The 142,269-nt window shown below is 36.6% G+C and overlaps 13 protein-coding genes, 2 non-coding genes and 1 pseudogene across 20 annotated transcripts; 7 read left to right on the top strand and 9 right to left on the bottom strand.

Annotated features, from left to right (window-relative positions):
* Positions 1-338: 338 nt before the first annotated feature.
* LOC147567430 (Zn-dependent exopeptidases superfamily protein) lies at positions 339-11,865 on the bottom strand. The gene is made up of 22 exons (XM_086654087.1): positions 11,661-11,865; positions 11,241-11,464; positions 11,048-11,133; positions 10,836-10,937; positions 10,396-10,502; positions 10,209-10,309; positions 9,849-9,936; positions 9,583-9,671; positions 9,213-9,352; positions 8,931-9,102; positions 8,646-8,781; positions 8,447-8,543; positions 7,107-7,236; positions 6,342-6,401; positions 5,536-5,654; positions 4,384-4,508; positions 3,615-3,839; positions 2,499-2,659; positions 1,828-1,991; positions 1,158-1,240; positions 978-1,063; positions 339-559 (listed from the first exon to the last, which is right to left on the bottom strand). Exons 1-22 carry the CDS (start codon positions 11,710-11,712, stop codon positions 416-418), a joined length of 2,691 nt encoding a protein of 896 aa, XP_086510213.1. The 5' UTR covers positions 11,713-11,865; the 3' UTR covers positions 339-415.
* Positions 11,866-33,277: 21,412 nt separating this feature from the next.
* On the bottom strand, positions 33,278-33,790 carry LOC147567429 (uncharacterized). The gene has a single exon (XM_086657420.1). The coding sequence runs from the start codon at positions 33,788-33,790 to the stop codon at positions 33,278-33,280; it is 513 nt and encodes a 170-aa protein (XP_086513546.1).
* Positions 33,791-47,669: 13,879 nt separating this feature from the next.
* Positions 47,670-49,359, top strand: LOC147567428 (zinc finger CCCH domain-containing protein 18-like). Its single transcript, XM_086669490.1, has 6 exons — positions 47,670-47,741; positions 48,081-48,162; positions 48,327-48,601; positions 48,718-48,876; positions 48,955-49,134; positions 49,295-49,359. The coding sequence occupies exons 3-6, from the start codon at positions 48,465-48,467 to the stop codon at positions 49,350-49,352; spliced, it is 534 nt and encodes a 177-aa protein (XP_086525616.1). The 5' UTR covers positions 47,670-47,741; positions 48,081-48,162; positions 48,327-48,464; the 3' UTR covers positions 49,353-49,359.
* A 2,132-nt stretch (positions 49,360-51,491) lies between these two features.
* LOC147567427 (uncharacterized) lies at positions 51,492-53,759 on the top strand. The gene is made up of 6 exons (XM_086657419.1): positions 51,492-51,591; positions 51,678-51,785; positions 51,875-51,969; positions 52,034-53,400; positions 53,521-53,577; positions 53,675-53,759. Exons 1-6 carry the CDS (start codon positions 51,492-51,494, stop codon positions 53,757-53,759), a joined length of 1,812 nt encoding a protein of 603 aa, XP_086513545.1.
* Positions 53,760-58,664: 4,905 nt separating this feature from the next.
* On the bottom strand, positions 58,665-59,709 carry LOC147567426 (protein FAR1-RELATED SEQUENCE 5-like). The gene is made up of 2 exons (XM_086657418.1): positions 59,289-59,709; positions 58,665-59,191 (listed from the first exon to the last, which is right to left on the bottom strand). Exons 1-2 carry the CDS (start codon positions 59,707-59,709, stop codon positions 58,665-58,667), a joined length of 948 nt encoding a protein of 315 aa, XP_086513544.1.
* A 5,019-nt stretch (positions 59,710-64,728) lies between these two features.
* On the top strand, positions 64,729-70,175 carry LOC147567425 (SNF1-related protein kinase regulatory subunit gamma-1-like). Its single transcript, XM_086654083.1, has 6 exons — positions 64,729-65,096; positions 66,477-66,649; positions 67,223-67,387; positions 67,512-67,787; positions 68,856-69,019; positions 69,561-70,175. Exons 1-6 carry the CDS (start codon positions 64,928-64,930, stop codon positions 69,856-69,858), a joined length of 1,245 nt encoding a protein of 414 aa, XP_086510209.1. The 5' UTR covers positions 64,729-64,927; the 3' UTR covers positions 69,859-70,175.
* Positions 70,176-72,446: 2,271 nt separating this feature from the next.
* LOC147567424 (SNF1-related protein kinase regulatory subunit gamma-1-like) lies at positions 72,447-75,448 on the top strand. Its single transcript, XM_086654081.1, has 4 exons — positions 72,447-72,631; positions 72,756-73,031; positions 74,100-74,263; positions 74,805-75,448. Exons 1-4 carry the CDS (start codon positions 72,575-72,577, stop codon positions 75,100-75,102), a joined length of 795 nt encoding a protein of 264 aa, XP_086510207.1. The 5' UTR covers positions 72,447-72,574; the 3' UTR covers positions 75,103-75,448.
* A 1,138-nt stretch (positions 75,449-76,586) lies between these two features.
* LOC147567423 (uncharacterized) lies at positions 76,587-79,640 on the bottom strand. Its single transcript, XM_086654082.1, has 5 exons — positions 79,204-79,640; positions 78,308-78,478; positions 77,817-77,906; positions 76,916-77,035; positions 76,587-76,818 (listed from the first exon to the last, which is right to left on the bottom strand). Exons 1-5 carry the CDS (start codon positions 79,375-79,377, stop codon positions 76,768-76,770), a joined length of 606 nt encoding a protein of 201 aa, XP_086510208.1. The 5' UTR covers positions 79,378-79,640; the 3' UTR covers positions 76,587-76,767.
* Positions 79,641-90,113: 10,473 nt separating this feature from the next.
* LOC147567422 (meiosis-specific protein ASY1-like) lies at positions 90,114-95,195 on the top strand. 2 transcript variants are annotated; one of them, XM_086654080.1, is made up of 22 exons: positions 90,114-90,267; positions 90,353-90,409; positions 90,985-91,081; positions 91,167-91,235; positions 91,349-91,441; positions 91,632-91,758; positions 91,859-91,928; positions 92,024-92,065; positions 92,202-92,330; positions 92,439-92,555; positions 92,700-92,745; positions 92,839-92,883; positions 93,009-93,133; positions 93,264-93,276; positions 93,400-93,476; positions 93,574-93,681; positions 93,959-94,109; positions 94,199-94,275; positions 94,346-94,403; positions 94,478-94,638; positions 94,735-94,863; positions 94,951-95,195. In XM_086654080.1, exons 1-22 carry the CDS (start codon positions 90,265-90,267, stop codon positions 95,008-95,010), a joined length of 1,854 nt encoding a protein of 617 aa, XP_086510206.1. In that variant the 5' UTR covers positions 90,114-90,264; the 3' UTR covers positions 95,011-95,195. The 2 variants fall into 2 exon arrangements, with proteins under 2 accessions (XP_086510206.1, XP_086510205.1); XM_086654079.1 differs by having other exon boundaries at positions 94,732-94,863.
* Positions 95,196-96,761: 1,566 nt separating this feature from the next.
* Positions 96,762-98,555, top strand: LOC147567421 (REF/SRPP-like protein At1g67360). The gene is made up of 3 exons (XM_086654078.1): positions 96,762-96,860; positions 96,949-97,167; positions 97,970-98,555. The coding sequence occupies exons 1-3, from the start codon at positions 96,858-96,860 to the stop codon at positions 98,381-98,383; spliced, it is 636 nt and encodes a 211-aa protein (XP_086510204.1). The 5' UTR covers positions 96,762-96,857; the 3' UTR covers positions 98,384-98,555.
* A 1,270-nt stretch (positions 98,556-99,825) lies between these two features.
* Positions 99,826-99,897, bottom strand: TRNAG-UCC (transfer RNA glycine (anticodon UCC)). The gene has a single exon. It is a non-coding gene; the product is annotated as a tRNA-Gly (tRNA).
* Positions 99,898-103,981: 4,084 nt separating this feature from the next.
* Positions 103,982-104,053, bottom strand: TRNAG-UCC (transfer RNA glycine (anticodon UCC)). The gene has a single exon. It is a non-coding gene; the product is annotated as a tRNA-Gly (tRNA).
* Positions 104,054-104,236: 183 nt separating this feature from the next.
* Positions 104,237-106,503, top strand: LOC147567418 (uncharacterized; annotated as a pseudogene).
* Positions 106,504-107,026: 523 nt separating this feature from the next.
* LOC147567417 (chaperone protein dnaJ-like protein) lies at positions 107,027-107,565 on the bottom strand. Its single transcript, XM_086654077.1, has one exon. It carries the CDS (start codon positions 107,443-107,445, stop codon positions 107,149-107,151), a length of 297 nt encoding a protein of 98 aa, XP_086510203.1. The 5' UTR covers positions 107,446-107,565; the 3' UTR covers positions 107,027-107,148.
* Positions 107,566-113,749: 6,184 nt separating this feature from the next.
* LOC147567416 (oxidoreductase, 2OG-Fe(II) oxygenase family protein) lies at positions 113,750-117,934 on the bottom strand. The gene is made up of 7 exons (XM_086654076.1): positions 117,703-117,934; positions 117,453-117,604; positions 116,576-116,928; positions 116,225-116,363; positions 115,662-115,728; positions 115,457-115,578; positions 113,750-114,183 (listed from the first exon to the last, which is right to left on the bottom strand). Exons 1-7 carry the CDS (start codon positions 117,810-117,812, stop codon positions 114,044-114,046), a joined length of 1,083 nt encoding a protein of 360 aa, XP_086510202.1. The 5' UTR covers positions 117,813-117,934; the 3' UTR covers positions 113,750-114,043.
* A 19,330-nt stretch (positions 117,935-137,264) lies between these two features.
* LOC147567415 (uncharacterized) lies at positions 137,265-139,730 on the bottom strand. 5 transcript variants are annotated; one of them, XR_015237704.1, is made up of 5 exons: positions 139,159-139,672; positions 138,692-138,770; positions 138,229-138,407; positions 137,607-137,787; positions 137,265-137,505 (listed from the first exon to the last, which is right to left on the bottom strand). XR_015237704.1 is itself a non-coding variant. In XM_086669476.1 (5 exons), the coding sequence occupies exons 2-4, from the start codon at positions 138,593-138,595 to the stop codon at positions 137,709-137,711; spliced, it is 285 nt and encodes a 94-aa protein (XP_086525602.1). In that variant the 5' UTR covers positions 138,596-138,770; positions 139,159-139,672; the 3' UTR covers positions 137,265-137,505; positions 137,607-137,708. The 5 variants fall into 5 exon arrangements, 3 of the variants coding, with proteins under 3 accessions (XP_086525602.1, XP_086525595.1, XP_086525587.1); XM_086669476.1 differs by having other exon boundaries at positions 138,206-138,407; positions 138,592-138,770; XR_015237703.1 differs by lacking the exon at positions 138,692-138,770 and having other exon boundaries at positions 139,159-139,730.
* Between the last annotated feature and the right edge of the window lie 2,539 nt (positions 139,731-142,269).

The following is a 142,269-nucleotide window of genomic DNA, read 5'->3' as shown; positions in this document are numbered from 1 at the left end:
CTCCTCTTTCCTAAATGAGAAAATAGAGACAATTCAAAAGTTATTATCTCCAAAGAGATCTCTTAGCTAACTCTGTTTGATACTCGTGATACTCAAATTTAAGAGGAAAAAAATAGTTAAAAAGAAAGACTTTCTACTGGTTTTAATTTTAAAGTTTGACGAGGTGTCATACTCTAATTTTAGAGTCTCCACAATAAATGTCTGCACATCTTCATGGAGTGTCTAATATAGTATCCCATTGAAAAAGATGTTTTAACAAAAACTCTAAAAATCTTAAATGATACTAAGTTTTAGAGTTTGAATGTTATATGCCATGCGATTCTATCACGATGAGCGAGGAGAGAAAATGATCAGCCATCTGTTTAAACCCCCAGAATTTATATACCTTGAGTAATAATTAGTACATATTTTTTAATCAAGTGATATAACTTGACAAGAAGCTTGAATAAGCAGTAACATCAACCCAATCTGGGAAAAGTCCTTTCAATTTCTTGGAGGAGTCCACCAAATGCTGCTCTAATACAGCTACATCCACCCTTAGAGGCTCAGAACAGTTCGCCTGTCAATTTGAATTTTAAGACAGAAACTTTACATACGTACATACTTGTATACGAATACTATATGAGTAACGACGGGCTGGTAGTACGTTCGGACGGCCAGGTAGTACGTTCGGACGGCCAGGTAGTACATCCGGACGGGCCTCAACGGTTAGGTTGTTGGGCTAACAAGGTGGCCTAGGTACCATCGGGTGGTCATAACTCATAAGCGAGCTGGGCTCGGGTAACATGTCAAAACAAACATTTCAACCGAGCCCAGCCTGCTTATTTCAATGGGCCTGACAGGCCTGCCCGTTACCAGTCCTCGGGCTTCTATGGTCTATTTTGGACTTGGACGCCCATGGGAAGTATCGGGCCTCCGCGCTTTTTCTTAGGCATAAGATAGAGAGAGATGATAGAAGGATGGAACTCAAAATTTACCTCTAACCAGAAATTCCAGTTCTCTTTGCTATTTCCACTAAGTCTAACAATATATGATGGAGGACCACCATCAACCGTTTCAGGAGCTGTATATTATTCCATCACTTCGACTAATTATGAACAACCAAAAAGGCAAAAGCAACAATCAAATTGTATGATCATGTTTAGAATTTAAATTACCTGAAAGCTGGTTGTCAGCAAAAGACCATCCAGATAAAGGACCCGTAATGTTGAGGACTGAAACCCAAACCTCCTTTATCGATCTGAAGTGGAACATGGAAACAATTGCAACCGGTGTTAAATCGAAGTCTGATTTCCTAGATTCTCCAGTACAGGGGCATTATTCAAAACATTACAGGAACGGGCCACTTAGTAGGCTAGCCCGTGCTCAACTTATGGTTCCCGTAATATGTTTGTATTTCTTCATGCTTATACTAATTAGTAATTACCCCATATAAATCAATCCGTAAGAGTAGCCTCTGTAAACCAACTCCCTCTATAGAAACTCTTTATTCTGCCCTGGAACAGACCAGTCCCTGTCTCGCTTAACGGGACAAACTAACAATCTAAGTCCCCTTGATGTGCTTTTCAATAAATTATACGACATATCGACCAATCATGGTTTAGATGTGAATGTAATATGTAGGTGTTGTTTCCATGTGATTTGGCATCTAGATGCTCGAAGATTAACAAGTAGAGGAGGTGATTTGGTAAACGTAGTCTTGACAGAATAATTTAGACAAGATCCTTGTAGTTGGTCTTAATAGTTACAAATAGGCTACCATAACTACAAATAGTTGGCCTCAAATAGTTACACGTATATTGCACTATTGCAGAGTAGCAGTCTTACCCTAAGGAGAATTGCAAGAACACTTTTCGAGATCCTGTGGTAGAAACTGTAGCTTCCCTATAAGAAGATAAGTGAGGGAACTGTGAATATTGCTTCAATATATCATCACCTCTATCAGGGAATTTCAAGCTTCCAGAAAACATTAGAGATACTGGAAACAACACCTGCACGAGAAAATAACAGTCATTTCATTACCTCCGATTCGAGAGTAATTGTTCTTTTCCGAAGTCAGTTCTGAAATCTAACTAGAGTTCAGAGTTCACTACAATCAGATTTTAGGATGTTTCTAATTGTTGACTCCTGATGTCTGATTCGTCTTAATGGCTGATTTGCACTGTCTATTTGGGTCAGAAGAGTTAAGAGTGTGACAACAAGAAAAAAGAAACACAACCTAGTATCACCATTACTTGAAGCCACAAAGATCACAAAATCTGGCCGAACCTTATAGAGCAAATCTTAAGTAAATAAACCTAGACTCTATGTTATTTTTTATCTTGAAAAAGTTTAAGTTCAGAAGAGCAATCTCAAAATGAATTACGTGTCGTTTGATTTTAAGAAGTGTGACGAATTCTACTAGATACTGTTTAAGAATCCAATTGAAGAGAAGCAACTATAATGTGTTTCAAGTTAATGAGTTCTACAGATTATAGGTATGGTGTTTCAGTACGTACCAACCAAGAGCCTCGATCAGACTGGTGAAAGTGTTCAAGAGATGACTTTGAACTGATCTGTAATTCTTTTGTTGCTTCAGGAGAGTGCTTGAAAACAAACTGTAAGGAATTGGAATCCACCACGGAAAATTCGTAACTGGACTCCGCAATTGAGTTTGCATCTGCCATTCTCATCAGAGAACATTCCCGGGGGATGTGAATCAAAGATAATTAAGGAAATATAATAAACCTACACTTATTTAAAAAGGTGAATTACAGTAACGAAAATAAATATTAAAATGCCCGTGATCTCACAACTAATAAGCATATAAGTGAGGTCTATATCTAACAACATATATGGGCATATATTTCTTAATGATATTGATACCTTAAGTGCACAGAACAAAGGGATATGTGCCTAAAAGGAAAAGGTTATGGGGTTTAGGGCTTTTTCTCCCCTTTTTTTATTTATTATTTTAGTCTTTCACTGTCTTCATTCTTCGCGACATTCTTAATACAATTTCCACAAAAAAGGTTATTCCCGTACTATTAGTATTTGGTAGTGAAAATGGAACCGACGGGTATTAGCATCCAACACTGGTACAAAGTGCGGTATATGTACGATAAGTGGAGACGGAAATATGGGATGCATATACATGAATACACATGTCTTTTATACCGACATCTTGGGTACCAATCGTTGTTACATAAAACACAAAAGGTATAAACCTAGGGTGGTATTTCATGGTCCTAACACCGATTAAATGCAAGTTCGCTGAAGATGTAGGTATAAAACTCACATTATACTTACTGAAGTGACGGGAGTATCTGAGAAGTGTATCCTAGTATTACATAGGTAATTCGCTTATTTTCTTATATTGACCGTCGGCACATTATGGGATCTCTTAATAACTTAATGGAACACCTTCCTACTATTCCACTCCCCATTCTAAATGAAGTCCTCAAGTTATGACTTCATTCATTCCAAACAAATGTTTATATTTTGGAGGCAAAAAGGAAAACAAACATAACTAAAACAACATTTTGGTAATCTGACTTTCTGAGTAGATCTGCTGTAGACTTGTATTATGAAGATTACGCATCACTAACAAATCAGATTTATTGTTTTCAAATTACCTGATGTCACAATTGTATGCTGAAATATAAGCCTTTTTGGTGCAGATGAGCTGTACGGGAAAAATTGGGAAGACAGGGCCAAGGCAAGCACGCTTATATGTAGCAAGAATTGCACAATGGATGATCTCGCTAACCAGTAGCCTATAACAGGGATTAATGGCCCAACACACCATCCTGTCACAAACCCAACTACTCCTGCCACAATAATATCAGGAACAAAATATCCTGCAAACAGAAATTCCTGAATCACGAAATACCCTTTGAGTGGACGCGAGAATATAAGCAAATGTACAACTAGCTACTCATAGCTCTGCTGTATAATTTAGAACCACATGTACACATGCCGTCTGGCACACTTTAGAGGAACTTCAGAAAATAAGACGGAATTATGTGAAGCTACTAAATGGATACTTTTCGAGACAGAAAATTCAATGACAAATCTAAACTTGGAAATAGAATGAAATATACCAATTTGAGAAAATACATCTCTCAAAAAGTCAAAATGACAGCAGCCTGAGGAAGCTAAATAACCAGACCGATGGTCAAAAAAGCTCAAGCAAGTAATATATTATACAAGTTTTCTGCCACTTTGGGTTCAGTTTTTAAATCAATCTGCTTTTAGATAGTGACCTAAGTACTGACCATCCAGCAGTAAGTCCAGCGTCCTTTCTACCCTGCACATATTATAGTGCACTGCACCCCTACAGATAATATAACTACTTACAAAATATAATTATCATCTACAAAAATGGGAGTTGGCAAAAGTTACCATAAGGAAACGGAAGAGAACCCATCATACCCATCTTCTCGATCAAGAATTGTATAAGAAACCCACCAAAGTAGACAGAGTATATAAGACATGGAATTAAAGGGATGACGTAACTTATAGTTGACCTGCATGATATATCACTCAGTAGTTAATACCTATTACTTAATAATTAATACTTCAACTGAACAAAGAATTGTACACATTCAAATATGTAATGATTTCCAAGACACAAAATTAAAATATATGAAGTATACGATGGACAGTACAAACATGTTTTGTTTGATTAAAATTTACGTAATCAATTATGAAGTTACAAACCAACTAATACACATTCATTATATAGTTTTCTGTAGACCTCCGCATGGAGATAATTTGGGGTTGCCTCCAGAAACGAAATCTCCTATTCTGTGGCAATGATTCACACATAAACAAGCCTCTCTGGAGCATCTAACCATATCCAACTTGAAATACAAGTAAACAAATGCAGATGGTTTAGAATGATTGAACTTTTTTATACTGAGGAAGTGACGATGAAGTCATTACCAAAAACTGATCCGATGGCTTATCCTAAACAAGCATTTTATGCACAAACAGGTGTATAGTGTATACACTAACAGCTAAATGTGTATGAATATTTATCCAAGATATATAGTTATGCATGTAGACTATTTACTAAACAAAATTTGCCAATTATGAAGTCATCGCGTTATGTGGGATCATAAGTACAGAGTAGCCAGGATGCAACTAAGTTAACAGAGTCGAAGCATCTAGATGTTTTTCTTTTCAATTAAAAAGAATAAGTAAGACTGCAAGTAAAAAAAGAACAATCGGGGCCAAATCAATAGTTTATATTTGAACTAAGCAGCAATTTCACGCCAAAACTAAGAATCATAACCCTCCGCTAATAACACAGGTCTTTAGCTTCCGGACTTAAATTTTAGTAGGTCATCAAAGTAGACCAATACAGTAATACTACCCTACATGATAAAGTGCCTATTCTCCATATCAAAAAGAAAAAATAAATCTGAGTTATTCTATGGAATATTATCCAGCGATGTAAAATATTGATTTTGATTTGGCAAAAAGATGTCTAATCTATCCACACATATCAGAAAGTAGAAACTAAAAATAAGTAACTGTTTTAGACAATACTTGAGTGATTGATGACCAGACAACTTGTTCGATAGACAGAAGAGGATCCATGCAGGAAGCATAAAACATGTTTGGGAAAAAGTCAAGAACCCTCCACCCATGCCAGCTACTAGGTAAACCTGTACATAAAGAATTCAATAACTTAACTCCAGGTATTTTTATTCACTCCAACCATACATTATATGGACAAACAAACTATATTATGTATTTTTTTCCAAAAAGTAGATGCAAATTAATGTGTTTCTAAAACGATAAAAAGATGAAGATAGCAAATAGTGCATGAATTGGTCTCGGGCAACAAAATCCAACGTAGAACTTGCAGCGGTCTTCGGCAAGCAATATAAAATTTCTGATTCTTCTTATATCTAGGTCGTCTAGTACAACTTAAAGAGGCAATTAGTTCTAAGTCATTAGGTTAGAAGTGTTATAGCCCTAGGAAGTTGAAGTACAGTAGTTGGTCTAAACCAATAGTTTTCGTCTAAAAAAAGATATACGCAACCACATTTGGATTGGGATCCATAGGAAGCAAGCATATAAACCACATACAAATGATTCATGAGTAGTCTTTCGTGAGAATGATAACTATAGAACATTTTCACAGGTGTTTCCTTTGACTTCTTTTATATATGTTCATTCCATGTTTCAAAAGAACGAAGTAAACATTCCTTGATGGGAAAAATTAGAAAATGAATAAACTGATCTATGCCCATAAATTTACAGGCAGGCTTCTTTAATATTAATTAACAACCTTACAACTGGTAAGCTGTGACAAGATTGTGAATACATATATAGAGTGTTTAACCTACCAAAGTTATGAATGCATACAATCCAAAAGCCCCCCAGAACCTTGCTTCATCACCCAGTACCTGCAAGATTCATCCAACAGAAACAAGATTCATTGTTTCCGAACAATTGAAAAGTAAATATTAATCAAGTTTGACCGGCAAACAATAGAAATTATCCACGCAAGACTACAACTTCTACGTCAATTTATCTGATCGTTTAAGATTTCTGAGATCAGTTGTGACGTTATTATGAAGTTACAGTTTCAGTCATAGAAGTAGTTAAGGAAGTACCCCCTTGCAATAATAATGTACTTAAACATGTATTTTAGAGTAGGATGTCCTTCAAATTTATCAGTCATTAAATCATATGCACTTACTTTTGTTTATATACTAAGTATTAGTGTATGAAGTCATCTATTTTTGTGCAAAATATGGTGCATGTTTTGTTGCCCTCTAATCACAAGAGGAAAGCATCTAGAGGCATAGCTCCAAGGGAGTCTGAAAAGCGGTTAAAGCTCCAACCAGGAATGGAAGTTTAGACTTTATTGTTCAAATCCCTTGTGGCATCTTAGAGGTACATGTGGTCTAATAGTATGAGGTGGTCCAGACCAACTTCATAAACTTCTGAGTATCACAAGATAGACGATTCAATCCTCACCCAAATATACTTCTCCAAAAGGGGGAAAAATACAAAATTACAAATCATTGTATAACTATTTGGTGATGATTAGAACGCTAACATACTATAGACTTATTTGATGACTAAGGTCTTACTAAGATATCTACCTCTTCTGATATTCTGAGAGCTGAAACATCTTGAGAGAGCGGAAAGCATCTCCAGACGATTCTTGGGATCAGCAAGCCAACAAGTGAGCAAGGAACGAACATCAAGAAAGCCAAATACGGGTTAGAAAACCTGCATTAGTGAGTTTTTGGATCAAGAATCAGTACCTATTGCTCCACTTACAAAATCTACTAGCACAGACCATTTACAGATTACCCTCATCCGTACAGGCTCTTAGAGAACCTCAGTAATCTTGGTTCAGTGCTCGCAGAAAATCAAAGTGAATTTTCAATTATTACTAACCACCACACCCACGAGATGGGGTCAAACAACATGTTTATCACTGCACGACCCAAACCTTGAGCAGTTTCTCCTTCAGGCAGCTACATATGGGATATCATAGAACATCGACTAAGAGCATCAATATCTTATCATAGATATGATTGGACCTTGTATTGTTACTTATCTTTAGAAGGTAAGCATTATTTTTTGTACTTCAAGTTTCTCAAAGAACTTCTATATGTTGCTTTGAACTGATATACTGCTTTAGGAGAGAATTTTAGGATTCTATGTGTGTGTTTTTTTGTCTACTGTTGATGTCATGTACTTTCAGACTTAGCAAGGACCCGACTTTAGTCGCAATTTACTACGCATCGACTGGGTAAGATACTATTTACACCATATCTGCAGCAATATAAACAGATGCCCAGCTTCAACAAATGACCAAAAGTACTGATCAGGATACCGGGATGGTACTTCCCCAGATTGTGAATTGTTTCAACTGAGAACAAATTCCCTGACAATTATTTTTAATCTGCTAGAGTAACCATGAAGACCACCATAGAGACCCAAAAGTTCTACAACAACTAAGGGGGAACTCCAGGTACAACATGAAACAACAGAACCAATAAATAAGGGTTTTTTTACCTTACCCCTCAACATTAACTATAAATTGAGTTTACCCCCCTCAATTATCGGTAATTGAGTTTACCCCCTTGAACTTATTATTTTTGGGAAAACACTAGAGTCCTGTTTGGCATAAGGGAATTGGAATCATAACTTAAATAATCTACGACAAAAAAAAGTCTCTAGAAAATATATCCTTGATAAAACAAACACTAAAGTACGATACTACAATTGCTGAAATCACATTCATAGATAGTTATTCTTGGTAGTCATATTCTTTTTCCGCACATCTAACATTCTTCAAGTGTTTTTAACAAAAATAGTAAGTCCAAGGGGGTAAACTCAATTATCAATTATTGAGGGGGTAAACTCGATTACAAATTAGTATTGAGGGGGTACAGTCAAAAAAACCCAGTAAATAATGAAAATACTTTACCAGCTCATTGCATAGCCAGAGAAAAGCAATCTCAAAATGGCAAAGATAATAGGAAAAATGACTGCTAGAATAACTCCACTTAAATGGTAAAGCATTCCTGAAACATAAAAATTTAAAAGTCCTTGTTAAGCTCCCGATTCGAGTGGCATGCTTGAAGCATTATGTAGGTAAAACAGCAAGTGAATAACAACCATCATACCCTTCATGAAGTCACATAAAATTCTGAAACAAGAAAGAACACCAGCATCACGGAATTGCAAAATGAAAGGCATGAGAAGAAAGATGACAGTGGGAAGACTGTGGAGTACCAGAGCTGTTTTTCTAGAATAATACACCTGAAAATGAGAAAATAAGCTATTTATCTGTCGAGGATCTCTCAAAAGCATCCATATACTGTAGCTGTAATGACCATAAAGAGAGGGCACGATTATATATCCAATTTAACCAATGGGGATAACATGAATCACGAAGCACTACGGCATACCGTAAACCATGATAAATAGTCAAAGAAAACAGCACGCTCCTCATCATCCTCTGTTTGATTCCTTAGAGCTGAAACAGACTTTCTTTCATAGGCGTTTAGCAGTTTGGGGGAGCTTGTGAAACCCTTAATCAAACTGAACAAATTCTCTCCTCTCGCTTGCATACTTCCAGGTCTAATCGATGGAATTTCTCACGTATAAGAGAAAATTTGGGATCAGGTATATATATGTTAAACTCCAAGAAATTGTAAAAAATGTACCAAAGTAGCACTTGAAATGCATACAATAATCTGTCTACAGTATCGGAGGATGTATGATAGAAATATCCACCAAAAAGAAAGATAATATCCAGCCCTGGAATGTCGGCATGATCTTGAGAGAATATTCTATAGTCAGTATCTCCAGGAATAACAGGGAAAACATCCTGCATTTATAGATTAAATCAATGCAATCATCAATAACTCGAAAGCAAAACGCCAATCAAAAATTGAGGAAGATTAAGTAGTCCCAAGCTTATGCAACTACCAAGAAACTGTTGACTAACAAATAAAAAACTCAAAACTGGGAACTCAATGTACGAGGCCATCGTAATTGTCATTTTAGCGTGCTAGATGTTAAAATCGACAACATTTATAAAAGGATATGAAGTGAAACCTGTGCTGCACTGTGTGCCATGGGATGCACAGCAGACTGAGAATAAACATGAGAAGGCCAAGACCCAGGTCCAGATTGGCAAACTAAATCTGTCAATTTTAAACAAAATAAACCAGGAGTTAGGTATCTATGTAATTCATCAAAATCTTATACCAAGGCATTTCACTATATTATATTGTTAGCTTAAATTCAGGTTCAACAAGTAATTGAAGTTGTTTCAGATTCTAAATGAAATATGGAGAAGTTGAGAAAGATTCTTAAATTACCAGGGCCACCAGTCCCAGATGCTTCAACATTAATAACAGCTCCAATCGTGTTTTGCCATTTATGTGTCTTCACAAAGCCATGTGCACCCTGGTTTATTGCACAGAAATTAGCTCAAGAAATAACTATGAGTTGAGAACAAACAAGTTCACAATAAATATAAGGAACAAGCCATAAACAGCATCAAATGGTCCCAGGAACTCAGAATTTTGAGGGGACAAAAGGTAGTGCCAGAGAAATAAAACTATGCATCTATATACATTTGTGAAGATGTAAGGAGCGTTGAGAGGAGAAAAAGTCACACTGTAAGAGAAAAATTTAAGTAGTCATTTGCTAATGTTAAATGATAAACCATCCCGTACCAGGAGAAACAATTCTTCTGCTCCATTGAAAAGAAATATAACAGGTCGAGGGGGAATCCAGTTAGAATCAACTGCAAGTCTTGCAATTTCAAGCATTGAGGCTACAAAAGAGGAAACAAACTCGCTGTTAACAAGAAAAAGTATCAGCCATCTCACTAAAACTAGAAACTGATAATATCAAACTCACCTACACATGAACCACAGTCACTAGCACCAGGGGACCCAAGTGGACTATCAAAATGACCATTTATTAAGAGAGCTGGATCTGTGTCTTTTGACTCTGCTGATGAAATCCTGCAATTCAATTGGGATTAAAACAAGGAAATTCCTGCAAGTTAACCAATATGATAATCGCGTACAACAATCGGCAGCTTTGTATTGTTCATTACTCTATAATGGACTCAAACAAAGTCATTTTGAAACAATCAAACTTTTTTGGTTTGGACTTACTACTAAGGATATATAAGAAGATCTGAAGTACCCATCAGTCTATCCTTCTAAAGAATCTAAATTAGCCATTAACTTAAAAGGAATTTGCAGAACCTTTTAGTAAATTCTTTTTAAATGCCTAGTAACAGATCACCTTACCTTCAAGGAAAATACACAAAATGAACAATTTAAAAGTACCTCATAATGATATTAGTATGGTTTCTATACTCAAATGCTAAGCCATGACCCAAAAACATCATCCAGAAAGAACCAGCAACAACAGTTTCGTCGATCTCAATTCTGCAAAACCACATAGATTCTAGCACATGAACAGTGATAAATAAACCGAAAAATCAAATTCATATATCAAGTATTTCCATTAAACTTAGCTAATAGAACCAAGTAATGACCTAATATTTGGTCCAGCTCTTTCAGATAGCATCTCTAACTGCAACTTTATGTATTGAGCTGCTTCTTTTAAACCTGGACGTCCTTCCTGATAATTTCTCACCGAAATTCTCAACATGAACAATGAATTAATCAAACGATCAAAACTAAACTTTCAAAAAACACACAAAAAAAAAAGTTTGAAATGAAACTTACTTGACGACCGTCAATTTCTTCAGACAAAACTCGAACATGTTCAATCGCTCTTGCTTCTGAGAATCGATCAAGAGGTGCGTTCATATCAAGAGGTTTAATGTGTTTGTTGTTAAGAATTGTATACACTATAAACGACATGATTCCATACATAAACCCTAAAGAAATCAAGCATTTGAAGGCAGAAATATCTCCAGAACTAAGTTTAAGCTTCATTTTTTTTCGTTCTGCAAATCTCAATCAAGTGTTTGTCAGTAGTATAATATTGATGTATCAAAGATTCAAACACTAGAATTTGAAAGAAAAGAAGAATCGATTACAGAAATAAGAAGAATAAGTTGATTCAGAGAAGAATTTGGAGTGTTTAATATGATGAAAGGAATTCTCTTTCTTAATAGCGTTAAGAAGAAGAGAGACGGTAACCTGGAGGTGATCGCTTCAGATTCCAAGTTCGAGAATTAAATAATGGATTCATAAGCTGCTCCTTTCCCCCTAATTTGACAAATAAGAAAAATAAAATTAAAAAAAAAAGGAAGAGTTTGACACCGACCCCACTTTTATATGGATATCAGGACTGCACCCCGTTTATTTTTTACTTTTGATTTACACACCTACGTGGACGGAAAACGCTAACTTCTAGTTAAATTTTAGTTGTGAGAATCACACATGTGAATCAAGACAAAAATACCCTTATGAATGATTTTGACATTGACCCCCACTTTTATATCGATATTAGGATTACACTCCCGTTTTTTAAAACTTTTCATTTATACACCCACGTTAGCAAAGAACGTTTGTTTCTAGTTTAATTTCAGTTGTGCAAATCACGCATGTGAATCAGAACAAAAATACCCTTATTTACATTTAAATTTTCTTCTATTCTATTAATCAACTTCATCAACCACAGTCAACCATACACTTTCATTGACCCCCACCACCCTTACACATCCACCAACACAATATTTATCTTCACAAGCTACCATCACAACCATCATCAACCTTAGGACTTTTAGTCAGTGTTCAAAGTTGTATGTCTTCTTTTGTTGATTAGAGTTAACTGAGTTAAAGGTCAGCTCATAGAAGAAATCAAATTTGAGAATTGATTAAGTAGATGATGATATGATGGTAGTGATGGTGGCAATAGCCGAAGATCGCCATGATTTCAAGACAAGCTCATTCTGGTCCATGAGTTTTGAAAATAGATGACTTCATTTTGGGATGTATAAGTTGTTAATACTTCGATATGTGTTTTTGAAATGAGATGACTCCATTTTAGGATGTATAAATTGTTGATACCTCTTTTCACAAAATCATTGTCTGGGTAGTGTTGATAATGATGGACTTAGAGATGATGAAGATTATAAGTTCATTATCAAAAAAATTAGTTCAAGCAGTTTGTGAAGATTAAGATTGTGGCGATGGTTGCGTAGGCTGGAGAAGATGATGATGATGATGATGATGATGATGATGATGATGATGATGATGATGATGATGATGATGATGATGATGATGATGATGATGATGATGATGGTAGTGGCAGTCAATGAAGGGAATAGTTGTATATGGTTGACGAAGTTGATTAATGGAAGAAAAAATAAGAAGGTATTGAGATGAACATTAAAATGTAAATAAGGGCATTTTTGTCTTGATTCACATGTGTGATTCCCACGGTTGATATTTACCTAGAAGTTAACATTTTCCATCTACATGAGGGTATAAATCAAAAGTTCTAAAAAAATGGGGGTGCAGTCCTAATATTGATATAAAAGTGGGGGTGAATGTCAAAATCATACATAAGGGCATTTTGGTCTTAATTCACATATGCGATTCGCACAACTGACATTTAACTAAAAGTTAACGTTTTTCGTCCACGTGATGATGTAAATCATAAGTAAAAAAAAACAGAGGTGTAATCTTAATATCGATATAAAAGTGGGGGGTCATAAAGTCATTAGTGACATTCTAAAGTGTGATTAATCTACTAAGGGTGCCTTTATAAGCTCGCCCAAAATTGCTCTTGGGGCTTCCTTTGAGGGATTGACCATGGTCTGACTCACGACACCTATAAGCGCCCTTCTCAGACTGACCTGTCCAAGGCCCAAAATATTATTTCAGACTGGGCCACTTTGAGGGCCTCGAACCCTAAAGTTCTCTCTTTAAGTTCAACTATGTCTCAGATCCGTCTAGGTTGATCATAGAAGTTCTCTTTTCAAACTCATCTAGGTCTCAGATCCTTTCTTAAGGTCTTCAATTTCTCTATTCAACCTCTGCACGAAACGAAGAAGAAACGAAACAAGGGCAGCATTTTAGGTCTCAAATTCATAACCAAGCTCGAATCTTCAAGCTCCAAAAGTCTTAGGTTTTTCTTGCAAGATCATTGAAATGAAAGAAAAACGAAGAAAAGAAAAAGAGTCAAAGGGGCGCGTTCGTGGTGCCATGAGAAATTTTAGGTTCGTGCGAGGGCGCCTACAAACGAAGGACCTTTAGTTTAATGTTGTTTGATAAGTCTAAAGTTCATTTTAAAGAGGACTTACGTTAGTTTATGAGTAAATGATTTCAAATAGTAATTTATTGTAACTGAGAATATGTTCAATTTAAAGACCCAAATTTTGTTTAGTACTCAAAATTTTACCATACAAAGTTATATAGAAAGCGCTCGTAATGTCTACAGAATTTTGTGTCTAAATTTTGAAGGAAATAGTCCTTCGGTCTGAAGGAGATGTCCTTCGGAAGGAGTGTCCTTCCGAAGGAGTGTCCTTCCGAAGGAGTGTCCTTCCGAAGGAGTGTCCTTCGACCAAGATGGCAATGCGTACAATTTGTCAGTTAGGATAACGATGACTTTATCCGGAATATCATCTAGTCCGGTCCAATTAGGGGTCGTAATACTTAGCTGGAAGCCGCTTACTGTAACACCCCAAATCCAGATTTCCACGTCGGCCGCCATGAAAACCTAAACTTAAAGCATTTCTCCGCAGAACAGTAAACATATACGATATACTCATCAAGGAGACAAATAGTATCGAACATGAAGCTCAAAAAGTAACAATAAATCATCTAATAAAATTTTACCAAGTTTCTCAAAACTCACAGGATGTCTAAATCATCGACACAAATGTCGGACAAGATAAAACATAAATAACACTAAGTGTTTAGGAGATACAACTCCAAATAACTACCTAAAGAAAGACAGAAAACCACTAAAGAAACTCCTCCAAGGCTAACTATGACTCAAGCAGGTGGCACTTCCCGATTTCCTTGTCCTGAAAAATAAAAGGTTGGGTCAGACCCCAACAAGTAGATTTCGAAACCTCTAAAGCCTCAATAGACAGTTTCAAGAGCAACCAAAACAAATAGACAACCACATATCATGTAAAGATGTCCAAGTATAGTATCCGAGTTGTGACCATTCGAAATAAAGTGTACCACATATGTAACAAACAATAAAAAGCGACATGACGAGTTGGTGTCCATCTTATGCAAGAGGGTGGTCCACAAGGTCATCCATTGTGTTAGCGCCGACCCCATACGCTCCATACCTATATCACATCCGGTAGAGAGGGTCGAACCAACCACAAAACTCTTACAATTCTCCACCAACTTCATCACATCACACACATATAATAGCATCACACCACAACATACATAATCAAAATCATATTCGTTAGCATATTACGACATACGAGTTTCATATTTATAATGTTTGCAAGTAATGAATCAATGATGATAATAGCCTAAAATTCGCATATCATGTTGACTTCTAGCACATGTTCATGTATCTATATAAAGAGTATTGTCCAATAGTGAGAGGCATCTAATGATAAGAGTTATATACTAAAAATCATGGCAAATAAAGAGGTTTAGCCCTAAATATCATTGTAATACATGAATCTAGCATGAAAATATAAATGAAGATTGTGTGGTTCATCAAGTAGGTCATTATAGCAAATATCCTCAAAATCTAACACATAGATGAGATTCAAAGTGACCTAGAAATAAGTTTGTAGGAATATAAATCTACTACTTATAGTGTATATATATTTGTGTCAAGAGCCCTAATCTATGTTCAAGTAATACTAAAATCTAGGGTTAATAGTGTTATCTAATTTGTCTAGGTTTTTATAAAAATGGATATTCAAGCCCTAGAGAGATAGAAATCTACCTTAGATCCAAAGCAAACCAAACTCCACACCAAGAACAACAAAGAAGAATCACCAAGCTTGATCCCTTCTTCTTCTCCTTCCTTTGCCCTAACTCTCTCTCTAGAACCAAAATCCTCTCTCTCTAGCACTATTTGGCTCCTACACTCAAGAAGAACAAGGAGAAAATAAAGAAACCAAAAGAAGGGAGTAGGGTTTAGGGATTTAAGAGTTTAAGTGGTTTGGGGGATGGGAAGGGAATAAATCCCACTTTCTCACTCTAGAACCCACGGGTAGAGAAGAAACAAAATGGGGATAAGGTTTTAGTAAATGGGTTATATGCCTATTGCTATTTACACCTAATTTTTTTTTTCTTCTAGGGGCACTACACTTACGACCGTCGGATCACTTCGGTAATCCGCGACTAACATTGATCGGATCCTACAACGGGTTACACCAAAGAGTGGGAGTTTGATCGGAGAGAGTTGACTCATGGGAGCTTGCGTATAGATGGATATGATCTAGTCTGATAGTGCCAACAAGATAGAAAGAATGGGGCTCGAAAGAGGAACCCAAAAAGGTGGAAAAAACCACTTATGGGGTGTCCTGATCAAGCCCATTAGGGAGTTGATCAGGACCGGCCATAAGAGTAGGGTGGGTCGGCCAGGCCGAACCCATTAGTGGGCTTAAGTGGTCGGCCAGGCCGAGCCCATTAGTGGGCTTAAGTGGTCGGCCACACACTAATTGGGGAAAACCCTAATTTTAGTTAGAAAGAGTTCTGACGTGTTTATCTTTTCTGGGACTCTTATGGAAACCTAATTGGAACCAAATTCTAATTAGGATTTTTCTATATAAGGGTCATTGGAGAACAGAAAAAGGGTTGGATTTTTCTCAGGAGAAAACTGAAGGAGTTGAAGGAGATGTCCTTCGACCAAGGTGACAATGCGAACGATTTGTCGGATAGGACAATTGATGTGGAAGATCATCAAGTCCGATTGATTTAGGGATCGTAGAGTTGTAGCTAGAGACCAACTACGATCGTCGAATTACGGAGTAATTCGCGGCTAACTTCGATCGGATCCTACAACGGGTTACACATAAGAGTGACAAATTGATCTAGGATATGACTAGTGGGAGTGAGATATAATCATGGGAGTGTCCCATAAACATATCTCATAGGCCTAAAAGGAATTAGGCAAAGATAGTACAAAAAGGCCAAAAATAGGGTTTTTGGGCCTAGACCGGTTCGGGTACTTCTAGGACTCGGATTGGGCTGAATTTTGGAGGGTTAGTTTCTGATATAATAAACATTATATCTGACAATTTTCGTGGTGTTTGGACACCTCCTCCTTGGGGAATTGAGAAAATACCAATAGTTGCTATTTTCGACTATTTCCCTAAATCTTATTCTAAAGGGTGTTTTAGGAAACCTAAAAGGAGGTGGATTCTTATTAGGGTTCTATATAAACACTCTTAGGGCAGAGAATAAGGTGTGGAATTTCTCTCTAAGCTTTCTTACTCTACCACATCAAGTAGATAGGAGAAAGTGAGCTAATTCCCATTACTATCAATCTAGTCAAAGAAGAAGGTGTTCTTCTTTTCCAACCACCATTGGTGTGCTAGCTATACAACAAGGTGGGAGATCAAATTGTTTGCTCGTGTCCCAAGTAGAGGAGCTACACTTGAAGCTCTTGATCTTCTCATAAGCAATTCAACTAGTTCGAGGGAAAAGCGATTAAGGTAATCTACTATCTCCATTAGATTAATTACTAGTTTTGCATGTGATCCTGGGAATACTAGTGTAGACATTAGATGTCATATTTCCGCTATAAACACTAGTAGAAGGGTGTAAAACCCTACAAAAACTTCATCCCTCTCACAATATACAAGTAAGTGGAGACAGAGGGTTTTCGAGAAAAAGCTCTGAATCTACCTATGGAGTCAAAAGAAGAATGGTTCTTCTTCTCAACCTTCAATGGAGTTCTAGCGGACAACAAAGAAGGGAGATCAAGTTATTCACTCGGGTGTTTCAAGTAGAGGAACGACAACTGAAGCTCTCATCTTCTTCGGGATAAAGTCATTGGAATCTAATTCGTGAGAAAGCGAATCCAGGTATTCTTCTTTCAGTTTCTAGTTCATTTTTAGTTCATGCATATGATCCTGGTAAACTAGTATTAATCATATGATGATTGAGATTTCGCTTACAACATTAGTGAGATGATTAGAGTATTAGATACATACAAAACCCTAAAAATTTAACATCTTTGAATTCAATTAGGATAAAATTTCATCTAAAAGCACCATAAAATAATATACTTAAGAAAAATATATTAATAGATTTTATAATCGAACGGAATGAAACATAATAAAACATATTCAAGTCTAATAGATTTATAATTTTTATAGCGAGAAACTAGGTGTTACAAAAGACAACACTCTCCCATGAACCCACCTAAAATAAATCAAAAATCCCATGAACCTCTTGCGCAAAATGACAAGCTTGTATGTCTCTCCCATGACTCTCCCATTCAACTTTTTTAGTTTTCACAAGTACTTCTATTTGATTTCTTTTCTTGTGTTTCCCAAATGTTTTTCTATCCATATTTTTCATCATCATCTTAAACAACTTTATTACTCTTTTACTATATTTTTACTCCAGTTCCTTCCACCTTCATCATCATAAAAAGAGACTGTAATTTTTTTTCTCCCTTGAAGTATGATTCTCCCTCCCATATTTCCAACTGATCTTCTATCATTTATTTTCTTTGTGGACCTCTTATAACACATGTCATAATAATATATAGTCTTTTTCGATGCATTTTGCTTCATAAGTGAAGAAGGAGAGGATTGGTCTTTTTCTTGTGGAAGACCAAAGTACTAGCCTTATTTTTAATAGGGAAGGGTAATTGTTCTTATGAAAAGAGAAAAATCCTCACAAAAAGAAAGAGGACAAGAGAAGAGTTGAAGTAGACCAACTATCTTCTTCTCACTCGTGAAGAAGACCTGTCGTCTTTCTGTTCATTTGTAAAGAAGACAATATCTAATTCTTTAAGAAATAGGTAAAAGAAAGAGAAGAAGAGTTGCAGAACATGAGAAAGAGAAAATCATATCAAGATAGAGAGAAATTCTTATTTCTTATTGGCCCCCAATTTGTGATCAATTGGCTATTTTTAACTCAATTGTGTTCGACATTTTGTTTTGGCCTCTAATTGTGCGTGGCAATTCATTTTGGCCTCTATTTTTGCCAACTCACCGATTTTGTCCTTATGACACATTTGTTCTTTTTTTTTTTTCTTATTTATCTCTTTTGCTTTTTTTTCTTTTCTCTTATAATCGTGTCTCTTTCTTCTTCATCTCCAAAAATTAGTCGTCAGTTGAGGGTGTCAGTCAGTTGGGCACCTTCGGCTGACGACCTTTTCTTTTGAACTTTTTCCTCTTTTTCCATCATCTTCTTATTCATTTCTTCTCTTTCTTCACCTTATTCCTCTATTACTCTCTCTATGTTCCGCCAAAGTGGAGGGGTCCCCTCTTCGTCGAAACCCTTTGTCTGAATCTGGAATTTCCGGATCCAGATAAAGTGACCTCCTCTAGATCTAGAATAGAAATGAATAAAGAAATTAACGCTTTTTCTGACGATGAAGATGAAAGTGTGAAAGAGTAAAATTTTAAAAAAGAAAAGAAAGTTAAACTAGAAGATGTGATGGTAAAGGTGATGAAGGTGGTGAAGATGATGAAAAATAAGGAAGGAGAATTAGCTGCGAGAAAATAAATAACTAAATAAGAACATCTCCAATGCAACACTCAAACTCTAAATCTTAGAGTGCCACATAAGATTTTTAGAGTTTTTCTTTAAAATCCATCTCCAATGCAAAACTCAACATGAATCTCTAAAGTGATGTGTCAAGATTTACTTTAGAGATCCTTAAGAGAGCACTCTAAATTTAGAGTGTCCTCTTGAGGATCTCTAAGTGCCACATAGGCAAATCAATTAGTTTTAACCTAAGATATAGGTTTTTAGAGTTTCTCTTGAGTGTTGCATTGGAGAAGGTTTTGCAATAGAGTGTCTCTAAATGGCCAAATAAGAAAGAGACCACTTAGAAATCCATTTTTTACCCTTGACACATAGGATTTTTAAAGTTTTTCTTGAGTCTTGCATTGGAGATGCTCTAAAGGGACTTTTGGAAAGTCAAAATCTAACCTAACAAATTTTTAACGAAGAAAATATAAAAGGTCAATGATCTTGACATGCGATGAGAACTACGCATTCTCATGGATAGTCATGAATTAGGAGCCATACGAAAAATAACTGATAAGAAAACATTTGAATAACTCTTGGGAAAGTTTTAAAGGGCACCCCTAATAGTGTTAGAGGCGCCTCCTTCATTAACAAATTTTTCTTCAAAATTACCTTGAGGGGATGTCTTTAACCCTTAGGGAACAACCTTTAAAACTCCCCTAACTTTTTTAAAGGTCGCGGCTTTGGGGAATAAAAAAAATCTCAGGGGATAAAGACTTTGGTCAACAATATCTAACTCCCCCAATAATGTACAAAAAAACATGGATTCCCTATAAAACTTATTCACCGGAAGTTATTCTTTATGCCCCAAAACCGCGGCCTTTTTTAAATACTCAAAATCCGAATACGTAGAATGACAATTCTGCTGTGGTCGAATTTCCAAAAAGGAAAATTCTAATGTGGTCGTTATAACCATATTGTCTTACCTATTCTTTAGGGAGAAACCTCTTCCTCGAAAAGAAAGTTGTTATGAGTGGAATCCTTTTAACCATACTTCTATTACAGGATCATTTCCTGAGTTACTCTGTTGATGTATTTTCTATTAAAATTTGTAGATTGTGTTAAAAGGTCTTTACTCACCCATAAATCAGGGTCAACCCAAGTATATCGGAGGCCCCAAACGAAATTAAAAATTGGACCCCATACAATGGATATTAGACAGAAATTAAATAAAATTTAACAATGCAAAGGGTAGGAATCGAACCCTTGGCCTTTTATCCAAGATCTAAACTCTTTACCACTAAGATACGCCTTAAATTATGTTTGAAATTGGTTTAAAGTATCATTAGTTTTTCGAAAGTTACATACGAAATAGGAAACATGAGGCCCTTGATTATTTGGGGGCCAAAACGACCGCTTTGATGACTTTGATCACGGGCCACCCTGCCATAAATTAGTATCTTTTACCATTGAATTTGTACATATTGTTTGATTCCAGTTTTATTTATGGAAGTGGCCATTAGTGTGTAGGTTACAAATATCTCTGTTGCACACTATTTTGTTGTTTATGGGAAACTATATTTGTTATGTAACTGATGAAATAAAGGTGAGTTTGTATAACAAATGTTCTTTATATGAAACATAGTTTTTTGTTGTTGAAAGTATATGAAACATAGTTAGATGTGATTGTCACCTAATCAATAATGGGGGGTTGGGCCATTGGTCCAAAAAGGGGGCTAAAATGAAAATTTCACCCAAAGTTGCCTAAAAATGAAAGGGAGGTCCAATGTGTCAGTTTGGGGGTCAAAATTACGTAAAGGGCCCTTAGAAAATAAAGTATTTACCGTTCATGCCATCGAAAATTACAAAATTGTCATCGAAAATTCTCGGGAAACGAATTTTTTTCTGAAAAATAATCTGACAACCCGTCCATCAGAATGTGTACTGTTCAGAAAATTACGGAACAGCCACCGAAAAATTCCCGGGAAACGCAATTTTTTTCGGGAAATTATTTTATTTACTGGAAAGTTTTTTCTGTACTAGACATTTTTGCTGGGCGGGAATTTGAAATTTCGTAAAAAAATTTGAAAATTTGGGCGGGAATTTGAAATTTCGTTTGAAAATTTCAAAACTTCGAAAAAAAAAATTTGTGACCGGGAAATTATTTTATTTACTGGAAATTTTTTTCTGTACTAGACACTTTTGCTAGGCGGGAATTTAAAATTTTCAAAAAAATTTCAAAATTTGCCCGGTAATTTAAAATTTTCAAAAAAATTTGAAAATTTGGCCGGGAATTTGAAATTTCGTTTGAAAATTTCGAAAAAAATATTTCGTTTGAAAATTTCAAAAAAATTTGAAAATTAGAATTTTTTGTGTACGGGAAATTATTTTATTTACCGGGAAGAGATGGTTTGCTGGGCGGGAATTTGAAATTTCGTTTGAAAATTTCAAATTTTCAAAAAATTTTGAAACTTTGAATTTTTCGTGTACTGGTAAATTATTTTATTTACCAGACATTTTTTTTTTCAGGAAAACGTCAGCATGTCCCGTCCAAGGGCAAGAGGGGAATAAAGAAAAAAACTGACATTTGGACCTGCAACTAATTTTTAGGCAAGAGTGGATTTTTTTTGGGTTTACCCCCCAGATTTTGGACTGTTGACTCAAAAATCCATCAATAATTCCTTTTAGCCTAAGCGGATGTCCCTATCCATTTCCATTAACATGTTATTCATGATGGAATTCTTAAAAGAAAATGTAATAAGACTAGTGGCCCTACCCTAATTTATATAATAATATAGGACTGGATGACTAAAATTATAAATTTTTTAGAATAAGTTGGACAAATGGAAGTTTATAATGTTGGACAGGTTTGTGTGTTCTAAAATCGTCGACTTCACTCCTACATCTACTTTTTATTCATATTTCATGTATTTTATAAAAATTTGCTTTTCTCACCCTTGTTGTTTAGAGAAAACCTCGTATATATCGTCCTATTTTGAACCACTTCCACGATTCTATCAGTTTTCATATTACTACTTTTGATCTTCAGAACAATTATTACAAAAAATAAAGGCACTACTCAAGTGGCAATGCATTGTATCTATGATTAAGTATAAATTGTTATTAAGTATAATAACACAGTTCTAAGAACATCTACTCCGAGTAGTATGCCATAAGCCATAAAAAGAAAAAACAACATTGTGAAATCAACTCAAAGTGCACAACCTTCAACAAAAAAAAAAAAAAAAAAAAAAAAAAAAAAACTCAAAGTGCACATATCAAATGTGAATGTTATGAAAACAATAACCACCATGGACCCCCAAACAACATGAAATCAACCAACCAAATTTGGATCAGTCAACATCAGATTGGACTTTGGAGGCCATCTTGTTTCCATCTATGCCTTGCCTTTTAGTTTGAATGGTAGCTTCTTCATTTAGTCAATGGCTAGGTTCTAGAGTTTCTATTATTACTAGGGTTTTCATTTTTGAAGTCTTTGACAAGTTGAGTTGTTTAGTAGGTATGTATTGCTACCAGATGGGGCAAGCAAGACGGCAAGAGACATCCCCTCTCCTATTTGAGCTTTTTTTGTGATGTCAAATCTTATTTCCTTTTATGATGGGAAAGTTTAAAATTCTACGAATCAAAACTTCATTTGGTCTGCGGTATAGGAAGAGCAATATCTAGTATAGCCAGTGCGTTAGAAAGGTTAAATTTATGTATTTGCTCTTCCTTTACCAAATTAGTTTAAGGAGAGCGTTATAAGGATCATTTAATAAATAATGCTAAAATATAAGGACTTGAATAAAACTTTAACAATAAATCTAATATTCTATTCATTTCTAATTTTGTCTCACATAAACAACCTAACCCTAATACCGATCACTAACATCAACATCACCAGTAGCATTAAAAAGCTCGCAAAATACATAAGTTTATTGTCTTCCGTTTACGAGCATTTAATGATGCTTCAAGATCTCACGGATGAGGAACCGCCATTAATGAAGAAGGAGGCAACCTACATCAAGAAAGAAGAGTCATTTGACTTAAACGAAGATATCGACTTAAACGAGGACAATGACTTAAACGAGGACATAGACTTAAACGAGGACATATATAATAAAGATAATATGTTTCAGGTAAAGAAAAATCTTTTTCTTGTCTTCTTCTATGGTTGAACACACATTTCTAGGGTTTTAGGTCTTTTTTGTTCCAGTAAAGGATTTCCGGTTGGGTCGAATGAAAAAGACAACAAATTTCGACCGACTCGGTTGAAATTTGTCTGTTTTTTCATCTGCTTTGGTTGAAATTTGTCTCTTTTATTATCTGCTCTGGACGAAATTTGTTGAACTTTTCAGTGATTCTGGATGAAAATTTTCACTATTTCCTTGTTTGTATTCTTCATTGCAATATTGATACTTGAAATCTTCCAAAGTTACTGTAATCAATGTTAAAACCCTGAAAATCTATGGAGAAATCAAGCAATAACAAGAGGTACGAACCCTTCTATGGAGATGAGTGTTGTGTTAGTCCTCTAGGGTTAGGGTTTCCATCTCTATCTTTCTCTCTTTGATCCAATTGAACAGATTCAGGGGTTTCTATCACTTTTGGTCGAACAGATTTTAAGGGTTTTTCTTCTGAGTTTTGATCAAGCATAGTTTTAGGGAGGGACGAATGTTCAAATTTGAAATGCTTTGAAAAATAGTGTTTATTTCTCCATAACCTAAAAGGCTTGCTCTCCCTATCTAATGCACTGTCTTTACTAAACATTGTTCTTCTTATACCAAATGAATCACAACTCCATCATGGGTGTGTGGTATTAATATAGATATATTTCTATCAGATTTATACTAAGTTCCCACCTCTCTCTCCGGGCGAGATAGATTTTGGCTAGTGTCATACGATCACAAAAATCATATCTACATAGAATGATAGAATTAGTTTCTTTTACTCGGTTGTTTTCTTGAATTATGTGGTTTTGGATCGTTGTTTTTTTCTTGGATCTATGAAGAGAGACGGTTTAGTAAAATATGAAGAGAAGAAAATATACGGGAAGAAATATATGGCAGTTAGTAGTTTAAATCTGATTTGTATTTAAGGGATTAGTCTCGGTGGCGGAGTCATAAATTACTTGCAGGGTAGGCTAAAATTAAAAATATTTTTTCAGACGAGATTTAGTCATATGTAAATCAAAGTTCTACAAAAATAATTGAAACTAAAATAAATTTGATGTGTATATAAAGGATCGACCACAATGACGAATTCAGAAACTACTTGCAGGAGAGGCTACAAAAATCCGTTTGGTAATTGTATTTTTCTAATTTGTTTAAATTCGAACTAGATAAATTACTTTAGATTGTATGTACATTACAACTCACACTTTCCCCTAAATAAGAAGGGGTGCTACTAAAGGCACCGCGCCAAAAGGCTGGTAGCATCCAGAAATTTTGTTGACTCGGGTCAATGGCCTTTGACCCGAGTTCTCTATAAGCACCAGTTTTTAATGTGGGTGACGTTCGCCTTCATTTGCTTCTTCCAAAACAAAAGTAATCCCCGTTCATCTTCTTGTTAAACTAGAGGAATTAATTATTCGTGTAGTTCATAATCGATGAAAGCCCTAATTTTAATTCTAACACTAACACGATCAAATTAAGATATGGATTCATTTCACAATCAGATCAAACATAACAATCAGATAAAATGACGATTTCCAATTCCCTCTTGAATCGCCGCCAGATGAATTTTGTTATCATGATAATTCCATTCTCTGAAGAGTCAAATTCTCAGCAGCTAAATGTTGAGTACCAATAAAACAAAACATCATCTTACTATATAGATCTCCCTCTGTAACAGATGTTTCCAATTTCTATAACTGTATAACCCTAGAACATCAAAGCACTAAATCAAGCTTCATGAATTCAAAATCCAAAACCAGAAAAATGAAAACCCAAACTTCTCCCAGAATTTGGGCTATAATGATTACTGCTCATTAATTGGTTTATTTGAGACCAACCCAGATTTCATACTCAAACTATTTGAATAATCGAATCAATAGAGAGAAAGAGGAACTTACAGATTGGTACAATTGAGAGATAGATGGAGGGGTTAGGGTTAACTCCACTTGACCGGTGCCTACATAGTTGGACGGTGCTAATAGAGAAAGGAGTGGTTGGGCCTAGTGCTAACAAAGATGGATGCTAACAGCCTTTTGGCCCGCTGCTTTTAGAAGCACCCAATAAGAAGAGGTCTGAAATATGACAACAATTACGACAATAAGATTTTATTTAGAAAAAAAGAGAATTTATATTATTACAGACAAACTTATTTTCGTTAATTAACCCTAATTTTAAGTAATAAAATAAAAAGAAGTTCAAAAAAACAATCTAATAAACAGTTTCATATTTATATTATCATAAATTTAAGTTCAGACGGTTGGTTTTCTTTTGTTGAAAAAAATTGATTTAATAAAGGCTGCGGCTTTGGGGAATAAAGAAAAATCTCCTGGGAATAAAGACTTAAGGAACATATTCATTTTCAGTCAAAAAATTAGTTCTTTTGATTTCTGCCCCTAAATCTTCATCTCCTTCTATCATCCTCTCTCTTCTGCTCGTCCTCTCTGTCTTTTTTTTTTTTTTTTTATTCTTTCCCTCTCTCACTTTTTCTCTCTCATTGTTCCTATCTCAATGAAACAATGAAAAAAGATTACATTCAAATTCCTCCTCCATATCAGAGATGCCATAAGAAACAATGAATAACTCAAATCTAGGGTTTCACCTAAAAGATTCATGCTCTCTTCGTAACTCTGATTAAGAGACCATAATTGTTCCCTCAAGATCAAAATATACATTAACATCAGAAATTAGTTTCTAGAGAGAGAGAGAGGGAGACCTTGGTTGCTTGTCGACCTAAAGATGTACTGTTGGACAATATTTGGTTAATCGTCCTTCTCGAATACACAATTCGATTATGATTCCGTTCGACAAATTATATAAGCAAATAAGTAGAATAATAAGAAATAGTTTTATGACTGAGTCGAGTATTGAATACTCTCTCCTTAAGACGTTATTCGTCCCACAATGGTGCTAAACCGGGTTGTATCTACGAATCGTCTCCCAGGATAAAACAGTCTTACCTTCTTGAAGCGCAACACTTCTATCTTCAAGAAACTTCGAATAAAATATGCAGAGAACTCTCTTGATCACTTGGACTTCCAATGCAAACTGATGGGCCTTGAAAGGTTACCCTAAAAGGTCTATACCGCAAGTATACGGGCGTCAAGTAGTAAAACCCGGTAAGACCGGGGTCGATCCGCAGGAACTAGTCAAACCTATTCCAAAACTTAGAAGTAAACGGTTTTCTTTTCGAAATTGATTTGGTTTTGAAACGAAACAATAATAAAATACTAAAACAAATAAAATAAACAAATCAATGGGGAGAAGGTCTAGGATTTTAGAATCCGTCTTAACACGTATTATTGACGACCTAAACATGCATATCCTTTTATCACTCAAGTTTTGGTAAGCTATCATACTAAACCCCGGAAAATAGTCGAATTATAGCTGAATATTCCTAAAGTCAAAATCTAAAGCATCGATTTATCGAAATCACATAATATGTTTGTCGGCATATATGTCAAGTTTGGTGCTATAAAGGTTTACCTTAGTTAAAGGCATGATATTCTATATCTGCTGGAAAAAGGAGGAAAGATTGTTGCATTATCAAGGTTAGTATTAGATTAAAATACGAGAACCTGAAAACCTAATAATTAATCAAAGGACATAAATTATTAGTTTCGAGAGGGATTGGATAAATCAGATATATTATGTTAATATTCACCGTTAAATTTCAGATAATGCCGATAATGAATATGAATGCAATGCTTCCTTGATTGGGGATTGTGCTTGCCTACCCGAGACTTAGGTTTGAGGAAATCTACTGCAGTTGGGTTTTAACCCAGCTATTTTGTTTTTCAGGTATTGATTGTGCACTCATGGTAGGTGTTGCTCGTGGATCCAGTTTGAAGGTCTCAAATCTTCGATTTCAAGGCGGTTAGCTTGAGATTTGGGATTTGGGGCGCTACAAAGTGGTATCAGAGCCAGGTTTAGTGGTCATAGGGTTGTATTGTGGGTTTGATTGTCGACGTTAGACACATCATTGTTAGGAACACTTTGATTAGTGTATTGTACAACTTGTTGAATCTAGAATGTGTCTTAGAATTGTTTTCTTGTGAAAACCTCAAAGAAATTTGTCTTTGTATTTTCTGAATCTAAATGGGGAATGCAAATTTTCCCTATGAAGGTTAACGCTGAGATGTACTTTTGTTTATGATGCGGGTGAGCAAATGTCTTGTTTGACCACGATGTCAAACCTAAGGTATGCGATTGTGAATATAGCAATCCATATATGTATGATGTCCATGAGGGTATTGAAGCTCCCTACTTTTATAGGACTTTGAGTTGTTTGAACGTATGTTGTGTGCTAGTGTATCAATTGGTTATGAATCAGCTTAAAAATTTGAATAGGTGAGAAAATGTTAACCCAAATAGAGGTAGACTCGAGGTAAGGGTCGATACAAACACAGGTTTGCCTATAAAGTGGGTTGCCTAGTGGACCATAGAGTTAAGTCCTAATGAGGTATCTGATTTATTAATCATCAACAATTAGTGGTTGGTTCGACGTGAAAGTCAATGCAAACACAGGTATGTCAACATGAAATTAGACTACCTGGTGAACCACAATGATTAACAACTAGTGGTTGGCTCGACGAAAAATTTGATGCAAACACGGGTTAACTAATACACAGTTAGGCAACCTAGTGGACTACAAAATTGGTTGTTATGAAATGATGATAAATCAGAACTTAGAATGGTTGGCTCGACATGTGGATCGATGCAAACACAGGTTTGTTGATGTGATATCAGACAACCTAGTGGACCGTGATTCTGAGTTTTGACAATGGATTAAACTGAGGATGGTTGGCTCGACATGTGGGTCAATGCAAACACGAGTTTGTTGTCGTGATAGTGGACACCCTCGTGGACCATGATCTCTAATTCTACTAATGGATTGAACCAAGACTGGTTGTCTCGACACGTGGATTGATGCAAACACAGGTATGTTGATGTGATATTAGACAACCTAGTGGACCATGATCTTGAGTTCTACTAATGAATTGAACTAAGACAGGTTGGCTCGACACGTGGATCGATGCAAACACAGGTGTGTCGATGTGATATTAGACAACCTAGTGGACCATGATCTAAAATATTATCTTGAATGCTCAGAGAAGAAGAAATAGAGCTCTCTTCAGTGGAGCTTTGTCTCCTATTTTTGGCTCAAGGGAAGATATCCACCTCTCTGGTCGTCCTCTGTTTATAGAAGAGCAAGAAAAACAAAGTAGTTGCCTCTGTCTAAAGATATTGTCTTCAAATCTCTTTCTCTCTCTCTAGATTCTTCTTTCTGTTCTGACAAAATCTCCTTCAGCATTTCTAAGAGAAATCTCTATCTCCAGCTATCAATCGAATTTCTTTCAATCTCTACTGTTTCTATATCAAGAACAGAAGAATTTTCTTTAATATCTCTGAATCTCTAGCTCTCTGTTCACCCTGTCTCTCTATATATATTCACTGTTTAAATTGCTAGAGAGAAGAATATCCTCTCTCTACCACTTTCAATCTCTTTCCTTTCTATCAAACTGCTCATCTCTTTCTATTTCAATCTCTTCTCTATTATATTCTTCAATCTTCACATTTATATAATCAATCTCTGACTTCAAATCATCTCTTTGAAACTTTCTTCTTCCGGCCATTCTCTCGTTCAATCTCCATCAAATCTTCAATCTCACGCCTCTTTCAATCTTTCTATATCTTCTCTACAGAAAACTTCAGTTATCTCTTTATTCGAATCACTCTCTCCCTCTCTGTTTTAAGAAAAATAAATCTCTCTCACTACTGTTGAAATATAAGAGGAAGGAAAGATTTTGTTTTTAAACAGAAAATAGAGAAAAGGAAGGAAATTAATATCGCCCAATCAACGTGAATCTTGCTGGCAAGATGGATGCTACGGTGCATCGCAGAACAATGAAGTTAAGGCGCCTTGCATGTGAGGAAGGCAGATCCCGCTTTCAAAGCTTCCAAGCTGTCAGATGGCGCAGGACTACACTAATACCATGTCTCGCGTTACGCGGAATCAAGGCTTAGAGTGGACCCGGTTATTACCCATTGTGCCCACTAGTGTACCGAGATTTATCCTTCAGATTTGCGCCACGTGTTGTTGGAACACTTGTGTTGGCCTTTGGTCAACAGATTTTTGACTCAGACTTTGACCCCCTCCATCTTTCTCGTCAGGACTCCGATTTAACTTCTGCTTTCGCCGGTGGGTTCGTCTTGGAACCTACATTTCATTCAAACACCAAAGTTGACCAAATAGCGAGACTACCATAACCTCCATATAAACAAAATGCCCTCAAGTGTTTCTTTCTCTTGATTTTATCCGTTTTTGCGCTCAACTTCTTAGAAAACATCTGAGTAAGAGAAACAAGCAAATCATCAGAGTAACTGCTCGAAATTGACTAACTAACCCGAGTTAAGAGATTCAAATGGGGCATTTTCATGTCTCATCACAAACTCTTAATGAAAATTAATTGATTTTTTTATATCTAAAATGAAATCTGAATCATGTATATATAGAGATGATGGTGACTATATGGAGAGACATAATCCTAGAGATGTGTCTCTTCTAATATTAATTCAACCAAGGCAATGGTTCATCATTATTGCCAACAATCCCCCACATGAATTAATATGTATTCTATATGAAGACTATGCAAACTGACAATGCATACAAACTAAGAGAGTACATATGGAAGTTGTTGCATCAGGAGAGGTGGCTTTTGGCTTTGAACCTTCCTTAGTGTATGACTACCAGACTTACTAATTGATTAGTGAACATGATGTCTTGAACTATTCAATTTTTGCAGTAAGTCGATACAATAGCCAACACACAACTTCTTCCGTACATATTTGATTCTTTGGTTGTGTCCTTTTCGGCCCTGGACAACTCCTAGATTCATGACTGTTTTAGAGAATTCCGCCTTAAGACATTCTCATAGAACCGACATCAGTTCTACACTCACATAAGTGATGTCCTATGAAGAGTACCCTGACGTACCCCACTTGTTTACACAAGAATATAGGCATCATTAAAATCATCGCTTATCTTATCACCTGACAGGCAACACTGCTACTTAGGAATGGGTAAGAGAATGACTCTTTCAGTGTTACTGGCGAGTATTTCACATTTATGTTGTCCCTTTTGAACCTAGATCTTGGGATCTCCAGTAAACTAGGTTGGGTTTTTTTGCGATCTACTCATTTACTTTAGGCTTTAAGCCTATTCCCCTTGATAGCTTGTACATTTGCTCTTTCGATAACCCCTTTGTAAACGGATCCGCTAGGTTATCCTTTGATTTTATATAATCAATTGTTATAATTCCACTTGAGAGCAAATGTTTAACGGTATTGTGTCTTCGACGTATGTGTCGAGATTTTCCGTTATACATTTTATTATGTGCCTTGCCAATTGTCGATTTACTATGACAATGTATTTTAATAGCAGGCACCGGTTTTGGCCAAATTGGAATATCCTCTAGAAAATTACGAAGCCATTCGGCTTATTCTCCAGCTTTGTCTAAAGCAATAAACTCTGACTCCACCATGATTGATCTTGCTATGCAATTTGTTTTGAGGACTTCCATGAAACTGATGCACCACCTATAGTAAAAATATATCCGCTTGTGGATTTAGAATCGTATGTATCTGAAATCCAATTTGCATCAGTATACCCTTCAAGAACGGCAGGGTATTTAGTAAAATGTAACCCATACTCCTTAGTATACCTTAAATATCTTAGGACTCTTATTAGAGCACCCCAATGGTTTGTATTTGGATTACTCGTAAATCTACTCATTTTACTTACTGAATACGCAATATCAGATCGTGTACAATTCATGAGGTACATCAGACTACCAATTATACAAGAGTACTCTAACTGGTTTTTAGCTAGATGTAGACTAACGTCTACTGGAGTTTTAACAACTTGATTATCATTTTTGTTGAACTTCTCAAAAATTTTCTCAATATAATGTGATTGAGATAAAACTATTCTATTAGAAGTTCGACAGATCTTGATTCCAAGAATTAAGTCTGCTTGACCTAAATCTTTCATATCAAATACTTTTGATAGCATTTTCTTCGTAGATTTGATCATATTTAAATTACTACCCATTATTAACATGTCGTCTACATACAGATATAGAATTATAACTCCGTTGGTAGTAGATTTAGTGTAGACACATTTGTCACACTCATTAATACTAAAACCATTTGACATCACGGCTTTGTCGAATTTTTCATGCCACTGTTTTGGTGCTTCTTTTAGCCCATACAATGACCTTACTAATTTACAAACTTTCTTTTCTTGACCAGATACTATAAACCCTTCTGGTTGTTCCATATAAATTTCTTCTTCTAATTCGCCATTCAAGAAAGCTGTTTTAACATCCATTTGATGTATCTCTAAATTATATAGAGATGCTATAGCAATTAACACCCGAGTTGATGTTATTCTCGTAACTGGAGAATACGTATCAGAATAGTCTAATCCTTCTTTTTGTTTAAATCCTTTTGCGACAAGTCTTGCTTTGTACTTGTCTATAGAACCATCCGTTTTTAATTTTATCTTAAAAATTCATTTATACCCCAATGGTTTACACCCCGGTGGTAGATCTACTAACTCCCATGTATGGTTCTGAAGGATAGACTCAATTTCGCTATTTACGACATCTTTCCAAAATTGAGATTCAGGAGAAGACATTGCTTCTTTGTATGTTTGCGGTTCTTGTTCTAAAAAATATGTGAGGAAATCAGGACCGTATTTTTTGTCTCTTGCCTCTTCGGGGTTCCTCTTTATTTCCTTTTGTTTGTGGTTCTTGAACAACATCCTCTATATCATCTTTGTTTGTATTTTCATTGTTTCTAATATTCTCAAATTTTCTCTTTTGAGAATTTTTCTCATCGTCTAATTTACATGGAAATATGTCCTCAAAAAATGTAGCATTTCCTGATTTGATTACCGTATTAACATGTAAGTCTTGAATTTCAGATTTATGTATAAGAAATCGGTATGCACTACTATTATGTGCATATCCTATGAAAATACAATCTATAGTTTTTGGTCCAATTTTGACCTTCTTTGGTGTAGGAATCGCCACTTTTGCTAAACACCCCCACACTTTGAGATATTTATAAGAAGACATTTTTAATTTACATAACTCATAAGGAGTTTTATCCTTTTTCTTATGAGGCAATTTGTTCAAAATATAGTTTGCAGAAAGCAATGCTTCCCCCCACAAATTTTGGGCTAATCCAGAACTTATAACTTATAAGTAATGCATTCATCATTTCTTTTAAAGTTCGATTTTTTCTTTCAGCGACTCCATTTTGCTGGGGCGAATAAGGAGCCGTTGTTTGATGGATGATACCACTTTCGGCACAAATATCAGCAAATGGTGATTTATATTCACCACCTCTATCACTTCGTAAAGTTTTAATCTTTTTATCGAGTTGATTCTCAACTTCACTCTTATATATTTTAAATTTTTCTACGGCTTCATCTTTACTTCTTAACAAGTAAACATGACAATATCTAGTACTATCATCTATAAACGTGATGAAGTATTTTTTTCCGCCTCTTGTTTAAATCATTTTTAAGTCACATATATCACTATGTGTCAGTTCTAACTGTTCCGTGTCTATTTCAACTGAACGGAAAGGCGACTTAGTTATTTTAGATTCGACACAAACTTCACATTTATGAGTGGGATTTAAATCGAATTTAGGTATAAGGTCCATGTTAATTAATCTTCTTAGAGAATCGTAATTAACATGTCCTAACCTCTCATGCCACTTAATACAATAATCAACAATATAAGCGGAATTATTAATTTTATTAATCTTAGGAATAACAGTCATTACATTCATTTTGAATAAACCTTCACTTAAGTACCCCTTTCCCACGTACATCTCATTCTTAGTATGAATAATATTATCAGATTCAAATACAAGCTTAAAGTCATTCTTACTTAATAAAGAACCAAAAACTAAATTTTGTCAAATGTCGGGTACATGAAGCACATTTTTCAAAGTTACTTCTTTGTCAGATGTGAATTTCAGAATGACTGTCCTGCTGCCTTCAACCTTCGAAGTTGTTGAATTTCTCATAAATAAAGATTCAGCATTTTCCATCCTTTTACAAGATGAAAATGCTCTTTTATCTGAACAAATGTGACGAGTAGCACCCGTGTCTACCCACCATTCCCTTGGATTATTTACCAAGTTTGCTTCAGAAATGACAACACATAAATTGATCTCCCTAACACCATCAAACAAGTTGTCAATCATTTTGTATTTTGTCTTCTTCTTGAAAATTTTCTTCCAAGTTTTAGAGCGACAATTTCTGACATGATGTCCTTTCTTGTTACAAATATAACAAGCCCCTTTGAACTTCTTAGAGTTCTCTTGATATTTTTCTTTTCCTGAAAAATCAACGCCAATAAACTTCTCAGGTTTTTCTCCATGAGAAATAGTCGGAAGAACAGAAATATAATTTCCAATGATTGCCATTTGTCTGTCACATACACAATTGTAAAGAATCATAATGTTTTAGGATGATAACATTCAACCTACCTTCTATACTCAGTTCAACGTTAAATAAATTGTAACTAACAATTGATATGTAACAATCACAAATTCTTGGCCAATTATGTGGGCATCAATGTTGTAACTTCTGGTATTAACAGAACAATACCAAATTACAATCTCAATTGTGTATATACTATGTTTATACAGATATATAATCCAGTCTATATATAATCCGAGTGAAGGCAAGAACAAATCAAGGTAGCAATTTACAAAATAGTAGAGTACTACTGACAATTGACGTAATTATGGCATACCCCAACACTTCAAATTGTTTGTCATAAACATCCAAATAACAGTCTATGATGTTCTAAATGATTTCTATTAACCCAATTTTGTTCCCTTCTTGACAATAAATAATAACTCCAAATGTAAATTAACGAAGTATTACTAGAAACAGTAACAGAGACTCAAGTTGGTGATCTGACTTCACTTGATATTAGAAGGCAACAACAATTAAATAACCAGATGTGGCCTAACTAACATAGATGTTCATGTGCGTGCCTATTGAAACGCTATGCATTTACGTCCAATAGTCAACCGTTGTTTTGGTTCAAGTGACTAATAAATTATTATTTTATGTCAATTGACTAACAGATTCAATTGTAATGGTTTCAATAATCTCTAATTTAACCAAGCAAGTGATATTATCAGAGAATTAAAGAAGACAGAGAAAGCAAACAATTAATTTTGTTGCAAAGACAACTAAGTCGGAACATAAGGAAAAACACTTATTCTGTTTTCAGTACCAACTATGAGGCCGAAAAGATTAGATCAAATACACTGTTTGTCGAACGAAGTCCGATACACGAAATAACGTCTTAAGATTGTTGGACAATATTTGGTTAATCGTCCTTCTCGAATACACAATTCGATTATGATTCCTTTCGACAAATTACATAAGCAAATAAGTAGAATAATAAGTAATAGTTTTATGACTGAGTCGAGTAATGAATACTCTCTCCTTAAGACGTTATTCGTCCCGCAATGGTGCTAAACTGGGTTGTATCTACGAATCGTCTCCCAGGATAAAACAGTCTTACCTTCTTGAAGCGCAACACCTCTTTCTTCAAGAAACTTCGAATAAAATATGCAGAGAACTTTCTTGATCACTTGGACTTCTAATGCAAACTCTTAATGAAAACTAATTGATTTTTTTATATCTAAAATGAAATCTGAATCATGTATATATAGAGATGATGGTGACTATATGGAGAGACATAATCCTAGAGATGTGTCTCTCCTAATATTAATTCATCCGAGGCAATGGTTCATCATTATTGCCAACATGTACTAGCAAAGGAAGCAACAGAATCACAGACCTTATCTCATTCCAATACTCTTAAGCTATTTTCAACAACCGATGATCTTTGAGAGATTTCATTTGATCATAATCGTTCTCTCTAATCTAGGAACCTTAGGTTTCTTGCTATTAGTAAGAACTTCATATCTGGGTCGATTCCTAAATCACTTTCAGAAATCCCTAATCTTCAAACCCTAGATTTGAGTTATTCATTGTTGCTTATCCCTAATCTTCAATCCTTAATCTTCAAGATTCCCTAATCTTCAAACCAAGAGGTGGGAATAGTGAGAGGGAAAAAGTGAGAGAGATAAAGAATAAAAAAGAAAAAAATAGAGAGGACGAGCACGCGAGAGAGCGAATGAGAGAAGGAGATGAAGATTTAGGGGCAGAAATCAAAAGAACTAATTTTTGGACAGAAAATGAATATGTTCCTTAAGTCTTTATTCCCCAGAGATTTTTCTTTATTCCCCAAAGTCGCGGCCTTTAATAAATAAAAAATGATGCTATGCCCGACGGTTTTCCCGTCCCAATCCCAGCCAGCCTAGTTGGCAGTCCAACCGGGCATAGCATCCTGAATTGGCACCGTGAAGAGGGTGGTTTTACAATTTTTACAATTTGGTCCCTCAAATTTGAACCCTTTTGAGTTGGGTCCTTTTTCAACTCATACCATCAAAACACGGGATTTCACTCTTCACTTTCCCTCTTCCAACTAAAAGCTAGGGCAAAACTTGATTTTGAACTCTACAATCCATTTCAGCTAAGTTTTGCTTCAAAATCACTCGAGAAATACCGCTCCTTCACTCGATTCCAACTCCAGGCATCATCAGGTAAGTTCATCCACTCAAAATCGAGCAACATAACTTGTAAAACCTAGTTGAAATTCTAGTGTTTTTATTAGGTATTAGTTCTTAGGTTTTAGGTCTTCTTTTTCTTAGTTTCATTTGCTTGATCCTAAAAGGGTTATGCTCGAATCTTGACAGAACTAGAGTTTTGGTCGATTCCATCACCAGGGAATAAGAAGAACGAACTCCCTATTGATTTGTTTGATGGAACCGATTTGATCCTATATTTAATCTCCATAATTAGAATTAATAAGCAATTATAGATGTAAAATTAATTTCATCTTAATTGTTGTTAATGAGTTAGGGGAGATTTGCTGTTTGGACCCCCTTTCACATAATTCACTTGCTGTTTGGACTCCCTTTTTCCAGAGTTGCATTTTGGACTCCCTTTTTCAAAAAAATAGTTAAATATAACAGCCCAACAATATTTTTGAGATGAAAAAATACTATTTTACCCTAAGCAAATGAGAAATACTATTTTACCCTCCAACCTAACCTAACCCAACCTATTTTTTAACCCTCATGTTAACTAAACCTAACCCGCGAACTAACCTAACTAGTGGACCCGTGAACTGACCCTATCAGAGACTTATCGATCAAAACAAATTCCCAAGAGAAATTTCACTTCGTCTTCTTCCTCTCTCTCTCTCTCTCTCTCTCTATAAGCTTACAGAAATCGATTGGGAGAAAAAGAAATTGTGAGTTGTTGTCTTCTTCCATTCTCTCTCAATAGACTTTCTTCTTCGTATCTTTTCTAAAATAGTTATATATGCCATAGTTACCAGAAACGGGATACGCTCCCGTACGAATACAGGGTACGGATACGGGGTACGCTAATTAGACGTTTCCGATTCGCTAGGGGGTATAATTATTCGCAGAAATTTATGCAATATATATATATATATATGTGACGTGAAACTTAAAACCGAGGAAAGCAATATTCACACTTTGCAAACCCTAAATTTAGTAATAACTACAGAACCTAAAGTTAAAGCAATATTCACACTTTGTAAACCTAAATCGGAAAATGACTATTTAGGTTTACAAAATTATCATAAATACTAAAAACACTTAGATCTTTTCTTATTAAGTAAAAGTTACCAAAATATTATGGTTAATGATACAATAAGTTTGAAATAATATGATATATTACTAATCAGGTCATTTCTAATTCTTTTTGTTCCGAGAATACCCTCCTATTAAAATTAATTTTCTCTCTCAGACAATCTCAAATTTTTTAAGGGGTTTTCTCATTGTTCTTCTTCTTCATTGTTGCTGAATCACGGTGATTCTATGGCGAAATTTCTCTTCAACACCGGAGAGATGTGGGTGCCGAGGGGTTGTTGCCCCTTTCCGGCGATCTCCATGGTTTTCTTTATTTGAGAACCAGAGCCGACGATTTCTCTTCCATTTCTAAACGAAACAACCCCTCCCCCTCTCTCTCTCTCTCTCTCGCTTTCAACAAAAAATACTCTCTCCCTTTCTTTCTCTATCTAAACTTGTCGCTGCTGTTGTTCTTGTTGTTGTTGATGATGATGATGATGATAATAATCCTTCTTTCTTTCTCTCTTGCTTTTGTTTTATAAATGAGGTTATGATGATTGATGGGTCATGAAAATGTCCCATCTAAGTCGTTTAATTTAGCCAAGTTAGTCGGTTTCGAGTCTTTATTATAATAAAATGGTTGGTTTTCTTGATTAGGTGTCTTTTGCGGAGTTAGATGTAAAAAACGGTTAAAAACGAGGAAAAGATGCATGAAGGGTATTTTGGTCATTTGGGGTGAAGGAAATCCTGGTAATTTGGCCAAGGTCAGTGCGTGGTTGAAAAGTAGAGGTCGAGACGAATCCGTAGGAGAAAACGGAAGTCAAATCGGAGTCCGGACGAAGGAATAAATTAAGGTCAAAGTTTTGTCAAAGAGGGTTGACTTGCGGGACAGTGTCGGGCACAAATTTGGCACGCGGGATTCGGTGGAACACGTGGCGCATTTTGGAGGCCAGTATATCCTATTCCCGTATTTGCGCTGAGCACCGAAGTGAAGCTTATAAGCTTGATCCAGTGAAGCGCATCGCAACTTAACCCGGTAGCCCCACTTCAACCTTTTAATCTTGACCGTTCTTCTCCGCGTGTCCCAGATCCAACGGTTCCGGTAAGACCCGTGTTTTACATTCATTCCGTGTGGCCCGAAGCTTCGTATTAACATAGTCCCAACCACGTGTCCCATTCCCGTCCACCCAGATCCCGCGCTTCCTTTCATCCGACGGCTTCTGAGCGTCAGCTCTTTATCCATTACTGTGTTACCCGAAGTCATTTAGTCTCCGTGCATCCGGTCACGTGGCTTGCTCTAAACCCTCCAGATCCGCGTGCCTGAAGATCCAAGGGCTGCTGCTCCGTCTCACCCTATTAAATCATACCCGGCCACACCTTATCAAACGAATTTTGATACCCTTTCACTCAGCCGACACATGTCCCAGTTTCAAACCCTAGCCACATGGGTTTTGTCCTTTAAACCCCAATAATTCCAAATATAACCCCCAATTTATCATTTTCTACCATTTTAACCCTACACAAACCCTAACTCTATTTAAACAACACTTTCTCCTCCATTAGAACCTAGACTTGCAAACCCTCTCATTCCTCCTTTCTTAGCCTCCTTTTCTCTCTACCTCTTCTCAACTAGAAACCCTAATCCCCCATTCTTTTCTTCTACTTTCTCTACCACCTTCATCTATTCTCTACCTTTTCTTTCTACTTCCAACCTTCTAATTTCTCCATACCTTCTTCTCTAAAATCTCTTCTTCTTCTATCTCTCTTTTAATTTTCTCTTCTTTTATCTTCTAATAAGCTATTACTTGGAGTTTTGAGCAATATTCTTGAGATACTTGGAGCTTAAATTGGACATCAAAATGGAGATACATGGGAATAGGGATTGTGAACATTCTTGGTGATTTCTTTCCATTAATCTTTTGTACTTCCATTTATTTTATGAATTCAATGAATATTATTCTAGATTCCATGTATAGTTAATTTAGCAATCTAAGGTTGTAGAGGAAACCCATATTTGGGCTTATTTTGAGATATGTTATAAATCAATGAATCCTTATTTTGAGCTTCAATGCCTATTGATTGTCATTTCATGTTGATTCTATAACCTTATTATCATTCATGTATTATAATTAGATATTTCATGCTTTTATTGATTTATTAGATGAGATATGCCTTTTAGATCTTGAATGATAGTGTAGGAAATTAGTTTTATATGGTAGTCAATCATACATTCTTGATTTTGAATTGTGTTATTAAAGAATATATTCCGAAATCTAAATAGTTTATTATGTTAGATTTTGAGTTATACATGAGAAAAGGGATTTGTTAATTAATGCATGTTTTAAGTAGTCCATTTATGTGGTGAAATCGAAAACCTTAGATCTCTTCTCCCCTCTCTTAGATAGTTTATTTAACTTTATTTGTTTTCTTATTTCTCATATATCAATCATCAATTTTATGTGGGGTGTGTGTGTAGTCTAAGTTAGCTATTGACATTTTGATTATTGGGCTAAACTTGCCATCAATATCCGAAATTGCCTACCTATCCCTTGGGACGATACTCGATCTTATTATAAATACTATAACTTGACCCCGTATACTTGCGGGAATAGACCTATATTTTTAGGGCCATCAAGTTTTTGGCGCCGCTGCCGGGGATAGGTTTAGTAGTTAGGATATTGTTTGCTTGTTTTGTTCTTTAGTTTAGTGTTATTTATTAACTTAGACGTTTTTCTTTCTTTATTTTCGTAGTTTCTTATCTATTCTTTTTTTTTAGGTACCACTTTAAGAGAAAAGCCAAAAAAAAGGGAACATAGGAGCGAAGGGGAACAAAAGAATCAGAAAGGAATCGGAAGGAAGAATGAAACGAGAGGAGCATCTGCTAGTATCATATTCTATCTCTTTCTTTCTTACTTGTGTGTGATTGGTTGGATAAGTTTTGATTTGCATTGATAGCTTGTTTGTTAGTTCCTTGAGCATTGTGAGATCATGGCACGTTATTCTAACGGTTGGCCATTCGATGTTGATGATGATGAGCTTATTTCGAGGATTCCTCGCACTTACCGACCTGATATGACCTTAGGTGAATACCAAAGGATGTGTAGGGATGTTTCGATTAGTGAGGGGAATAGACCATTTGAGCATGACAGATCTCGTATGACCCTAGGAGAATACCGACGGATGTGTAGAGATGGTCGAATTAGTGATGGATATGGTCCGACAGTAAACATGTATGAGAGACCTTATAGTCCACACTATTCTGAGACCAATGATTTTAGAGGCAGGTATGATCCTAGTATGTACGGTGGGAATTATCAACAAGAGTCTTCATCTCATTACACTTATGAGCCTTATCATGAAGAGACTCTTGAAGATAGTTCTCAAGTAGAGTCTGTGAGTCGTCTGACTGAAATGATGTTACAACTTAAAGAGACACAAGACCGATTTGAACAGATGCAGACTCAAATGCAGCAAGAGTTACAACAAACGCAGACTCAACTGCAACAAGAGTTACATCAGAGGTTTGAGTCTCTAAATCATCAATTAGAATCTCTAAATCATCCATTAGAGATGATGATGTCACAGTTGTTAGCCGACGAGGAAGGGGTTTCACCACCCCAAACTCAAGAGGGTACTAGGTCCGATGGCGAGGGTAATACGTCTAACCCTAGTACTAAGTTAAATGTCGACGAATCAACTGAGAGGACCCAAGAGCTTGAACAAACTGATAACCTTGTTGTCTCGTTTCCTCACCATGTGTCATCTCATCATGATAGGACTACATTAGACTTTGAGATTCAGGGTGATGGCTCTACAAGCGAGTTTGAGGATGGCACGATTCCGAACTATCCAATTTTTGACACTTGTAAGGAGTCAGTCTTAGATGTAATGCTAGGAAGGCCTGATATTATAACTGACTGCGAGGCCCCAGATGTCTTTGAGGATATTGATGACGAAGTAGTTAGAGACATGTTGGATAGTTTGTCAGACTATTTACCTAAGGAAACCATGGACCTTGACTTGGTCCCTGAGCATACTGCCTTACCCTTAGAGTCTAGTTCGACTTTCCACATGATCTCAAACTCGGTTGTTGATCCCTTTTGGGACATTTCAGACATTTTTCCAAAGACGTCTATGGACATAGTGGATATTCTGTCCACTAAGCTTCCAGATGATTTTTTGCCTTCGACTGATATTTTGACTCTTCACATGTATGTCGATCCTTTTGATGATTTCTTTGTTGTCGTTCCTTCTATTTATACCTACTTAGTGGACTGTGCACCCACTAAGTTTGGGGATGGCTTGTTTTCTTTTATCGTCTCATGTGCACTTCGTATTCTTTATCTTTTTTTGAGACGATTAGCACCTGTATATATCTTTTTTTGGGTTGACCCCCAAATTTTTCGTCTTTTGCTTTATGATCGTTAGGCCGATTAATGGGTCTTGATGTTTGTGGGTATCATCTCTGGAAACCCTCCACGAGACATAACTCGTGTTCTTGTGTGAAATCAAGAGAACTAAAGGCTAATTGCATAGCTCAATGCAATCGTGTATACCCGCGTTAGTGGTAGGTTTTATATGGTCATATGTTTTATGTGCTTCATTCTCATGATATTTGTTGATATTTTAGGAGCATTTCTTATATGTTTTACTTCTGAGGCGTGGTTTGTTCCAAGTTTGGGGATGGCGCGAGCTTGGCATCAACTTGGAACCTCTTTATACATGAGCCTTGGTAGTATCATCTTTTATCTCCTTCGGTTATGGTAATATCTCTCCACTCTTCTCTTTAGATTGACGTGCCTCTTTATCTTTTGGTGAGTGTATGCTTAGAACATTGAGGACAATGTTAGTTTTAAGTTTGGGGATGCGGGATATGACCATAACCAATGCATGACCATGGGTTTCAAAGACAAAAGGGTTCAAATTAGCCAAAATTTGAAAATTTTGAACATTTTAAGTAGATTTGCATGTGATTCTAGTGATAGTTTTAAGAATTTTGATGCATATGTGTCGAGTTGATGAGTTTTGTGATTGCTAATGGCCTTTGCATGAAAGTCGAGTCTTTTAGTGTTTTTTGTTGTGCCATGTGAGTTACATCTTAGTGAAGAAGAAACATTTCTAAGAGACCTAAAGTAGTCATTAGTGGAGACTTAACCCATGTAAGAGCTCAAAGCCTAAATTGTCATTCGAGTGTACTCTTCCGCGCTAACTCCGAGTAGAATGAAGAGCTACTCAACCTCGTAACTTATAAAAGAGCTCATTTGATCTCGTGTGCTCAATTTCCTTAGCCACTAGGAGTGACATTAGGATAGCGAATTAACCTTGCCCTTGTAGTCCATGAAACCCAATGAGAATGCCAACTAGAGGAAAGCGGATACTCCATCACCATCCATCATCTTATATCCCGAGAATGAAGACATGAGATAAAAGAATGAAGAATGTCAAAAGCAAGTATGAAATGAAAAGTTGATTGCAAGAATAGAGTTGTGTGTGTTGTATTTTGTTTTAGTTGTTTGTATTTGTGTTATGAAAAGAAAAGAAGAAAAAAAAATGAAAAAAAAAATGAAAAAAAAATGAAAAATGAAAAAAAAAGTGATATAAAAAAAAAAAAAAAAAAAAAAAGTGATTTTTGTGTATGTTTGAGCATGTGTTAGCTCTTTTGTGTGAGTGATGTGATTGTGTATATGTGTTGGTGTTTTTGTTCATGAATAAGTATTCGAAGCAAGAAACAAATGTTGAGATGCTTAAGAGGTTCTACCATAATGAAGAGTTCGACATTCTCGGGATTCCACCATCGTCATCCATCTCTAGTATCCGCTAAACTTTAGAAGGCATTTTTAGAGGGTAGAATGGGTGAGAAGGGTGAGTGAGCTTCCCCACTCTATTAGTGGCTAATTCCTTTTCGAAGATCATTTGTTCCAAAATGTTGTCCTCACCCCTTTTTATGTGTTGAGTCCTATTTAAGTGATCACACTCACACATACGAGCGAACCATTCTTGAGTGATTTCATTTTTTGGAGTGTATGTCCGTGAGGCCGAAGTCGAGGCGAAATGTACTAATTTGGGAATCAAGGTTTTGTGACTTCAGAACATAGATGTGCTTATTATGGTATGACACTTGCATTTTAGGGTAAGATCATTAGTGAGGAGATCTTTAGCTTTTACAAGAGCTTATTTACTTGATTCATTATGTGTTGACATGCTTAAACCCTTTACTATATCAATCATGCTTATCTACGATTTGGATTTTGGACCCTTGTGTATTTGAAACCATAATGTTTGTGGGTGTCATCTATGAAAACCCTCACGAGACCACACTCGTCCACTAGGGCAACCTAGGGGTTTAACGGCTTGTTGCATACGCTAAATGCAACCGGGATTCCTCCGAAAGTGAGTTAGGTTTTTCTTTTATTTTGTTTTGCTCGGGGACTAGCAAAATCTAAGTTTGGGGATGTTTGATGGGTCATGAAAATGTCCCATCTAAGTCGTTTAATTTAGCCAAGTTAGTCGGTTTCGAGTCTTTATTATAATAAAATGGTTGGTTTTCTTGATTAGGTGTCTTTTGCGGAGTTAGATGTAAAAAAACGGTTAAAAACGAGGAAAAGATGCATGAAGGGTATTTTGGTCATTTGGGGTGAAGGAAATCCTGGTAATTTGGCCAAGGTCAGTGCGTGGTTGAAAAGTAGAGGTCGAGACGAATCCGTAGGAGAAAACGGAAGTCAAATCGGAGTCCGGACGAAGGAATAAATTAAGGTCAAAGTTTTGTCAAAGAGGGTTGACTTGCGGGACAGTGTCGGGCACAAATTTGGCACGCGGGATTCGGTGGAACACGTGGCGCATTTTGGAGGCCAGTATATCCTATTCCCGTATTTGCGCTGAGCACCGAAGTGAAGCTTATAAGCTTGATCCAGTGAAGCGCATCGCAACTTAACCCGGTAGCCCCACTTCAAACTTTTAATCTTGACCGTTCTTCTCCGCGTGTCCCAGATCCAACGGTTCCGGTAAGACCCGTGTTTTACATTCATTCCGTGTGGCCCGAAGCTTCGTATTAACATAGTCCCGGCCACGTGTCCCATTCCTGTCCACCCAGATCCCGCGCTTCCTTTCATCCGACGGCTTCTGAGCGTCAGCTCTTTATCCATTACTGTGTTACCCGAAGTCATTTAGTCTCCGTGCATCCGGTCACGTGGCTTGCTCTAAACCCTCCAGATCCGCGTGCCTGAAGATCCAAGGGCTGCTGCTCCGTCTCACCCTATTAAATCATACCCGGCCACACCTTATCAAACGAATTTTGATACCCTTTCACTCAGCCGACACATGTCCCAGTTTCAAACCCTAGCCACATGGGTTTTGTCCTTTAAACCCCAATAATTCCAAATATAACCCCCAATTTATCATTTTCTACCATTTTAACCCTACACAAACCCTAACTCTATTTAAACAACACTTTCTCCTCCATTAGAACCTAGACTTGCAAACCCTCTCATTCCTCCTTTCTTAGCCTCCTTTTCTCTCTACCTCTTCTCAACTAGAAACCCTAATCCCCCATTCTTTTCTTCTACTTTCTCTACCACCTTCATCTATTCTCTACCTTTTCTTTCTACTTCCAACCTTCTAATTTCTCCATACCTTCTTCTCTAAAATCTCTTCTTCTTCTATCTCTCTTTTAATTTTCTCTTCTTTTATCTTCTAATAAGCTATTACTTGGAGTTTTGAGCAATATTCTTGAGATACTTGGAGCTTAAATTGGACATCAAAATGGAGATACATGGGAATAGGGATTGTGAACATTCTTGGTGATTTCTTTCCATTAATCTTTTGTACTTCCATTTATTTTATGAATTCAATGAATATTATTCTAGATTCCATGTATAGTTAATTTAGCAATCTAAGGTTGTAGAGGAAACCCATATTTGGGCTTATTTTGAGATATGTTATAAATCAATGAATCCTTATTTTGAGCTTCAATGCCTATTGATTGTCATTTCATGTTGATTCTATAACCTTATTATCATTCATGTATTATAATTAGATATTTCATGCTTTTATTGATTTATTAGATGAGATATGCCTTTTAGATCTTGAATGATAGTGTAGGAAATTAGTTTTATATGGTAGTCAATCATACATTCTTGATTTTGAATTGTGTTATTAAAGAATATATTCCGAAATCTAAATAGTTTATTATGTTAGATTTTGAGTTATACATGAGAAAAGGGATTTGTTAATTAATGCATGTTTTAAGTAGTCCATTTATGTGGTGAAATCGAAAACCTTAGATCTCTTCTCCCCTCTCTTAGATAGTTTATTTAACTTTATTTGTTTTCTTATTTCTCATATATCAATCATCAATTTTATGTGGGGTGTGTGTGTAGTCTAAGTTAGCTATTGACATTTTGATTATTGGGCTAAACTTGCCGTCAATATCCGAAATTGCCTACCTATCCCTTGGGACGATACTCGATCTTATTATAAATACTATAACTTGACCCCGTATACTTGCGGGAATAGACCTATAGTTTTAGGCCTATCAAGTTTTTGGCGCCGCTGCCGGGATAGGTAGGTAACTTCAGATATTGACGGCGAGTTTAGCCCCATAATCAAAGTGTCATTAGCTAACTTAGACTAACACACACACACACCACTTCATAGAATTGATGATTGATTTGTAAAATAAAGAAACAAATAAAACTAACTAAACTATCGAAGAAAGAGGTAAGAGGATATCTAAGGTTATAAAATCCACCACATAATTTCACTTTATAAAACAAGCACTTAATTACTTAAATCTCTTTTGTATTTACTCGGGATCCAATATAATGAACTATTTGGATTCCGGATGATATTCTAGATAAAACAATTTTATAATTAAGAATGTATGATTGACTACCATATAAAACTAATTTCCTACACTATCATTCAAGATCTAAAAGGCATATCTCATCTAATAAATCAATAAAAGCATGAAATATCTAATTATAATACATGAATGACAATAAGGTTATAGAATCAACATGAAATGACAATCAATAGGCATTAAAGCACATCAAAGGATTTAATTAATCAAAAACAAGTATTATAAAGATCCAAAATGGGTTTCATTTACAACCTTAGATTGCTAAATTAACTATACATGGAATCTAGAATAACATTCATTGACATTGTAAAATAGATGAAAATACTAAGAAATTAATGGAAAGAAATCACCAAGAATGATCAAATTCCATATCCCCATGTATCTCCAATTTGTCCAAGATTTGCTCCATTTATGCTCAAGAATGTTACTCCAAGGAATCTAAGTAATAGCTATTTTATTGCCACCCAAATAAGAAAAAGAAAGGGAAAGAAGAAATTAGATCTAGAAAGTTGGAAAGAAGAGATGAAGAGGGTAAAGATGATAGAAGAATATGGAAGGGAGAAGAAGAAGACTATTAATGGAAGAAAGAATAGTGGTAGAGAAGAAGATAGAAAAAGATGGATTTCATAGAAGAGGGATTGAGTAAGAAGAGGTTTATTAATGGTAGAAGAGGTTTATTAATGGTAGAAGAGGTAGATTAATGGTAGAAGAGGTAGATAAGAAGGAGTATGAGAGGGTTTGCAAGTCTAGGTTCTAATGGAGGAGAAAGTGTTGTTTAAATAGAGTTAGGGTTTGTGTAGGGTTAAAATGGTAGAAAATGATAAATTGGGGGTTATATTTGGAATTATTGGGGTTTAAAGGACAAAACCCATGTGGCTAGGGTTTGAAACTGGGACATGTGTCGGCTGAGTGAAAGGGTATCAAAATTCGTTTGATAAGGTGTGGCCGGGTATGATTTAATAGGGTGAGACGGAGCAGCAGCCCTTGGATCTTCAGGCACGCGGATCTGGAGGGTTTAGAGCAAGCCACGTGACCGGATGCACGGAGACTAAATGACTTCGGGTAACACAGTAATGGATAAAGAGCTGACGCTCAGAAGCCGTCGGATGAAAGGAAGCGCGGGATCTGGGTGGACGGGAATGGGACACGTGGCCGGGACTATGTTAATACGAAGCTTCGGGCCACACGGAATGAATGTAAAACACGGGTCTTACCGGAACCGTTGGATCTGGGACACGCGGCGAAGAACGGTCAAGATTAAAAGGTTGAAGTGGGGCTACCGGGTTAAGTTGCGATGCGCTTCACTGGATCAAGCTTATAAGCTTCACTTCGGTGCTCAGCGCAAATACGGGAATAGGATATACTGGCCTCCAAAATGCGCCACGTGTTCCACCGAATCCCGCGTGCCAAATTTGTGCCCGACACTGTCCCGCAAGTCAACCCTCTTTGACAAAACTTTGACCTTAATTTATTCCTTCGTCCGGACTCCGATTTGACTTCCGTTTTCTCCTACGGATTCGTCTCGACCTCTACTTTTCAACCACGCACTGACCTTGGCCAAATTACCAGGATTTCCTTCACCCCAAATGACCAAAATACCCTTCATGCATCTTTTCCTCGTTTTTAACCGTTTTTTACATCTAACTCCGCAAAAGACACCTAATCAAGAAAACCAACCATTTTATTATAATAAAGACTCGAAACCGACTAACTTGGCTAAATTAAACGACTTAGATGGGACATTTTCATGACCCATCAATGATCAAATCCAAAAACCTAATTAGGGTTTTCAGACTTGAAGTGAAAGATCTCTCTCTATTATAAATCATGGTGAGATATCTCTTTCTATTATAAATTTCATCTTTTATCATAATTTTTTTTATGATTATAGGGTATTTTGATATCTAGATTATAGCCTTGACTTAGAGATACAACTAGATGGAAATTTAACTAGACTAGAAATTGGTACTTGAAAATCACGATGGGAGATATCCAGATTTAATAACACTCTTAAATGATGTTGACGATGATCTGGTAACGTATTCTTCGAAGTCCAACACCCTCTGGGGTATGCTTAAAATTTATGTACAATTATCGTATTATTAAATGTTCTCAATAGATATTCACTAGTATTTGTGTGCTCGTGTATCAGTAATGTGTTATGTGCAGGCAATGCCATTGTTTCCAATTTCAAGTTTGTGGGTACCTATCATTATCGAAGAAGACTTAGAACTTCGGCTAGGATCCAGAGGTGATTATATGCATCCGTTGTTTGATGTTTAGTCTTAATTCTGCTTGTTTAATGCTTAGCCACAACCTCTGAAGGTTCGCCATTATTATAACAAGGGATATTGTAAGAATGAAACTAGTTGTAGATACTTGCGTGAACAACCCTTATCAGATAGTTTTATTCAGTATTTTGGGCCAAATGGATCTGAATTGGGAAATGAAGATCATATGTTCTTGCCTGGATCTCTTGACAAGCTTGAATTGGAGTTGGCTTAACTCTTGAAATCAAGAAGAGGGTATCCTGTCTCAATTGCTGCGTTGCCAATGTTGTATTATGAGAAGTATGGGAAGATACTCCAAGCCGATGGGTATCTAACTGAGAGCCAGAGACATGGGAAGGCTGGATATAGTCTCACCAAGCTTCTTGCTCGACTTCAGAACAGTATTCGCGTCATCAACAGGTGTGATCATAGCCAACTACTCGATGTCTTTCGATAAGTTATATATATATATATATATATATATATATATATATGTGTGTACATGTGATTGATTAACTGTGATATGAAAAATTAAGTTACAGGCCTCATGGGCAGCACGCGGTAATCTTGGCGGAAGATGCTCCAAGATATGTTGTTTACCGAAGTGAGAGGAACGACTCTGTGTCTAGACAGATTTATTTGACTTTTCCGGCTGAGAGCACTTTTATTGAGGAAGATGTTGCCAACTACTTCATGTAAGAAATTGAAAAGTTTGTATTACATAAAAAAATTAATTGGTTTTTAAGCATCTAACTTTAAGTCTGATTTTGTAGGAGCTTTGGACCTGTTCAGGATGTGAGGATTCCATGCCAACAGAAAAGAATGTTTGGGTTTGTGACTTTTCTCTATCCGGAGATTGTGAAGAAGATTTTAGGTAAAGACAATCCACACTTTGTCAGCGGTGCTCGGGTTCTTGTGAAGCCTTACCGGGAAAAATCTAGGCTTTCTGACAGGTAAATGTTGTTGATTTACTTCAAACAATTTGTCTATGTGATGAGAACTTATGTTATTCAACATATAATGCAACATTGTTTAAACTTGTGTTTTCGTGTTTGACTCTTTTTTCTACATAGATTAATTTCTGTTTTATTAGTTTTATTTTTACCTTTGCAGGAAAATGGATACACCAATGGACTACCGTTCTAGCTATCTCCCCGGAGCTACTTCCTAACAACTACATCCCCCGCTAGTACTACTCGAATCATACCACCAATACATCTTTTAGCCTCTTCATGATGTCTAACACATCTCTTAGCCTCTTCACTATGTGAAATTGCAGCAAAAGGTCCAAGGAGGAGGGAAAAGGGTTAAAATTCTTAGAAAGAATAACTAGTTTGGTCAGGATTTGGTTTGCTTCCATCTTCCATTCAGGGAGGAAGAATGTATCGAGATTTGATTATTAGAACTAAAACAATTGGAAATTTTGTCCCTCTTATGCATCAAGATTTGATTATCAGAACTTAAAACAATTGAAAATTTTGTTCCTCTTATGTATTGAGATTCGATTATCAGGATTTGGTCTTTGCTTCTACAAATGTATGGAAAATGTAAGTTTATTCAAGGTGGACAGAAGGTGTATGATGAATTTCCTATTAGAGATGTGATTTTGTCGACTTTAATTTTGGTTTGTTATATTAACTGTGGATATGCAATGTTTATAAATCATGTTCGTAATCTATATTTTGCAAACACAGTTTGTAGTTTACGTTATGCAAACACATGTTTGCAGTTTACATTATGCAAACACATGTTTGCAGATCAGATTGTTGCAAACACGTTTGCATAACAGATTGTTGCAAACACGTTTGCATAACAGATTGTTGTAAGATTGTTGCAAACACGTTTGCATAACAGATCGTTGCAAACACGTTTGCATAACAGATCGTTGCAAACACGTTTGCAGAAAAACGTAAAGGGAAAAAATGCCGTTTTTTTCTGGGTTTTTTTTTGAAAAAAAAATATTGAAAGTGGATCTTGTTAGAAAGCTAATGAAAAATCATTTCTAAATATATAATTTTTATAGAAATCCGACATATCAAACAAAAGTTATATCGATTTAAAATTTAAAGAAAAATAAAAGAATTTAGTTACACAAAATGACAAAAAAGGGTATTTTAGTATTTGCACACTTTTTGACCTGAATAATAATTTTCAAATGTTTAGTGTTTTTCTAGTCATTTTCAATATTATTTTGACCTTTCTACAAATTATCCCAACCTAAATATCATGTTTTCATCTTTTTTTTTTCTTCTTGCAAATGGGTACGCCAGATTTAGCGATCTGATTCGCGTACCCACTCTAAAAGGGTACGATCGAACCAGATCGAAGTTCGCTCTCCAAATGACCGAATCTGGTATTCTTACAGAAATCGAGTGGAGTCCAAATTGTGAATTTCTTTTTACAAAAATCGATTGGGAGATGAGTATACAAGTTTGAAGCAGATGTAAGTACTTTGTTTCTTTCACCTTACTACATATTATGAACTTCTTACAATTGTAAGTTTCAAATCTTTAGGGTTTCTGAAAATTGAGAATTTTCTAAAAACAAGGTTGTTCTAATCTTAGGGTTTTTGAAAACTGAGAGTTTTCTAAAATTGAGGGAATGAAGGTTTAATTTTGTTTATGTTGTTTCTATTTGCTGAAATTCTAATGTGTTTGATGGAGACCGAGCAATCGGGTTAGGGTTTAGAGGTTTTTTGTTTGGATTCATTTATGGAATTCATTATGTTTATCATCAGAGATGGATGTTATCTTTTCTGATCATCCAGGTAAACAACTTTTGATTGTTCAAATTATAAGGATACACTTAGAACAAGTTAGTTTCAATTAGAAATTGTTGTTTTAGTTTTCATAATCCTTTACCATTTATGATTGAAATGAAGCTAATGATAGTGTGATAAGATCCTGTTGAATCATAATAGGTTATTCAAAAGCATAATCTTGATAAGGTGTAAACCTGATGTAAGAGTAAAGTAGTGGCTAGAAATGTGATATCCGAGGATCTACAACACAAGTACTTGTAGATCGGTCAATGTGGAGTTTCATTACAATGTCGTGATTTCCGAGGATATTATAACTGCAGTTTAGTTTGTAATTTCAAATAAGAGTAATAGTTAGTGGGTTGTTTGCGTCACATTATGTAGTTTTCAGCTGAATAATCTACAGATGATCACCAAAAGTTGGTATATTAATTTTATCCCGACATCGTGATGATACAAAGTGGTGTACATATTATTTCAATCTAATTGTAAACTGAATTCATGATAGTTAAAGCATCTCTAATTCCATTTTCCAGAGAATAACTTAGGAATATGGTGTCTAATCAAAGTTACACGAAACCACCACCAGCTACTCAAGGTTCTACCCAACCACCACCAGTAGAGGCTAGTACACCACCATCACCTACTCAAAGTTTATGTGAGTATATTAACTGTATAGTAGGTTATTTTTTTGCTTAATGAATCATTACTTGTTACATATTTTTAAATGTTTTGCAGCTGATCCCGGTATCCCCTTATTTGATTTGGGATTTGAATTTGATGGCATAGATCCTGAAAAAGTTATTCCCAGATTTTATGAGCCAGAATCGGATGCCGAAGACAATAGTATATACTTAATTTAGATGGGATTCCTACTAACGATGAAAGCGAGGATGAGGAATTTCTTTTTAAATCTAGGTTTGGGTTTGACGAAGATGAATCTAATGAGGATGAAGAGATGGAACAAGTGACTGATGATGAAAATGAAATTTATGAAGAATCAGATAAAGGTGATGAGGATGAAACCAATGTATGTTATTCATGAAGAAGAAAAAGAATACGGTCAATTTGAGAATGAAACAAGGGAACTGCAGGAAACAGACATTGGGAGGGAGTTTGCGACTGAAAGTGTGGTTAAAGTGAGGGGTTTTGAAGCCGGTATGTTGTTTGAGAATACTAGACACCTAAGACAGTATATCAGAGCATATGCCATCTACAATAAGGTTTTGTTGGATTGGAAGAAAAATAAGTCTTTTAAGCTTATTATTGGATGCAAAGGGAAGACTAGAGAAGTGAAGGGAAAAGATAGTGCTCCGTGTGAATGGAAACTTTATGGTAGAGTAATTGGGTGTAGAAAAAATCCCATAAACATGGTTATGAAAGTGAGGTCTTGCCACAATGTGCATACATGCCAGAAGCTCACTGACGGAATCAATCCATGTGCCAAAGTGAGGTTTTGTGCAGATGCAATGGAGGCAAGATGTAGAGAAAACCCAAACCATTTCACGCCATATGACTTAGCCCTAGGTATGATGAGAGTTCACAAAGTAAAAATTAACTACTACAAGGCTTGGAGAGTTGTGAATATACTGAAGGAGAGGATATGGGGTAATTTCGAAGAATTTTTTTCTTACATACCTGAGTTGTGTGCAAAGATACATGAGACGAACCTTGGAAGTGTGGCAGAGTATGGGGTTGACTCTAATGGACAGTTTAAATATTGTTGTGTGGCATTCAAATGTTCATTTGACGGTTTTGTCAGTTCTTGTAGGCCTATTTTTGGACTGGATGGGTGCTTTTTAAAGAGAAGATATGGCGGGCAACTGCTTGCAGCTACTTCTATAGATGCTTTAGGAGGGTTATATCCACTAGGCATCATGGTTTGTAGTGTTGATAATGAATGGAATTGGACAACTTTCTTGACTGCCTTAAAACCCCATTTAACACTCCATTCTAAGAAGCTGACATTTATGAGTGACAGGCAGAAAGGTTTAGTCAACTCTGTTAAGATAGTGTTTGAAAAATCTAATTCAAGGTTTTGTCTAAGACACATGTATGCCAATTTTAAAAAGTACTTTAGGAATACCACGTTACATAGTCTCATGTGGCAAGCAGGGCAGACACTTAGAAAGCATGTACATGTAGGCTACATGAATCAGTTGAAAAGTTTAAAGCCTGAAGCACATGAATATTTGGTTAAAGAGCCTTTGGATACTTGGGCTAGGGCTTATTATGATAGAGAATCACTATGTCAGCATACGACTAATGGCATGAGTGAATCTTTTAACAATTGGGCTAAGCTCGTCAGAGATAAGCCAGTGACTATGATATTCATGAAGTTTAATCATATGTTGAGAGTGTTGTTTACCAAAAGAAGAAACATGTCTGCAAACTGGAGTGATGAACAGTTGGTACCAAGGCAGAGAAAAGAATTAGCTGCAATGGAGAACTTAGTTACAGAGTACACGGTTATATGCAGCTCCCCCAAACTTTATGAGGTTACTAACAACACAAGTCAAGAAAGTTGGACGGTTGATTTGAACACAAAAACATGTACTTGTGTGCTTTGACAACTGAGTAGATTTGTGTGTCAACATGCCGTATGTGTTGGGATCGATAATAGAGCAGTGTTTGAAGAGTAAGTACTTTTATTATGAATATGAGTATTTAACATGTATGTATTGGCTAAATACTAAAAAAAGTTTACCTCTAATTTACGTTTTTGATATTTGTAGGCTTTGTGAACCATATTACTTGGTTGAATATTATAAAAGATCATATGCTTCTTGTCTTATTCCATTGGGTGATTCAAATAGTTGATGGAATCATGACGTTACAGGAACCTAGTACTAGTAGTTAGATTGAACTCCTCAACAGCAAATTCAGCAGCTGCACCAAGAGCACCAGAAATACTATACATAGTCGACCCAACGTTACAAGATTTCATTTTAGAAAATCAAGTGCAGCTAATCCAGCCGCTCTACTTACCAAACAACTAAACAAAACAATGAAAGATAAAAAGAACAATTTCAACAAAAAGTACATTGAGAGCGTAATTTCAACAAAAAGTACATTTAGCAAATCAAGTGCAGCTAATTCAGCATCTATTACATATACCCTAACATCCACAATTAACATCTACCCATACATAACTAACATCCAAAATTTACATATACCCTTACATAACTAAGGTTCACAACAAGCATGACTAAGAACATTGAGAGCGCAATTTCAACTTTTTGACGACTTCCTCGCATATATCTTCAACATTGATTTCTACTTTCGATTTGTTCTTAATTGAGAGTGCATCAGACACCCACATGAATTTGTCACACTTTAGACACTTCAAAAATGGCATACCGTTGTTAGGAATCTTCTTACATATTAGGAGCTTCATTTTGCCGGTGCATCCGTTAACATAACAAGGTGATAAATTCCATGGACAATTTTGCAAGTGATGATTACTTTTCCCACAACCATAACAACCTTCTTGGTATACGGATCTTGTAGACGATGAAGAAGCCGACGAATTTGTTTTTGCGATTTCAGAATCCAACCATTGAAATGCACCACAATCGGGAAATTGACACGAAAGGAACTTCCTTCCAAATGAATGAGGTCTAGCCGACATCCCCAATTTTCTAATTCCATTGCAATTGCCGTTAATGCATCTCGAGTACATCCATGGGCAATGGAATGATTTGTGGACACTTTGATCGTATATTGAACAATTTTCCTTACAAAATGAACAAAATCAAATCAAAGTTAATATAGTTAAAGTTGTTTTGCAAAATGAACACTTTCATTGTCTCTTAGAAATCAATACTGCGACAATTTTGTCTCTTATAAATAAAAGAAACCTAACATAACAAGGACCTATTTTTTAACTTAATGGAGAAAGTAGAAGTGGTACTGGTTTCCTTGCCCTTGTGAATGGGTTTCTTTCATGGAAATCAACTCATTGGTATATTGGGTTTAGGGATTAGGGTAAATGATATACAATTACCTGAACAACTAAGTATTCCAATCATAAGTATTCAAATCATAAGTATTCTCAAATCATAAGTATTCAATAAGTATTCCAAAAGCTAAGAGGTATTCAAATAACCCCTCTTTACATTCTACATACAAATCATAAGTATTCTATAAACTTCTTTAATTATTCAAATGGATGTGTTCTAAACAACTAATACATATTCTATAAAATTCTATATGTTTTCATTTGCTCTAAGTATTCAAATCTTAAGTATATGTTTTCATTTGTCCTTCCCATACAACATTCAGCTATACCATTGCTAAATACAAAAGCATCTACTGATTACAACCAAGGACCAATCCATACAACATTAAGCTATATCATTGATCAAGTAGTTTCTTCCACACTACTGACATTATGTCTTTAGCCAGTAGCTCATCTCAAACTAACCATAAACCCTTAACAGACATGTAAATGGAGAGAGAGAGAGAGAGCTGAAAAAAACCTTAATTTTATTTGGAATGAACAAACATGTACATAGAGAGGGATTCTTCACATTACCTGAAGATTCCTTGGCATCCTATCTCTTGATCCAAAATCTTCAGCCATGATAATGGTTGTAATGGAGAAGATGAGCTGGCAGAAGAAACTGACAATGGAGAAGATGAGTTGAGTTTGCATAAGAGGGGGACTTCACGACAACCAGCAAATCCCCCACGACTAACCTTGGTAGAGTCCGGCCAAACAGGTCTATGGTTTGATTATTTGGACTCATCATCTCCGTACACGTGGCAGCCATCTAGTTCTTGAGTTAAATAAACCAGGGAGTCCTAATTGCAATTTTGATTATGTGAGGATAATTTGGGAATTATCTAAACTCTAACTTCATATACGGAATATTCTCTTTTGATTCTGTCAAAAAGGAGTCCAAAATGCAACTCTGGAAAAAGGGAGTCCAAACGGCAAGTGGATTATGTGAAAGGGGGTCCAAACAGCAAATCTCCCTAATGAGTTATTTGATTTGTATTTTGGTACAAGTTTCCCATGATTTAATTGGTTCTTTTTGTCTAGTAAATTGTTCTCAAATCCCTTTTAGGGTTTCTGTGATCTTTATTGGAAGTACAATTTCATTCTTTACACTTGTAAAATATTGATTCAGCTTCTTTTTAATCATGTAAATGAGCTAAAAATCCAACAAATTCATTCTTGCCAAATAGGTATATACATACACAGAGCAATAGTTGTGTTCTTGTGTGGTTTAGATGTTATCTAGAACATGAATGGTTGATTCTTTGATGGTATGACTCAAATGGATCGAAACTAGTAAAACTGTTTTCTTAAGCATAAAATTAGTAAATTTTGACCCTTTTTATGGTTTAAATGGGTGATTCAATTTGATTTTGGCGCGATGTGGTTCAAAAGAGAGAAAAATAGGATCTTATTATGTTTTATTTGTCTAAACGTGAACTATGCCTTCAAAGTATAAATGAATTGGTATTAATTGACTTTAGAACATATAGGAGTTCAAAATAGTATGATTTGAGATACACATTTCATCCCCAATTGTAAAGTCTACATATTTTAGAAAAACTTGATGGCTCGAAATTGATATCACATGTGTGAATCTTAGGATATTGTTTTGCATGCGATGACTCGACTAACCGAAACAGAAAGGTAATTGTGTGGTTGTGTGTGTTTATTTAGATACTATTTTGAGCTAATAATGAAGGTCTCTGTATTTTTGTCAATAGAAAGTCAATGATACTAGATTTCGTAGAAGAAAGAAAACATATCACGTGTGCTTGCTGGAATGGTTTTCTTAAGGTTTTGTTATCCAGAACCGAGCGCAATCCTAATCGATGGTTCACAAAGTGTCCACAAGCGGTATCATTTTTTTTTGTATATTTTATATGCATTAAAGTATTTGAAGGTATTTCAAATGTTGTTATGACCATTTACCATATGTGTGTAGAGAGGATTTAATGACAAGGGATGTGGATTTTGGTGTTGGTTGGATGAATTTTGATTGTGTCCTTGTGGGGATGGTCCTGCCAAGCTCATAACATCAAAATCTGAAGGTCGAAGGTTCTATTGTTGTCCAAAATCATCTTATAATGGAAAGCGAGGATGTGGATTTCACCTTTTCGAAGAAGATATTTATGATTGTGATGACATACCAGAGGGCGTCTACGAGAGAAGACGACAAAATAAGCCGTATTACTGAAAAATTAATGTCTTTGGAGTTGGAATCTCGTAAAGCTATGGAACGTTACCGGCAATGTGAAAAATTAAAGAAAGATCTCATAAAAAGCGCCGAATCGAGGTTGAAAAACATTGGAAAGATTTAGTTAATAGTATGGTTTTGATACTTTATGTTAAAAAGCGATATTGTCTCTTTTCTTTGTGTTTATTGTTGTTTGTATTTCTATTTAACAGTAGTAAGAGTTTGTGTTTCTATCTAACAAAAAAACTTTGGTAGTAAGTAATACTGATTAGTGTTAACCCTAAAGTAAGGAGGCTTTGGCACTTGGCTGTGTCAGTATACTGAATTTCTACTTGTAAATTTCAATTCAGGTTTTCAGAGATGGCTAGTTGGTATCATTCTAACTCCAATTCTTAGTCCTGTCCTAATGTTCGTTTTTTGCGATAATCATGTTGTCTGCGTTGCCGATTGCAATAATCATGCTATCTGCCTTGCCGATTGGGATAATCATTTTATGCGTGAAAAGGTTCAGCCACACCTCATTCAACCACAGTTTATCACTACCACCAATGGGATATATACCTGACCGTCAGACTCAGCCAACCGGGATTCAGCCACAACCGTGTTTTCTTAGTTTCATGAACAAAAAATAGCAACAACCATGTCTTCTTAGTTTCATGAACAAAAAACAAGCAACATGAATAAAAAGACATGAAGAAAAAAACAGCAACATGAACACAAAGGCATGAACAAAAATTCATGAAACCCGAACATCAACCATTACAACAATTCATGAAACAACAATCCATAGACTTCCATGTACTGTCATATCAACCATCACAACAACTTTATCCAAAGAAGTTCTGAAACAACAATTCATGAAACCCAAACATAGAATCCAAACATAAAATCAAAACAACATGGTTCGTGAAACCAAACACTGAAGTCGACCATAATTAACCATTCATTACGTGTCGTCGGTTGAAAAATCAAAATTGTTATCTGGCTCATCGATAAATTGAAAACGTGTCCTTGGCTGATAAAATTGTCGATCTCCTACATTTGCTGAGAACGGAACTGTTGCACCACTTTTAAATTCAGGACGATATACTCCCATCAATAACTCCATGTCTGCATTTGTAATCAGATATGATAATATTAGCAAACTAAAGTACACAAAAACATATTTAGATTTTTTAACTTAATAACAAGAAAGGTAAACAAATTACCATCCTTACAGCCACATTGTATTGTTCAACAAAAACCTTCAATGAGGTTTTCGCATTGACATATCCATCAAAGAACGTATTCATACTTTCACTTCGTTGGGTACTAGACATTCCCGCCCAAAAGTAAGGTTTCACAAATATTAGAACCCATCGTTTCCTTTCTCTATACATATCATCCAACCACCGATTATCCCGTAAATTGTAATGATATATCATGTTATTCCACTTACACTCGAACTCTTCAATGATAAGTGTGTCATAAACGATACCATGCAACGCAGTATTTATCTTCTGTAGTCTTTCTAGCTACTTAGTTTCTACGGTATCTTCTTCATTATATGCCAAAGACACCATCGGTGTCTTGTATTAGGAAAAACCTCTTCAATAGCACACCGCATAGCTTGATCTGTAATAATACCATCCGGAGCCTTAACATCCATACAATCAAGCCAGGTCCTAAACAACCAACTAAACGTCTCTGTATCTTCATTCGACAATAACCCACAACCCAAAAGGATTGATTGTCCATGATGATTGATGCCAACAAAAGGAGCAAAAGGAAGACCGTACCTATTTGTTAAGTAGGTTGTATCAAACGTCACAACGTCGCCAAATTCTTTGTATGCCTCCCTACTCCTCCTATCTGTCCAAAACACATTACGTAAACAACCATCTTCGTCTAAATCCATACTAAAAATAAAACCATTACTCTTTTTTTGCATTGTCAAAAAATACTGTTGAATAGCTAAAGCATCTCCTTCTCCAAGACCTATAGATCTCTTCTTTTGAATATAATTTCTGCAATCTCTTTCATTGAATGGGACATTCTCATGTCCACCAGCTGCTACAACATGTTGCTTATAAATTACGGCTCACTTTAATTCCTGCCATATCACTAATTTCTAGTTGTCTTGCCACATGAGCATTAATCTTTCGATTACATCTAAAGTGTCGAACTTTTCCGGGACTAAGAATATGATTGTGCTCTAAAAGAACACTAGTTATTTCGTATTTCCGACGTTCATTCAACTTCGAACAGATTTTGGCTTTACACCCATTTCGACTACTAGGTTGTTGTTCAATAGGATTACTACCTACTGATTTAGTTGTCCCACTTTTCGCACAAGTCAATGTAATGTATCGAACTACCCCTTCTTCTTTTTTAGTTGATCGTTTTCTGAGTGAGAAACCTTCTTTTCGACTATAGGCAAGACAAACGGCATACACTTCATCCAAATTGTTCAACTCCAAACCTATAGTTGGTACTGTAACTTCGCACAAGTCTTCTTTCTGTTTGCCAATGTCATTCTCGAACGTTTTGTCGAAACAATCCACATCCTCACTCTCTGAAGAGTCTAACATTTCTGCAGCCAAAATAAGTATAAGATATAAAAAATACATACATCTTAGCAACAAAACCCAAAGATAATTAAAAACCATCTCTGAAGCAAAACTCAACATGAACCACTACACTTAACAGTGTGGGGACGGTTACCGACAACAGGAAGTTACTCAAGGTAGTGTTTTTTAGCTAAGTCAGACATTTTTTTGTAAGTGTAAACCCAAAGATAATTTAGGTTGACCTAAATAACCTACCAATCGACTGTCACCTCATTAAACAAATTAGACTTCCACTCTAAGATTTTAATTTTGTGCATTCTAAGCTTTGCTATTTATCTTAGTAATATTTAAGTAATTAGCTACACTAATTAGTACCAGACTTGAACTAATTCGTAAGCAACACCATAAACGATATCTTATTTCAAATTGCAAGATTCAACATTTCTCTCTACAAGTAACAAAACAACAAAAATAATAAATTTCAAAGGAAACCATTCCCATCTGCAAGTTCTATTGCACAAAATTAGGGTTCTTCACTTTCAAACCAAAAACGAGCTCCACACCTATAGATTAATCAAAAACGAGCTTAATCAACCATTGTTTATCTCATAAATTTAGGTTGGAAAGAACCCTAAATCCTGATCCGAAACAAGTACACCAGAAATAACACAATGCAAGTAAATACATTTCAGGAAAAAGAATTCATCCACCGAAGATTCGATTTTGAGTGGATGAACTTACCTGATGATGCCTGTAGTTGGAATCGAGTGAAGAAGCGATATTTCTCGAGTGATTTTGAAGCAAAACCTAGCTGAAATGGATTGTAGAGTTCAAAATCAAGTTTTTCCCTAGCTTTTAGTTGGAAGAGGGAAAGTGAAAAGTGAAATCCCGTGTTTTAGGTTATGAGTTGAATAAGGACTCAACTCAAAAGAGTTCAAATTTGAGGGACCAAATTATAAAAATTGTAAAACCACCCTCTTCACGGTGCCAACTCAGGATGCTATGCCTGGTTGGACTGCCAACTCGGCTGGCCGGGATTGGGCCGGGAAAACCGTCGGGCATAGCATCATTTTTGTTAATAAATAAATAAAGTTAAAATAGCTAGGGGAGCTTGGAGCGCCATGAGACTACCCATGCCAAGAATGGCTTCATTGCCACATCCAACCGTTGGGCAAACAACCCAACATCCTCTTTCACCCCAAACCATTAACCATGTACTTAATATTATACATTAAAACTGTAGATCTGATAGTTTTTGCAACCACTTCATCTTTTTCTTTCTTGTGATTTTAAATAATTTAAACAATTTTTGTGAAAATTCAAATATGTTGTTAAGATATCATTTTCAATTAAGTTTGTTTTAATTAAACTCCCAGTAAAAATGGTCAAGCAGACTTTTCTCTCAAAAAACCGACCGACCTGTTTTAATATATAGGGTTTCAATACAACATAGTATACATTGGTAATGCACCACTTGTTAAATCTCTGCTTCCCCGACATAATGATATTTGTATTATTGTTTTATATTTTCGATCTTTTATGTTCAGTTGAAATGAATTTCTAGTTGCAATCATGTAATATTAATCCCATACCACAATATCTTCAGCTAAATTCTTTAAATCAATTTTTGTTTTTGTACAACCAGGAGGGCATAACAGGAGGATTCCAAAATTGCATTGTTGGTTTTTTTTTCTGTGCGGACATGGCACTAGAATGTGGGTTTTGTTTAAGAAAGATTAAGATTTAGTTGATGATATCTAAAGGATGGTGGTACTCTTTTTTAAAGCAATAACTGCACCCGTCCTGGGCTTTATAAATATACCATAAGATGGACGCATATTGGGGCAAGAGTCTACTGCACCTTTCAAAGTTTTCGACGGAATGATCTAGTTCGTAAGGGAGTCAATCGCAGTAAAGTTAACATATAATAGAACTAAATGTTACTGATATTACTACTACAATGAAGCAAAGTATGTTCAATATTCTCAAGTTGGTTACGTTTATCACAATTTAAGTTATTACAAATATATTTACCTATATGTTTTTCAACAGGTAAAACATTTGTGTAACATTTCCATAAGAAAATTCTAATGTGATGGATGATATCAATCAACCAGATGAAGTTATTACCAATATATTTACTTTTACATTTTTCGAGGAACTTTGTCTAAGGTAGAGTTTGGTTTCCTTTTAAAATGTCATGCAAATTTGCCTAGGGAAGCGACGTTATCTAAGTGAGCATTGTGGATGTCAAAACCTCCAATTTTCTTGAATTTGTATATCGAGGACTGGTGTATAGTCCTTTAGTTTTTTCCCCTTAAAAAGATTTTTGCATCGTCTTGATGCGTTGAATTTTTTTCCACGCTGCAAAATATTACATCTTGTATTAGAGAACGACCGTTGTTATCGCAACAACGACAACACTAAAACCTGTTTGAGAAAAAAAATTATTTTTTCACGGAAAGAATTTAGGGTCCGTTTGATACGTGTGAAAATAGCATTCGAAAATCGATCTTCGTATGAAAATCGATTTTCCGCTTGATAGACTTTAGAAAGTGTGAAAGTCGTTTTTCATAAGAAAAAAAGATAGGAAAATAGCCTTGTAAATTTCCCCACCCAAAAGGTGGGAAAACACAATTCTCACCCTCTCCCGTAAAAAAACACGCTCTCTCTCCTCTTTGACCAAATGTTCCGTCTCCTTCTCTGTTCTTTATCCCTTTATCATGAACTCTTATCTAAAGTGTCATCCTTCTCTCTTTGAAAATTCCTGTGGATTCTCTCTCTTTCTCTCTCTCTCTCTCTCTCTCTCTCTCTCTATCTCTTTCTCAATCGATTTAAACTTCATCCTCTCTTTTGATATCTCTCTTTATCTTTAACTATCTCTCTCCAGCATCTCTATTCTCAATCTCACAAAACCTAATCAGCATCAACAACCATCTACTAGTAGGCAGAGATTGAAGACAAAGATTATAGTCCCTGGAAATCTATTTCTTATTGAACAATCTTATTCCTCAGAGATTGAAGACAAAGATGAGAGAGATCTGAAATTAGGGCTTCTGCAAAGATGATAGTGTTCCTGGAAATTATGGTTTCTTCCTCTTGTTGTATGAAATTAGGGCTTCTGCACATGAGAGAGATCTGAAATTTGGATTATTTGAAATGAGGGTTTCTAAATTTCATACATTTTTGAAGTTATGGTTTCTGAAATTAGGAGATTTCAGAAATTAGAATAGATATTCTGAAATTGAGTTTCTAAAATTGTGAAATTTATTTCTTCAATTGGGATGTTTATGAATTGAGAAATTTATATATAATATTAAGACATTAGAGTTTCTAAAATTATCATCCAACCAGGTGGAAGAAGATGACCACAAAATTTATTTCTAAAATTGGGAAATTTATTCCTAAAATTGGGACATTCATGAATTGTGAAATCTACAACTAAATCTGGGATATTAGGGTTTCCGATAACATGAAGAAGATGATGACCAAATCTCTAAAGGCGCCTCCGAGTGAATGGCTTAATAAAAGAAAAAAGAATATGATTTTTTACGGGTACCCACCATTTTCTTATAACTACCAAACACTTAAAAACTCAATTCAGTTTTCTTTCCCATCAGAAAAAAAAATGGTTTTCTTACTCAGACTTTCTAACGTATCAAACGGACCCTTAGAGTTGATTTGATCTTGGATTTGGTTAACAACAACCCATATTTTTATCCAAGATAAAAAAAAAATTGACGAAGGAATTTTCAGATTTTGGTTTATCATTCAATGACTCATTTTTTTAAGGCCTTTTTTGAATGGTCGTTAGAATTTTGAGTTGTGTAATTTTTCTAGTATGGCCCCTAAATTGGGAAGCCCACAGGGGTGTTTGCACTGCTTTTCCCCCAGATCAGTGGTAGCCTGGTAGGTGTGTGTATGAATGACATCTGTAGGGGTGGGAATCGGGCGGGTATGGGCGCCCAAGGGTAAAAACACTTCGGGCTCGGGCAGGTCGGGTAGATCTTCTCTTTGGCTATTAGGGTAGTCGGGTAGATCGGGCGGGTAATTTTTAATTTTCCTCTGCCCAAAGCCCGCCCACACCCGCTAAAGGAGTCGGGTTGTCGGGCAACGGGCGGCTCGGGTATCGAGCATAGTTCTTCATCCAAGTCTAAATCATTTTTTTATTTGTTTGTTTAGGGAATCAATTCATTTCTTCTTTCATATTTCAGTAGATTGTTAGTGTTAAATATATATGCTTGTATTTGGTTTTAGTAATAGATATTGTTTACAAATTTGTATTGGTCTTAGTTATAGATCTTGTATAGATAATCAGAAACTCATAGAGGAATGAGATAGAGAGAGAAAGATTAACTAGAGAGAAATAAATTGAAGAAAGAAAAACACTAGCAGATACCAGAATGACAGAAAGAGAAGTGGAAAGGCAGAAGTTTAGGGAGAACGTGAGGTATATATAATAGGGTAGTGGCGGAGTTATTAACCCTAGATCTAACGGATGAGGGATATCTTAGAGATCCCTCATCTAACAACATACGGTCTCTCCGCCTTATTGAAGATTTGAAGTGGATTTCTTCTTTTAGGCTTCCTAATGGACCACAAATGGACGGGTATATATAGGTACCAATCGGGCTTGGCCTATCGGACTCAGGTGTGGGCGGGAGGTCGGACAAGGGGTTTTACCCGCGCCCGCCCACCAAATTTCATCGGGCCGGGCGGGATCTACCCGAAACGGGTAGCTGGTGCCCGTGGTCAGTCATGGGCTCGGGTACCCAATGGACGGTTTCGGGCTCGCGGGCAACATTCCCACCCCTAGACATCCGTGGGCAATTGGCAGAGAGAATACCGGGGGGAGTGGCCTCACCAACGGTAATGCCATGCCTGGCCCGAGTTCCGGCTGGCTGACATGTCGAGCCAGGATCTAGACACGTCAGCCCTTCGGATTCTGCAGGGACTTGTGGAGGAAATAGCGTCATTGTCATGATCTGTATTTGCACGTTGAGGTTGATTAACGGTGTGGATATTCTTATAAATACTAACGGTGTAGATTTTATGATGCACCTTCCTTAAACCAGATGGGAAACATCTTAATATATATTCATCAAGTGATCAGCCGGCTTCCGGTGTAGCAGACTAGCAGTAGACAGAGAGAGAATTTAGAAGTACGAGTGAGAAAGAGATTTTTAGAGTGAGAAAGAGATTTTTAGAGAGAGAGAGATAAGTGGTGGGTGAATTGGAGATGGAGGAGAGTCCAAGAAGTGGGATGTCAAGTCCAGAAGCGAAATTAGGACTAAAAGTGGAAGATTTATGGGACATACAAGAACCTCAGTTGAGTCCATCTGAGAAGCTCAACTCATGCTTTAAAAGCATCCTTGTTTCTTCCTTCCCTCCTGCACCTTCTTCTCAAGGTTAAATTCTATTTCTATTTCATTTCTATCCATTCTTCTATGATAACATTATTAATGATCTATGCCCTAATTCATCTTATATGCTTAAACGTTTGATTCTTATTTCTACATCAAAATTCATTGATTTTTGTTTATTACATAACTAAATTAGAACACTTGGCAACTCTTTTGTCACTCACACTCATAGATAGTCTTTCTGAGTTTTGAAGTAAAATGATACCAAAAGTTAGATTTTGGGTATTTGAAGGTTGAATGGGCGTCAATATTGAATGAGTTAAATGATACCAATACACATACTTCTTTTTCATTCTTATTCTCTTTGCTTTTTTCTTTGAGTGATACCAATGTTGCACCAAAGGTAGTGTTTGTTGGCCCTATGATTACAAGTACTTGAGAGCCCCTATTTTCCAAAAAAGTTGCTGGGTGAGTTCGGTTCGAGTGTTCATCGATCGGGTGGGTAAGACGAGGTGTAGTGCATCTGTTTTGGGTACAGAGGGCCATAGGTTTGAATCCTGTCACCTTGATGTGACGCTGAAGCTTCACAGCAGGCTTCGGCTTGTTTTTATCAATATGACCTCAGAATGAAGAAGCAAATGATTGACCAATTCCTCCTCCTTTTTGCAAAGGATGCACCATTTCGCCCGAACTCCCCTCCTGGTTTTGAGGTTGTCAATGGTAGGGATTCTTTGTAGACATGCCTTCCACACAAAAAAAGTTTTATCTTCAAAAGGGTACTCTCTTTGCTTAAACTTTCATATTCTCTTTACCCATATCATTTCGAGTTAATATTCTGTTTCGAATAATTAATTTCGAGTTACAATGGTGTCGGCATTATCAATGAATCTAATTAGCATTGGATGATTCATGATTGATGGGGTAAATGCCGAGTACCGAAAGAAGGAAAGAAGTTGTGAACGTTACTATCGCTCCACCTCATGCTATAATATGGGGACCGTGGAAGTATACGAGACAAGGGATGAAGTATTTAAGTGGTCATTCTCACTTAGGTTCATTTTTAGGCAAAAAGATAATAAATACATCCAATCTCTTTTAGGGGTTTTACTAATAATTCAGAGGCCATTGTTGCAACATTGTATTTAGTGGTTTTATTTCGGTCTGATAAACATGTTGGTTCGAATCCTTGTAAATTTATATACAAATTAGTACAGATTATTCCTCATGTTCAAGAAAATCCTCATCAATATAATTGTTTGACATAACATAGTGACTATCTTTTTATTTTCATCTTCTCGATACTATATCTCCAAAGTTTATTATTCCTTTTCTTCCCCTACAAAATTTTCTTATAGCCGAGGAATCAAAGTGAGTGGAACATGACATATAGATATTAGCTTATCGTTTTGGACAACTTGTATACAGTGATCGAGATAAATTCAGATTCAACTCTATCTGAGGCAGTCCAAGTATTGTCCAAGCACAAAATTCTGAGTGCACCCGTGAGGAATGTGGATGCACCTGATGATGCCAGTTGGATAGACAGATATAAAGGCATTGTAGAGTTTGCAGGAATTGTTGTGTGGCTTCTGCATCAGGTTTGCATTCTGATTTCACAGTTTAACATAACTAAGTGTTCGTGAATTGTAACTGGTTTAGGTACTGTGAGAATAGTCCCACATGGGAGAAGGGCTATCTAGCAACCAAGAATATAATGTCTAGGTCCCACATGGGAGAAGGGCTATCTAGCAACCAAGAATATAATGTCTAGGTCCTCTCCACTCATTGCCAATTGGTTTTGAGTTGGATGATCACAAACTTAACATGGTATTAGAGCTAGGGCCACACGTGATAGGCTTAAAAGCCACACGTGCTCCACGTCACCCGAAAAAAAAACACGTGTTAGGCTAACCACACCACACGTGAGGGGGCGTGTAAGAATAGTCCCACATGGGAGAAGGGCTATCTAGCAACCAAGAATATAATGTCTAGGTCGTCTCCACTCATTGCCAATTGGTTTTGAGTTGGATGATCACAAACTTAACAGATACTTCTCCACCCGGACGACTGAGAGAGGGATATTAACATTGTTGTTTTAAGCTTCAATTAGACTTTACTAGCATACCGTTTTTCTACTGTGAGAAAACTGAAACTATGTTACTCCTTTGCAGTCTGAAGTTACAGCTCTTAAGGCCATCGGTGGAACTGCAGGGGCAGTGTCTATTACAGAGAATCTTGTTCTAGGAAATGGATGTACAGAACCAGACTCTATTGCTTTAATGGGTGGAAGCTTTTTCGAGACTCTGACTTCATCAAGTTATTATAAGACTACGAAGGTTGTATCCTTGTTCATCTTTCGAAGAGCTACCCTTCTACCTCATAGTTTCTGTTGGCTCTTTCTTTTATTCTGACTCCTTTCAAAACCAGACCTTTTAGACCATAATGTTCATCCTTTCACAGGTTCAAGACATATCAGGGTCATTCCGTTGGGCTCCATTTCTTGGTCTTCAGCAGTCTGACACTTTCTTAACCATGCTTTTGCTGCTATCCAAGTATAACATGAAGAGCCTACCTGTGGTTGATCTAGGGCAAGGAAAGATTGATAATATCATCACACAATCTTCTGTTGTTCACATGTTGGCGGAATGTGTTGGCCTTCATTGGTTTGAAAACTGGGGAACAAAGAAACTTTCTGAACTTGGTCTTCCACTTATGAAACCTTATCAATTGATCAAGGTATCTCTATTCCTCGATTGCCTTTTAGTTATATATGCTCTTCCCCCTGGCCATAAGTTTCTTTCACCCTTTTTTCTGTGAGAGCATCAAAAGACTGAAATGCAAAGAACGAATATAGGATTATCTATTTAGAGTTATATTCGTTAGCAGGTTGCTCTTATCAATTGCAATGGCGTCCCTGTAGTTAAGGGGATTTTCTTATCCCAGATTTATCCAATATTACTTCCACGCCTTCTAAAGTCGGGCTTCTTTTTCCTGATGAATTTTTTAGTCGGTCATATTTGTTAGCTACATGGATGTCAGATAAGACTGGCATTATCTTCAAAAGCCGGTTTTTCGATCATTCTACTTTTTGACAAAGAAGGAATCAGACAGTCATGTATAAAATAGCATTTACAATGTTAGGACTCTAAACAACGAGCTCAAACACCCAAACAAATAAACTCTATGTTATAAACACTGACACCAAATGTCTTTGTCTCCTTCTCTTTGCCTGAATAATGATATGAATAAGATTGAGGCTTTAATCACCTTGAAGGAAATCCTACCCCCTTTGAGGATGGCTTTGTTTCTTGCCTTCCGAAAACCAATAGCCGGACGTGGAATTAGATTCAGGAGTTGCTTCATCTCCTTAGCCATCGGAGTTCTCTATCGAAAATGCCTTGAATATGGGTCACTATATAACCCGAAAAAACCGTTAATAGGCATCGAACTAAAATTTTACTACCGTGCCATTGATCTCCATGGAGTAGGTTTTATATCCGAACGTTGTGTTCTATGTGATTGTTTAATTTCATTGTTGTTTTGCTGGTTCCTAAGAGATCCTTCGTTCTTTGGGCAGACCCACGATAACCCCTTGCTATGAGAAACATATCCCAACTTCTCTGTGTAATATGACGATGTATTAGCAAGTGATCTTCACTTGCTTTACATAAAATTCAGCTATTAGGCGATATGTGTCCCCTTAGTCTTCTGTTACTGATTATTGGTATCTTTCTTGGCCAACCATCAATATGATGAAAAAGATTTGCGATTTAAGTATCTATTTTGTCACTTTATACTTGATAGGTGCATGAGGAGGAACCTGTTCTGAAGGCATTTAAGCGGATGAGAGAAAGGAAGATTGGAGGGCTTCCAGTAGTTGAAGGTAACGGGCAAAAGGCTACTGGCAATATAAGCATCCGAGATGTCCAATTCCTTCTTGCTGCTCCAGAAATTTATAAGGACTACAGGTTAATGTCTGAAAGTGAACTTTTTCAGTGTTTTCCATAGCTCATTTATATTTTTCTGTTAACCCATGCTTCTGAGCCATAATCATTCCATTGGGAAGATCATCTGATCAAAGGAACATATATTTTGAACTGTAACAATTTCTATTTGTCAAGTAGAACAAGAAGTAACAGCCAGTTAAAAAAATTTACGAAGTTGATCTTGATTCCGAAAAAGTTTATTTGATGGTTAACTTTTGTTTCTTTGCTTCAAATTATTAGTTCATTGATACTTCCACAGTAAGTCAGCCCCGGGACTTACATGGTGGTGGTGATATTCCAAGTCATATTGGCCTCTAATAGCTACTCTATCACAATTCAATGGAATCTTCAACAAGTTCCATCTCTTTCTAGTCACATCTTCTGATCAACTTCCATGAAGTATATGATCCAATATTTTATTTAAATATACAATTTTTGAATACTCTAAGATGATTGACAAAAGGCCAAAAGTGATCAGCGACGAAGTCTAGAAGGAGCTAACTCTGGATTTTTGTACTTGCAGATCAATAACAGCGAAAAACTTCCTGACTGCTGTTAGAAACTATCTGAAGGAGCATGAAGAGGAATCACCTTTGCTGCTTGGCACAATCACATGTAAGAAAGATGAAACAATCAAAGAAGTGATTCTGAGACTGGACTCCTATAAGATACATCGAATTTATGTAGTCGACAATGATGGAAATCTTGAAGGTGTGATCTCATTGAGAGACATTATCTCTAAGCTAGTACATGAGCCTCGTGGGTACTTCGGGGATTTCTTCGATGGTGTTGTGCCATTGCCTCGAAACAGCACTGTTTAGGAGCGCCAAGGTACATCAGCCTTTAAGAGCTCTTCGTGAATCCACATTTGTGATGGATTTTCAGGTTCTCACGCCTTGTTGTGAAAGTTCTAACAATGAACAGGGTGAGCAAGAGTGTTTATAACTTGACTCGCTATTGTCAACCTTTTCCTTTTCTTTTTGGAGTGAAGCATTTGGAAAGCTAAGCATATCCACGCTAACTTGTTTAAGTTTTTTATGGTGGCCAATACGTGGACAACTATTTTTCTTATATGGATAACTATTTTATGTGAACAACTAGAGAAATTTAAATTTTTATATGGACAACAATTATTAAAGGGGACAACTCTCTATTATTTTCGCTCAAGTCCTCTTAGAATTAGATGTTTTATTTAAACTTCTCCCTCTATCTCCATAAATCCTAAGTTTGGTCTTCTTCTACTACTTCTTCATCACCAACACCCAAATTTCTAGACAGAAAAAATTTTTTATAAGACATTTTTGATTGTGCATCAAACAAAGAAAAAGAAATTGTTGAAGAATCTTCTCAAAGAAAAAAGTAGTCATCAGAGCCCAAACTAGTAGTCACAGTTGACGTCCTAGATTGGGCTTCAAACCTAGTACGTATTCTTTGTTAAGTTTTGTTCTAACCCTTGGACTTGGTAAACAAATTCATGATCCTGTCTTCAATTTTTGAGCTAAAACAGTTCGCTTTAAATTTCTACATTGTGTGACTACTAAATGTTTATATAGTTGATGCCCTAAGAGTGTTTGAAAAAACAGGAAATTAGGGTGAAGACCTCATTTTAAACTTTTTATAATTAGAAAGACAAGTTATATATTTTCTTTTCAAAAACCCAAAATTTGAATTTTGTTTGTTAAAATCTAAATATTTCTATTTTGTTTAGTTAAAAATCCAATATTTTTTGCAAAGTTGTTGTAAGGCGTTGTAAAGGCGTTGTAAGGCGGACGCAAAATTGTTACAAGGCATTGCAAAGCTGTACCAAATATTTGTATATTCAAAAAATAAAAATTGACTGATCATTTTTCACCAAATCAAAAAATTTATAGGGATTTTGACTAAATTTCCTTCTGAAGAAATGCCTGATAGAGATTCAACTACTCGGTTAACAATTGTCAGTGGTCATGCACAAAACTATTGCCCAAACAATAAAAAGCAGGTTCGTCTCTACATCATGCAATTGGACCTTAATTGATTCTTGCTAAGGCTTAGGTTAAAATGTAGGTTGTTTTCAGCGACGAAATACTCTCCTTAGCATGGCTTACTGTTGTTGATTCCTTCCCTTCCTTGAAACAAGAGAGAGCCCAAGATTGAACATTAGGTGTAGTCACTCTTCTTGGACAAGGCCGTAAGCCGAGAGAGTTGATAAATAGGGTGGTCCCTATTGTTGTGGTAAGAGAGCATTGTCTTCCAGGGCATGTGAAAACCATGGGTCATTGTAGTTCTGTTTAACAAGTATAAGCCAGACTTCTTCACACGAGGGTTTCATCAGAACTTTTTTTTTTTTTTTTTTTTTGTAAATTAGGTATCAACCAACTACAGATAAATCGCGAAGGAATTTTACACGAAGTAAGAAAAATGTAACATGAATTCCAAGCTGCAGGTTGACATGTCAAATACTGTTCGTATTTACTGTGTGTTCTACTCTATTGAACTTCTAGTAACTAAACTGTACTCGCATCTTGGGCTTGAGTATGTCCGTTACTGTTCTCGCCCTGTAAGAGAGGTCAAGAAAAAAACATGAAGTCTTCTATAAACTTCAATAATTCATCATTCGTAAACAGGAAGATATGTTAATGTTGGTGTTCTTACTATATTCGATAACTGGTCTCTTATGTAATACATGGATTTGAGCATTGTTTGTAGAGTGTCTTTGGCCAATTGAAACTTCACTTCTGTTTCTCCTAATGAAGATTGTGTATCATCATGTAGCTGTTGAAATTAAAGTAGAAATGAGACAGTTTGAGCATGTACAAGATAAAATTGTAAAATTCTAAGGGTAAATAAATTATTCCAAGTAATTTTTCTTCTTATCTTTTTCTTGCGGCGAAAGCGTTTTAAAGGGCTACCAGGTGCAAGCTCGCAAACTGGACATGGGAGCAACCAAACTGTTGGAAACCAATAGCCAGACGAACCCATAGGAATTTCATCATATGGTTAAGCAAATAGCTCGTCAAAGTCCAACAATTCAGTTCTGAGAGAAACACTAGTAATATTTAGCTCATCTTAGGAAATAATTCAAAGCTCTGTCTATCATGGCATTCGAGTACAAGACCTTCTGCCAGACAAACCACTTGGGGGCAGGCCTTGTACCACAGGCCACCACTCAATTGGACGTGCATTTTCTTTTGAAGCGGCACAGTGGGTTTATAGGGGACTATAAGCCTCGAACAAGATTCGAGGCGTGCTCTCTGCAGTGGAGAGACACACATGTTCCACGCATTGCCAATTGGTTTTGAGTTGGATGATCACAAACTTAACAGATACTTCTCCACCCGGACGACTGAGAGAGGGATATTAACATTGTTGTTTTAAGCTTCAATTAGACTTTACTAGCATACCGTTTTTCTACTGTGAGAAAACTGAAACTATGTTACTCCTTTGCAGTCTGAAGTTACAGCTCTTAAGGCCATCGGTGGAACTGCAGGGGCAGTGTCTATTACAGAGAATCTTGTTCTAGGAAATGGATGTACAGAACCAGACTCTATTGCTTTAATGGGTGGAAGCTTTTTCGAGACTCTGACTTCATCAAGTTATTATAAGACTACGAAGGTTGTATCCTTGTTCATCTTTCGAAGAGCTACCCTTCTACCTCATAGTTTCTGTTGGCTCTTTCTTTTATTCTGACTCCTTTCAAAACCAGACCTTTTAGACCATAATGTTCATCCTTTCACAGGTTCAAGACATATCAGGGTCATTCCGTTGGGCTCCATTTCTTGGTCTTCAGCAGTCTGACACTTTCTTAACCATGCTTTTGCTGCTATCCAAGTATAACATGAAGAGCCTACCTGTGGTTGATCTAGGGCAAGGAAAGATTGATAATATCATCACACAATCTTCTGTTGTTCACATGTTGGCGGAATGTGTTGGCCTTCATTGGTTTGAAAACTGGGGAACAAAGAAACTTTCTGAACTTGGTCTTCCACTTATGAAACCTTATCAATTGATCAAGGTATCTCTATTCCTCGATTGCCTTTTAGTTATATATGCTCTTCCCCCTGGCCATAAGTTTCTTTCACCCTTTTTTCTGTGAGAGCATCAAAAGACTGAAATGCAAAGAACGAATATAGGATTATCTATTTAGAGTTATATTCGTTAGCAGGTTGCTCTTATCAATTGCAATGGCGTCCCTGTAGTTAAGGGGATTTTCTTATCCCAGATTTATCCAATATTACTTCCACGCCTTCTAAAGTCGGGCTTCTTTTTCCTGATGAATTTTTTAGTCGGTCATATTTGTTAGCTACATGGATGTCAGATAAGACTGGCATTATCTTCAAAAGCCGGTTTTTCGATCATTCTACTTTTTGACAAAGAAGGAATCAGACAGTCATGTATAAAATAGCATTTACAATGTTAGGACTCTAAACAACGAGCTCAAACACCCAAACAAATAAACTCTATGTTATAAACACTGACACCAAATGTCTTTGTCTCCTTCTCTTTGCCTGAATAATGATATGAATAAGATTGAGGCTTTAATCACCTTGAAGGAAATCCTACCCCCTTTGAGGATGGCTTTGTTTCTTGCCTTCCGAAAACCAATAGCCGGACGTGGAATTAGATTCAGGAGTTGCTTCATCTCCTTAGCCATCGGAGTTCTCTATCGAAAATGCCTTGAATATGGGTCACTATATAACCCGAAAAAACCGTTAATAGGCATCGAACTAAAATTTTACTACCGTGCCATTGATCTCCATGGAGTAGGTTTTATATCCGAACGTTGTGTTCTATGTGATTGTTTAATTTCATTGTTGTTTTGCTGGTTCCTAAGAGATCCTTCGTTCTTTGGGCAGACCCACGATAACCCCTTGCTATGAGAAACATATCCCAACTTCTCTGTGTAATATGACGATGTATTAGCAAGTGATCTTCACTTGCTTTACATAAAATTCAGCTATTAGGCGATATGTGTCCCCTTAGTCTTCTGTTACTGATTATTGGTATCTTTCTTGGCCAACCATCAATATGATGAAAAAGATTTGCGATTTAAGTATCTATTTTGTCACTTTATACTTGATAGGTGCATGAGGAGGAACCTGTTCTGAAGGCATTTAAGCGGATGAGAGAAAGGAAGATTGGAGGGCTTCCAGTAGTTGAAGGTAACGGGCAAAAGGCTACTGGCAATATAAGCATCCGAGATGTCCAATTCCTTCTTGCTGCTCCAGAAATTTATAAGGACTACAGGTTAATGTCTGAAAGTGAACTTTTTCAGTGTTTTCCATAGCTCATTTATATTTTTCTGTTAACCCATGCTTCTGAGCCATAATCATTCCATTGGGAAGATCATCTGATCAAAGGAACATATATTTTGAACTGTAACAATTTCTATTTGTCAAGTAGAACAAGAAGTAACAGCCAGTTAAAAAAATTTACGAAGTTGATCTTGATTCCGAAAAAGTTTATTTGATGGTTAACTTTTGTTTCTTTGCTTCAAATTATTAGTTCATTGATACTTCCACAGTAAGTCAGCCCCGGGACTTACATGGTGGTGGTGATATTCCAAGTCATATTGGCCTCTAATAGCTACTCTATCACAATTCAATGGAATCTTCAACAAGTTCCATCTCTTTCTAGTCACATCTTCTGATCAACTTCCATGAAGTATATGATCCAATATTTTATTTAAATATACAATTTTTGAATACTCTAAGATGATTGACAAAAGGCCAAAAGTGATCAGCGACGAAGTCTAGAAGGAGCTAACTCTGGATTTTTGTACTTGCAGATCAATAACAGCGAAAAACTTCCTGACTGCTGTTAGAAACTATCTGAAGGAGCATGAAGAGGAATCACCTTTGCTGCTTGGCACAATCACATGTAAGAAAGATGAAACAATCAAAGAAGTGATTCTGAGACTGGACTCCTATAAGATACATCGAATTTATGTAGTCGACAATGATGGAAATCTTGAAGGTGTGATCTCATTGAGAGACATTATCTCTAAGCTAGTACATGAGCCTCGTGGGTACTTCGGGGATTTCTTCGATGGTGTTGTGCCATTGCCTCGAAACAGCACTGTTTAGGAGCGCCAAGGTACATCAGCCTTTAAGAGCTCTTCGTGAATCCACATTTGTGATGGATTTTCAGGTTCTCACGCCTTGTTGTGAAAGTTCTAACAATGAACAGGGTGAGCAAGAGTGTTTATAACTTGACTCGCTATTGTCAACCTTTTCCTTTTCTTTTTGGAGTGAAGCATTTGGAAAGCTAAGCATATCCACGCTAACTTGTTTAAGTTTTTTATGGTGGCCAATACGTGGACAACTATTTTTCTTATATGGATAACTATTTTATGTGAACAACTAGAGAAATTTAAATTTTTATATGGACAACAATTATTAAAGGGGACAACTCTCTATTATTTTCGCTCAAGTCCTCTTAGAATTAGATGTTTTATTTAAACTTCTCCCTCTATCTCCATAAATCCTAAGTTTGGTCTTCTTCTACTACTTCTTCATCACCAACACCCAAATTTCTAGACAGAAAAAATTTTTTATAAGACATTTTTGATTGTGCATCAAACAAAGAAAAAGAAATTGTTGAAGAATCTTCTCAAAGAAAAAAGTAGTCATCAGAGCCCAAACTAGTAGTCACAGTTGACGTCCTAGATTGGGCTTCAAACCTAGTACGTATTCTTTGTTAAGTTTTGTTCTAACCCTTGGACTTGGTAAACAAATTCATGATCCTGTCTTCAATTTTTGAGCTAAAACAGTTCGCTTTAAATTTCTACATTGTGTGACTACTAAATGTTTATATAGTTGATGCCCTAAGAGTGTTTGAAAAAACAGGAAATTAGGGTGAAGACCTCATTTTAAACTTTTTATAATTAGAAAGACAAGTTATATATTTTCTTTTCAAAAACCCAAAATTTGAATTTTGTTTGTTAAAATCTAAATATTTCTATTTTGTTTAGTTAAAAATCCAATATTTTTTGCAAAGTTGTTGTAAGGCGTTGTAAAGGCGTTGTAAGGCGGACGCAAAATTGTTACAAGGCATTGCAAAGCTGTACCAAATATTTGTATATTCAAAAAATAAAAATTGACTGATCATTTTTCACCAAATCAAAAAATTTATAGGGATTTTGACTAAATTTCCTTCTGAAGAAATGCCTGATAGAGATTCAACTACTCGGTTAACAATTGTCAGTGGTCATGCACAAAACTATTGCCCAAACAATAAAAAGCAGGTTCGTCTCTACATCATGCAATTGGACCTTAATTGATTCTTGCTAAGGCTTAGGTTAAAATGTAGGTTGTTTTCAGCGACGAAATACTCTCCTTAGCATGGCTTACTGTTGTTGATTCCTTCCCTTCCTTGAAACAAGAGAGAGCCCAAGATTGAACATTAGGTGTAGTCACTCTTCTTGGACAAGGCCGTAAGCCGAGAGAGTTGATAAATAGGGTGGTCCCTATTGTTGTGGTAAGAGAGCATTGTCTTCCAGGGCATGTGAAAACCATGGGTCATTGTAGTTCTGTTTAACAAGTATAAGCCAGACTTCTTCACACGAGGGTTTCATCAGAACTTTTTTTTTTTTTTTTTTTTTGTAAATTAGGTATCAACCAACTACAGATAAATCGCGAAGGAATTTTACACGAAGTAAGAAAAATGTAACATGAATTCCAAGCTGCAGGTTGACATGTCAAATACTGTTCGTATTTACTGTGTGTTCTACTCTATTGAACTTCTAGTAACTAAACTGTACTCGCATCTTGGGCTTGAGTATGTCCGTTACTGTTCTCGCCCTGTAAGAGAGGTCAAGAAAAAAACATGAAGTCTTCTATAAACTTCAATAATTCATCATTCGTAAACAGGAAGATATGTTAATGTTGGTGTTCTTACTATATTCGATAACTGGTCTCTTATGTAATACATGGATTTGAGCATTGTTTGTAGAGTGTCTTTGGCCAATTGAAACTTCACTTCTGTTTCTCCTAATGAAGATTGTGTATCATCATGTAGCTGTTGAAATTAAAGTAGAAATGAGACAGTTTGAGCATGTACAAGATAAAATTGTAAAATTCTAAGGGTAAATAAATTATTCCAAGTAATTTTTCTTCTTATCTTTTTCTTGCGGCGAAAGCGTTTTAAAGGGCTACCAGGTGCAAGCTCGCAAACTGGACATGGGAGCAACCAAACTGTTGGAAACCAATAGCCAGACGAACCCATAGGAATTTCATCATATGGTTAAGCAAATAGCTCGTCAAAGTCCAACAATTCAGTTCTGAGAGAAACACTAGTAATATTTAGCTCATCTTAGGAAATAATTCAAAGCTCTGTCTATCATGGCATTCGAGTACAAGACCTTCTGCCAGACAAACCACTTGGGGGCAGGCCTTGTACCACAGGCCACCACTCAATTGGACGTGCATTTTCTTTTGAAGCGACACAGTGGGTTTATAGGGGACTATAAGCCTCGAACAAGATTCGAGGCGTGCTCTCTGCAGTGGAGAGACACACATGTTCCACGCAGGCTTCACCTCTTGGTTTTACATTGCTAAACGTTTTTATGGGTATTAAAAGGTATAAGAGGCTGAAATGACTCGAGCTAATAGTAACACACTAACTGACTAACATACTAAAAGATGCTTTAAGGTAAGATGAATATTACGCTCGACCAGAATTATTTACATACACATTGTACTGAAAGAAGAGAATATATGAAGTGCACTGGAGGACTAATGGTTCAAGTAATATATGAAGTGCACTGTAGGACTAAGGGTTCAAGTAAATAACCGAATACCTTCAAATTAATAATAGCAGTTGCATCTACTGATTCTGTGTCTTGATTTACCATGTTCCATGTCATTTCCTTTAAGCGAGGTAAAGTAACCTGGAGAAGATTCATAAACCAAATCAATCCCTCTGCTCGTACTATGTTCGTAAACAGATGGTAGGCACTCTCAGAGAGAATTAAGCATGAGAAGAAAACCCTATCTTTCCTAAATGACATTACTGCAAACCTTTTCAATTTTTAAAATGCGCTTCTTAAAATTTCCATCAGATGATCTAACCATATATAGTCCATGCAACAGTGTTCCCCAGGTCAAGTATTAGTAGCTAAGAAGGAATATATATATATACATACTGATGACATAGTTTAGATGGGTTACGAACATATGCTCGTAATTATCCATAAAGTGAAAAAATCCCTCAATTAGGAATACGACTACTAACTGAGTGGTAGATTATGTGGCTTAAGATGAAAACCAAGATATGGAGTAAATGACAGACCTGGTCCTTGAACTCATCATCTCGCCACTCCTTTTGAAACTTCTGCAGTAGAATGGTGAGTAATCTTTGTAATTCTGGCACAACTTCTTGAGGGAAAAGCTTCTGAATCTCATCCTTACTAGTATTTTCATATACACACCTACGGATCAACATGCGAAGGCATAGCAGAAGCTGCAAAATATAACACTAACTCAACTAGCTGATCAACATTTAGATGCGAAAGCTACAAAATCAAACAACTAAATCAACAAGCACGCCAGAAGAATTGGTAAGACGTAGTTGGAAACTTCAACAGCATCAAGTCCGCTGAAGAAGACATTAGGGGATAGATTGCTTATTCTTTCCTTTTCCTTAATATAATTTTTCCGCAATTCGAAACAAACGTCCCCTAGAGAAAGAAAGTTTAGTTGCGAAAGTAACTTATTCTTATCGAATGTCTGTGTCAATAGAATATCCACAGGGCAGTAACGCCATGGTTCGCGGCGTTCGCCCATATGCAGATTAACAACTAATACCATGATAAAGCATTCATATTCTTTGTAAGAGTAATTTGGACTTCGAAAAATGGTTTATAAACTAGTTGAACTGTGTCGATCAACTCTGTGCCAAGCTGATTCAAAATTTCTTGAAAGTAAAAGAGTGACATATCAATGGGTAGGGTTAAAATATATTCAGAAGTTGCTTTCTTTCTGGTGTTTCAATGACAAGCAGGTCTCAAGTTTGGTTATCATGGACATTGGCTAAAGCCTATAATCTATTTTAACTTCAAACTTTTATTCTTAATTGCAACTATACCCAGTGAGGTTAAAGTTGGAGAAAATAACAACCCATAAATGAATTGATATATACTACATATAATCTATATATGAATAAATAGGGAAGGGGGTTGTGGTTACGGGATCAAGATCAGTTTCGTTGTGAAGTTGGAGCATTTCATTTATGATTTGGCGGTCAGCGGCGTCGAGACCAGTTTTTCTAGTTCTCCAAAGGGCTTGAAGTATGTACTCCACCGATTCCTTTGAGCTCGATCTCACCAATAATGGTAAATGCCCCCACAATGAGTGTTCCATTCTTCTTCTTTTTCACCAGAATAAACAAGTGACCTCTCTCTCTCTCTCTCTCTCTAAGCTGGTGGATGCCCTAGCTTCCTAGATTCTGATAACGCCTACAAACTTGAATTTTTTGGAGAGAGACGGGGAAGCTGACACTCTTCGCGAGGAGTTAAAAGCGAGGGACGGAAAGAGGCTACGGGCACAATTCTCATGGGAAAATAATACTCCATCGATCGAGAGTCCGGGCCAACACAGACTATGAGGTCTCTCTACAAGACTACATAAACACAGATTTGATTATAGGTACACTTAAAATGGCGGTGTTTGGGGATACCAAGACAAGTTTCCGGAGAAAAAAGTGAAACAAAATTTTTTTTTCACCAAAAGCACCTTACAAGTCGTCGCCGCCCGGAGATAACCGATGACCACCTGTGGCTTCACTGATCATCTTCCCTCTCTTCTCTGTTTCTTCTCTCTCTTTCTTTTCTATCTCTTCTCTCTCTAAGTTCTGGCAAAGGGAACGGTCCCTTCGTCTGGATCTGGACTCCAGACGAGTTTCACTTGGATCTGGAGTGTAGATCCACACAAGCTTCATCTGGATCTGGGTTCCAGATGTAGGCGAAGCCGTCTGTATCTACCAGATGAGGGTTCGGACTAAGGGGCCTTCCCTTCGTAAGAACTGTAGAAGATAGAAGAAAGAGAGGGAAAGAGAGAGAAGAGAGAAAAGATAGAGAGAGAGATGAAGAGAGAGAGAGAGAGAGAGAGAGAGAGAGAGATGACGGTCGGGGTCATTGTCGCCTATTTGACGGTGGTGGTGGAAAGAAGATGGAGTAAGAAGAAATAAAAACATTAAAAGTGGGTAACGTTTGGAGGAAACAAAAAAAAATTTGTGTCCACCTAAAACTTTCTCCCCTATAAAAGTTTTTTAATTTCCAATAACATCGACCTTTATAATTAACTAGGTTCCCACCGCGCCTTACGGGCGCGGTAGATCCCTCTTGGCTAACGCCGTTGTGGTAGATCACATCTCGGTTTTACGAGTAAGGTGTTTCCAACATCTTTGAGTGCGTGTACCGCGGTGTCTATGCTCATGTCGTCTGACGTCACGTTGTGTCGAGCTTACATGTGTACATGGACAGTGGTGCTCATTTTCACACCATATAGGGTCATGCGAATACCTGTCATCTGAGATCATGTACTGATTTCGAATGAAATCACTAACTGATTTCGGATGACAGGTAAACACATGTCGCTAAAAGATGTGAAAATTGGCACCACTTTGCATGTACGTTTGCGTGTAAGCTCGACCGCACGTGACGTCAGACGACATGAGCATAGACACCGCGGTACACGCACTCAAAGATGTTGGAAACACCTTACTCGTAAAACCGAGATGTGATCTACCACAACGGCGTAAGCCAAGAGGGATTTACCGCCCCCGTAGGGCGCGGTGGGAACCTTGTAGAAATAAATAGCAAGGACAGGTAGGTAAGACAACTAAGCTTATTTCAACATAAAAAGAAAAAAACAACTAAGCTTAGCCCAAAATTGATAGACGGGGGAGGGGGCAGGTAGGTTGTGTAATGTGTACCTTCTGTGTTGGGTGGAGGGATGGGCAGGTAGGCTAGTTTTTTTTTTTTTTTTGGAGATAGATAGGCTGTGTTCTATTTTTTTTTTTGGTGAAAGTTTCGTACGAGGGGAGATAGAAGGAATCAAGTACTCTTTTGTTGTTCTCTTCATAAAAAAAAAAAGTACTCTTTTGTTGTTTTTTTCATTAATTCGAGTCTCTCTCACCGTTTCAAAAAAAAAAAGTTTTTTTCACCTTTCTCAAGAAAAAAAAAGTCTCTTTCACCTTTGCAACCAACAAAAATGGGTCCACCATTTTATATTGTGTAGAACATTTAATGCGAGTGTCCGTGCCGAAGGCACGGGTTATACCTAGTATATATTATATATCACATATCACATATCAAACTTATATTATATATCACATATCACAAATCACATAACAACTTACCCAAATAACGCGCATAACCCTAGATATCCTACTATAGGCCACGTGATAGGTGGTAGAACGAGGGTCATCACCTTATATGGCGATAGTTAGGGCTTGGTTCCACCCCTATTTTATCCAATAGTCAGACCTCCACAAGTCGTACACAAGAATATCATATATATATTCATCTTCTACAGATTCGACGATATCAACAACCTTCAAACTTGAATCGAAATACCCAAACCCGACATAGCTTGGTACTGGTAGTTCTTGGGGATGGTAACTTGGTTGTTGTTGAGGTCGAGTAGGGAAAGGTGGGAGCTCAAATTCTCTTCCTATTAACGGGTTCCTTAGAAATAGAGAGTGATAATTCCAGTTAAAATACAAGATTAAACCTGCTGATGAACCAAAGCTGAAGCTGTCCTCACAAAAAACAAAACCGTAGTTTATGCGATTTTTCAATTCCATAATACCAGAAATTTCAAAGTAATATTTTGAACAAAAGAAACCCCCTCTTTGTTGATACCTTAGATGATTTTTCATAAAATCTTTAGAGTTTGCTTCTTCCACCGCGTTATTCCAGAGTTTATTGACTAGTTTAAATTCTAGAACTTTTGGAGCTGGAAGCCTCCAAGATACCCTCTCAATCACTTCTTTAGGAAGTTGTTTTCTCTTCATTGAACAGGGAAGTTATGAAAAAGAAAGAAGATGAAGAAGTTATGAAAAAGAAAAAAGAAGATGAAATTTATAAACAAATGTGTGGTTAATAAGCGTTAGACATCCTAGAGAAGTGATGGAGAGAGTAGGAAATATGGACATAAAGAAAAGTAGCCCCAACGCGAAAAATTTATTTATCATTTAACACTATTAAATAAGTTTGATATGTGATATGCGATATATGATATATAATATATATATTAACTTTATTATTACTCCTTATCTATTAAATAAAGTATGGTTTCTTCATATCTTTAACTTAATCTCAAGGTGGCGGGCCCAAGTAGTTGATAGGTGGTATATGATATATTTATATATATAAATATTTCTTATGTAATTTACATACATAAAGTTAGGGGATACAAAAAACTTATATTAATAAATTAGTATAACATAAAAAAAAATTATTTACCACTATTAAATAAATCTGATATGTGATTTGTGATATGTGATATATAATATATATATACTAGGTTCCCACCGCGCCCTACGGGCGCGGTAGATCCCTCTTGACTAACGCCGTTGTGGTAGATCACATCTCGGTTTTACGAGTAAGGTGTTTCCAACATCTTTGAGTGCGTGTACCACGGTGTTTATGCTCATGTCGTCTGACGTCACGTGGAGTCGAGCTTACACGCAAACGTACATGCAAAGTGGTGTCAATTTTCACATCTTTTAGCGACATGTGTTTACCTGTCATCCGAAATCAGTACGTGATTTCATTCGAAATCAGTACATGATCTCAGATGACAGGTATTCGCATGACCCTATATGGTGTGAAAATGAGCACCAATGTCCATGTACGTTTACGTGTAAGTTCGACCCAACGTGACGTCAGACGACATTAGCATAGACACCGCGATACACGCACTCAAAGATGTTGGAAACACCTTACTCGTAAAACTGAGCTGTGATCTACCGCGCCCGTAGGGCACGGTGGGAACCTAGTTAATTTACGGGCGCAGAGAAAATTGAGAATTCATCTTGGCACATATCACCTAAGTGAACTGGAAAAAACTTCAATATCTATTGAGTGTATCGAGTTAGGTTTTTGCCACCAAATTCAGTAGGAAATTTATTAAAAGAAAGACATTAATTGATTAACACCAATTGTTTAATTGCACTTTGTTTTAGGTAGAAATACACTCAAATAGTATAATGAAGTTGAAGGAAAAACAAAAATTTTGCTTACCAACCACAACACAAAATTCTTTAACAAAAAAAAAACTACAACACAAAATATAGCGTTAATGAATTTCAATTGAAATCCAAATATGATTAGCATATGAGTTAGATGTTTATTGGTTTGATTTATAAATATGTGACAACATTAAAGTATCCAGGAAAAAATTGTTTTCAGTAGAGAAGTACTGAAGCAGAAAAGCCAAGAGCCGGACAGACCAAAAACATTAATTCAAGAGGTTACAACTTAGATTGTGTCTCAATGAGATTAGAAAGAATAACTTTTCTAATATTTCAGAGTTTCACCGTTGCTAAAAATAAATAACTAATTCATTAATCATGTTTCAAACTTTATAATTTACAATAAGAGACCCAAACTGTCTAGCATCAACTTAGATTCATTTCCTCCAGTAAAAGATTTAGATGCTCACTCAATATAAAATTTCTTGGTTACACTTTTTCATTCAAAATGGAACTTTACTGATCCCCTTCCAGATATTGATCTTCTAAACTCAAGTTTTCCACTTAGACTCAAGTTTGAACTGCTTAGGTCCTGCAAGGATTCAACTAAAAACAGTTCCTTAATTATGCAACACCCTCAAAATAAAAATCTGGAGATGAATCTGAGTGTGTGTGTTTGTAAAATAAAAACCTGGAGATGAATTTGAGTGTGTGTGTAAAATAAAAACCTGGAGATGAATCTGTGTGTGTGTGTGACATCTGTATAGAAGAGAGAAAAACTTACAGAAAAATCAAAGTGAGAGTTAAGCAATACATCCAGAAGAAAATGAACTCAATTGATAATGAACTCAATTGATAATGAACTCAATTCATTGATGGAAATAAATATGAAGTTACCTAGAATGGAGAACACGAAATTGAAGAAGACAAAAGAAAAAAAAGTAATCTGCAAGGTTGAAAAAGAGTTACTTGCATCCAATGATAAGCAAATTCGACAAAGATAATTAAGAGATGAATTACCTAGAGAAAAGATTCGGAGACTCGGAGTCTCAACAAAGATATATATATAAATATAACCTTTAAAGGGGAACAAAAATCTTAAACTAAATCTTTCAAGCAAATATCTTATGTGGATACCAGCCTTTGGTGTAGTGGTTGGACACTCCTCTTAAGTCCATGAGGTTGTGGGATCGAGTCTCAGTGGAAGCAGTTTGCCATCAAGATTTATCCCATGTAATTTAGGCTATAAATAAAGTAAATAATGTAATAAAGTGGTCGGGCTTTAGGCATCTTTCATGTTGTCGGGCTTTAGGCCTCTTTCATTCATGGTTTAAATTAAGCGGTTATCGTGCGTTTCACATCTTCATGATGCATCAATGCCTTGTAATAACTAACGTAAATCTCACAAAAAAAATCTTAAAAACCTGGAGATGAATTTGAGTGTGTGTGTAAAATAAAAACCTGGAGATGAATCTGTGTGTGTGTGTGTGTGTGTGTGTGTGTGTGTGTGTGTGCAGGGACGTATCTATGTTGAGGCCAGGAGGGGCCATGGCCCCCCTGACCTCAACATGGGTAAGCCCAAATGTGGGATATTTAATGGTGCCTTTATAGTCTGGGTGAACAAAATCATCACTTGAGCATGTGACTACTGAAGTCTAGATGAGATTCTTATTGACCTCTCTTTCCATGTTTACTACTTTTCATGTTTGGACTTGGTTTGGTTGACATTTATCTACTCTTACTTCTTATTAAATATAGATGCAGCTCAAACTTGGGGGAAAAAAATGCCTTTCGTTTCCTCGAATACACTTGAGTTTTATTTTGATTTATGTTTTGTTATTGTTTCAAAGCACGGGGCTAAATTAGGTACGACAAAAAGATCGTCACAAGAATTAATTCTCATTTTTTCGTTGTATTATTTCCATGATTTCGTGTATGTAGTGTGCATATGTACTGATAACTTAGGTAAAACACGTAAAAAAATATAGGTGGAAGTAAAAAATATTTAATTGTACATGTACATTTGGCCCCCCTTGCTTTTGACTCCTGATTCCGTCCCTGTGTGTGTGTGTGTGTGTGTGTGTGTGTGTGTGTGTGTGTGTGTGTGTGTGTGTGTGTGTGTGTGTGTGTGTGTGTGTGTGTGTGTGTGTGTGTGTGTGTGTGTGTGTGTGTGTGTGTGTGTGTGTGTGTGTGTGTGTGTGTGTGTGTGTGTGTGTGTGTGTGTGTGTGTGTGTGTGTGTGTGTGTGTGTGTGTGTGTGTGTGACACCTGTATAGAAGAGAGAAAAACTTACAGAAAAATCAAAGTGAGAGTTAAGCAATACATCCAGAAGAAAATGAACTCAATTGATAATGAACTCAATTCATTGATGGAAATAAATATGAAGTTACCTAGAATGGAGAACACGAAATTGAAGAAGACAAAAGAAAAAAAAGTAATCTGCAAGGTTGAAAAAGAGTTACTTGCATCCAATGATAAGCAAATTCGACAAAGATAATTAAGAGATGAATTACCTAGAGAAAAGATTCAGAGACTCGGAGTCTCAACAAAGATATATATATAAATATAACCTTTAAAGGGGAACAAAAATCTTAAACTAAATCTTTCAAGCAAATATCTTATGTGGATACCAGCCTTTGGTGTAGTGGTTGGACACTCCTCTTAAGTCCATGAGGTTGTGGGATCGAGTCTCAGTGGAAGCAGTTTGCCATCAAGATTTATCCCATGTAATTTAGGCTATAAATAAAGTAAATAATGTAATAACTAACGTAAATCTCACAAAAAAAAATCTTATGTGGATAGCTATATTCGTATGGTGTAAGTCAATTATGTTTGACTTAATGGACTTTGATTTAATACGGGAGCAACTCTACAAGGCTTTAAATATTAAAATAATAATTACTTTGATGATTATAAACAAATACAATACAAAATAGAATACCTAACTGTCATTCTTCTTTCTTATTCTTTCAAGGCTACTAGCCTACTACAAGTAAACTACAACTTCTACCACTTCACTATTTTGTTTCTCAAACCCTACATGGACGAGAAAAATCCTTCAATCTCTGCGTGAAGAAGTTTGTTCAGGCGTTTCTATAGTAAGAATTAATGATGTTGATGAGGTAAACCTCCTAACTTTATTTTATTTTTTATTTCGTTTTTGTAGTTTGGAAGTATCAAATAAGATTTCATGAGCAAAATCCGTAGTGAAAGAGACGGTTACCAACATTTCGTGGAAAATCTACGGAAATTTACTACTTTTTTCTAGAGTTTTACCACGAAATTATATGCATTTTTCTTGTAGTTTGCCCCGAAATTTCAAAGTAAAATTAAATTTCATATTTTAAATATTTTTCGATCTTACTTATATATTCTTTGCAATGTTCTTATAGAGCACCCAATTTAACGCTGAAACATCATCATTTGGAGACGAGATCATACATTTAAGAATTAGATTTCCTTACCTAAGTGAACTCTTTACGACTGAGAGGGTATGCTACTCTTACTTACGCATCCTATATTTTTTTATACATCGTACGAATTGATAGAAAATTCTTTCTAATTTTGCAGTTGTTCGAGACAAGAAAGTCAGTTGTTGAGTGGTGCACGGAGAATACAAAGCGAAATCTCTTCGTCTTAGTTAAGAGATTAGGAAGAAAAAAACAACGAAGACAACGGGTCATTTAGTTTGCTGAGGTGTTCTAGGGGTGGTACATATGCAAGTCACAAGGCGAAGAGTTCCAATGTCTACACAGACTCCGCCGAAAAGAGACACACAAGTTCTTCAAAGTGTGATTGTCCCTTTTCAATTATAGTAAAATGTTTGAAACACGACAAGTGGAGTGTTGAAGTATTGAACAAATGTCACAACCACCTGCTAGCTCAGAATCTCATAGGTCACATGCATTTGTTTCTCGGTTGAAGGAGGATGAACAAGAACTTGTCAGGGAATTAACAACCACTAGAGTATGACTCAAAGAACTTTTGTTGCTTCTCAAATAACATAACTCATATAGTCTCGTTAATCATAACCATTACATTTCACTCAAACTCAATCCACAGAGTCCACTTCCTCCCATTCCACAATCTCATTATTATGAAAAGATGAAAGGTCTAAATTATGATATATGGTACAAAAACTTTGAAGGACAATTTCAAAGTTTCAAAAAAATGATGTCAAACGAGAAGGTCTACAAAGCCATGACAATAGTCTCTGAATTATGTTTTTCCTCATTAGTTAATTTTTTAAATAAAACCGTATCTTTACAATTGATTATTTTATTTTATTTGTCTATTGAATTTTATGAAACTATTTGTTAAATAATTTTATTTTATTTAACTAGCAATGATGCCAAGATATTTCACTATTCGTCGATATCTAAAACTCTAGAAAAAAAACAGGGAAAGAAATCAAGTTGCCCGATTTCATGGCAACTTGGCTTCTGATTTGTCATTTCTTCGTGGGATTTCTATGACAAAGTGGCAAGTCAGAAGGGTACTTGCCACGAAATCTGGCAACAGAAACCAAGTTGCCAAATTCCGTGGCAAAGTTGGCTTCTGACTAAGTATTTTTCTTGGAATTTCCACGAAAATCGGACATTTTTATATGGGATTCCCACAAAAATCTGGCGTTTGTCCGTGGGATTCCCATAAAAATCTGTCTATTTTCACGAAACACGAGCAGATCTCTTGCTATAAAGATAATGTTTGTGGTTTCTAGCGTTTTATAATCCGGGGTTTTCTAATTCATAGTTTTTAAGGTTCTTTAATTTTGGTTTTGTTCAACAACTCATATTTGGGAAAGATTCAAACCAAACCTAACAAATTTGACGAAAAAAATCTCAAATCAAAATTTTATGTTGGAATAATGGTTATCTTTTTCCTTGAGAAGATTCTTCAACTATTTCCTTTCATTTTCTTGGTCTGACCATGATCAAGAATGTCTTCAAAATTTCCCTCTCTGCAAATTTTATTGGCGATGAAGAAAAACCGGAGGGTTTCTAGAAGAAAAAAAATGGAAGAACTTAAAATACAAAATCTAATTTTTAGAGGGCATGGGTCAAATATATTAGAGTGATGCCCGTGCAAACCGAGTTTGAATTTGTGTTTTGCTGATGAAATATTGAAAACTCAATTTGCAGAAGAAAAACCCCCGTATTTTTTCCTGAGATTTTTGTTTAAAGAAAAAATATTGAAAGTGAATCTTGTTAGAAAATGGATCTTGCTAGAAAGATAATAAAAAATCCTTTATAAATATATAAACTTTATAGGAACCAAATATCTAAAAATAAGTTATATAGATTTAAAGTTTAAATAGAAACCAAAGAATTAGTTACACAAAATTATAAAAAATATTTTAGTGGTTGCATGTGTTTTGTGGCTGAATAATAATTATAAAATGTCAACAGTTGGTAGCCCAAGTGGTTCCAAGGTGTTGACATAAACTCCAGAAAGCCCTGGAGGTCCCAGGTTCGAATCACAGAGAAGGTGGAATCTTTGGTTATTTGAATTTGGGTTATTAGGGTGTAAATAATGTTGTTGGGCTTTGGGCCATGTCTTGTTGGGGTGGTTGATTGCGTCGATATGAACCCCAAAATCCTGGAGGTCCCACGTTCGATTCTTACAAGAGGTGGAATGATGATGTATCAATGTCATGTAATGACTAAAGTTCATCGTAGTCCATATTCAAAAAAGAAAGGCCGCGACTTTGGAGAATAAAAAAATTCTCCCGGAAATAAAAATTTTAGTCAATAAATATTAACTCAAGGGCATATTGGTTTTTTAGTCCAAAAATTAACTTGATCAAACATTACTCCCTAATCTTCTTCATCTTCTCTCTCCCCCTCCCTCTCTCTTTTTCTCTGTCTATTTTTTTCCTCTCTCTATCTCTCTCCTATTGCTCTATCTCTCCCACTGTCTCGCACTATCTCTCTCTTGTTCTCTTATTCTTTCCCTCTTCTTCTCTCAGTCTCTCTATTTCGATTCCTCATTGTCTATCATTACTATATCTCTCTATTGCTCTCACTATCTATGTCTCTCCATCTCTCACTGTTTCTCTCTCAATCTCTCACTGTTTCTCAATCGATCTATCATTATTTCTCAATTGATCCCTCATTGTTTCTCTCCCTATCTTCCAGAGACACCACTCCTGCAAAGAAAAAATGTTCCCTTCGTCGAAACCTGACATCGAGGAGGGCTTCTGGTGAAACCCTCCTCGAGGATTTCGTGGCTACGAAACATTTTGCGGCCATGACTATTTCGTGGCAACAAAACCTTTCGTGGCATTACCATTTCTTGAACACGAACTCTGTGATTTCGACTGAAAGATCTATACAAACTGAGAGAGATAGGGCGAGAAAGAGAGATAAAGACTGCGAGAGAAATAAAGATAGTGAGAAAGAGATATGTATACAACGAAAGAAATAATGAGAGTGATCTACAATAAAAGGGAGTGATCTAGAGTGAGAACGATAGATAGATAGTCAGTGAAAGCGAGATAGAGAGAACGAAAACAACAAGAGAGGGATGGTAACAGTGAGTTAGAGTGGGAAAAAAGAGGAAAGAGAAGAGGTAACAATGGTGGTGAGAATGGTGGTAGAATGGTGGTGGTGGAAAGTTGTTGTGGTGAAGGTGATAAAGAGGATGAAGAGTAGGGGCAATGTTTTATGAAGTGAATATTTGGACTAAAATAAAATATGTCCCGAGAATATACAAAAAAATATGGATTCCACAGAGAATATATTCGCCAAAGATTATTCTTTATTTCCTAAAGCCATGACCAACAATTTTCATCAAAAAAAAAAAAAAGCCGTGACCAACAAACGAAATACTACGTATATATAAAAAAAGTAATTAATAACAAATGTGAGGGGTAAAGTGGGAAATAATTGGTTTCGCCCATCACCCCATCAGCAACATTTCCACTTTCCAGGCTATAAATATCGCGAAGTTATCTAACTCCCGCCACTTATCCCATACTTTTGAATTTCAATTTTTCAATCTTCAAGAGTAGTAGTCTGAGTTGAAGTTCAAGATCTCTGAATCAAGAAAATGGTGAGAAGAAAGGCTTTCTAATGATTCCTTCCATCACATTCAATCAATCGTCTCTCTTTTGTCACTGATCTCTTGTTTTCTGTAGGTTGTGGTGCAGAAATTGAAGGAGACGGAGATCACAGAACAGGATTCCTTGCTTCTGGTACGATCCCGATCGAATTCTATAATTTCTTTTGATTCTTAGACCTTTTTTAGTAATATTTGAAGTAAAATTCGTGAGATCGAACTTTATTGTTCTCAAATTAAGACTATTAGTCCATCTGCTCGTTTTTCTTTTATAGATCGGATTTCTGTAGATCTTTAAAAAACTTTAGATCGCGTTTTGAATCGTTTTTGTTATGAATTAGCGGTTGAATATATTGAAATTTTACTGGTTTGATTGAATGAAGAAAGCTTTAACATCTTCGGTTTCGTTCTTCAGTTCTGGCTGATTCATCGATTATAGTGATTGGATTGAAATTTCTGATATGCATGGAACGGAATTTTCATCGGTTAACTTAGCTGTGTTTACGATTTAAAACTTTTCAGTCTTCTTATCATATTTATGAGAAATGTTTCTTCGATTTGCTTTTAATGGAAGATTTACAGAGTTTTAGGGTTTTTTCATCATCTGATTAGATCAAAGCATTTCGCGATGCTGATCGTCTTTTACTGCATCAGTTAGATCTATAAATCGTTTCTTGGCTAGTTTATACATGATATTGTCTCCATGGACAGACAAGAAATCTGCTTCGTATCGCAATATTCAACATCAGTTACATCCGAGGGCTTTTCCCTGAAAACTATTTCAACGATAAGGCAGTTCCTGCCCTAGGTAAGCTCATCCCTGTTGATTTCAATAAAAATTCACAAGTATACGTATGTGAATTCTATGATTTCATTGTGCACAATTGTAACAGAGATGAAGATCAAGAAACTTATGCCAATGGATGCTGAATCAAGGAGGCTGATCGATTGGATGGAGAAAGGTAAACGATCCACACAAATCATTGTTTAGAAATCAGCATCTCTTTTGTGTTGATTAAATCAACAAACCTAAGCATATTTTGTTAGGGTTTAAGTGTTTCCTTCTGGTTTTTAGGTGTATACGACGCGCTGCAGAAGAAGTACTTGAAAACGCTTCTCTTCTGTGTGTGCGAAGAGATTGAGGGCCCGATGATCGAGGAATATTCATGTAACTTCATTCTCACTTTCTTTCCTCAATAGCTTGACAATTATGATATAGTATTGAACTGAAAATAGGTTTCAACAAAAAAAAGAACTGAAAATAGGAGTTCAGTTTAGTACTTATAGTTTAGAAACGAGACTGCGTCTGACTTTCTTTCTGATACTAAAACTAAGTAGCCAATGGATTTTTTATGCAGTTTCATTTTCTTATCCGAATTCTGATAGCCAAGAGGTTTCGATGAACATTAATCGAACGGGAAACAAGAAACAGGGAGCGAATTTCAAGTCTAACACCACTGCAGATATAACTCCCACCCAGATGAGGTTGAGATTATTTTGGATAGTAGGATACGGGTTCGATTTTGAATTCCGATTCTTACTAACTTTTTGTACACCTGTTCAATTAATTTCTTTGGATTTGCAGAAGTTCTGCATGTAAAATGGTCAGAACACTGGTTCAATTGATGAGAACCCTAGATAGAATGCCAGAAGAGGTAAAAGCTTTCATTAGTTTCTTTAAGTTTTAAATAGACGATGAAGTAATCTGCAAGTCTTTAACTATATAAGCGATATTTGATTTGTATATCAGCGAACTATTTTGATGAAGCTTTTCTACTACGAGGATGTGACGGTATGTAGCATGTTTCCTTCCTCGCAGAATCTAAACTGGAGAAAATTGTTTTTAGTGTTTGGTGCTTTCTTTCTGCATCTTTTGATTTTTATTTATCTGAGAGGAAGTACTCAGATTTGCTTGAAAGATGTTGCAGCCAGTAGACTATGAGCCTCCATTCTTCAAGTGCTGTTCGGAACAGGAAGCTAATAATGAGTGGACAAAAAATCCTCTTAGAATGGAAGTTGGAAATGTAAACAGCAGGCACTTTGTATTGGCTCTAAAGGTAACACTGAGAACCTGGTAGCAGGATTTGCAGATTACTGAATATTCTTGTTTTTCTTTTCACTATCAATTTGATCTAGTAGGATGATTCGACTTGTTATTTTTGCAGGTTAAAAGTGTTCTTGACCCGTGCCAGGATGAGAACAATGATAGTGAGGAAGATGATGATGTTAGTACTGGAGCAGATTCAGTGCAGATGAATGATTCTTCAGATTCAGAGACTGAGGTACACTTGATTTCCAGTCTTACAGCTAAAAGAACCAGAATGGCTTATTCACTTGTCAATTCTGCCTATGTTATCATCTACTTTTATGACATATAATCTAAAGACTATAGCCAAGCTGTAAAAAAACCTTGGGATCCTTCTCAGGATAACCACTCGTTGGAAGAAGAACGGTACATTGTGGCTCGCGTAGGTAATATTTCCATTTTCTAGCTCCTGACTCCACCGTTCATCCTTTTCCAACTCATTTTTCTCAACAGTAGAAGTTATTTTTTTCTCGTGACAGAACCACAACTACCAAAAGAAGAAAACGACATGCCTGATCACGAAGGTAAGGAATAGAATCATTGCTACAAAAACAAACAGTTGAAATTTCTTATTCGTTTGCTTCAGCAACAGAAAAAATCACAATTCCTTGAGTATAATATATTGCTTATGTTTTCGATTCTGTTTCAGATGATACACAAGATGAAGAAGAGGATGAAAATCAGTTGGCTCGTGTGAGGGACTGGATCAGCTCTCGCCACGTTGACGTCATTGAAATAACTGATGTTCTTTCAAACTTCCCAGACATCTCAGTGGTAAATATATATGTATCTAATAATTGACTGATTTAAATCTAAATGATCAGGGAACCTCTGTTAGGTGCTTCACTGATTTAAATCTTTGGATATATATGTATCTAATAATTGACTTAACTCTCACTTGCAGGCTTTGATTGAAGGTGAGTGAAGAACTTGAGTTCATCTCAAACTGAAAGATGGGGAAGAAAGAACAATGAGCAGCATATTTAACTAGTTCAACATCTTTTCCTTTTTGTTTTTAATTTTGGTTAGTCTGGTTTCAGATATCATGGACAAACTTTTGAAAGAAGAGTTCCTTTCAAGAACAGGAAGGGATACTTACACCATCAACAATCGAAAGGTTTTGTTCTCTTTGGGTTCATATATTTGCTCAGTAATCCTAGTGTCATATTATTTTGTTCACATATACACTTCATAACGCGTGAAAACTACGACAGCAACTCGATCCGGATTTTGCTATGAAGGAAGAGATGGACATACAAGAGAACAGCCCTATTGATGGGAAGGCACACCAAGGAGAAGATGTAGATTACATGTACATGAAGGTTTGTTCAGCTCAATCGTCTTCTCTATTAAGGACCGTTTAAGTGAATTTGATATTTATAATTGTATATTTCTAAGTCAGTTTTGTTCCTAATCTACTCGAAAAGCCGTCTTCTGCCTACCAGGGCTGGCAATAGTGTAAGCATAGGCTCTCTTTATAATGCTTAAATATGGGTTATCTCGAGCCGAAGCACTCATATAAGTTATGACCAAAGCCCAGTCTTTAAGCAGATGAGCATTGACACATTGAACTACAATCTGATTTCATTTATGATGCAGGCTTTGTATCACGCTCTTCCGATGAAATATATCACAGTACCCAATCTACAGAGTAAGCTAGAAGGAGAGGCAAACCAGACAGCCGTGCGTAAACTTATCAATAAGATGGTAGAAGAAGGATTTGTAGAAGGCAAAGGCAACAGAAGACTAGGTGAAATTAATGAACTATTTCCCATTCAAAACTTAATAAATTACCATATTAAATTCTTATCAAACTTCATTTATATATTTTACTTGCAGGCAAGCGAGTCATTCAATCTGAGTTGACTAACAAAAAGCTAGTTGAAGTCAAGAACACTTTGAATAACAAACTCTTGGTAATTAATCTTTTGCAAATTTATCATGTTTCCTTCACAAATATTCTTACTTTGTCTTTGTTTTCATCAGGAAATGGAGGTTATTAGACCAGAAAACAGATCGAGCGATGGAAATTTTCTCAGAAATGGTAAGTGTAACAAGTTATTTATGAATTAGTAGAGAGGTTTCTCATCTAGTGCCTAATACCGGAATGTTTATTAGGAAATGATCATAAGGACATGTCCACCTGTGGTGGACTCCACTCTGTCGGATCTGATGTTACTCGATCTGAAAGAAGATCTGACATACTTCAGAAAGGATCGACAAGAACTGACCAAGCTAAAACGCAAGAACAAGGAAACACACCTATCAGCAGGACCGAGGTTTCAATATCTTTGCTCAGTCCATTTTTAAGTAAAACTTTTTAACGTATAAACAATCTAACTGGTCTCTATATTTTTCATTTTATGCAGCAGCAGCAGCAACCAGTTGCTTCAAGAGAGAGTGGTGTATCAGCGAATGGAAGAATGGTTAAACGTAATGAGGGTGACAACAATACCATAAGTTCTCGTTCAACCCAAGACAAACGATCCAGGAGAGCAAGCATGGTATGTTTTTTTCATCTCCGTGAAATTCATAACAATGTTTGCTGCTGTTTCTGATTACGATCACTTCTTTATTCATACTTGTGGCAGGTTAAAGAACCCATCCTTCAGAATTTGAAGCGACAAAAATCTGAAGGCCCATTGGATTAAATCCGAGAGATGGCAAGTTTGTAGCTGCTGGGAGGATAAAATGACATATGAGCTTGTATTTTTTGCTCCCTACATTTTCTGCAACCCAGAAGTTTCAACAGGCTTGCTTTAGTTTTTTTGTCTGTTAACCTGGATCACTGAGTAAAAACTAATCCCATTTTTCATGTTTTCTCCTTATCATAAAACCCCGGTGCACTTTCATGTTTATATAGTACTATACTGATCATTTTCGACTCAAGATAAGCTCTTTAGGCACTTACTATAGGCATCCTGAGCACCTTTGACCTTGAATTGTAGGTCTGGTACTGTGATTTGTTAATTTGAACTGGCCGGGGAAGTTGGGACCTCACTTGGATTCGGGACTAGTCCAATTCATAAACTCCCGGAGTCGTGTGCCTATAGAATTTTCTAGGATGAAGAGTACTGTTGTCTGTTGGGCTCGATTGTGTTTTTAGGGTGGTGTTTTTTGTCTACAACAGACTTGTCCGAATTAGATTTGTGTGTGGTTAAAGGCGCAATAGTCTTTTTGGGTCAACTCAAAATTTAGGTAATGGACTGGTTATTTTGAGTAGTGTTTGTTTGTGTTACTAAGCTAAATTTGAAATTTATTTTTGTTTGACTCGTTTGATTAGTTGATTTATAATGAGTTTAAGTCAGACTATTAAAATTTAAATAATGAGAAGAAAACAAACACTGCTTTGGATTATTTGATATCCAACTCAAGTAGACTCAAAATCAGTTTAGGAAAAAAAAGAAAACAAAAACAGTTTTAGAAGTCTTTAGGAAGATTCACACGAAAACGAATTTTTCAAATCAAGTTTGGTCATTCAAACATCTTCGGAAAAAAAAAAGAAATTGGTCATTCAAACAAGTTAAATCTTGTTTGGGGGAAAAAACATAATATCATTTGGGTCTCGGGACAATATTGAAACCTTTGGAGCCTCTCCATTGCAAATTAAACTAAAAACCTTTTAAGTGTCACATAATTTTTTTTTTGTTTTTTTCCTTAGCAACTATCTATGATGTAAAATGGGTGTGTGAGATAATATGACAGTGGTCAAATAGAGATATTTCAAGATAACACTACATCTCTGAAGTGCCAGCTTGAGGGATCTCTAACTTCTAAAACTCATCATTTTAAAACCTGAACTAATAAAAATCAAATCTTCCTATATCTTTAAAATGTACAAAATTTATTTTGATACAATAGTAAATGGAACTAATTTAGATATTGGCATTGGAAACCTAAAAATAGAATATCTTTTATTTGCCATAGAAATGAAAATCTCAACCGACACTTAAAACATAGTACTGTATTAATAAAGTTTTTTTTAGTTTTGCTTTGGAAATATTCTGTCCTGGCTTTAACTAATGGGTCTGATCGGGCCGTGTAAATGAGGTCCATGGCAATGCAATGTCCCGGCTAGGGTCTAGGGCGGGAACTAATGGTGGTCGAGCTCATGATAGGTCGGCACCAGATCCTGTTAACCACTTGGAGTGATGAATCGGTTGGGGGGTTTGGGGGGGGGGGGGGGGCACCACCAGATCTTGTTAACCGTCCTTATTAGTAGTGCCACTTGGGAGATGGAATAGACTGGCAGCCAATAACCCCTGGGGACCCACAGTCGAATTTTATTGATACCTCGAGATTCCAGGAGCAGAAAACTCAAATAAACCAATAGACATCTCACACGTGGTTTAACAAACCAAATTTGTAAATTAAAAACATTAGAATCTTATTTACGCTTTTTGCCCCTCGTTTTATTGGTGGTATCGCCTTCTGCCTTTAAAAAGAAGAGTTGCTGAAGAGAAACGGTTTGAGGAGCAACAACATTTCCAGAGCAAAAATGGTATCCAATCTTACTTTTCCTTTTCTTCTTCTTATTTGATTTTTATTATTATTAGTTTCTCTTAGATTTCTGTGATTTTGGTAATTAGGTTAAAATTGAGGATACAAATCAAGAATTGAAGTATTTAGGGTTCGTTAGGATTGCTGCTGTCAAGATCTTGATTTGCTTGTCTAGTCTCTACAATTATGTGAAGGAGAAATCAGGGCCTTTGAGATCTGTGGAGGGTTCTGTTACTAGTGTTCTCTCTCCTGTTTATGATAAATTCAAAGACTTACCTTACGATCTTCTCGTGGTCATTGATAACAAGGTAAATTGTTTCTTCTCATTTTAAGATTTATTGAACCCTAATTTAATTTTTTGATATTCCCTTTTTTGACCTTGTAGAGGACGTTTTCATGTATCTGAATCTGATTAGTCTAACACAAATGAACCTAAAATCAATTGATATCAGTCATTCAGACCAGTCAGATGAAAACAAACACTTCGAAATCAGACTGAAATCACCTCGGACCACGAGTCGGATTTCATGTTCACAGGAGCATGTACTGTGAGAATAGTCCCACATGGGAGAAGGGGTTCTAGCAACCGAGCATATAATGTCTAGGTCCTCCCCACTCATTGCCAAGGGGTATCTAGCAAAAATTTTTGCGTGGCCCGGTCGAAACTCGAAAGTCTATGTACCTAAGAGTTTCTGGCCGGATTGCCCTTCCCCCTGGAGATATTAATTACAAGATATGTGAAGAAGATAGATATGAAACTATAATACTTGTTGAAAGGTGCTTTGAATATATGAGTTGGCCATTAACGAGGTTTGGGGGAAGTAGCTGTAGTCTGAAGGGCAGTTATCAATGTAATTGTCTATGGGATTCGCTTTTGTAAGACGTTGGGGAAGCAAAGAGTGCTAGGCGTTTGTGGTTATTTATATTTGTAATCTTGTTCTTCATACGTAGTGAAATCTTCGTGCCATTGTTCGCCGGTGAAATAGGTTCAACGCCTGAACCACGTAATGCCTTGGACTCCTGTGTGGTTGTTTATTTTCATCTTTACTTTTCTGATATGATAATACTTTGTTGTACTACAAAACTAAGCAACTGTCGTTTCTAATGCAGTTGAATGAGGTTTCGATCAAGCTACATGGGTATGCATCAGCTCCAGCAAAGTGGGTTACTTGTTTCTTCTCTCAGAAGGAGTCTCAGCTGATACAAACACTTAAATCACTGACTCGAGCTGGAGGACCAACTTCTGCAGCAAGCTATGTAGTGAACAAAACCAAGGAATACTTAATGGAGAAATCGGTGATGGTTTGGTTTGAACTTGAAAAGGTTAAAGGGTTTCACAGAGTTGCAGAAACTGGAGCCATAAAAGCCGGTTACTGGCTGGAGAAGTACAATCAAACTGTTGTTAGTATGAGGAAGAAGGATTACTTCGGTTTTGATTATCTTCCTCTTGTTCCTATCGAGAAAATAATCGAGGCATTTAAGAATAGTGTAGAGGAAAGGAAGGAAAGTGTTAAACAGGACTAAATTAGACTTAGCTGTATTGTGACTTTTGACATCTGAAATTTCATAATGGTCACTATTGTTCAAATGCTTTTTGTGTGCTTAAAGAGCTCTATATCTAAATTGACAGAATGTGTAAAAGTGTCTCGGGTGATGATGCGGCGCTCAAGAGCAATAAATTGTTAACAATGATCAAGTTGTTCTTTTTCTCTTCCTCTCTTGCCTTCTTTTGTGGAATAATAGGAAACAATGCGACTCATCAACAAATGGGCGGTCGACCTTTCTCGGTCGGTAACTCCATTCCAAATTGGTTTTAAAGAAGAAATACAAGACATGTTGTAAGAAAGAAAGAGAAAACTTGAAGCTAAACTACAACAAAATTTCGTTTAGGTCCATACATTTCAAATTGGGGAAGCTAGTCACATTTGGATGACCATTTTGCTGAATTCGCCACGGGGGAAATGAACCCGCAAAGGTTACTATAACAAAATGTCGTTTAGCTCTATACATTCTTAAGTTTCTCCATTATTATCTTTCCTTTTAATCTAAACTATTGAAGAATGTTGAGAAAATATCTGACTCATTTGTTACATAAATTTCAATCTATTAGAATTAATAACCATAGGGTGTTGGATGTTTAGTGCTTATAAGAGAGAACACTTGACTATCAATAAAAAAAAAAAGAGAGAACACTTGATATCACTTGGTAGAATGGTGCTTGTTTTGATCACCTATAAGTGCATTCTGATTTGTTTTTCATCACTTATAAGCACAAGGAGAAATGTTAATTGTCTAGTTTTTATCACTTAAAAGTCCAATGGTTCGTATTTACTCATGAAATCTATCATATTTAATCAAACTTCACATCATATATTGATGAGGCAAATAAATTTCATATTAGAGTAATGTAAGAATATACGTATTAAGCAATAACATTTGTACTGTTAACTAGTTCATCAGTAATTTCGTTTTGGAGTTGGAACACATTGTAACTTGATCTTGGGGTCGGAATGTCTGAGATTGTGGCAGCTGATTATCGAAGTCTATAGAATGTTGTTGTACCTCTGCGTCAACATCTTCACATTGTTGGAACAATGAATCATTAAGTGAATGTCGAAGAGATAGTTGTGTAACGATAAGCACACAACCACAATATGGGATTTGAAAACTCTAAAGATGACAATTTTGAAAATATAACAAATCTACACTTCAACAGTAAAGACTCGCTTAATCACAACCTTAATTGGACATGGCACACTTTCAACAACAAAAAAAAAAAAAAAATATTTGGACATGGCACACAGGATGACACTGCCCGAGTTGCTTGAGCTTTTGAGCGTCCATAGTTGCTCTTTTGCATGTTTTGATCATTAAATGACAAGTCTGGATGTTCCAGCTATTTAATCACAAAAAATGAAGGTGAAACTGGTTATAAAACATCAAGGATGGTTAAACTCCAAATAGCATGCGTTTGCCGGGAGTCGAACCCGGGTCTATTGCTTGGAAGGCAATTATCCTAACCGTTGGACTACAAACGCTTCTTGTTAAAAATTTTCTCTAATAAGTAGAAGAGGACTCAAATATAAAAATCCTTAACTCCACAAAGCAACTCTGCTCTGCTCAATATCTTAATTATCTTGCTTGCTCACAAATCCCATGACACCACTTTTTTTTTGTTGACTAAAGGAAATACAAGCACGAAAAAACTAATCAACAAGAGATCAAAGAAGGAAAGCCGGGTAGGTGCTCCACTCTTCAGATGTTTTCTACGGTCTTGCCCAATTTGCTATCTTGTCTGCCTGTGTATTGCTAGTTCACTGAATATGAGAGTATCGAATTTCTTTAAATTTTGTTTCATGTTGTCGGATCTTCGTTATGTGCGCCATTGATTGCCATTGGACCTCCTTTTGTTTGTGTTGGAGATGATCAATGATATTCTTAGTCGTTTTCTATATGCAGGTACTCTACGTTGTTGGTTGCTGCCCATTTCATGTTGTTAAGAATTGATTTGGCCTCGCCTTCTTATGCGTTCCTTCCTTGGGTTGTTTCTGCTATTGTGATGGTGAATTAACTTTTTGAATTGTATACAATACTATCAATGTTTGCAATCTTTTCTACCTTTGAGTGATGCGCTTGTGTTGATTTTGATGAAGGGATCTTGAGGAGGGGCCCAGTCTGCTGATTTTTTGTTTTGTTTATCTTTGTTGTGTGTTGGCGTGTGCACGTTGGTTTTTTTGTATTGTTTGATGTGGAGTCTGTATCAGGTGGTGAAAGTAGAGTTCACACCTGGCTTTCCATATAAACCAGAGCACTTTAGCTAGGAGAGTAACCTGAGATGATTCCAGCTCTTGCCAAGATAAGATCCCTTCTTTTACAGTGGTTATTTGATTTGTTCGTACTGCAAAGTAAAACCAAACAAGCTTCGCATAGGATCAGTGAAGTAAAGCATGTTCCAATGTTTCTATCTGATTGCAATAATCACAGTTAAATTTTTTTCCCAATATATTTACCTATTTCCATCTTGACTGGTAGACTATTAGTGTAACATTTCCATAGGAATAGTTTTATGCGCGGTATAGTATTAATTTTTCAGATAAAGTACCAGTTTGTTTCAGGTCTAGAGGGAACCATATTATTTTCTCTGATATACCTGTACATAGAGCTTATTGTTAATTTTTTCGATTTTGTCAGCGGCCATCTGATTGTGTCATTTTCCTGTTCCTGCACTTTTAAAGCACGTATCATATTGCATATATTCGGGTAAAAATAGTGGTGATAATAGTTTCATCCCAATGGTTATTTCGGTTGAGTTGCTCAACACAGGTGAGGTTCGAGTTGGTGTGATCGTGAAGTGGGGGAGGATGCCATGGAATCCAATAGTCTGTTCAAATGTTTATATGGGTTCCTTTATGCACCTCCTAGAAGATCAAATTGTTTATGTTGTCCAGATTTTTGTGGATATTCTTATAGATCTAAGAGTGTTTTTGTTTCGGTGGACCGGGCCTCGGCGAATTGGGGAAGTATTTTGCTTTGATAATCTTGACCCAAAGGACGTCGGTTGCAGTAATCAGACGCCACACAAGTTTATTTAAGAAAGCCTTGTTGTCGACCCCCGTGAGTCGAATCCCGAGTCGGCGAGTCCCCTAGCTTTTTTGGGAGACAGATCGAACCAGTTAATGGTATGTATGGTTTTGGGTTTTCCCCACCAAAAAGACCGTCGAACAGTTTCAATGCAATTGCTTACACTTTTAGGGTAAGCGAAGCATTGCATCTGATATCGGGGAACGCAGTTATTGTCGAAAGGACAATAGTGCGGCCAGCTTGGGAGAGAAGGTTGGAGTTCCATTTGGCACGTTTATTTTGGATTTGGGTAACTATGGAGGAGAAGGATTGGATTTTACGGGCTCCAATAAAGTGTTTGGTGCCAAGATAGTTATCGAGCGGGGATGCTTGTTTGACTTTAAGATTTCTCACGATTATACGTTAAAATTTCGGATGAGAATTCTTATAGAAGAAGATACTAGATTTAGCAAAATTAATCATTTGGTCAGAAGCAGAGCAGAAGCGGTCTAAGTTCTGGTTTAGATGATGTATATTGTCCAGGGAATTGAGACCGAAAATGATGGAATCATCAGCAAACAGAAGATGTTTGATGCTCATAGTGGAGTGGGGGATAGGGAATCCTATGAAATTGTTAAAAGTGGGCTCTAGGCGTCCCTTAATGAGGACAACCATGGAGGAGATGGAAAGACAAGTTTTAATGAGCTCTATCCAATGGTTAAAGAATCCTAGGTTGCTCATGATGGTAAAAAAATATTTCCATTCGATGCAATCAAAAGCTTTTGACATGTCAAACTTCAGACCTAAATAGCCTTTAACCCCTTATAATTTAATGTTCAACTTATTTTGTCTCTCTTGTTCATCTAAAGTAAGATGATTTTTTTAGGTTTGCTGTCTAATTTGTCAGATTCTTCCTCGAAATCCCTATTCAGTGGTTAAAATCAAAATTGGATATATTGTTATAACCACTGAACCGGAACTGGAGTGGGGGATAGGGAACTGAGACCGAAAATGATGGAATCATCAACAAAGAGAAGATGTTTGATGCTCATAGTGGAGTGGGGGATAGGGAATCCTATGGAATTGTTAAAAGTGGGCTCTAGGCGTCCCTTAATGAGGACAACCATGGAGGAGATGGAAAGACAAGTTTTAATGAGCTCTATCCAATGGTTAAAGAATCCTAGGTTGCTCATGATGGTAAACAGGTATTTCCATTCGCTGCGATCAAAAGCTTTTGACATGTCAAACTTCAGACCTAAATAGCCTTTAGCCCCTTATAATTTGATGTTCAACTTATTTTGTCTCTCTTGTTCATCTAAAGTAAGATGATTTTTTTAGGTTTGCTGTCTAATTTGTCAGATTCTTCCTCGATTCGAGCCTCCAAAATCTCAGGGGCGGCCCTGTTCAACAATACGAGGTTTCAACAAGAAAGAAAATATCATGTCTCATTGTTGGATCATTCTATCCTTCAAACTTGAAGTACTCAGATCATTTTGTACAGTTTACTTCGCCTTCTCCGAGTTCAATTTAACAGCCATGTCACTTTTATCCTGGATCTTGATACAGGAACCTTTACGCATATTGTTGGGGCTCTTGAATCTGAACTTAAAGTCCTGGACACCAATATCTCGTCGCATGTATGTGCCCGACCAAGCGGAGATTCCATTTTTTTTTCTTTTGATGAAATAATTCCATTTTTTTTTGTTGAACTAATTCCATTTTTACTTGGTTAACATTTATGTTGCATCTGTTTTTGTTGTCCCATTTGTCCATAATATTATTTTCAATATCGGGCACGTGAGTTGTATTGTCATGTTCACAGTTGTTTTGCTTGCTACAAGCACCACTTTTTATAGAAAGTCAAAACGTGTGTCGCATACAAGTGTATCTTTGTTTCTAGTTGTTCTCTTTGAACTTCTTCTGTTTCGCATTCGTCCATTTGCAAAAATTCGAAGTATTAGTCACCCAATTATCTGTTTTCCTGGCAGTGTGCATTTGTTGTTGATAGTTTGAATGCTTTCTGTTTCAATTATATTTCGGCATGTGAGGCACCTCCACCCAATCAATATGTGGGTTTCTGTTTTGTGGCAGTGTGCATCTCCCTTGTAAGGGCTTGGACCAAATCACCAATTCACAACCCTATCAGTGTGGGGGTTTTTGTTCCATTCTTAAAATTCATAAGCTTGATATTCCTGTTCTTGTTATTTTGTGTCGTGGTAACAATACCTACTAAGTCCTTGACTAGAACCACCAACGCCCCCAAATTTTCCTATCGACTGTCCTTACTCTCAAGTGCGCAAATGCTTTCGTGTTCGAAGAACTGTTTTTTATTCAAAAGATGTTCAAAGAATTGTTTGAGTAAGCAAATCTTGTTTGAAGAGACTAGGTAGGTTTCTTTTTTCCGTGTTTGCCGTTATTTTTTGTTGCACAAGATCTCAAACACCTCTTTAGACTTCAGAAGGAATATGATTGAAACAAATACAAAATAGTAAATAACCAGCCAAAATACAATTAACCTGCAAAATCATGGTGAGGAGAGAAAGAGAGAACAAAAAGGTAATGTGCGTCTGCCGGGAGTCGAACCCGGGTCTATTGCTTGGAAGGCAATTATCCTAACCGTTGGACTACAAACGCTTCTTGTTCAAGTAATTAACTAAAATGACTAAATTCAAAAATCCTAACAAAACTTCCTCCATATGAAGGTTAAAGAGCCACATTTTTCAAGTAACTCCTAAACAACTGGACTCGGCCAGGCTAGGCCAGCGCTCGCCCAGAGACCTGATTCGAACTGCTCGTGTAGATGCATCTACATTAGAAATGGGCGAGCTTGATATCAAGTACACAATTATTGTTTTCTCATTGAGAAGTTTATATGGGCGTGTTCTAATTGAAATGAGACATAATTTGCACTCGTAAAGCAAGAAATCATTTACTAACTGCATACTAAAACAGGTCTTAGATAGAAGACCAGTAAAGGTCGATTTTTATTGATATCTATCCCATCTTATATATCAAATAATAGACGACGTTACAAGAACAGTTGTTGCTACTAATAAGATAGAAGACCTGCAAATTTTGCTTCAACTTCAGTAGTCCCGTAGCTAACTCAATAACATAAATTCAGTGTGTATTACAAGCACATGCAGGTAGTTTCATAACTATCCCCACAGACCACAGTAAGAGTTATGGAAATCATCGGAGCAAAACTTCAATCGCCTTCTCTAATTTGCGATATTAGGCGCTCCTGTCTCTTCTGTTTCACCTTTAGTTTTCATGTATGGGTATGTCTCACATTGTTGCAGCATTCAATAATGGTTCAACAAATAATCTCAAAAAAGAAAAAGCTCAACCTTATGGATGAAATAGTTTCTTAGATTCTTCAAGATCAAGTGTGTGACAAAACCAACTAAATCTGTAAACCGTTTCAAGCGTTTGGGTTTTCACTTTTTCTTTTCTGCAGATTCGAAATGCATTCAAAGTCTTTGTACTCTTTGATGATCTTAGGAGCAACTCACAGTGTAATTTCAGTTCTAATTCCTGAAAGAAAAGTAAATGATGTGTATCTGGAAACCAAAATACGGCTTCAAACCAACTCGAGATAAGCCAATGTAATAAACATTCTTCACCCATTTTATAACTAGCTTGGCGTTAACTCAAAGAAGTTCGAAAATTCTGAAGTTCTAATAGGGAAAAAACTGTTACGTTATTATATAGGTTATTCTGATGTTTATGCTTCAACAGATTCCGCCCCTATATTGCACTTGTTCGTAACCGCCCGATTATTGGCAACATCTCTATCAGCTGCTATCGTACTGTTTCTTTACAAATCTTGCAGCAATCAGCACATTAATTAGTTCAAACACCAACATCAAAACTTTGAACCCATCTATGAATCTTCTAGTATGTAGTTTAGATATCTACTCTGGAAAAAATAAGACTAGATTTCATTTTTGCATTAGGTTCTACAGGTAATCTGCATTTTCTTGAGATCGAGATGAACTCAAGGATATGCCAGAAGAATATGCAGAGACTATAAAAGGCTTGCCTTCATCTTTGCACCCAAGATTCTGTTTCCGTTCGAGGATAGACAGCGCTGGCCAGTTATTGTTTTGGTCAATCAGAACGACCCCAATAACAAAAGTGGATCGACAGTGGTTAAAGTGGGATTGGAAGAATGAGGGCTATATACTTTGACGAAGGCACTGAAGAACCTAAAAACTCAAAATTCAAAAGGCAATTTGGCTGTACTAGATCAGCGTACTTCGTTCTCGATCTTCTCTGAAGAGTTAATTTGGGAATTATATCAGGAGTTTATTTATCAAGAACATGTACTCGAAGTATTATAGCCTTTTCACTCACAGTGGTTCAGTTCATATACCTCTTTACTCTATCACTTCTATGATGTATCAATGCCAATTGTAACGACTAAGTAGATCGTAGTCGACTTCCAAAAAAAAAAGACTCAATGTAGTCCAGGGCATATCTCTACTGTGTGAAGCAGCCATTTTCGAGCTATCTATCTACTTGGGTGAGAGGAATTCCCTCGGCCTCGAGAGTAGTGCTACGACCTTCTAAATTCTAATGCTCGGGCTCCGCCTCATAGCTTCTCTGCTCAATTCGTAAACGAGTGGTGTGCTCTGATTAAACACCTCCCACAAGTCTCTCTGTCAGAAGATCTTTTATCAAAGCTTGGATTGAAATGCATCGTTAAGGGTCTCATTCTGCCTTTCATCTCAAGAAAGCATCGGTCACGACTCTTACCAAGACTTCTGAACCCATAACGGGCCTGGCTCCCGTCATTCCGTTAAGTCCACAGACAGATTTCTTAAAAGAAATTGCAGCAGCTGGGCGCATATTTTCAAAGACAACAACTATGCAGAGAGCCCGACAAGAGCAACGACTAAAAGGAATTAAATTGGATGCGACTTAAGGAAGCTAAAGGAGCTAACGAAGGCTACTTCGGGTTCTCCAATTGTTGAGAAGGGTAATTGTAGTCATTCTCCAAGAGAGCAATTTAGATAAGATTAATCTTCCCCGGACACTTCTCGAGTTTGATCTAGGGTTTTCCTGAAACATGAGATACAGTTTGCAATCAAAACAGATTGGTCTCAATTGAAAATCCTATGAATCAGGTTTTCAAGAAAACAAAATCACTGACTTATTACCACTTTCCACCATGATATTTGATTGGATTTGTGTAATTGTGTTATTTTTCAATCCACTCAACTTACACCCATTCTCCTTGCACCCACCACTCCCACCTCCACTATCACTGTTAACACCACCACCACCACCACCACCAGAAACTCTTCCACCCAAAGTCCCAAACCCTTGTAGTGACTCCCACATCCCAGGCTCCCACCATAATATTTGTTAGAGTTAGGTTATTTTTCAACCCAAATTCTTACCTCAATTATACAAAAATTCAATTCACTCAAAATTTTCACTTTAAATGATCTAAACAATCATTGGTACCTGTTCATATTCATCACACCATTTGCAGTAACAATCTCAAATTTCATTAGGAGAAAGAAAAAAGAAAGACAAATCTTGTAATCCAACTCCCAAATCCAATCAAAATTTCAAAGAGAAAAGACAAAACCCATCTAATTAAAAATTTAAAATTATAATAAGGAAACTTTGTTGTATCTTCAACTACATCTAATCTTAATCATATAATACAATTTTCTAGAGAGAGAAAGTGAGAAAGAGAGAGAGAGATGAATTAATCAATAAGGACGATTAGGTGGGCGTACAGAGATTTGAACTGGTAAAGGTCGACCAGTTCCAGACCCACCGCAGCTACTACAAGCCATTCGACCTGACCCGGCACAAGTTCTACAACCAATATCACCATCTGACCACCTAGAACACATACAGTTAACCCTACCTGTTCCATTGCAACTCGAGCACCGATTCCATGGTCCTGCCATCGGTTTCTGGTCTATCACCGATTTAACCAGAACTGCTCCGGCTAATACACCCAAACCTGTTGTTACTAGCTGATATGCCACCACCGGACCCATTTTCCTTTCTGACTTTCTGGTTGGTGGAAGAAAGAAGGAAGAGGAAGAAAGAAATTGATGAGGTTTTTAGGAATACAATAGCGTGAAAGAAGTAACAAGAAAGGATAGAAAGGTGATTGATTTTTATGATACTTTTTTTTTATCTTATTGTTTATGTGAAGGAGAGTGGAACAAGTGGTGTGCGGTTTGAACACGGCGTCTCTAGGTCTTCTTTGGGTGGTTATGGTAACAACCACACATGAGGGAATTTGGATTTGTATCGAGATGTTCTACTTGTAGCCTCTTTTTTCAAACATATATACACATTTCGTTTTGTATTTTGACTTCGTTTTTCTCTAACCATACCTTTGTAACAAATTCGTCAAATATCATAAAAAAGGAAAAGCAAATTACCTAGATATCATGTCGTGTCATCACATATTTAACTTTGTAATTATAAAGTTCAATTCGTCAAATATTCTTTGTTAAATTTTTACCATCACATTTTCTTCCACTTACTAAGATAAGAGCAACTCGTCAACACTTGGTTGTCCAAATTTCAAAATTCTAGAGGTTACATGTTCGATTCTCAGAAGAAGTGAAATCCATAGTTATTGAATCTGAGTTAGTAAAGGTATAAATAATGAAATAAGCTTGTCGGATTTTACACCTATTTTATGATGTTGGGTTTTAGGCCACTTTCATTTTTTATTATTGGTTTAACTTAGGCAGTTATCGTGCTTATCACATCGTCATGATGTATCAATGCCTTGTAACGAATAAAGTAGATCATAGTCGATTTCTCAAAAAAAAAAAAAAAAACAGATAAGAGCAACTCCAAAGCGGGTCGCTGTAGGTTGAGTTGAGGCTCATCCCAATTCCAACAGACTGGTCGGTTGAAGGTCCCAACATGACCGTGGGAGTCCTAAAGGTCATGTTGGGGGCCATATCTGGTCGTTGGTTTTGATCCAACGCCCATTTTTTTTAAATATAATTATCTTTTTTTTAACTTTAATTAGTTTAATTTTTCTTAAATTCTAACAAAAACTCACACATCTATTAATTAAAATACATCTCGCTGACCTGTTGGTCCCCGAATAATTCTCCAACTTTAGAAAAAAAATATTATTTCGAAAATAGTTTAAACACGTGTTTCATATACACAGAAGATCACACAATTTTTTCGCACACCGACAAAAAAACCACACGCGTTTCCCACATACACAAATTTTATGCCCAAGTGTCACGGCCTTTTTGTCCCGTTAGGTCGACCCGGCATATTATGCTCAAAGACACGGGTCGATAGTGTGGAATATCAAATCCTAACGTACCGTGCGGCGTCATGTACTCCCTCCTAGTACATAACCAGCCTTCCCGAACATATTCGGAGCATCTCGACTATCAAGTCATCTTGGTTCCCAACCAATAATGCGGCATGACAACAATTTGTCCCAACCTACGAGCATAGCTCGAGCCGTCCCGTATAACGCTTCCTTGAGTCATAGACTCTCGCCCACTATAAAGGATACCAACATATGTGTGGAGCACACCAAGCCGCATATGCAGATCTTGCCATCTAGTCTCAAGCATCCGTCACCTATCATCTCGGCTACCATCCGGACATTGGGCATAGGAGCATCCATCTCTAATAAGCTACCTCATGCCCAACATAGCACATCAAGGCTTAGCTCCTTGAATAGCTCAATCCTCCTTATGGAATATGCTAGCACGACGCACGCCTCGCCATGGCATGAGAACATGCAACACCTTTTCCAAAGGAACCCGCAGTAACCTATCTCCAGGTACTGTCCCGAGCCATTTCCTATGACAAGGGAACCCGTGCAATATGCTTCTCTCGCATACGCTAGGCCGGCCTCATGGGTTGCGCCACGAGGATGCTCACTTTCGTGCATACCATGCTAAGGATGGGCGAGCTCCCATCCACGAGGTCTTGGCATATGCTGGATGCATATGAGGAAGGGAGACCACCCCCTCCTAAGGTGCAAACTTCTTGTTTTGCCTATTTCCACAAGGAAACATCAATCCTTTTAACCAGGCATACTCTCGTCTAAATGACCCTTCGTATCCTTGACAAAGTCTTGAATGCCACGGATGTCCCCGTGCATGGCCTAAGGAAGCTTGCTAGCACTCTTGCCCTACTTCGACCTCGTATTCGGCCCTACGGCCTATATGCTCGTACGTGCTCTCCTAGCACTCGTCACGTCATATGCATGCTCAACAATATGCACGTGACATACTCCCCCACTTGTAATGTCGACGTCCTCGTCGACTAAGTTTGGAGTACCACTTCAATCTTCTGCCTCAACTCCGATGCTACCACTGCACCTTCATGTCTTCGGCATACCGCACCTCCGTGCGAACTACACAGTCTCATCGTGTAGGCATCCCGCAGGATTACTTCAGTCTTCTGTTTTGCATCTTCCAATGCCTTAGGATAATGGTCTTCCGTACCATTCATCCGTGCTCAATGTTGCCCTCTTTGGCCTCAAATGTTGGCTCCCCCTCGGGTTCGCCCTCTTCGTATCGGCCCTTGCCGCTCCTCGACTCAGGTACCTCACCTCTTCGGCTTCACCTTGAGTTGGCATCTCGATTGTCACCTCCTATCTCTGCTTTTGTGACCAATCTTGCCATGCGTATCGCAGTGAACTGCGACACAACTCATCACCCTGGTACCTCAGCAACCGTTGCCTTCACCCGAGTTAGCATCTCGACGCCACTGCGTCTTGCCATGTGCTCGCAATGTTACCATCGCGAAGCAACTCGTCTTCAATGTCACTCACCTCTGGATCAGACCCAACGTACCCATGTACTCCACGTTCTGACTCCTTGGTTTGCTTGTTCATTGAGACCCTCGTTTCGACCTCTGTCCCCAACATCAAGTGCACTCTAGTACCTACGTATCCACTACTTGTACCCTTGAGTGTATACCACTTGACTCTTCGCAATGTCGCCCCTTCTCTTGACGACCCTTGCAACACTTGCGCCTCCGCGCCTGCACCTCTGCGCACATCTCAAACTCGCGCCTCCGCGCTTGCGCCACATGCGCTCGGCATCATCTGTGCCATCCCTTCCTCGGGAAATTGTCGTGTTGCCTTCGATGTCCACTGAAACGAGCACGGTAGCTTCTCTCCACGAGAACTACATGGTACCAAACCATCCACCATTGGCATACTCTTGGGAACGTCCTCTTTGACTACATCCAGACACACACTTGCCATTTAATCATTGGCGATGCTCCTTAACCCGAGCATCTTGGTAGGCTCGTGTCCCTCTTGAACACATCCGAACGTACCACCGCATAAGTTCCAACACATCTCATGCAGCACCATACGGCTTACTACACACTGTCACACTCGACGTTGTAATATATCTCTGACGATCTGAACTTGGTTCCAACTATCACCAGAATTGGACGATGCTTAATGTCACCACGACACACCATCCTGAAATCCCAAACGTGAGCTGATCTCTTCTCAGTCACCACGTACTCATTGCACATTGTAGGCTTGAACTCGGTTCCAACTTACCTCTAATGCATAACTCAAACATGGGCCGATCCACTTCAGATACAACGACCCTCATATTACTTGACGGCTTGAACTCGGTTCCAACTACCATCAGTACTGTACTTGGTCTCGTGAATCTGTCATCTAGACTTCACACCAATATGTCCATAAGCTTCAATGTTGGTTTCGGCTTATAGCACTCATGCGACATACCAAACACAACCGTGTTAGCATATCCATGTCTCGTCTCAAGTGAGTCCATTCTCTTTGGGACTCAAATGCGCTTAAAACATATCGTGTCGAACTCTATCATGCACCCTACCACATAAGCACAACTTGATCTAGCACCAACTTGCCCAACGATGTACTCTGTCCATCTATCTTACTCTTGACCACTGTCTTCTGTAAGTAGCTTGAACTCACAACATCACAAGTCACTCGATGCTACCTTCGGCTTAAGCATAAGAGAGTATCCTTCAACACCTTGTTGCCATACCCTGCTCTAACGCTCAAGTATCACTTGGATCAACATAGCTCCACTCTAGGATGCCAATCCAACAAGCTTGCTCAGACTGGCTTACCACAAGCTCTCAGCCTGACTCTACTTGCCATCTTGGTACACTTCATACCAAGCATGTTGTCCACCTCAAAGGACTCTAACATATGATGTACCCAATGCGCACTAAATCGTACTGAGCATTACTGCACTAAGCTCGCACACGACTCACCGTGCCATTCTCGGTTCATCCCATCTCTGCACTTGTCCTTACCTCTAAAGGACTCAAGTATATACGATGCCTTCTTGAGCACCAAGTCACACTGAACTCTTACAGCTTGCACATGACTTCTTGTGCCAATACGGTTCCATCTCATATCTAGCATATGTCCTTCGTCTCAAAGGAACATAGACCAAAGTATAGCTACCATCGTAGCATCCGTGCACACGGCCTATTCCTTCCATCGGAACTCTCGTCGCCTTATGCACCATGCATCCCTCGACAAAGGCCCCATCTTGCACTATAGCTTCAGAGACCATATCATCTTGAATGCATCTCACTCTGAAAGCCATCTCTTGGAATCATGCTCTCAACGTAGCTCTTCATACACACTCCAGTATACCACATACCATAGTGGGAGAATCACTAAGCTCTTCGTCACACTCTTCGAGCATAGATACCATCTCTTTGAACCTGCCGTCCAGGCTCTGGAAGTATGCTTCCAAACATACCACATGTTCTTAGGCATATCTTCGTGCTTGTATCCTCAAGCTCCCAAAACACATCCATTTGCCACTATAACTAGGCTCTTGGAACATATCTCGTAAGCTATCGAGCTCTAAGTCCATCTATCACACGGACCAGAGCAACATACTCTTTTGCCTATCCACTAGGCTATACCAATTGTTAAATGGTTATCAGGATGCAATACATCTTCAACTCGTGCATCTCCATCCTGCAGCTCAGGCTCTGACATCCATTTCTCATCTAGGATCAGAGCTCCATACTCTTAAGCTTGACCAATCAAGCTCTGATACCAATTGTCACGGCCTTTTTGTCCCGTTAGGTCGACCCGGCATATTATGCTCAAAGACACGGGTCGATAGTGCGGAATATCAAATCCTAACGTACCGTGCGGCGTCATGTACTCCCTCCTAGTACATAACCAGCCTTCCCGAACATATTCTGAGCATCTCGACTATCAAGTCATCTTGGTTCCCAACCAATAATGCGGCATGACAACAATTTGTCCCAACCTACGAGCATAGCTCGAGCCGTCCCGTATAACGCTTCCTTGAGTCATAGACTCTCGCCCACTATAAAGGATACCAACATATGTGTGGAGCACACCAAGCCGCATATGCAGATCTTGCCATCTAGTCTCAAGCATCCGTCACCTATCATCTCGGCTACCATCCGGACATTGGGCATAGGAGCACCCATCTCTAATAAGCTACCTCATGCCCAACATAGCACATCAAGGCTTAGCTCCTTGAATAGCTCAATCCTCCTTATGGAATATGCTAGCACGACGCACGCCTCGCCATGGCATGAGAACATGCAACACCTTTTCCAAAGGAACCCGCAGTAACCTATCTCCAGGTACTGTCCCGAGCCATTTCCTATGACAAGGGAACCCGTGCAATATGCTTCTCTCGCATACGCTAGGCCGGCCTCATGGGTTGCGCCACGAGGATGCTCACTTTCGTGCATACCATGCTAAGGATGGGCGAGCTCCCATCCACGAGGTCTTGGCATATGCTGGATGCATATGAGGAAGGGAGACCACCCCCTCCTAAGGTGCAAACTTCTTGTTTTGCCTATTTCCACAAGGAAACATCAATCCTTTTAACCAGGCATACTCTCGTCCAAATGACCCTTCGTATCCTTGACAAAGTCTTGAATGCCACGGATGTCCCCGTGCATGGCCTAAGGAAGCTTGCTAGCACTCTTGCCCTACTTCGACCTCGTATTCGGCCCTACGGCCTATATGCTCGTACGTGCTCTCCTAGCACTCGTCACGTCATATGCATGCTCAACAATATGCACGTGACACAAGGACGAACTGGCATTGGAGTTGATTTTTTAGGTTGAGCTGAGACTTAAAATTTTAGGTTGTTTAGGCCTAAGACAAGCTGAAGTGGACTTGCTCTAACTCCCACTTATTGAATCCGCAGTAGGATTTCAACAAAAATATAATTTTGTATGATCTTAATATATTTGGCGACTAAAAATCTAAAGAAAAATGGTGTATTTAGCTATAAATTTCAAACTACCTTCTAGAATTTGGTGAGATTCTAGTTTATTTGTTACAATATACACTAAATATTCATGAAGACTTCTTAATAGGTTGTATTTGATACAATACTGAATAAAACCAAAGCCAAGAGTGGTTCAAAAAAGTATAATGGGATAACCGGTTCCCCACTGGACGCATCTCATATGTAGATTCAGACTGCCCATGATAACAATATATTGACCCTACTTTATGAACTTTAACAGATACATCATACGGGTAACAAAATTTTTGTTTAATTTTGTATCGGAGGGAAAAGAAATTAGTTCAAAATTTAGTTAGTAACTAGTCAAAAACACCTAGAACACTTGTCTGATATTCATATTGATTCTTGAAGTTTTTATGTATTCCATGTAACACTGATCTTCTTCCGATGAAAAATGCAAATCAAGATGGGAAATTTCAGCATTTTGTTTGTCCGTGAAGATCCGTGGAATGCCTGCAAGAAAGCCAAATAGGAAAACGGTAAAACTACAAAAATGATTTTTCGGAGAGACAATATTCAATTATAATATTAGAAGAAAACAAGTAAACAGGCAAGAACTACTATGTCTTCTATATGCCTCAACTTGCTCAAGGTGGTATCAGTGATAGAAGTTGCTAGAGTTATTAACCTGCTCACTTTTAGTGATCAAAAGGAACAAATTCATTGAAGTGTATACAACTGAGAGAATCAACTAGATAGCGATTCTGAATTTCTCATTTTATTGTTGTGATCGGAAATCATATATTAGGTCATAGTTGCATGGATCCTCAACTTAAGCATCAGTGGTAGACAGAAACCAGCTGATTTCTTTTTCAATAAATACTACCAAGATATAGGTTTTCGGATTCTATGATTATACCTGATGAGAGTCAAATTGATTTATAACACTGACGACGAGATAACCAAATAGGCCAGAAAATGCACAAGCAAGCAACAAAAATAAAAGCTGTCGCTAACTATCTTCAGCTTCTGTTTAAGGTTTTGCTCAAAAAACACCTTCAACTACTCTATCTCCTGTGACCGACTTATAGGAGCATTTTTCTTTCCAAATGAGATGACAGTCCATAACAGCTAATTGGCAGAAAATGCCTCTTTCTACATGTAGCTAGCCTAGAATCCCAATGAATGAATTGCTAGCAACCCTGATGTGGTAGTCAGAAACATAACCCTATCAATAATGGTTTGACGTAGGAGATTCTTAATTAAGATCAAGAAAATACCGAATTACCGATTGGGATGGTAAGAGTTATAAGCAGGTTCAAACGAATGGAGCTCAGAAATTCAAGCCAAAAACTATGAATATAACTAAGATAATGATGCACCAGAGACGGAACTCTAACTTTAGGCATTGATGGATTCTTAATTAACCAAAATGTTATTTTACTTTTTAGCAGGGAATCAGGATGCTTTTTCATATCTTGGACTGTGTATTACTGATTGGATTTTCTTTGAATAGTCATGGACCTCAATGTTCAAGGTCCAACTTTTCTCCTTATGCATGCACTCATATTTTACAAGGTATAACTTTTAGCATCAGTTCTGTTTGTATTTTGTTTTTAGGTCTTGCAAAAATGACCCGACCATGTCATTGGCCAATGTTTGTTAACAGATTAACATATTGATTCTTCTATTCCATCAGACGGAAATTAGAGAAATGAGACTTCCATTTCTCACAGAAGATTATATAAAACAAATCACAAGGTTTATAGAATCTAGTAATACTAACCATGAAAGCATTCCCTTGCTTGCCCAGCCATAAGAACAATATCACCACTTCGGAGGAACATAGCAACAGGGGGTTCTTCTCTAGATTTTCCTCCCAGTAAAAAGATAGCTTTGCAACCCAAACTGGCAAAGAAAAGAATACCGTACTTATACCCCGAAATAAAAACATGTAACTATACACAAACAACTTAGTCATCCACAGCTACCTGATGCTAACTATAGGTTTGCTCCAATCTTCTTCCATGTCATCCAGGTGACCTCCAAGCATATCACCTGAGAAAAGCATCACATGGAGATCAGTTTGTAGAGACTTAAATTCTTGATGATTTAGAGGAAGAAGGGCCAAGGGACCACCTTTTAAGGTCTTAAACCATAAGTTCATTGAATGTAAACTAATTTAAATTGAGTTATTAAATTTGAAAAATGATCAAAATCTAAGATGGGACAAATCAAAAGTCCAAAAACTGTTTTCGATTCTGAGACTGCAATTGTTATTTATTAATATATACTGAAAGCAAAAAATATGCAGGACAAAAGCAGACCTGTATCTTCAACACTTAAAATAGGAACTCGGACTATTCTTACGTTACGTGCAAACATTTCAAACTAATACAGGGGAAATCCAGGACTACTGCAACTTAACCAATAGAAACCGAAATAATCATTCTAAATAGCTACCAAAACTGAAACATTAGTGACAAATTGAATCATGATCAGACCTCTAATCAATAGAAGCATAAAATTCAACTGAGAATGTAAGGTTGTATACCAGAACCAAAATAGTTTACTATTGCAGCTTCTGGACGGAATTCCTCCCCATTTGACATGGCAGGTGTTGCCATTCTCTTGGCAAGCTGGCAAAGTGTCTCAGGGATCTCGTTGTGTGGGAGAGAAACATCATAATTACGCTGCACCATGAATAAAACAGTTCAGAGAACATCAATTCTCGGAACTAGAGAATGTTGAATTTCACTTACGAGTTACGAATTTGTTTGTAACTTGTTGTATGAGACAAATAAATGAGCGGGATTTATGTAACTAAAAGTCACTCATAAATTTGAACGTAGAATGATAGAGTCATAGACATACGAATAACCACTATTCAGAGTTATATAATGACCTTAGACCAGTTAAATTGAAGCCCGAGGGTACTCCACCGCAGTTTCCGCAGTAGACTGGAGGCTGTGATAACTTTGCATGAATCTCCTCTGTGTGTCATGTTATCGCAAAATTGCCACTTCTTACCATCTATGCTGTCAGAGGTTGAATTCAGCTTCGAATTGGCATCAGAGTTCGAAGCATCAACTTCAACCAAAACTTTTTGTTCTTGTGCAGCAATAAATAAGTTCTGAATGGGGCCAAATATTGCATTATGATTAGTTCTATTTGGCGGTTGTGGAAAATTTCTCAAGCTCTCCTGAATCCAGTGGCTTTGTTCTTCCACACTCAATGCTCCAGGAATAAAGTAAAATCCTGCAAACGTAGAAAATAAAATGAACAAGTAGAGGATGTGATAAAGAGTAAACACTTGAGAAAATTAGATTTAGAATCTAACCTAAAATAACAATATGGGTCCCTACCAATTGTTTATTTCATTTGTAACATCGACGACAACATAATCCACAGATTTTTACGGATTCTCGCCAAATGCACCTATTTATCTCAAATGTACAACCAACCAGATACAAGAAAATATTTACCCACCCCAAATTCGAACAAATTCAATTATTTCTAAACCCTCATAAAAAACAACAAACCAACTCAATTCAAATATAAGAAGCAGTAAATCGACCCAATTTCAAATCAGAAGTACAAATCGAGTTCAAGTGAATTGAAACATTATACTAACATTTTCAAGAAATCGTTCAACAAGATCAAACTCCACTTCCACAGACGCTCAAAATGCTCGATTAATAATTCAGTTCACCTTATAGCATACTAGTGGGTAGGGCAAGTAAAAATTAAACATAAGAAGATAAAGAACAATAATATCATACCAGGCCGATCTTCAAAGCAAAAAACTGGACAACTGAAGTCCGATTTAAGCTCAAAAACTCCAGGAGGTGTTTGTCCATTCTGATTGAATGATTCGAGTATCGATTTGAAATCGACCACCTCAGACAAATCAACTTCTTTGATCTGATTTCTCCTGTAAAAGAAGAAAAAGAAAAGGAAAAGTACGGAATGAGTTCAATTTATAAAACCTAGGGTTTTGAAAAATTGATTACGAGGGATAAGAAATAAAACCTTTTGGATGAAGTTTTAGAGTTGTTTTGTTTGTAAAGCTTGTATTTCTTCTCAGCTTTTCGAAAAGCAGTTCGATCGGAATCGTCCGGATTTTGACCCGATTCGTACATCTCTCTCTCGCAACGTTCGATGTGTTCTTGCGATTTCTCTTACTGAAAAATTATTAACTTACCGCCATTTTTTAAGGTCGTCCCACACCCACAGTAATAAGAAATTTATACCAACTTTTTAGAGTCCGTTTGATAAGTTAGGAAGTCTAAAACCAATTTTTTCTGATGAGAAAGAAAATTAATGGTGCGTGTGGATGGCGGAATTGAGTCCTTGGGATTCATGATTCCACGGATTCATGAATCCAAGTAATATTTTTTGGTTTGTTTGGCAACTAAGAATCCTATGATTTATTATTATTTGAGTATTTTTAAACGTCTTTAGAAAAAATATGATTTTTGAAAAAAATAATGATTTTGAAAAAAAATAATGATTTTGTAGAAGGAAATATTTTTTTGTTGATTTTAAGCTTGAAATTTAGGTTCATTAATCCAAAATCCTAGCAAATTCTAGGGGGTATGGTGGAATTTTGGTCCAATACAAATTTTGGAATTAGGATTCAAGCGTTCTAGGATTCTTGGTAGCCAAACAGACCAAGGATTTATGATTCCTACCAAATTCCACTTTTGATAGGAATCCTACTTAGGAATCCTGCAACTAAACACACCATAAGTTCTTTCTCATTAGAATTGAGTTTTAAGGTGTTTGGTAAGGTTGGAAAGAAAATGGAGGGCCTTTAGAATTTGTGGTGAGAATTGCACGAGAACTGAGGGAGTGCCTATAAAAATCAAGTATTTATCCCCAAATGGCCCAAATCCTTATTTTCCAAAACCCTAAATCCCCAAATCGATTTTTATGTATTAACCAGATAGAGAGAGAGAGAGAGAGAGAGAGAGAGAGAGAGAGAGATTAGGGTTCATCATCATCTCTAGCTTTCAACTTCACACAAAACCCTAAATTCCCAAATAGATTTTTATGTATCATCTAAAATATTACCAAATGGTTTTCTTACTCAGACTTTCTAACGTATCAAACGGACCCTAAAGAGAAATTATAAGTTTTACCAAATACTAGGTATAGTCCTGATGCACCCGAAAAGGTTGCACACCCAAGCGGAGGTATCAAGTAGTAATCCGGCAAAGCCGGGATCGATCCAAGGATAGGAAGGTAGCTTGGATATCGAAGGGTCTTATCCCTCGGTCTAGATATTACAAGCTAACTTAGACTAAAAAAGAAACAAAGACAAATTGGGGGCTTTATAATGAAATAAGCAACAAAGAAGAAAGCAAGTAAAACAAACTAAATTATCAATGTAAACGGGCGAGAGAGATTCGAGAGAAGAGTCGAAGGAATAAGAGTCGGGAAGCAACAAAAGTCGGGAGACATATAAGTGAGCGAGGTGTCGAAGTTCGGGAATCCATGATAATACACCTATAACTATGTACGGTCCAATCGACTGGATTGATGTAAATCTAGTCTCGATTCCTAAGGTGGACGTTCATAAGCACTACGTATGTCCGGAGATAATACTTAGTCAAACAAACTTCCTAAACGATTAAAACCGAATCATCGAAAATGTCGTCTAGTCGCCTAACTATGTGAAGTGCATGACAAGACACATGAAATTTGAATCTAGACTACGATCGATGTCGATCACTTTACCTAATCGATTAACTATGCGAAGTACTTGATAAGACACATGAAAAACGATTGAAACAAGTAATAAAAGTAAGAGAACATCAATTTATTATCAAAACATTAAATCATATCAAACATAATCACGAATTCATCACATCTCATCTCATATAATCGACACACTAAAGTTAGCTAAACATGGTGATTGAATAAGAAATGGAAGGAAAATGATTAGAGAATCCCCCTTTTTCGATGTGGTTCGAGGCTAAGATCGTCGGAAAATATGAGTAGTTAAGGTGCAGCCGATCTCCCCTTAGCAATTTTTTGGGTTCCCCATAGCGACCGTCATCATCTTCTCCTTTTAGAACTCAACCTCCATTAAAGCTAACCTAGCTTTCTCTCTCTAGAAATCTTAGCCCAAAACCAAAATCAAACAAATAGGAAGCAAGCCAATGACATGGGGAACAAAAGCCCTAAGTTTTCCGACCAAGAAGATGGTCGGAAAACCTAGAATAATCCGGCCAAAGAAGCATGTGAAATCCGGGCAAAAGATGAAATCCGGCCAAATAAGCTTATCCCGTGCTCTTGTGAACGTCCCGAGCCACAGTCGCACCATCCACAGCCGTCCCGTGCAAGATCGTTGCTGTCCCGTGCTCTCGTACCAAGTTGCTGTGCCGGAACAGCAGCTGTCTTCCCGAGCTGCTGTGAGGACAGTAGCTCGGGCTGCTGTCCGGTCTTGCTGCTGCTGTTCGGTGGCCGTCCCGTGCTCCATGGCCATCCCGAGAAGCTCCCATGGTCGCATCATGCTGCTCCTCTCGGTTTTCCTTTGGCTCCCGAGCTCTTCAACCCGAGCTGGTGTTCCGGCCAAGCTTAGGTCGGCCTTAGTGCTGGCCGGCCTAGCTTGGCCGGCCTCCTTCACCTTCCTCTCTTTTTCTCCCTTCCTTTACCAAAACCCTAGTTTTTTCAAACTCCCAAAACTCAAAACCCTAGCTCCCTTCCAAGGTTGAAGATGATGATGAATAGTAGCTTTCTTTCCTTTGACCCATTTTTCTCACTTGTGTATACACAACCCTAGACTTAGTCAAACTTGACTAAGTCTTAGACCATTTTGACTTGGACCAAAGAGAGGGTGCTCATAAATTTATCTTTATCTTATTCTTCTTATTTTCTTTTGTGGGCTTGATTTGGACTTGGGCTTTGCTTCAGAAACAAGGAGGGTGCCTCCATACTTGATCTCTACAAATCTAATTTCAAGAGACGACTTTTGCTTCCATCATCTATAATTTCTCCGTCCGAACTTTGATTCGACTTCCGTTTTCACCGTCGGACTCGTCATTGACTCCTCTTGTCATTTGATTTGCTTGAAATCTTTTTCTTTCGTTTTGTGCACATGAAATGATAGTGACAATTCGCTCCCTTTATTCCGATTTACATGTTTATGTCCAAATATGATACCTAACAAGAAAAGTACATAAAATATTTTTTATGATACTCAAAAGGGACTAACTCATCAAAGTTAAGTGACCTAAATGTGCCATTTTCACGCCACATCAAACATCCCCAAACTTAGAATTTGCTAGTCCTCGAGCAAACAAATCAAACAAAACAATAAAGTAAACCTAACTCACTTTCGGAGGAGTCCCGGTTGCATTTAGCGTATGCAACAAGCCTTTAAACCCTTAGGTTACCCCTAAAGGACGAGTTTTGTCTCATGAGGGTTTCCAGTGAATACACCCACAAAGTTCTAGATTTTCAAGAGACATAAGAGTTTAACTATCGATGCAAATAAGGTGATGATCAACTAGTGAGAGCCTTAAGTATGTCAAACATATGAATCAAACCAATAAACACAAAAGCATGCTAAGAATCTCCTCACTAATAGTTTTATACTCAAATGCAAGTGTCCCATCATCATGAGTATCATCCAAGGCTAAAGTAACAAAACCTTGTCTCCTATCATAGCACATTTCGCCTCGACTTTAGCCTCACGGTCATACGCTCTTAAACATGAAATTACTCAAAACGAATTATAATGGTTTACTCTCATATGTTAGCATGGAATAAAGTAAACTCAACATATACAAAAATTAAATGAGGATATCAAGTTCTAAAACGAAATGATCTCTTAGGAATGGAAATAACCACTAACGGAATGGGGACGCTCACTCACCCTTCTCACCCACTCTACCCTCTAATAATGTCTCCTAAAGGTAAACGGATACAAGTGATGGAATAGAAGATGATGAAATCCCGAGAATGTCGACGCCTTCAATGATAAAAGAACACTCAAACAACCTTTAACTTGACTTTTTGCTTTGAATACTTTATTTATTCCAAATACTTATATAAACACTCAAAAGTTCACATGAACTTTTACAAAAACAACTTTCTTTCTTTTTATTTTTCTTTTCTTTTCTTTTTTCTTTTTCTTTTTTTTTTCTTTTTTTTTTTCTTTTTTTTTTTCTTTTTTTTTTCTCTTTTTTTTCTTTTTTTTTTTCTTTTCTTTTTTTCTTTCTCTTTTCTCTTTTTTACACACATAACCAAACACCAAACACCAAACACAAAAGTACAAACTAGTATTCTCAACAAATCACCTTTACTTTCACACTTTGCTTTCACATTCTTTCTTCTTTACTTTTCATGCCTTCATTCTCGGGAGTAGTATGATGAATGGATGGTGGAGTATCCGTTTCCCTAAAGTTGACACTATTATCGGGTTTCATGGACTACAAGAGTAAGGTTTATTCGCTATCCTGATGTCACTCCTAGTGGCTAAGGAAGTTGAGTTCATGAGATCGTCTAAGCTCTTTTGAAAGTTGCGAAGTTGAGTAACTCTTCATTCTACTCAGAGTTAGCGCGGAAGAGTACACTCAAAAGCAATAGAAAGGCTCAGATATCTCACATGGGTTGAAGTCTCCACTAATGACTATTTTAGGTCACTTAGAAGTGTTCTTTCTTCCTTAAGATGCTACTCACATGATAAGACACCAACACCAAAGGACTTAACATTCATGAAAAGACTAAGAGCATGCATAAGATTTATCAAGAAAGAACCACATGTATCAACATACTTAAAAATACCACTAGAGTCATACCAAATCTACCCAATTTTTTTTAAATTTGGTCAATTTGTTGAACCCTCGTGTCTTTTGAAATCTAAGGTCATGATGTCATGCGACCAAAAGGTCGTATCCCCATCCCCAAACTTAAAACTAACATTGTCCTCAATGTTCTAAGCATATGTTCACTAAAATATAAGAGGTACAATAAGTTAAAGAGAAGAGTGGAAGGATATTACCATAGTCGACGGAGATAAAAGATAATACTACCAAGACTTGTGTATTCGAGTTCCAAGTTGATGATGAGCCCAACGTCATCCCTAAACTTGGAACGAACCACGTCCCAAAAGTTTACAAATTGAGAAACACTCCTAACACATCAATAATAGAATAAGAATGAAGCATAAGCATGACCATATAAAAATGACCACTCACGCAGGATCACTCGATTGCATCGAACCATGCAATTAGTCATTGATTCTCTTGCTTTCACAAGAGCACGAGTTATTTCTCGTGGAGGGTTTCCAGAGTTGATACCCACAAACATCAAACCCATCTCAATAGACCAACCAATCATATAACAAAAGACGAAAGATTTGGGGGTCTACCTAAAGAAAAGATGTATAACACCAAAAATTAGTCTAGCTGAAAACTCTGTAAAAATATCTGGCTCACTACCCATCCTTGCAAGTGCAATATATGCAACTGAAAAGTATTCACAAATCTCAGAGAGTTTTTATTCATTCACTAAGATCGTAATTTCTTATTACACATCTCTTTAATCTCTACTCAATATATATATATATATATATATATATATATATATATATATGTTGAGTTGATTAACCAATTCTAGAGAGAGAAAGAGAGAAAATCTGTTAGTTGTTCTTAACAAACTTAACTAATCAACTAACCAGAATTAACAAACTAATTACAATACATGTGTGACTCACACGAGTGCCTAAGAGCGCCTATAAAGTGTGACTCACACAAGTGCCTGAGAGTGCCTATACACTCCTCTAACTTTGAAAGTTAGGTAAATTGGTTAACTTCTTCTTCTTCCTTGTATTCAGTCGAGTATATCTTACATCCCCCCCCCCCCAAACGAAGTAGCCGAAGGGAAATGCATGAGTTTGGAGCTGATGCTTTGAAATTGAGACACCATTAACCCCTTGGTGAAAATGTCAGCTAAGTTCTCGTCTGAAGTAACAAATTTGATGATTAAAGTTCCATTTTTCACCAAATCTCGAATAAAATGGAAATCTATTTCAATGTGTTTCTTTCTGGCATGAAACACTGGATTGTATGCCAGAAATTTAGCTCCCATATTATCACACAATAGATCCATTGGAAACGTAATAGGCTGATGCAACTCATCAAGTAAATAGGTTATCCACAACATTTCTGAGGTAGCTAGAGACAGAGCCCGTACTCGGGCTCAGTGGAAGACCCACTGACTGTAGTTTGCTTCTTAGAAGACCAAGATACAAGTGTGGAACCAAGAAAAATGCAATACCCACTTGTAGATCTCCTAGTATCTGGACAACCTCCCCAATCAGAATCTGAAAACCTAGACAAACTAGTGAGATCACCTGCCTGAATAAGAATGCCAGCTCCAATAGTACCTTTAAGATATCTCAAAACCTTTTTGAGTAAAGTTAAGTGACTGGTCCTTGGTTCTTGCATAAACTGAGACAAGTAATTGACGCTGAATATAAAGTCTGGTCGAGTCATGGTGGCATATTGTAATCCACCCACCATGCTTTTATGAAAGAGAGGATTATCTATCAGATCACCATCCAATTTGGACACCCTCTTACCACAAGACACAGGAATCAGACTTGGTTTACAATCCACTAGATCTGATTTATGTAGAAGTTCAACTAGATATTTTGTCTGAGATATGTTAAGGTGAGAAGGAAACTTTTGAACTTTAATACCCAGAAAATAGTGAAGATTGCCCAACTTCTTCATTAAAAAGGCCCTGGTGAGATCAGCAACCAATTGATCCATCAAAGTTAGAGAAGTACCAGTGAGAATAATATCATCCACATAAAGAAGAAAGAACAACATCTGCTGAGAAGAGGTGAATATAAACATGGAATGATCTGAATCACTCTTAACAAATCCCCAAGAAGAGAGATAGATAGCTATCTTATTGAACCAAGCTCTAGGAGTCTGTTTCTGTCCATATAGTGCTTTATGAAGATGACACACAAAGTCAGATTTCTTGTCATCTACAAACCCAGGTGGTTGTTTCATATAGACATTTTCTGATAAATCACCATGAAGGAAATCATTAGATACATCCAGCTGGTTGTAGCCTTGAGCTACTAACCTAGCCTTGTACCTCTCTAGACTTCTACCAGATTTATATTTGATTTTGTATATCCATCTACAACCAAGTACATTCATGTCTGATAGTCTTGGAGTGAGAGACCAAGTGTTATTTTTCATAAGAGCTTGGTATTCATCATTAATAGCTAATTGCCAATGTTCATGTTTACTAGCCTCCTTATAGCTTTTAGGCTCTATTTCAGATTGTAATGGCACAACATAAGCAGTGGGCATGGCACGCGGAATAGTAAAATGGGTAACATGATCAGGTATAGCTTTGGGTTTACTTATACCACTCTTTAGTCGAGTTTGCATGGGATGAACATTTGAAACTGGAAGTATATCTGGGGAGGTATTATATTCAGTAGAAGACTGTGGAGAAGTAATCTGAGAGACTTCTAGCTGAGGTTCAGTTGGAAAAATACTTGATTCTGATGTAGAGACAACAGGAGCTGAGAAAACTTGGTCTGATAAGGAGTATGTGGTATGATAATTTGGTAGTGAGGTTGCAGTGGTACTAGGAGGAAGTTGTGGTAATGGAAAAACTTCATAGATGCTAGAAGTTGAACTCACCAATGAAGGAGAGTCAAATGATGCAAAAGGAAACACTGATTCATAAAAACTCACATGTCTTGACACATACTCTTTATATGAGACTAAGTCTAGACACTTATATCCCTTATGTGCAGGGATGTATCCAATGAAGACACACCTTGCTGACTTTGGACTCAATTTGTCAGCCTTAGTGTTTCCTAAATATGGATAGCACAGTGATCCAAAAACTTTAATCATGTCATAATTTGGGCATTTTTGAAACAAAACCTCATATGGAGTTAGAAGAGAAAGAACCTTACTTGGAGTCCTATTGATGATGTATGTTGATGTTGCATAAGCATGAAACCAGAAATGTCTAGGCATAGATGACTGAATCAATACTGTATTACCCACAGAAGTAATCTGCCTATTCTTTCTCTCTGCTCTTCCATTTTGTTCTGGTTTGTATGGACAAGAGCATCTAAAATGAATACCATATTGATTTAGAAATTCTCTAAAATCACCTTTACTTAATTCTGGTGCTCCATCACTTCGAAAACTCTTGATGGAGTGAGAGAACAACTTCTCATTGTGTCTTTTAAAATGTTAAAAACATTGGAGACCGTCTGATCTCACTTTCATTGGGTATACCCAAAAGAATCTACTGAAATCATCAAGGAACAAGATATAATACTGGATTCCAGTAGATGTGAGTAAAGGTGTCCATATGTCATAGTGTATCAGCTGAAGTGGAACAGATGATGAGCTCTCTGAAATTGGAAATGGAAGTTTTTGACTTTTTCCTAACTAACAAGAAGAACAGATGTTCTCCATGTCCTTTTCTGATATTCTTAACTTATTTTCCTTTTCCAATGTTAGAATGATCTCTTTAGTTGTATGTCCCAGTCTATGATGCCATGTTTTAGCTGTAGCAGTAGCAACATGAGCTTCCTCCACTTCTTCTTGTGAACTGAAATAAGGATTCAGTTCAAAATCAATACTATATAGATTGTTCTTCATTGGTCCATCTGCCAGCACTTCTTTTGTTCATAAATCTCTAATCACAAAACCCCATGGAAGAAATTCAACTCCACAAAAATTCTCTTTTGTAAATCTTGATACGGAGAGAAGGTTCTTTTGTATATTAGGCACATGAAGTACCTTTTTGAGTTGAAAAATATTTGAACCAGCCATGAGTGTGGCTTCTCCTGTGCTAGCAATATTCATACAGTTACCATCCCCTATCATAACTCCATTTGTACCTTTATAGGGAGCACTATGGTTAAGCATATCCTCAGCATAAGTCATATGACTTGTAGCTCCTGTATCTGCTATCCATCTCTTATCCTTGTCAACTTGAGAATATGACAGGTTTGCTTCTTCCACAGTAGCTATATTACAATCAACAAGAGCACCAAAGTGTGCTTGTTCTTCTTCATTTTCTTGCATTTGAAACTCCTCATCTTCTTCCTCTTCTTCTTCAGTTTCTTGTAGATGAAGATTAGCAAATTTTCTTTGAATGGGTCTGTTAGAAGATTTAGAGAAGTCTTTGAATCTCATTCTACATTACCTAGCAATGTAACCCCATTTATAGCAAATACCACATGGAATTGTAGTATAATCAAAGAAATTATTCCTTACTTGTCCTTGAAGTTGCTTCTGTTTAGGCTGATTTCTTTGAGATGAATCAAGATTTTGGTTTCTTTGATAAGGTTCAATGCTTTTATTTTGAGGTGAAAATCTTTGATTTGCTTTAAATTGGATTCCTTTATTTGGGAGTCTTTTCACGAAGTAGGATTCACTCAATTCTTCTTGAGATTCTTGCTCTTTAAGCCACTGTCATCATGATGAATCAGTCTGCTTCTTGATTCAACAAAGGTTAAACCACCATCTCTATTTTGTATAGCTATGATGAATTGAGTGTATTCTCTTCCAAGACTTTGTAATGCTATTCTTGCTAACTCAGACTCACCCATTTTATCATCAACAACAACAAGTGAATCAGCTATATACTTGATTTTACTCAAGTATTCAGACACAGAACTAGAATCTTTCTTGATGTTCTGAATTTTGTTTCTCAATGAGGATTTTTGAGCTTCAAATTCTAGGAGAAAAACCATTTCAAGATAGGACCAGATGTGTCTAGAAGTTTTGAGTCCCAATATGTCTGATGCTATTGAGTGGGATATTGTGGCTTTAATACATGATTTTACAAAACTGTCTGTTTTTGGCCATTGAAGATAGGCAGGGTTAACTACATCTCTTCCATCAACAATAGTTAATTGTGATGGTTCAGTATATGTTCCATCTATGTAACACATAAGGTCATTCCCAATTAGAGCATTTTCAACTTGATCTTTCCAAACAAGAAAATTCGAACCATCTAACCTAGCAAAAATCAAATTTGTAAGATTAGGATTTATGAAGTCTGACCTGAGTTAAGATTCGTGTTCTGTGGTGGAGTATTCATCTTGAAACAACTTGAATCTCTGATTCCTTGATGCAGAAGACCAATTTGTTTATAAGCTCCTAGTTTCGAATTGAACCTGATCTTCGATCTTGATCAAGAACAATCTTTGGCTCTGGTACTAAAAAAGTTTTCACAAATCTCAGAGAGTTTTTATTCATTCACTAAGATCGTAATTTCCTATTGCACATCTCTTTAATCTCTACTCAATATATATATTGAGTTGATTAACCAATTCTAGAGAGAGAGAAAGAGAAAATCTGTTAGTTGTTCTTAACAAACTTAACTAATCAACTAACCAGAATTAACAAACTAATTACAATACATGTGTGACTCACACGAGTGCCTAAGTGCGCCTATAAAGTGTGACTCACACAAGTACCTGAGAGTGCTTATAAACTCCTCTAACTTTGAAAGTTAGGTAAATTGGTTAACTTCTTCTTCCTTGTATTCAGTCGAGTATATCTTACAGGTTCACTTCTTTAACTACTGATATGTTATCTATTATATATTTCGTGGTGAATATTACCAGCACAAAATTGAACGATTGTCTTGGGAGAGACATAAAAAAGCAGTGTTCTTTTGCAAGATGATTACCAATATGAAATGTGATTAGATTCGACTACAGTTCATCTACAATCGTAGTTGAAAATCTACTTCATTCTGATACAAGCTTGATTACATAAAGAAAGGGACACGTTGATTGACTGTCTTGATGGTTTCACCTGCATCCTGGGGAAGATACAAGTACACATCATTTTACTTTAGAGACAAAATTTGCAATCAAATATAAAAATAACACGTAAGATGTGACAAAAAATTTTGAAGCCTTAGAGCATCTCCAATGCAAAACTAAAAGAAATCTCTATTCATCATATGTGTCAAGTTCCAATTGAGATTCTCACTCTTAGGTGGCGTTAATAGAGATCCTCAATTTTTTTTTGTCTCCAATGCAAAACTCTAAACTTATCTTATTTACTTATGTAGCATAGTTATTTTTGGAAAAAAATAATTAGTTATTTTGGAAAATATAAAAGAATCGATTTTTATTGGTTGAAAATCAAATATTGATGAGTTGGACAATTAGAGATATCTCAAGAGGACACTCTATTTCCAGAGTGTCCTCTTGAGATATCTCTATTCCACTCTTGACACGTCATCTTCGAGATCCAAATAAAGTGTTGCATTGGAGATGATTTTTAAGAAAAAACTCTAGAAAATCCTAGGTGGCACTCAAAATTTCTAAGATTGAGTGTTGCATTGGAGATGCTCTTACATTGGAAACTCAATGTTACTAACTTCCGACATGTTGAAAGATTCCAAACACTTACTGTGTCAAGCATGAAACAGAAAACAATGTAAAGCACAAAATGATGAATATTTACAATGAATTATCAACGTATCTTTTAAATAATGGAGCCAAGATAGAACGGTTAAAGCAAGCTCACCAAAAATGTTGTCGATGGCCCAGACAAAGAAGCGTATTAACCAACCACCTTTACAATATTCATAAGAAAAAGAGTCAGATTGGGATATGTGATTTACAAGAGAAATTTTTACCTGTGAGCATCTCCAATGCAACACTCAATCTTAGAAACTCGGAGTGCCTCGTATGACTTTTAGAGTTTTTTCTTAAAAACTCTCTCCAATGTAACACTCTATTTGGATCTCTAAGATGACGTGTCGAGGGTGGAATAGAGATATCTCAAAAGGGCACTCTATTTCTAGAGTGTCCTCTTGAGATATCTCTAATTGTCCAACTCATCAATATTTGATTTTCAACCAATAGAAATCGAGTCTTCTATATTTTTTAAATAACTAATGGTTTCTTTGACAAAAATAACCATGCCACATAAGTAAATAAGATAAGTTTAGAGTTTTGCATTGGAGACACAAAAAAATTGAGCATCTTTATTTTCGCCACTTAGAAGTGAGAATCTCAATTGAAACTTGACACATAGGATGAATAGAGATTTTTTGAGTTTTGCATTGGAGATGCTCTGAGGTAAGGATATACATATGGACAACTCGTCACAACCCCTGAAAAATTCGACCGACACCCCAAGAAAATCCCATTGCCTTTTATACAAGTAGTAGGGCATCCATACTCACCTACAACAATCGTGGGAGGGTAGATGCCTTGATCAATGTGGAAAGTATCTTCTTCACTAGTTCCATTCTGCAAACTACTATCATTCAAATTAAAAGAAAAACAAAAAATATCATATATTAACATGATTTTCAAAACCTATCTCATCAATAGAAGTCAGAAAGAATAAACTCTAAACCAATATAACAATGAAACAAGACCAGGAATTCAAAACCTATATTATAGAAAAGATTTGATTACAAGAGAAGATTGGGCATCTGAAGAACTGAAGAAATTATGAACTCCATGAAACTTTGTCTTTGATCTTTTTTCATTAAAAGTAATTACAATTATTGATTGAATCACTTTATATATCTGATACAAGTTGTTGTAGAGAGAGTTTGTTATTTCTAGAGAGAGAGAGAAAAACAGAAAACTAACTCCTAACTAACTTCTAACAAAATCTCAAACTGTTAGTTATAACCTAAGTCTTAACAGACTTGCTTATACTTACACCAGTATTACACCGACGTCTATAGGCACCCATAATGCTTGAATCTTCTCATAAGCTCACATAAGCTAGCTCTCTCTAATATCCCCCCTCAAGCTGAGCTTTCCTCAAAATGCATCAACTTGTTCTTCAAGAGAGTAAAAGCAGAAGAAGGAAGGCCCTTTGTAAGTATATCAGTTAACTGTTGATGAGTTGATACATATTGAATTTGGAGAGAACCATTGCTGACAAGATCTCTAATGAAATGACAATTAACCTTTATATGCTTAGTCCTAGCATGAAAGATAGGATTAGAAGCTATATGCTTAGCTCCTTGATTATAACAGAATAGGATAAAAGGTTTGTCTAGAGACAAGTGCAACTCATCCATTAAGTAGCTAATCCAAAGAATTTCTGTGGTAGCAACACTCAAGGCTTTATACTCAGCCGCTGTTGAAGATCTAGCAACATTAGGTTGTTTCTTATAAGACCAAGAGAGAAGTGATGAGCCAAGAAAAACACAGTATCGATTGGTAGATCTTCTAGTATCTGGGCATCCTGCCCAATCTGAATCAGAATATGCTTTAAGAGAAGATAAACTACCTGGATTGATGGTGGTCCCTAAGCCAACAGAACCCTTCAAATATCTCAGAATCTTCTTAACAATAGAGAAATGAGAATTCCTTGGTTCATGCATAAATTGAGCAGCATAATTGACTACAAATGAGATATCAAGCCTAGTAAGAGTCAAGGACTGTAATGCTCCAACTGTGCTCCTATATACAGAGGAATCAGGAAGTATATCACCATCAAGCTTAAACACCCTTGAACCACTAGCAACGGGTGTCTTGCTTGGTTTGCATTCTAACATCTCCAACTTCTCTAGCACTTGAAGTCTATACTTCTTCTGAGTAAGTAACAAAGAGCCAGCCCCATTTCTTGTTACCTCAATACCCAAAAAATTGTGCAATGATCCTAGATCTTTCATTGCAAATTCAGTGCTTCATGTCTTGATAAGTGAAGAGATTAGAGAAGTAGATGAACCAGTAAGAATGATATCATCTACATGTAGTAAGAGAACAAGCGATTCACCATTTTGAAGCAATATGAACATGGAGTGGTTTGTTGTGCTCTTGACAAAACCCAATTTCAGAATGAAATTTGCAAACCTATTGAACCAAGCTCTGGGTGCTTGTTTCAGTCCATATAGAGACTTATGAAGTAAACATACATGAGACCTCTTATCTGAGCATATAAAACCAGGAGGATGTGGCATGTATACCTTCTCATCCAAAACACCATGGAGGAAGGCATTAGATACATCAAGCTGCTTTATCTCCCATGCTTTTGTAACAACAATAACGAGTACTAACCTTATTGTAGTTGGCTTAACCACTGGACTAAAGGTTTCATTATAATCAATTCCATCCTGTTAGTGAAACCCTTTTGCCACTAGCATTGCTTTAAACCTTTTTAGGCTCCTATCAAACCTAAGCTTAACTTTATAAACCGATTTACATCCTAGCACATTCATAGACTTGTCATAAGGAACCAGAGACCAAGTCTTGTTTCTTTCAAGAGCTGAAAATTCTTCATTCATAGTTGTCATCCACTGAGGTGACTTTGAAGCTTCTTTGAAGGTGTGGGTTCAGGATAAGTGTTTAGTAAAGCCACAAAGACTGATGAAATGGGATGACAGATAGTATAATTTGCTACAAAATAAGGAATGTACTTGGGTTTATGAATACCATTTCTTAGTCTAGTAGTCATAAGATGTGTCCTATGAGAGATATCTAAAACAATGGGTTTAGAGAAGAGATAGTATTTGACTGAATAGTATGTGGAGCAGAAGAATTAATGGAAATAGGATGGGTTGGTTGTTGTAAGCAATTGTTTGGGAATAAGTATTGACTAGGCTGTAAGGGTATTGGAAGTACCACAGTTGACACAGGTTTGGGTAAAAGTGATAAAGAGTTGTCACTAGCACAATTCTGAAAAGGAAAGCTAGATCAAAAATAACATTTCTAGAGATAACTAATCTCTTTGACTGAACTTCATAGCACTAATACCCTTTGTGTAAAGAACTATAGCCTAGGAAAACACACTTAGCTGATTTTGGACTCAATTTGTCTTTTCTAGAGTGTGCAAGATAGGGATAACACAAGGACCCAAAGACTTTCAAGTATGAATAGTCTGGACTCTTATGAAAAAGAGACTCATATGGTGACTTGTTATTCAAAATAACAGTGGGTAACCTATTTATAGTAAAAGTTACAGTAGAAAAAACATCAAACCAGAAAGATTTTGGTAAAGAAGCTTGAAAGAGAAAAGTATTACCCATTTTAGTGACATGTCTGTTATTCCTCTCAGCCTTGCCATTTTGTTGAGGGGTGTAAGGACACGAGAACCTAAAAATGATCCCATTTTCATCAAGAAACAACTTGAAATCCCCTTTAGCAAGTTCAGGAGCACCATCACTCTGAAATTTCTTTATCTTAACATTTGAGGAGATTCTCATTTGAAGTTTTGAAATATTTTAAACAATGTAAGCTATCAGACCTTGAGACCAATGGATATATCCAAGAGAATATGCTATAGTCATTAATGAATAGTATATAATATCTAAAACCATTTGAAGTAGTAATAGGTGTTGGACCCCAGATGTCACAGTGCACTAGTTCAAGTGCAAAGTTTGATTTTGATGAAGATGCAGGAAAGGGAAGACATTTACTCTTACCAAGCTGACAAGAGTGACAAAGTTTCTCAAGGTTATGAGAGTGGCAAAGTTCACCATTGGACCTTCTGCTAGAATCTTATTAGAACATAAATCCTTGATATTGTATCCCCAAGGTAGAAATTCCACTGAACAAAAATTCTCTTTTGTAAACTTAGAAATGGATAAGAGATTCCTCTTTATATATGGAACATAGAGAACATTATTTAGTTGAAACTGCTGAGAAGAGGTAGAAAGAATAGGGTTACCAGTTTCTTTGATTGGAAGAAATTTGCCACTTCCAACCATAACACCTTCTCTGCCGTTATACCCCTTTGGATTACTAATAACAGACTGATTATTAGTCATATAACTTGAAGCCCCAGTATCTGCAAGCCATGGAATAGTTTCAGCTAGAAGACATTGCTCATTTGACTCATTTAAATCATCATCTTCTGCTTGGAGTGAAGAATCACCAAGAACAGCAAGATTACATTCAACAACAACAATTTCTTCGTCATCTTCTTCAACAAAATGTTGTGATTCTGTCTCATCTATATCATCCTCTTCTTCTTTTATATGAAGACCAGGAAACTTTTGCTGAGGATTAGAGTTATCATTTGGGGGAGCACACGTAAAGAAACAATTAGGTGCTAGATGACCCCATCTTCTACAAAGTCCACATGGGATATTTGTAAAATCGAAATTTTCCGCCTTTTGACCCAATTTGGATCTATCTATGAGTGTTTTGCCTTTATTTGAGGAGGAAACCCCCAATTTTAGCCTATCTGTTGAATAATGATCATGTGTGATCTTTTTCTTGTAATTTTGATATGCTTTAGCCTGAGATTGCTGTCTATGATCTTGTTGTGATCTATGTTTGTATTGTGCTATATTTCCAAAGAATGTAATTTCTGGCTCATCTTGTGATTCATTTAAAAGTCATTGTTCATGATGTAACAATTTTGATCGAAGTTCAGGAAAGGTAATCCTTCCTTCTCTATTATTAATTGAAATCACAAACTGGCGGAAATCTTTGCCTAATCCTAATAAGGTAATTCGACAAAGTTCTTTATCACTTACCTTATCATTTACAGCCGATAAAGCATCTGCAAGAGACTTGATCCTCCTTAGGTATTCACTAATGGAAGACTTTTCTTTCTTTATAGAATGAATTTGAGCACCAAGAAGGTCTTTCTTGGCTTCAAATTCCTCTGTGTAAATAAGATCGAGCTAAACCAAATCTGAGCTGAGGTTTTTAAACCTAGCACATATGATTTCACTTCTTGTGAGAATGCCGCCTTCAAACAAGATTGAACAATACTATCTTGTTTCTTCCATAACAAAAACTCAGGATTTATAACTTCTCGATCATTTTCGATAATAAACTTTTGTGGTTCTTCAATCGATCCATCGACATAGGAAATGAGATCAGCTCCATAAAGAATCATCTCCACTTGATCTTTCCAAACTAGATAGTTAGATCCATCTAGCTTATCAGAAACAAAATTAGAAATGTGTGAGATTGACTGATTATGGTGATTGAACGAAGAAGAAGAAGAAGAAGCTAAATTCGAAGCGTGATTTATCTTTAGTTAAACTCTGAACTCTGATACCATGAAGAAATTATAAACTCTATGAAACTTTCTCTTTGATCTTTTTTCATTAAAAGTAATTACAATTAGTGATTGAATCACTTTATATATCTGATACAAGTTGTTGTAGAGAGAGAGAGTTTGTTACTTCTAGAGAGAGAGACGGAAAACTAACTCCTAACTAACTTCTAACAGAATCTCAAACTGTTAGTTATAACCTAAGTCTTAACAGACTTGGTTATACTTACACTAGTATTAGACAGACGTCTATAGGCACCCACAATGCTTGAATCTTCTCATAAGCTCACATAAGCTAACTCACTCTAATAAGAACCAAAAATCATTGAAATCGATTGGGCAACTTACCTGAGATACGATATTTAGGGAGGAATCTCAGAAATTAGGGTTGTGTTTGATTACAAGGTGGGGAAAGGAAAATAAAAAGTGAAAGTGTTTCTCTGGGTTACATTTTCATTTAAAAAATGATTCTTTTGAAACATTTTCTAAAGTTTCTATTGTTTGGTTCACCACGGAAAAATAAAGTTGTTCACCATCATTCTCATTCCTCTCATAATCAGGTTATTATCCTCTTTTAATGCAGTTCTAAAATTTGGAATTTCAATAACCTAGACCTTGAACTAAACCCATTTTTAGTAGATAAACGGGAGACATAAGATGATTTGTTTCGGGTTAATCACGAACTTCAATTTGGATTAAAAACATATTCAATCACTACATCTTCATCTTATCAAATCTCAAAACATCCAAACCACAATAAAATAACAAGCACGTAAAAGTAACGAAATGCCTATCGTATTTTTTGTATTCATATATTTCAAAAAAAACTTTGATTTCATAAACAATAAACATGAAATTGATGAACCCAAAATGAGATAATTAAAGAATGATATTAAGAAAACAAAATGGATAACTAATGAGAACAATGGAATAAGTTAGAAAGTAGGGATAAAGACTAGTTCTCTTGTGGACATTTCATCGAACAGTTTGTCAACAATGATTCAAACTGTTACATCATTTGTATCTAGCTAAGATTTTCAATAGTAAAACATAAGTTATGACTCTACAGTAAACTACCAAATCAATGAAATACAAAAATGTGAATAAACCAAGTCAATGAAATAAAATTTTATGACTTTGAATATTTCTCTCATAAATAAATATAGTCATTGGAATCATACCACTGAAATTGGTTTTTATTAACAAGGATAGTTACAAGAAATTGTGAGATAAACGTTCACCTTTTATTCGATCACAAAGTTAGAATTAATCTAGACCTAGATAAAACTTCCTAAAGATATCCCTGGAGATTTTGCCCCAAACTTTCGTTGAAGAAGATGTCCTGGAAATTTCTACTCAAAGAAGGTGTTTAGTAGTAGATGAAGATTGATGGGTTAAAGTAGTTGAGAGAAATATGGTAAGGTGGGAGAGAGGGTCGGAGAGATTCTTAGGGGGGAGGTGGGTCAAAACTTTCCCTCGTTTCATGGAAATTCAGGAAATTTTGGTCACATGAGGGAAAATTTATGATTCCCTGCAAATCCTAACAAACACATGAAAATCTAAAATTTTAGGGAAAGTGTTTCTATTTTCCCCGGGAAACTCGTAATCAAACACACCCTAGAAGTAAAGAAGAAACATTTAGGAATTAATCTACCCTTTTCTAATGGTATCTTTATGCCCTAATCAGGATAGAATAGATTGTAAAGAGAGGGTGAGCCATGATAGGGTTTTGTCTCCAGACTTGATGAATAACTGATGCAATTTAAAGTTTGGATGTGTAATCATCAAAATGAGTAAAAAGATGGATTGAAGAGAGGGAGAGCCCACATTTAAGGTGTGTTACGGATTGAAAACTTTAAAGGACGGAGTGAAGAGATTGATAACTGCAAATTAAAATTGAGATTATGATCAAATGACGGTCCATAGTAGTTAATTTCACCTGATTGATTGCAATTTGATGGTCAAGATTCACCATTTTATTTACTTTCTTTCATGGTGAACCAATTTTTTTCCAGGGTAGGTAATAGATCTGAAGGTCGAACGACTAGATTTATTTTTTCGTTTGTCCCAGTCAGAAAAAACATTGTGTTTTATATAATAAACTAGGTATAGCCCGTGCTCATAGGGCAAGGGTAGGTGTATTTATCACATCATAGGAGGAATAACTAAAAAGCAATGGACTAACTAAAGCCCCCATTTCAAGTATTTTTTTTCGGACTGCATAGTTTTTCTTTTACATTTTAAGCAAATCCATCGTATTAGTACAAACTATTTATTGCACTTATAAGTATGTTAGATATCACAAGAAAATACTATAGGGATCTAAATGTCTTTGAGAACAAATCGCCATTATAGTCCATGCTAACTTGGTATATACACAGTTCCCCTCCTATAGTATTTAACATGGTAGTTTTTCTTTTTCGTCATAAACACCTTTCACCAAAGTTAGTCTAGATATCATCGTATATAAAGTAAATGTAACATACAATACATCCAAGTATAAATCTCAAATTTAGATTTTTTAGGAAAAACCACTGAGTTCATTATTGTGCGACTATGAAAAACAAAAGAAGCGTAGGTTGTCAGCATATCATCGAAAATATAAAGTAAATGTAACATACAATACATCCAAAAGTAGATTTCATATTCAAAGTTATTAGAAAAAATTAGTTGTAAACTATGTAATTGGGAGTTGAACCAAACTTTTGGTATCCCTTCACCACCACTACATTTAAGAAATGTTTCTCCGATATTGTCTTTCTTTGTACTGTAATCGCATGCATTCCTCCTTCTATACACACACTTCTTATGTCTGCTCCTGATTCGCCAAATCAAACAAACATATATAAGTAAATTATAGAGAAGTCGTGTATTGGGCATGACAATAACATTACAAACAAAAGAATTAAGATAACTTACCACTGAAAATTTAGGTGAAGGAGAGGTTAGAGCTCAAACATGATATTTCTTTCACAATTCATTGTTATTGTGGGGAACTAAAATATGTCTCCTGTTTCCAAATCAGGTAACCCGAATTCGACCTATTGATCTAATCGTCCAAGTCTCCAAGACATAGTTTGATGAATCCAAAGCGTCATACCTAAAATTGATTAGAAACATGTATCAAATCGTGATGTACAAAAAACCAAAATTAAGTTGAGATTTCTCGAGAGTCAAGCTGTTCATTTTGAAGGATAACTTTTGCCAATCTGTTGGTTGCCATGGGCACTTAAATGTTTCCTCTAGCATCAAATTCATGAACTTGATTTGAAAATATCAAGCATAGTACATTGGATCTCATTATCCTCACAAACACCTCCGTCAAAAGGTGCACCCCTGGTGGCATCTACGACAACGAAGAAGACCGGGCAAGCTTTCTTTGAGGGGGCAATTTACATGTGTATGATATTAAACAAGAAATACTATGTCACGAGGCAGGCACAACGGTCATGTTAAACTGGAGTAACTATAGTAATATCTAGGTGAAAAATATTATCTAGAATAATGCAAGAAATAACCTGGCAAAGTTATGTAAGCTCACCAATACAAGTCTGAACAAGCTAACTTCCAACGACATGAATGACGCAAGTATCAAGTTTGTTGTTGCCGATCTAGCCAATAGAGTTTTCCTAGTACTAGGAGAATCAGAGAACCCCCTTAGGAGGATCGGTTCCAAGCTAACAACTCGAGAAAGAAAACCACAAAGAGCAGTTTCAACAGCTACAAAATTTAATCATATATTAATATCTATTTGAAAACACATCATTACCACTGATGATTATCTACTGCTTTGTATGGTTAACTTTGTCTTAAAATCAAGTTAGAAACAGTAATGTTCCACCCATATATAGTTTAGTAAATGTTGGTTAAGCTTTTATCCTAATACAATAGTTAGTATTATTACCCATGTAGGCTGCACTTTATGCAACTACAATCACAGTTATGAGTACCAATGACGTACTTGAAAAATATTCTCAACATGATTAGCGCATTCCGCAACTCACTTTAACTAAAGCTGGGAACGACATCAGAAGCTCTATATGTTCTTTGATGTCCAATAATATGTATAAGAGAATGAACCACCTGAAGGTCCCGCATTCAGCAAGGAGACAAACAAAGATGAAACAAAGAGATATTATTATGGTTAACAAAATCTGTAGAGTACAACAAAAAGAAAAATAATATACCTTTAAGTTATCCTTTCAACATACGAATTAATTTCAATAAATCTAACAATTGCAAGTCCAATGTGTTGCTAAAATATCCTAATTCCTAAAGCTAGATTTGTTAGGAGAAATACATCATTAACCAAACAAATGAAAGAGTCTCCACATTGCAAGATTAACAGATACTTGTGAATCAAAAAAATAATATTCAACTAAGAATGCAGCGAGAATCTGATAATTAGCAAATAGGACCATAAACTTCATAAGAATAAAAAAAACAAAAAATCTCCATAATCTCAACTTACCTGTTATTACGAAGAGGATTGAGACCTGTACTGGTTCTCCTATTATCATCTTCAAAAACACTTTAATCATCTGGACTAATACTACTATCATTAATTCTCTTCCCGTCAAACATCTTCTACTTTTCCACATTCTAGTTGAAGCATTTTATCAAACACCTTGACAACAATTTCTGATTTACAAGTTCTAATACTCTAATAACATCTCGAAATTGAATGGGTAAATTATGGAGAAGCTCTAATAGGAAGTAAAAATTGAAGAAAAAGAAAGCATAAAAATATTTCTAATTGTTTGATGAGCCTTTTACCATTATCTTCTTTGTTGATACCAGTTTTGTGAATTCCTCTTAAAGATTACTCGTTGATTCTAGCTTTTATATTTTCATGAAGATCATAGCAAAAAGAAATTAGCATCAATTTCTTGAGGAAACAAATAATCTTTAGAACAAACTCAGTGGCGTGGCTGAGAATTTAGGGGCCGGTGCGAAATTTTAATCGGAGCCCCTTGCTTAGAAGTCTCTCCTGGCCAACAAAAAATAACATTGGATTATCAACCATTTAGCCTAAATCAGGTCTACCTACAAAAATAACATTGGGCCTTAAAGTGCCTATAAAGAAAATAACAACAGGTCTCCTCCGTGCTATAAATAAATGCAAAAAAAAAAATATATATTGGAAGCTCCTTATTGGACTTGAACCCGCAACCTCTGTGTTTAGAGGCTGGAAATACACTGGCTTAGCTATCTTATCTATATCTTTTAGTGTGGCTTTTCAATTGATATGAGTTATCACTGCATCAATTTTTCATAAAAGGGGCCCTTAGGGAGAAGGGGGCTCGGTGCCGTCGCACCGCTCGCACCCCCTCACCCACGCCCCTGAAAAAACTGAACTGCAAAAAAATTCAAAACAATTAGAACATATTATGTCGCCAGTGTGTCGATTAGAACAGTAATAAAATAGATTAACATAAGTGTGTCATCAGTGTGATCCAACACCATAGTAGCAACTAAAACACAATCAAACAAATTAGGGGAACAATACTTACTTGAGAGCGATTGCTAAAGGGAATGAGTTTTATAGGAAGTCATACCATCGATGATGTTGTTGTAAATTGAAGGAGTTTAGGAAGATTCTAACGTCCGATTTGGTAACGAAGGTCTTCATTTCATGATGAAGACTTTTACTCGTTTTTGTAACAAATTTTTTTTTTATGGAGGATGAGGAGAGAAAACAATCCAAATTCTGGGTTGTTCGAAGCTATTGTTATTATAAGATAAAGACGGGGATTAGACCGTCCAAATTCTAGGCCGTTTAACCTGCCCTAACGGTCCAGATTTTTCTTGCATTGAGTGAATAAATTATCTTTTTTCTGGGTAGGTAATAGATCAAAGGGTGAGGATGCTATCGAAAATGTAACAAACGGCTGGATTTGTCTTTTGATTTGTCCCAGTCACCACAAACACATTACGTTTTATTATATAGATTAAGAACCTCCCAAAAAAAAATTGTTAAATGAAGGTTGTATGGGTCAAACTCTGTCATCATAAGCGCCCCTAAAAATCCATGATCAATGGGCCAACGTGAAAGCTAAACCCGAAAACTAGATGACAATAGACCTGGCTCATTCATCTTCGGGCACCCAAAGTTACTCATATGGGGTCCCCATAATCTCCTCACGTGGTGTCGCGTCCAAAGTAACAACACATCAGATAATCCACAAGACACTCCGTCCATATATCCGTTGGGGTGTTGCTGACAGCCAACGGGGACGTCAACATACTCATTAAAGCGGTCAATTTACCCATTAAAGCGGTCAATATCACTTAGATAAAGGAACACTATAAAGTGGTTGATGTCACAATGATACAAAAGATCACATCTAATTTCTTGGCAATCAACGAATCCATTACTTTCTCTCTCATATAGTTTTGCTCTCTCTCTCTCTCATCCAAACATCATTATGGTCTTACACCCAGAGAGTACAAGACCTTACCTTGGGAAGTAAGCATGTACTTTCTCCCTCCTAATCACTACTTTATCAAGGAGGCCGTCTACTTTCAATGAGGTTGTCTACTTTATCTCTCTTACAGAAGAAGTTACCTATTTTATCTCTCCAAGAGAGGAGGTTGTCTCTTTATCTCTCTTACACAGGAGGTTGCCTACTTTATCTCTCCTACAATGGTTGTCTCTTTATCTCTCTTACACATGAGGTTGCCTACTTTATCTCTCCTACAAAGGAGGTTGTTTATTTTATCTCTCCTAAGAGACTGCCTACTTTAGCTAGAAGGTCAGATCCTTTCTTAACCCACGTGATTTCCTTTTGCAAGATATTAGGTCGACCTTTCACGAAGGCAGACTTTCCACTTCATTCAAGGAAAACCTCTCCAGGGCTGCCTTGCCCTTACCCAGCGACATGCCTGGTAAGCGATCATATTTTCTCTTTACGCAAGTCAGTCTAATCCATACGGAGATCGTGCTCTGGCCATTATAAGAGCTGCACCACACTCCAGCCACATTCCAGGGGCATCATTCACATATTTATTACTTTTCTTGCAAGTTTACTAACTTGATTGTCGAAGTCCCTTTGGCCGGCATCGCCCGGGTGTCCCAAAGATCTTATGGTAAAATAATTGGTTAATGAAGAATAACTAGATGTAACAGAGGGAATATTGTGTTTATGTTTGAGAATTTTTTTATCATTGATTCATCTCGGATCAGGGTGAAACAAATCGTACTTCATTAACATCTTGTTGGACGAAATGGTGTTCAATTTTATTCCCTTCCTCTTTTGTTAGAACTATACTCTTTCCCAGTTTTGTATCATTTGTTTATGTTCTTCCCTTATACTTTGACTGATTATTTTAGGACACTACTAGTTTTCCCATGCAATAGTAGAGCCTAACTTCTTTAGGAATCAATGGATATCCACAATGGTGATGTTCATTAAGTTCAATAAGAGAAGAAGGTCCCTTAAGAAAAAGTTAACTTCATTACCTGTGTATTACACTATGTAAGTTCTTCACAGTTAGCAGTGAAATAATCGCTACCTTGGTTCATACCAATCTCATCACACAGAGGCCTGAAATGTCGTTAAAAGATAAACTATGCAAGTTC

The sequence above is a fragment of the Eschscholzia californica genome, unplaced genomic scaffold, assembly GCF_041429995.1.
Source record: "Eschscholzia californica isolate CP2 unplaced genomic scaffold, dmEscCali1.0.p SCAF_1, whole genome shotgun sequence".
Lineage (NCBI taxonomy): Eukaryota > Viridiplantae > Streptophyta > Magnoliopsida > Ranunculales > Papaveraceae > Eschscholzia > Eschscholzia californica.
The sequence above is the reverse complement of the archived record's forward strand: the minus strand, read 5'-3'. Positions and strand labels throughout refer to the sequence as shown.

Excerpts from the sequence above, each read along its gene's own strand:
- LOC147567415 (XM_086669469.1), bottom strand. The coding sequence starts at position 139,288 with ATGTGGAAAAGTAGAAGATGTTTGACGGGAAGAGAATTAATGATAGTA. Across the intron at positions 138,408-139,158 it reads AATCCTCTTCGTAATAACAG|CTGTTGAAACTGCTCTTTGT; the intron begins GTAAGTTGAGAT and ends TAAATTTTGTAG. Across the intron at positions 137,788-138,205 it reads AGCTTACATAACTTTGCCAG|GTATGACGCTTTGGATTCAT; the intron begins GTTATTTCTTGC and ends AATCAATTTTAG.
- LOC147567428 (XM_086669490.1), top strand. The coding sequence starts at position 48,465 with ATGTTGTATTATGAGAAGTATGGGAAGATACTCCAAGCCGATGGGTAT. Across the intron at positions 48,877-48,954 it reads GATGTTGCCAACTACTTCAT|GAGCTTTGGACCTGTTCAGG; the intron begins GTAAGAAATTGA and ends CTGATTTTGTAG. Across the intron at positions 49,135-49,294 it reads AAATCTAGGCTTTCTGACAG|GAAAATGGATACACCAATGG; the intron begins GTAAATGTTGTT and ends TTACCTTTGCAG.
- LOC147567425 (XM_086654083.1), top strand. The coding sequence starts at position 64,928 with ATGGAGGAGAGTCCAAGAAGTGGGATGTCAAGTCCAGAAGCGAAATTA. Across the intron at positions 66,650-67,222 it reads TTGTGTGGCTTCTGCATCAG|TCTGAAGTTACAGCTCTTAA; the intron begins GTTTGCATTCTG and ends ACTCCTTTGCAG. Across the intron at positions 69,020-69,560 it reads GAAATTTATAAGGACTACAG|ATCAATAACAGCGAAAAACT; the intron begins GTTAATGTCTGA and ends TTGTACTTGCAG.
- LOC147567417 (XM_086654077.1), bottom strand. The coding sequence starts at position 107,445 with ATGGGTCCGGTGGTGGCATATCAGCTAGTAACAACAGGTTTGGGTGTA.
- LOC147567424 (XM_086654081.1), top strand. The coding sequence starts at position 72,575 with ATGGGTGGAAGCTTTTTCGAGACTCTGACTTCATCAAGTTATTATAAG. Across the intron at positions 73,032-74,099 it reads AACCTTATCAATTGATCAAG|GTGCATGAGGAGGAACCTGT; the intron begins GTATCTCTATTC and ends TATACTTGATAG. Across the intron at positions 74,264-74,804 it reads GAAATTTATAAGGACTACAG|ATCAATAACAGCGAAAAACT; the intron begins GTTAATGTCTGA and ends TTGTACTTGCAG.
- LOC147567429 (XM_086657420.1), bottom strand. The coding sequence starts at position 33,790 with ATGGCAATCATTGGAAATTATATTTCTGTTCTTCCGACTATTTCTCAT.
- LOC147567423 (XM_086654082.1), bottom strand. The coding sequence starts at position 79,377 with ATGGAACACTCATTGTGGGGGCATTTACCATTATTGGTGAGATCGAGC. Across the intron at positions 78,479-79,203 it reads ACGAAACTGATCTTGATCCC|CTTCTGCTATGCCTTCGCAT; the intron begins GTAACCACAACC and ends TATATTTTGCAG. Across the intron at positions 77,036-77,816 it reads CTGCTATTATTAATTTGAAG|CTACATGATGATACACAATC; the intron begins GTATTCGGTTAT and ends TAATTTCAACAG.
- LOC147567421 (XM_086654078.1), top strand. Across the intron at positions 97,168-97,969 it reads TCGTGGTCATTGATAACAAG|TTGAATGAGGTTTCGATCAA; the intron begins GTAAATTGTTTC and ends TTTCTAATGCAG.
- LOC147567427 (XM_086657419.1), top strand. The coding sequence starts at position 51,492 with ATGGTGTCTAATCAAAGTTACACGAAACCACCACCAGCTACTCAAGGT. Across the intron at positions 51,786-51,874 it reads ATCGGATGCCGAAGACAATA|ATGAATCTAATGAGGATGAA; the intron begins GTATATACTTAA and ends GGTTTGACGAAG. Across the intron at positions 53,401-53,520 it reads ATGGAGAACTTAGTTACAGA|ATTTGTGTGTCAACATGCCG; the intron begins GTACACGGTTAT and ends ACAACTGAGTAG.
- LOC147567426 (XM_086657418.1), bottom strand. The coding sequence starts at position 59,709 with ATGTTAGACTCTTCAGAGAGTGAGGATGTGGATTGTTTCGACAAAACG. Across the intron at positions 59,192-59,288 it reads AAAAGTTCGACACTTTAGAT|CAGCTGGTGGACATGAGAAT; the intron begins GTAATCGAAAGA and ends AACATGTTGTAG.
- LOC147567422 (XM_086654079.1), top strand. Across the intron at positions 94,404-94,477 it reads TGGAAATTTTCTCAGAAATG|GAAATGATCATAAGGACATG; the intron begins GTAAGTGTAACA and ends AATGTTTATTAG. Across the intron at positions 94,639-94,731 it reads CACCTATCAGCAGGACCGAG|CAGCAGCAACCAGTTGCTTC; the intron begins GTTTCAATATCT and ends TTTATGCAGCAG.
- LOC147567416 (XM_086654076.1), bottom strand. The coding sequence starts at position 117,812 with ATGTACGAATCGGGTCAAAATCCGGACGATTCCGATCGAACTGCTTTT. Across the intron at positions 117,605-117,702 it reads TCTAAAACTTCATCCAAAAG|GAGAAATCAGATCAAAGAAG; the intron begins GTTTTATTTCTT and ends CTTCTTTTACAG. Across the intron at positions 116,929-117,452 it reads TTGCTTTGAAGATCGGCCTG|GATTTTACTTTATTCCTGGA; the intron begins GTATGATATTAT and ends CTACGTTTGCAG.
- LOC147567430 (XM_086654087.1), bottom strand. The coding sequence starts at position 11,712 with ATGAATCCATTATTTAATTCTCGAACTTGGAATCTGAAGCGATCACCT. Across the intron at positions 10,310-10,395 it reads TGACTGTGGTTCATGTGTAG|CCTCAATGCTTGAAATTGCA; the intron begins GTGAGTTTGATA and ends CCTCTTTTGTAG. Across the intron at positions 1,992-2,498 it reads CTGATCGAGGCTCTTGGTTG|GTGTTGTTTCCAGTATCTCT; the intron begins GTACGTACTGAA and ends TTTCTCGTGCAG.